We start from the raw sequence: 144179 nt of genomic DNA, 5'->3' as shown, positions 1-144179 counted from the left end.
TGCTCTGTATTAAAAAGAAGTATTTATGGTGTATTATGTAAATAAAGTCCCTTACAAGGCTATATGAAGTGAACAAGAAAATTAAACGTTTTTTTACATTTGCTTTTAACAGATCAAAGGGGTAAAATCATAAAAATGTTTATGTTATTTTATATGGTTTCTAAATTATTTGCTACATAGTTTTATTTTCATTTAAAAATGAAGAGTTGTGAGCGTTACAAGGCTGATGGGGGTGCTTGCAAATGATCAGACCCCCATCTGTAAAGGAAATCTATGATCGCAGTGTACAATTTGTAACATCAGTATTGTAATTACAATAAAACAATAGTTATTTTTCACAATCCAGTATCAGTTTACTTGAAAAATCTCCTTTCATATTGTCAGTGCTGCCTTTCTGCTGGTCACTCTTTCCACAACTTCCTGGACTCCCTGCATTGCTTTGCCAGAGTCTCTATCTCATGTTTACTTTCAATTTCTAAGGACTACATATCCCATGGTACCTTGCTGCCTGCAAGCAATGATTCCTGACCTGACTCCTCCTCCTGAAACTCCTCCTCTCAGCACCTCTGCAGCTCAGAAGGCAGGCTCTGTGAAATGTGTGACACAGCCTACTCACATGGCATAGTGAATAGGTATCACAGAATTCACAGAAGTAAATCTGTGAGGATCTTCACAAAGTAAGTTTACAGACTTCAGACTTCAAGAGATATTAAACCCAAAACCAAAAACATAATGTTTTGCAGCTTACCACTCTTTAGATGCCGTGGCTGTATTCATATGTTTTCACCTGATCTGGCCAGTGACACACCTCCTGTATAAGTGTGCCTAATGCCGCGTACACACGGTCGGACTTTTCGTCTACAAAAGTCCGACAGCCTGTCCGACAGACTTCCGACGTACCTTCGGCGGACTTGCGGCAGACTTTCTTACGAACGGACTTGCACACACACGACCACACAAAAGTACGACAGCCTAGTACGCGGTGACGTACACCAAGTCCGACGAGACTATAAAACGGAAGTTCAATAGCCCGTACGACACCCTTTGGGCTCCTTCTGCTAATCTCGTGTTTATCTCGTGTTAGTAGAAGTTTGGTGAGAGACGATTCGCGCTTGTGAGACTCGTATTTTTCAGTTCGTTTTAACTGTTGTTCAGTCTGTGCTTGTGAGGTTTGTATCTGCTTTTCAGTGCGTTTGGTCAGTTGGCATTGAGAAATCTTTGTTTTATTGTCCGCTCGTTCCTGATTTTCAGGTCGTTCTTCACAGGCCTTGCTGTTCTTCAGTGCGTTCTGTTTAGTGCGTTCTGACCAGCCGACCGTTTTGAAGCCATGTTACCTGTACGTACTCGTCGTAGAGCTCGTGCATTGTATGTGCTTGGTGCTGTAGTTTATTCTTCAGCCCAAGACCAGTCCATGAACAGGGCGAGGAGGAGTTCATGGACCAAGAATTGGTTGCTTCAGCGTGACCAGTTCTGTCACATGCCTTTGCTCCGTGAGATCCGTGAGAATAATCCTGAGGATTTCAGGAACTTTCTCCGGATGACGGACCCCGTTTTTGACCGTTTGTTGGCTTTGCTGACCCCCTATATCAGCAGGCAGGATACCTGCATGAGGCAAGCCATCACTCCGGAGCAGAGGCTGGTCGCTACCTTGCGGTATTTGGCCACAGGGAGAAGCCTGCAGGACCTTAAGTTCTCGACAGGCATCTCCCCCCAGGCTCTGGGGATCATTATCCCAGAGACCTGTTCTGCCATCATACAGGTCCTGCAGAAGGACTATATTAAGGTAAGATATTTTTCTTTTATTAGCATCACATGTTCTTTTATGTAATCTTTGATAATGTGATGTATTTCTTGCTTCAAACACTACTTACCATCATTGCAATATAGTGTGAATGTCCCCTTTTTATCCTCACACATGCTGGAATTTTTTCCTGTTATTTTTTGTCATGCATGTATATTTTCCTTCAATAACCTTCCCAGCATGAAGTGATGGGAACATATCCACCTAGTCTACTCATTTGGAATGTATTTTGTTTGAGTGTATTTAGTGTGCTGCTAATGAGCAATTATCTAGATTTCACAACCCCCCCACCCCCCCCCCCCCCACCACCACCTAAACTCACTCCAAATAGTGTGCTGCTAATGAGCAATTATCTAGATTTCACAACCCCCCCACCCCCCCCCCCCCACCTAAACTCACTCCAAATAGTGTGCTGCTAATGAGCAATTATCTAGATTTCACAACCCCCCCACCCCCACCCTCGTTAAAATTTGCTGGAATGTTCTGTGGTGTTGATTTGTCTAAAGCAAATATATGTTGCACTTTGCAAAATGCATGTGCACTCTACAAGTGCATTTGTTCCAGTGCTTTAGTAAATGAGCAGAAGCTCTGCTGATTTCCATCATCAAATCATATGCAAGCCTCAAAGTGTTTTCATTAATTGCCCTTGCATGTGATTGTGTACTCCTTGCAACATGAATGCCTTTTTACATTACCTCATTTACTGTAAGCTGGTTAGCAACTGCACCTGCAGAGTGCGACAACTGCAGTCTTGTAGCCTTTTTAGTCCCTAAATTCCTGCGTGTCCTAAAAGTAATTTTTTTTAGGGATTTCACAACCCCCTAAAATGTAATCAATGTTCCATCAGAGGGGGTGAGCAATCTGATAAGTGTGCCTTTCCATATTAGTTATTCCAGAACAATTAAATTATTGAATGTTATACTGATGCTGGGGAATAATGTTTTTAATTGTCTAATTTTCTTGCAATGTTAGCTTCCAAATTAATTGATTTTGGTTTTCTTGTTTGATTTCCCAGTTTCCTTCAACGCCACAGGAATGGCAGACTGTGGCATCCCATTTTGCCAGCCGTTGGGACTTTCCCAATTGTGGAGGGGCTATAGATGGGAAACATGTCCACATTGTGCCACCACCCCATTCGGGGTCATATTATTTTAATTATAAGGGGTTCCACAGTATTGTTTTAATGGCGGTGGTGTCGGCACACTATGATTTTTTATATGTGGACGTGGGGAAGAATGGCCGGATGTCGGATGGAGGAGTATTTGCCCAGACGGAGTTCTGCCAGCGTCTCCAGAGTGGTGGCCTGGGATTGCCACCTGATGAGGATAACGTGGAAGGACTCCCCTTTGTCTTCATTGCCGATGAAGCCTTCGCTCTCAGCAAGCACCTCATGAGGCCATTCCCCCAAAGAACCCTCACCCCGGAGAGGAGGGTTTTTAATTACCGGCTGGCCAGAGCTAGAAGAGTGGTTGAGAATGCGTTTGGAATTCTGGCCAGCCGGTTCCGCCTGTTTCAAACAGCCATTAATTTGGCGGAATACAAACTTAATTTTATCATTTTATCGTGCTGCATTCTGCACAACTTTTTAAATAAGCATTCTCCAAATTATATAGGCACAGTTGGGCCTGAGGCCGGACAAATAGAAGCCAACCTTACAGGCCTGGATACTGTCCGTACTGGCTTGGCCCCCCAAAGTGCCCGTCAAGTTAGACAGCAATATGTTAATTATTTTATGGGTAGGGGGGCCATTGCAATGGGCCAGGATATATAATTTTTGACAATAAAAAAATTATTGATGAAATCTTGCATTATATTTATTGCTTGCCTTTCTTTTGGGCTGTCTCCTAGGTTATGGTCGAGCAGTTGTAGTGCCAACTGTATTGTAATTTTAAATGTCTAAATAAGCTCCATTGCCACTGTAAACAACTTTTTTACAATTATAACTAAAATGATACTGAGCCTTGAAATAACAAACCACACATTTATTTAATTCCTATAAGGAGATGTTTTTATTAATGGTTGTTATGCATTCAGTTCTGCATTTAGTATAAAATGTTCATAGACAAAAATAGAATGATATCTTAATAATGTAGCAAAATATAATTATATCTAAATATTTATACCTAATCCACAAAAAAATATTTTTGGCTTTTTGATTTTCACAAACAGGCTTTTTTTTTTGTTTTGGGAAAATCAAGTTTTGTTTTGTGTTTTTTTTTTTTTTTAAAGCAATTTTTTTGTTTATGTTTTTTTTTTATCAAGTTATTTTTGTTTTTATTATTTTTTTTTAATAAAGTTTGTATATTAATTTTTTTTGGTTTTTTAAAATCAAGTTTTTTAATTTTTTTGGTTTTTTTAAATCAAGTTTTTTATTTTTTTTGGTTTTTTAAAATCAATTTTTTTAATTTTTTTGGTTTTTTAAAATCAAGTTTTTTAATTTTTTTGGTTTTTTAAAATCAAGTTTTTTAATTTTTTTGGTTTTTTAAAATCAAGTTTTTTAATTTTTTTGGTTTTTTAAAATCAATTTTTTTAATTTTTTTGGTTTTTTAAAATCAAGTTTTTTAATTTTTTTGGTTTTTTAAAATCAAGTTTTTTAATTTTTTTGGTTTTTTAAAATCAAGTTTTTTAATTTTTTTGGTTTTTTAAAATCAATTTTTTTAATTTTTTTGGTTTTTTAAAATCAAGTTTTTTTTTTTTTTTTTTTTTGTGTTTTTTGGAAAATCAATTTTTATTTTTTTGTGGATTTTTGAGGTATTTACGAGAAACAGCCCTCCTTTTTTACATTATAGGTTAAACAGCCATTTATGTTCTGCCAAAAAAAAAAAAGAGAAGGCCCAGAATGGGGTCAGCAAAACAGGAAATGAAGGACATGATTGATGTTTTGGGGTTTAAAAAAGGGCATTTAGATTCGACCCAAAACATCAATCATGTCCTTCATTTCCTGCTGCATACGATCCAGCCGATTCCGCATTTGATCGATCTCCCCATTCCAGGCCATGATTTGAGCAATTAGCCGTTGGGCACTGTCTGTGGTGAAATAGTCACTTGGACCTAAAGTGGAATGAAAAAAAAAATATGTTTAGAAATATGCACACATAAGTTTACCTTACCATAAAGCTGGTGTCTCAAACACTGACCTGGTGGGGTGCCCATGTCGCATACTTCATGAACATCCTCGGGGGTGGCGCTGTTGCTTGACTCAAGCACAACCAGATCACCTAAAATAGAGTAGAAAAATTACATAAAATAAAAGGCAGCCATGCATAGATTACCGTAAGCTGGTGTGTCAGACACTCACCTGGTGGGGTGCCCATGTCGCCCACCTCTCCTTCCTCCACATCCTCAATGGGACTTGGGCTTATTTCCCAATCATGTTTTGCTTGGGGTGGACTGTCTTCTGGTTGTTGGCTGAGTGATTTTTCCCCTATGTGAAACAAAAAATTATTAATCTAATTAGCACACAGATATTTTAGTACATAGTAATTTTCCAACATTTGTAATGAAGTGGTTTGTGTAGAGTTCCTATTTTACCTCAATATTTAAAATTAGAAAGACATATCGGATAGATAGATATCAATATCTCAAAATATAGTTAATAATCTTTTGATCTCTCTCTAGATCTGGAACAAAATCTCTAAATATCTAACTAAATGTAAAGCCAAAAAATTAAGATAACTTCAAATCTTCAAAAAGAATGTTTTACATTTCTATATCTATCTATCTACCTATCTCTATATTTCTCTCTCTCTATATATATTTCTCTCTCTCTCTCTCTCTCTCTCTCTCTCTCTCTATATCTCTATATCTATATCTATCTCTCAATATATATATATATATATATATATATATATATATATATATAGTTATATATATATATATAGTTATATATATATATAGTTATATATATAGTTATATATATATATGTATATATATATATATGTGTATATATATGTATATATATATATATATATATATATATATATGTATGTGTATATATATGTATATATATATATGTATATATATATGTATATGTATATATATATATGTATATATATATATATGTGTATATGTATATATAGATATATATCTATAGATATGTAACGAGGTTTCTTAAAAGATCGTTTAAAACGATGAACAAAAAATCGGATAGGAAGGAAAAGCACATGGAGCAATATACAAGGTAATAAACACAAGAGAAAAACACGACAAGTACTTACTTTTTTTAAGAACTTTCCGGATACGTCGGTATTGATCCGGCTCCCTGAGTTTCAGGTCAGACCATCTTTTTCGCAGTTGATCTTTGGAGCGCTGGACCCCAAAAGATGCCTGCAAAGTCTCCACGACCTTCGCCATTATTTTGGCCTTGCGCAAATTTGGCCGTGCGTACGGCCCATAATTGCCATCATAGTCGTCTTTGTGAAGAATGGCCACCATCTCCACCATCTCTTTAAAACTCATATTAGAGGCCTTAAATCTAGGCCTCATAGATTTCGCTGACGTTCCAGCCTCCGGGCTGTCTCCACTACCTGAGGTCGTCAACATTTCAGGTGTCTCCGCCATTCTTTAACTCCACTACGCGCCGTAACAAAAAATGGGCGGAGAACATGAGTTAAAATCGAACGTCAGGGGCGGGCGACGCAGGCGGAGTTTCACACATGCGTAGTGTATAAAGAGGGGCCTTGCGCACGTGTCGTACGTACGTTCTGTGCGTCGAATTAGGGGGCGGAGAACATGAGTTAATTTCGAACGTCAGGGGCGGGCGACGCAGGCGGAGTTTCACACATGCGTAGTGTATGAAGAGGGCCCTTGCGCACGTGTCGTACGTACGTTCTGTGCGTCGAATTAGGGGGCGGAGAACATGAGTTAATTTCGAACGTCAGGGGCGGGCGACGCAGGCGGAGTTTCACACATGCGTAGTGTATGAAGAGGGCCCTTGCGCACGTGTCGTACGAACGTTCTGTGCGTAGGTGATAGTAGACCAGGACGTTACAAAACGAAGGTAATTTTAAATATATTTTTTTTGGGTTTTATGGTCATGACTTTGTAGCAAGCGGCCTATATGGCTTGATAGATTGATGAGGCCTACATAGGGAGAAGATGATGAGGGGTTAGCCGAAACCTATAATAAAAGTGTTTTTTGTCTTGTGACTTCATCTTTTCCAGATATAATGAATCCCCTATTTAAGGATCCAGAGTTCCTTACATCTTTTATTTCCAAATATCGAGAGATGAGGAATTTGTGGGAGGTGAAACACCCTCAGTATTATGCTAAGCATGTGAGGAAGTCAACGCTGGAGAGACTTCTGGCCTTTGTCCAGGCGACCATCCCGGAAGCAACAATGGAGACATTGCTCAAGAAAATTGGGGGCTTGAGGAACATGTATAAGAGGGAGCATAAGAAGATCCAGGAATCAAGGAGATCAGGAGCATCAGCAGATGATGTTTATGTACCCAGGCTGTGGTACTATAATCAACTACGTTTTCTGGATGACCAGAATGAAGCCAGGCCATCACTTTCAACCCTTCCCTCCACCCTTCCCTCCACCCCAGCAGAGGCTGATGAGGAGCAAGCTGGGTCTTCCATCCTGGATGAACCAGATATGACCATCTGGAGTCAGGTAAATTATTTTAACAAATATTTACTGTACTAATATTAATGATGTTAACTGGATGTTATAATTGTCTAAAATAATTTGGCACTCAAAATTGGGTATACATATCAATTGACAGTAGTGGCTAAATATGTTTGGCACCTGCTTGAAATAATTAGGGTGTCTGATTAGACTCTTTTATTAAAGAGAAGTATTCACATTGAATTGGCTATTCATGAGAAGCAAACTGTGTGTCATTGATGAACCCCAAAAAATATACTCAAACTATTGTCCTTTTTTTATACACAGGATGAGTCCATCCAGGAGGAATGTGGGGAAAGTGGCAGGCAGGAGGAGACCAGGCCCATGGACAGCCTGGAGGAGGCCGGATTCACCATCATCCTGGAGGAGGCTGGGCCCAGTGTCAGGCAGGAGGTGGCTGCTCCCAGTGAGGTGGCTGCTCCCAGTGAGGTGGCTGGGCCAAGTGAGGTGGCTGGGCCAAGTGAGGTGGCTGGGCCCAGTAGGAGCCTGACCGAATCCCAAGTGCCTCCCCTCCACCTTCCCAAAAAAAGGGCCAGGAAGGGGATGGTCACACAGGACGCATCCCTGCGCCTCATGCAAGAGGCCACCCGTTTTTTAAGGAGCCCCCCCGAAGCGGAAGAATCCTATGGCTGCTACTTAGCCAGCAGGCTTCTTCAGATGAATAGGGAGCAGCGCCTCATTTGTGAGCCCCTATTTGGGGAAACAATCCATAAGGGGCTGCAGGGCACGCTAACACAAAACACCCAACTACATGAGGCAGCCCCCCCTCCTCCTCCTCCTCCTCCTCCTCCTGCCACAACTGAAACACCAGAGCCACAGCCTCAAAAGAAGGCTACAGGGAAGGCTGCAGGGCAGCGTGGAGGAAAGGCTGCAGGGAAGAGAAGAAAATGATGACCTGGGTTATTATTATTATTATTATTATACAGGATTTATATAGCGCCGACAGTTTACGCAGCGCTTTACAACAACATTAGGGCAGACAGTACAAGTACAATACAATTCAATACAGGAGGAATCAGAGGGCCCTGCTCGTTAGAGCTTACAATCTAGGAGGGAGGGTCGAGTTATACAAAAGGGTAATAGCTGTGGGGGATGAGCTAATGGAGAAAATAATGCAGTTGTTAGATGGAGGCAGGATAGGCTTCTCTGAAGAGGAAAGTCTTCAGGGATCGCCTAAAAGTGGATAAATTTGGAGACAGTCTGACAGATTGGGGTAGGGTTCAATCTGGTCTGACAGAAGACGCAGGCTGTTGTAGGACCACAGTCTGGGGACATCTAGATCATCTGCTGGTGCTGTTGATCTCTGGGATTCTTGGACCAGATTGTGCTCCCTCTTATATGGACTCCGCAAGATCCCAATTTTCTGGTACACCGACTTTTTCCAGCGTTGACTTCCTCTTTATTTTATTTTGACCATGAATAAATGGATCATTTTTTGAGTTTAGCAAAAGACTTTTTATGTTTTTTCTTTGAAATCATTGATTTTACACACAATGTTAAATTAACAAGGGACAACAATCTCATTGAGTTTGAAAAAAAACACACCAAAAATACATTACTAATGTTAATAATGTTCAAGTGGTAAGTCTTGAAAATCCAAAAATTTACGTAACCAAAAACGGTGCTTTGGGTTAACTTTATCTAAAAACTAAAAAATAATCACTATAAAAAAAAAAAAAAAGAATAATGGGTTCTTTGTGGTAACTTTACAAACCTAAAAAAAAAAAAAGGGGAAAAAGTATTATTAGTATGGAAACATTGTTTTTAAAATGCATACTATATCATTCATGAGATCAAAGAGAAAAAGAATCCAGAAATCAGTTTGGGAGAACTCTGATTATGAACAGCAAAACACCTTCGTTCTTTATAGAGCCTTCGTAAAGAAGAAATAAAATGCGCTGCATTCAACGATCACAGATTTTGCAGCGTGATGAATGTGCTACCTACAATACGAACACTAGTTTTACTAGACCGAGTGCTTCCGTTTAGTTTTTGCTTATGAGCATGCGTCGTTTTTTTTTCGGGGTCCGTCGTACTTACGACGTAAAGATTTGAAGCATGCTTCAAATCTAAAGTCCGTCGGATTTGAGGCTAAAAAAGTCCGTTGAAAGTCCGGAGAAGCCCACACACGATCGGATTACCAGCCAGCTTTAGTCCGTCAGCGTCCGTTGGACTTTTGTAGACGAAAAGTCCGACCGTGTGTACGCGGCATAAGGAACAACAGAGACACCCTTGGACAGCAGCATGGTCAGTCTGGGGGAAGAGGAGTGTTAGAGGAGTGGAGTGTTAGATGTACTAACAGATTCAGATACACTGAACAGATTGAAGCCAATATGTAGCTAACACATTTCAAGCCTTTTGGGATAACATTTTACATAAGATTTTACATAAAATAAAAGCTGACCATTGTAAGCACCCCTTTCAATGTTAAATGGTCTGTCTCAGCCCTCTAATTGCTACATCTGCAGGACAGCTTGTTCTGTTCAAAAACAACAGACTAACTGGCCAGATCACCAGTTGAAAATAAAAGAAAGAAAGCCTAAAAAATAAACGAATGCTGCCACTACATCTAATACTTGGTAACCTGCAATATATAAATGTCTTTTGGGTTTAAAACCACTTTAAAGTTTGTTCAGATTATAGGCGTAGGCTAAAAATAATTGAAATATAATGTGGCAGTGAACATAGATGTATCACCCTGGAGTTTAGGCAGGGTTGCTCCTCACAAATGTACTTGCCTGGAGTAGTTATCCTGGTTCATTGCTAGAGATCTATTGATTTCTCCCTAAATTTGGCCTGGTTGCACTTTTCTCTTCTACCACTAGGTGGCCGGGTACTTGGTGGTACTAGATACAAGAAGGGCAACGCGAGGTCAGGTTATGGGTATGTGGGGTGTCTCAGCCAGTGGGCAGGGGTTTTCTTGGATCCCTTGGCCTGCTGGGAGAGCCTGTGTATTTGGGTGAGGTCAGGTGATCTATGTTCTGTGCCACCGAGACGGCTGCCTGGGTGCATGTGTGTTGTACTGCCTGGGCTGCTAGGCCAGAGATTGGGCTTATCCCGGCACATCTGGCTGCTGGGCTGTCTGAGGGCCTATCCAGAAGCAGGAAAGCAGCACAGGGTTGGGACTGTGGCTTGCAGTCCAACCAAAATTGATGGTTCTGTTGGCCGGAGGTAGAGGGGAAGCTGTCGCCAGTAAGGGACTATCCGCCTTATTACTAGGGACTACAGTGAGTAACAGAAGCAAGTAACAGAGCAGTATTCTCAGCAACCACTGACGGTGAAGAATCGGTAAACTTCAGTGGGAATGAAGCCAGGGACCCAGCCAGCGAAGGTGACGCTTGCAGAGCAGACTTGTGTGTCAAGCTAGGGACCGAGCAGGCCAGTGTGGGTGAAGCTTGAGAGGTAACTATAGTGCCAAGCTAGAGACCCAGCAGAGAAGCGGAGGTGACGCTTGAGGAAGATGCCACAATGAAGATTGAAGGAGCTCAAGGGATTCAATGGCGCGGGATTAATGTGGGTCTAGTGAGAGACCGGGAGCTCAGTGTGCTGAAGAACTACAAGGAGTGATTGTAGTGAAAGTAAAGGAACTGTTAAGCCTTGTGTTTGGAACTGTTAAGCCTTATGTTTGGAACTGTTAAAGACTGTTGCCATAGGAGACAGCATTCCTACACATGCAGATGTGGCGTCTTGCTGAATGCCTTTCCCTGCATGGCTGTCTTCTGATTGAAGTCTCGGAGTCTGCCAATTAATCTTGCAACTACCTAAGGGTGTCCTGGCCCTAACCCTCTCTCCCCCAAAAAAAGGTTTAAGAGAAATAAACTTTCTTTTGCATCCCAGAAATGTCTGGCGCCCAATAACTTTAACAACTATACACCCACCATGACTCACAACTCACTACATACAGAAGGATGTCAGCTATCCCTGGTCCTGGAGGTTTTTATTAGACCAAAGGACGCCTGGGACCTTGCTACATTTGGTACCCAACGTGGGGCTCAGGCGTTATCTTTTAGTCATACATTTAGGCCAAAAAGCATTCAGCCACATTTCTTGGGTACAAAAAATTTGATAAGCGTATATTTATTGGTTTGGGCAAAAGTTATAGCGTCTACAAACTAGGGTACATTTTCTGGAATTTACTCAGCTTTTAATTTATGACTGCCTATGTCATTTCTTGAGGTGCTAAAACGGCAGGGCAGTACAACCCCCCCTCCCCCAATGACCCCATTTTGGAAAGTAGACACCCTAAGGAATTTGCTGAGAGGCTTGTTGAGCACATTGAATATTTTATTTTTTTGTCATAAATGAGTGAAAAATGCCCCCCCACACGAAGTTGTCATTGAAATGATATATTGCTCAAACATGCCATGGGCATATGTGAAATTACACCCCAAAATACATTCTGCTGCTTCTCCTGAGTATGGGGATACCACATGTGTGAGACTTTTTGGGAGCCTAGCCGCGTACAGGACACCGAAAACCAATCACTGCCTTCAGGCTTTCTTAGGACGGAAATTCTTGATTTAACTCCTCACTACCTATCACAGTTTCGGAGGCCATGAATGACCCATTTTGGAAAGTAGACACCCCTAAGGCATGTTTGAGCAATATATCATTGACAAATATATCGTGACAACTTTGTGAAAAAAAAAAAAAAGTATTGTTAATTTTCCGAAATTTGTGGCAAAATATAAAATATTCCATGGACTTAACATGCCTCTCAGCAAATAGCTTGGGGTGTCTACTTTCCAAAATGGGGTCATTTGGGGGGGGGTTGAACTGTCCTGGTATTTCATGCACAACATTAGAAGCTTATGCCACACATCAACCACTCTTCTAACCACTTGAAGACAAAGCCCTTACTGACACTTTTTGTTTACATGAAAAAATATTTATTAATTTTTTGCTAGAAAATTACTTTGAACCCCCAAACATTATATATTTTTTTAAAGCAAAGGCCGCACAGATTAAAATGGTGGGTGTTGCAATTTTTTTCACACAGTATTTGCGCAGCGATTTTTCACAATTTTTTTGGAAAAGAAACACTTTTTTGAATTTTAATGCACTAAAACACACTACATTGCCCAAATATTTGATAAAATATAAAAGATGATCTTATGCCAAGTACATAGATACCAAACACGACATGTTACATACATTTTTAAAAGCCTTAACAGGTTACCACTTTAGATTTATAGAGGAGGTCTACTGCTAAAATTACTGCCCTCGATCAGATGTTCGCGGTGATACCTCACATGCATGGTGCAATTGCTGTTTACATATGACACAAGACCAACGCTTGCATTCACCTGTGCGCACGGGCATGGGGGGACGGGGGTGCTTTTTTTTATTATTTATTTTGCTTTTTTATTTTATTTTTACACTGTTCCTTTCATTTTTTTTTTAGCATTTTTATTGTTATCACAGGGAATGTAAATATCCCCTATGATAGCAATAGGTAGTGACAGGTACTCTTTTTTAAAAAAAAATTGGGGTCTATTCGACTCTAGATCTCTCCTCTACTCTCAAAGCATCTGACCACACCAAGATTGGGGTGATAAGATGCTTTCCCAATTTCCCAATGGTACTGTTTATATCCGGTGAAACCGAAGTCATGAAATGCTTGTAGCTTCCGGTTTCTTAGACCATAGAGATGATTGGAGCCATTCTGGTATTTGATCAGCTCTATGGTTAGCTGGTGGAACCACCAGCTGCATTCTCAGGTTCCCCTGTGGGACAAGAGAGCCAGAGAAATCCATGGAAGACAGTGGGAGGGAAAGTTCCCTCCCACTGCTTGTAAAAGCAGTCTAGCAGCTAATTAGCCGCTAGGATTGCTTTTACATGAAAGCTGACCGCTGTCTGAAAAGAACAATACCAAGATGATACCTAAACCTCCAGGCTTTATGCGGGTATAACTACTCAATGTCCAGCAACACACCAGTACATTGCTGGTCCTTGTTGGGCATATATTGTAATGTTCTTTTTTTCATGCAGCCTGTGGGCTGAACAAAAAAAGAGATTGATCAGTGGGTTTACCCACCATTAGAATACTGCCCTGGATCCACCCACTTCTAATGATGGGCATACATGCACCATTTTTTTTAACTGTGGTGGTGAAATCACCTCCTACAGTTCTGGAGTCGCTGATTTACGTATCATGAGAGCAAACGCTGTTGCTGTCAAGATAAATAAATCACTGCTGCAGCTGAATGGTGTATCTGAAAAGCAAAGAATGGTAACAATAAAACATTAACTCAAAAAAAACCAACAACAATCTGTGCCAAAAAAAAAGAGTAAAAAATATATGCCGAAGCATGGGGGCAATCCGCCACTAATGTTAGGGGCAAATCGCCCGTCCACCCCATGCTTTGGCATATATGCTCTTTTTTTTTAACTGTGGTGGTAAAAACACCTCCTACTGCACTGGAGTCGCTGACTTACGTATCGTGAGCGCAAACGCTGTTGCTGTCAAGATAAATGAATCAGTGCTGCAGCAGAATGGCGTACCTGAAAAGAAAAAAAGGTTAACAATAAAACAGTAAAGTATAGAAGAATTACATACCTGAAAAGAAAACATGATAAAACATAGTAACAATAAAACATTGCAGTTAAAAAATACAGTAAAAACAGCATAACAATAGAGAGAGAATAGAGAGAGAACAATAAAACAACAATAATTTTTGGCTTTTTTTATTTTATATATATATTTTTTCTTTATTTTTGTACACTTTTATTTGTAACTGTAACGGTTTCGGGTTCAGGTCTCTCAAAAAGTGATGGCATCTTTGGCAACCCTGTGAAAGTGTACCCTAGACTGCCATGCTGTACCCTACGCTAATACACCACTAGTGTGTGGTAGCATTCGAAACATTCACCAATACAAAGACCAGGTTGGCCAGGACAGGAGGGACAATAATCCAGAGTCTAGTCTCGGGAGGGGCACTGCCAGAAAATCCATTTTTTTTGTTGGGCAATTTATCGGGGAAATGGCTGGTGTTGGTGCAACAGTCATCCTAGCACCATGGTTGTTACGGTGTCAGGATGATTGAAGCGCATTATTTCTATAATTACATTGTAATATAAAATGAAATAGTTCAACTCACCATAATGCAGAATCAGTGGGAGTCCTGAGTGTGTCACTTGCCATGTCACCTGCCACACATTGCGGATTGTCACTTGCCACATCACCTGCCACACATTGCGAATTATCACTTGCCACGTCACCAGCCACACGTTGCGGATTGTTACTTGCCACGTCACCTGCCACACATTGCGAATTGTCACTTGCCACGTCACCTGACACACCTTGTGGATTGTCACTTGCCACGCCACCTGCCACATCTTGCGGATTGTCACTTGCCTGCCACCAGATGCAGGTTGTGACTTGCCACATCACCTGCCACACCTTGTGGATTGCCACATCACCTGCCACACCTTGTGGATTATCACTTGCCACATCACCTGCCACACCTTTTGGATTGTCACTTGCCTGCTAAGGTGGTGTTTTAGTTGTCTCTTGCTGTGTCCCAGACTCCCAGAGTCAGGCAGCAGAGAGATAATGTAATCTCTCTGCTGCCTGCCCAGTGAGGGCGGAAGTTACTGCAGGGATGCAGGGCTGGCGGTGAGAGATGATCTCATCTCTCTGCTCCCTCGCCCCTGGCTAACTGATTGGCCAGCTGCCATACCAAGCCTGCTTTGTCACTCTCACCTGCCAACACACTGAGCCACCTGGCAGCCCGGCCCGCCCACAAACTGCGCCACCCGCCCACAAACCGCGCCGCCCGGTCCACCCACTATTGGAGCCGCCCGCTATGTCACCTGCCTGCGGAGCCGCCCGCTATCTCTCCCGCCCGCAGGGCCGCCCGCTATCTCACCCGCCCAGCCGACAACAAATTTCTCAGGAGTGGCAATTGCCCCGTTGCCCCCCCTGGATCCGCCCCTGAATAGCGAGTGTCACGCCTATATCCGCGCATGCTACAGACATGACATCTTCTTTGGGATGATCGTTGGGTAGGGGTACCACGGAGGACATACGGAAAATGCCTCTCATGCAGACGGCTCACTGCATTTGGATTGGGAAGTTAGGCCACAGCACCGTCTGGAAACAGAAGGGCTGTAATGATCTCTTCCTGGAATTTAAGGAAGGATTCAGTTCATCCTGACACTTTGTATAGCACATAAGTGTTCAGCAGAGCCAATTGGAGTAAGTATACAGATACTTTTTTGTACCAGCATCTGGCCTTATGAGCAATTAATTACGGTGCCATCAACTGGTCGTTGAGGTCCACCCCTCCCATATTAAGGTTGTATTTGTGGACACAGAGGGGTTTCTCCACAACACCAGACGCCGTTGGAATTTGGACTGTTGTATCTGCGTGAAGGAAGGACTGAACAAAAACATTCCAATTATCCCTCCACTGCACTGCGAGCAAATTATTACTTCTCAAGCACGCTCACTCCCCCAGTCTAAGTCGGCATTCTACAAGCCGCTGGGGTAAGCCCTGGCGGTGTCACATGCGCCAATTCCATGATCAAACAAGTGACTAAAAAATGGCACGCTCGTGTAATAATTGTCCACGTACAAGTGGTACCCCTTTCCGAATAAGGGTGACACCAAGTCCCAAACAATCTTGGCAGCGCTCCCTATGTAGTCTGGACAGTTCTCGGGTTCCACGTGATTATCTTTTCCCTCGTAAACCATAAAACTATATGTATAGCTTGTTGGCCTGTCACAGAGCTTATACATCTTGACCCCTTATCTGGCACGCTTGCTGGGGAGATATTGTTTTAAAACAAAACGGCCAGAAAATTTAATCAGGGACATCTTTTCGGGGATAAACAAGGCTGTAAATTTTTTCGTTGAAGTGTTAAGAGGAGCCGGATTTTATGGAGCTGATCATGTTCATGGTCACCCCGAGGACGACAGAGTTCATTGTCATTGAAATGCATGAACCGCAATATCTGCTTGTACCTAGCCCTGGCCATGGCAGCAGAGAACACGGGCATGGTATGGTAAATTGGGTCAGTGGACCAATATGACCGCAACTCACTCTTTTTAGTAATGCCCATGTTGAGGAATAGGCCCACAAAGGTCCTAAATTCGGGAACTGTTAAAAGTCTTCAACCAAATTGCCAAGGGGTGAATTTGGGTTTTGGGCGATGAGTTGACCAGTATATAAATTGCTTTGGTCCACAATTGTTCCATACAGATCTTACGTGAAATACAGCTAAAAAAATTAAAGGGGTGTTAAATCAGTTGTTTCCACCTGAATTCTGAGTTGGCCAGTGAATGGAGGAAGTACGGGCGCTGAAAAATCTGTGGGCTGCCAACCAGGACTTGCAAGCGCAGCGGGAAGGGCACTATGGACTCTACGGGCCTGTGTTCGAACTCTTGGTGGCTACAGGGGGAACTACTTGTGCTAGCCACCGCACCAGCTTGAACTGCACTTATGGGACTCGCCACGTCACTAAGTGATACTGCAGTGCTGGTTTATCTACGACCAGGGTGTACTAGGCCGCTGGTGCTTGCCAGTTCACCAGAAGGTTGAGCGGCACTAGTACTGACACTCTGCTGCACACGAGTATCGTGCGTTTGTTGCACCTCAGCAATTGAAGAATGGGGTCAGGTACGCCTGACCTTAGCAGGGACCCCCTCTCCATTGTCAGAGCTATCTGCTGGTTCAAATACTGAGCCTGCTAACGCTGTATTTTTAGGAACACTATACTACTGGGGAAGCTAGTATAGATCTGATCAGATCAAAGATATTGAACCCTCTGGACACTATTTTGTAAGGAGATATGGATTTTTTTTGGTGCTGTTTTTCACATATGGATTTTAGTTATTTATGGGACATTTAGGATATTCATCTTAATCGATGTTCTAAGGAAAGGTTTTTTTGTGTGTATTATTGCACTTTGTATTAATTTATCATATTATACGGCGGTATATGTGATCTTAACAAATAACGCTATTTCTACCAGAGCATATCAGTTTTTGGGTGGTGCACCATTGTTATAAATTAAGGGGGACAACCCTCTCCTTTCTAGGGTAGTGCCATTTACCCCTTTCTCTTTTTTTTTTACCACCGTTTTATGGAACCCAATGCTTTACATTAGAGCTTAGCTTCTCCCACCTTAGTGTACATGAGAGCCAATGAGCTTTTAATACCTAGCAGGGTAAGTGGAATCCAATGGAAATCCAGTTTGTATTTACTAGCAGGGAATGTAAGAGTGGGGTGGGACATGGGTAATGCTCTGTGGCCCCTGCCGCAGATGTCAATTTTAATCAACTCTTGTCCCCACTTAGTCCTCCCTGAAGAAAGCCCATTGTCAAATAAAGTGGAATTCTAACACACTCTGACAATACTATATGAGGAAGTAAATACATTTTTTTTTTTTTTTTTTTTTAGTTTGGTGTGGAAGGTTGGTTAAAAGCCCTTTCAGGCTACTTTTTTGCTCCCTGCTTGGAAAATTTCCTTCTCTTTGGGTAGAGCTAAGGCCTATACGCCTAAAGAAAGTAGCCTGCCTCAGACCTTGTGTAAACAATTATTATAAAATTCTTAGAAAGTCTGCTGACTCAATACAGCCCCCTGTGTGGTCCAGTCACATTTCCTTGGTGCTTAGGCCCAAAAGGCTATACTAGATTTTCCGCCTCTTATGTGTCTAATTGCCTCCATTAAATATTTGCTCAGATTATTCGGCAGTTTTTTCCTTTCATTGAAATGCTTTAAACGACTGCTGTTTCACCACACGGTGTAAGAATTTCAGGTATTAATGCGGAGCAACTTTTAAGAAAACGCCAACGATTAAGAGAATAATGATGTGCTTAAAGGGAGTGAGACATGTGTTTCTCTCATCTCATGCCCCATTAAACAACCAACATCACAGGCTTGATCCTTCAAAAGACCTAAACAGGCCACACCTGGGACAGGCAGTCCCGGCAGTGCATGACGTCCTTATCTGCTAAGCTTTAGCTGCAGCGTGAGAGGAGACATCAGACTCGTGGGCTTGCACTCCTGCAGTTGTAGTTGTGGCCTGTCTGTCAGACTTGCCAGCTGTTAGTTTCTTCTCCACCACCGTTTTCATTTATTAACATGCTGTCAGGCTCTGTGTCTGCCAGAGCTTCTCTGTGTGCATTGGTAACCTTTTCCCATGCTTCTTTCCATACCGATAAGAAATCTTAACTCAGTCTTCCATGATATAGTAGACATTGCCTGCTGTCATAGCTGTGACATATCCAAAGGAAGGAAGTTTGTTAGCTACAAAATTCACTTTGTTCACTTTGCTCATATAGGTCCTCACACCTATAGGTCCTCATAAACTTCCTCACACCTTCTTTCCTCAAACCCTGTGTTAAGCTCTCTGGTTTTGGAGCTTACACGGGGGCTGAAGATATCAACCCCACCATGTTAGTTTTAGGACCTGGCGATTGGCCCTCAGGCCCAAGAATTGCGTGCTGGGAGGAGGTCACATGTTGCCTACTACTTAAAAGGGCTGACTTTTTTTTTTTTTTTTTTTACAGGGGAGTTGGGGGAAGGCCAATTTATTTGGGTGAGGAGGTGGACTAGAGGTTGTCACTTTGCCCATTCCCTTTGACTCAATCTTCCACAATGTTGTCAATCTTGTCCTCGCTCATTACCCTGAAAAATTCAAATGAAGACAATTTATCACCTGCAAAAGATTATCTTAGGTTTGGATAAGCTAGGCAACTATGGGGATATTGCTAACAGTAAATCCTGCAGTTATGGTCAATTTTACCAAAACCTCCAAAATTAAAAATGTAATTTGCATGTTGATGAGGGGGAAGGAGGAACTAGGGGAGATAAAATGTAGCGGTATCCCCGTAGGGGCTGTTGAATGTAGTGGTCCATCTGTCACCCTGCCCCAGCCAGGCACACATTTTACTCGCTCAGAGACATGAAAGCAGTCCTTGCACTTGTTTTTTTTTTTTTTTTTTTGAGGAGGATTAAACTTAGATAGGAATGGGAAACTCTCCTTCTGCACTTCCTTGTTTGCAGAGTATCACTCCTCACTCCTGCAGCAAATCACTTACTTGCACTCTCCGGACTAGCTAACACTGTAGATCTGACACTGGCTCAGCCAGGCCTAAACCAGATGCCCTTTGCAGTCATGGGACCGTGGGCCCCTATGGTGTAGCAAAAATAGGAAAGTTCCAGTGCTAGCTGTCCCTGTGGCTACTGCTCCCAGTACCACCTTTTCAGGCACTGCTAGCCCTCCTGGCTGCAGCTGCCCCTTTCCACTGCCTGTGCCATCACAATCCTTCAGACTGGCTCTGCACCCATCCCAGACCGCTCTATCTCAGTCCTCTCAGGCATGCCTCCCAGTCCTCCCGACTGTGTGAACACTCACCAGACCTCTTGGCTGTCTCTGTGGAACTCCTGGAGACTTGCCTGGCAGTGTTTTCCTGCTGTCCTCTCTTGCTCCTCCTGTGCCTTCTGGTTAGGATACTTCTGTGGGTTGTAAGAGGGTCCCGCCTGCACCCGAGCCCAGGTCCAAGGTTACCCCCCCCCCAGACTGGAGAGCTCCCTCAAAGGCCCCGACAGCCTATTACTCCATCTCTATCTTCCACTCAATCAACAACTCCCCAGCTGGGCTGACCCTGGGTATTTAAGGAGGCCTGCTCCCTGCCAATTTTGGATTGTCAGGGCTCCTCAGAATACCCCGGGTTGCTCCACCTTTCCTCTCCACCTCTCTTTCCAGTAAGCACCAGAAGATTCTGGAAAGAAGTGGGAGGTCCTAGTGACACCACCTGTGAGTCACCCAGCTCTATTCTAGGTCACTCCCCACCCAGATCACAAAGCACACCCAGGCTTGGCTACCATCCAAACCTGGAAATGTACCTGCTCTCAAAAAAACAAATGTACTACTCTTCTAGCCCACTAGTGGGTGCTACATAAAATATAAGCAGATTAAACTTTGTCTTTAAAGACCCTCTTATTTTAAGCTGGGGATCTGAATTTCAATGAAGGGCCCTTTAATGAGAGCAGAAAAAAGGGCATTTTGGTATTTTTGGAAGCACAGTTTTTATGAGATAAAATGCTTAACAGGTAAAATTACTCCTACATTTTAGTGATATTCATTTTAGATATAATATGTAGAGCTACAACCAGCCAAAAGCTCCTTAAACTACACAATAACCACATTTGCCACATTTCTTTTACTTCACTTTTCAGAGTATTTTTTCTGCGATTTTTTTGGTTATTTGTAAATAGGCCCTCTTTTTTCTTTGTGGTCTGTCAAAGGCTATCCTGCCTTTGCCATCATGCAAATAGTCAAGTACAACGTATAACATTAATGCCGCGTAAACACGAGCGGACTTTTCCGAGTCCGGCGGACAATTCGATCAGACCTGCAGCGGACTTTTTTGGTCAAAAATCTGACGGACTTTAGATTTGGAACATGTTTCAAATCTTTACGTCGGAACTCCGCCGGACCCAGTTCCTATCGAAAAGTCCACTCGTCTGTATGCTAGTTCGATGGACAAAAACCGACACTAGAGCAGCTATTGGCTACTGGCTATCAACTTCCTTATTTTAGTCCGGTCGTACGTCATCACGTACGAATCCGTCGGACTTTAGTGTGATCGTGTGTAGCCAAGTCCGTTCGTTGGGAAAGTCTGTTGGAAGTCAGCTGAAAGTCCGTCGGATAGTCCGTCGGACCAGTCCGGACGAAAAGTCTGCTCGTGTGTATGCGGCATTAATCACATTGTTCATTTGTACAAATCTCATGTTAGGGCTCATGCACATGGGCATATAACAGAAAAAAGAGCCATATTTTGGCTCATAGGAGCCACAGGTGTTGTGTATAGCCATCTGTACAAATGAATTACAGGATATAGCCGTATGTGGGTATACACAAACATTCCTTATGCATATTGATGTACTGTGTCCAGACTGTCTTCGTCCAAGGCTGTACGTCCGTACACGTAATTCTTATGCATAAGTGGCTGTACGCAATACCTGTGGCTCCCTGGTGGTGAAATGTCACCATATTTTACATTATATGCTCAAATACGCCTGTATGTATGAGCCCTTAAAGTGAACCTGTCAGTGTTTGCAATATTTTAAATCTTTTCCTGCTGCTCACATGCAACACAAGAAGCATGCACATATTTTTTTATAGTTCAAATGTTATATGGAACTGGAAGTGGGGGGGAAATCTCCCAATGGGGACATTTGCTCCCATAATAACCATCTAGGAAGGGATTTTCTCTAACTTTGGAAAGATTCCTCTTATGTCTCCTGCAGAGAAGAGCAAGGAAAATCCCAGCAATGATGAAAAAAAACTATTAGGGGTTCTAACCATCCCCTATGCTTTCCAAATCTAAGAAAAACATTTTGGCAATAGATATACTTTAAAGGCCCAGGGAAGCACCAACCAAAGAACATGGCACTCCCATAGGCCCCAGTCATGCCAGTCTTAATAGAGGTGTCTCATATGTTGATGTTTTAAGCAGCTTTAACAGGACCAGAACTGAGATGACTGTGTTGCTCAGCTTCTCTCACTCAGTCACAGACATCAATGACAGCTCCAGCTAACAGTTGTCACCTCAAATGTTCCCACAGTTCAGCTGCTCTCCTGGGATGGCTTGATTCTTTCTACCAGTCCCAGGATATAGAACGCAGGATTTTTCCACAATCACAATCCAGAGCAATGTTATCCTTTCTTGTCAAATCATTTACATTGAGAGGAACACATTCTTATAGGATAACTAAACTCAAAAACAAAAATGCAGTTTATTGCAGCGTACAGTCCTATATCAATCAATATCTTCCTTGTATGGTCTAACTTACTGCGGTGACAAGAAAGGGAAAAGCTGCTTGGCTGTTAATAATACAGAATGTGCTCTTGTTGGTTACATCATAGGGCCAATTATTTTTATGTTTACTGGTTGTGACCTGGCTTCCTCTAAGGCACCTAAACTGATTGGTCCTCTTTAAAAAAGAATATGAGTCTTCCTCACGCTCACATTATCTTAACAACAGCCAAAATATTGTCTTTACTGTTTGTCATTTATGTTGTCTTTTAAAATCAAATTCCTAAGCATTTCTTCAGGCAAGATATTTAAAAACAAATTCCTCAAGTGCTGTTCAAAGCCATTTACAAGTGATTTATGAGTTATAAGGATGCTTCTCAGAATTTTTCAGAACTGGTTTTCATTAACGTTAAGGAATTGGATAACTTGTTGGATGTTTTATAGAGCTGTTATTTTATTTCAAACCACTAATCTTCAGGAAGTTGTAAATGTATTAAGGTTATGATGACCTCTAGCATGTGGTAAAGGTCACTGAGGGCCACTGGAGCACATGTTCTGACACAAAGAAGAAAGACCCTAAAATGATTCTCAGGCTCATGGACTGTACAATTGGCAGGGACTTGCTGTGGGCCGGAGCTCCTATGGCAGCCATTTTGAAGAAGTAAGTGTGATTGCCAGAGGTCCAGACACATCTGGACCATTAGCAACCAAGAGTCCTCAGTTTCTGTCTCCAGTTAGGCCTCCGAGGCAGGCATGTACTGGCCATTGGGACTACAGGGAGTTTCCCGGTGGGCCGATGGCTCAGTGGGCCAGTCAGGCACAGTCCTGGAGCCGCTCCCCACTGACAGTGAGTGATCGTGATTTCACTCCTGTCACCAAGGAGCAGCTGCCTACACTTGCTGGAGAGATGATTAGGCTTTCTGCTCCCTCCAGCCTGCAGGGGGAGATAGACAGCCGGCAGATTTCCCTTCCTCTCTCCCCTTATCACTTGTCACTTATCACATGACTGGAGAGAGGAACGAGAGGCTGCCTTCAGAACTGTGAGTACACATGGGAGGGGGATGAGAGGGGGGGACACTCTGATGTAAGTGGGTGTTGATGGGGACACTCTGATGTAAGGGGGTGCTCTTGAGGATACTCTGATGTGAAGGGGGGTGCTGATGGGGACACTTTGATGTAAGGGGGTGCTGATGGGGACACTTTGATGTAAGGGGGTGCTGATGGGGACACTTTGATGTAAGGGGGTGCTGATGGGGACACTTTGATGTAAGGGGGTGCTGATGGGGACACTTTGATGTAAGAGGGTGCTGATAGGGACACTCAAAATTAAAGTGGGCCAGTCTGGTTGAATTCCAGGGCCACATGTGTGTCCCAGTCCAGCCCTGCTCCGAGGTCTACTGGTGGAGTTGTCATCTTTTTTATTTTAGGCAGGATGTTTATAGGAAATATCTAAAATTTTGTATACAGTTTTTTTTTTGACAAATACAATTTAAAAGTAATTTCTCATATTTAGGAATTTCAGCCAATGGATGACACTCATGGTTCCTTTGCACATGGCCTGGCTATGAACATTCAAATATATACATTTTCATAAAGCTCAGATCTGGGCACTAGAATAAATTACCCTTGCAGTGACCCCCCCACTGCAAGGGTTAACTGCTCATTAAAGCAGAGCTAAACTCTGCAATACTCATCTATCCTTCAACTGTTCAGTGTCCATCGCTGGTGCAGGATCTTCTACCTGGCTTCTTCCAGATGCCAGGCTTTGGTGTCAGGTGTCTATGATAGGGAGCCCTTGTAGATCTCCAACTCTGTGTTTCCCAGGGCACAGAGTCTAAGCCCCAGCCTGCTTCTTCACCGGGACCCCTGATGGTGGGGATGGTTTTGCAGCAAGCTGGAACCAGGTCACGACCCCCAGGTACGCCCAGCTGAGGATGCTGAGACCACTCGCATGTGCAGAGTACAACAGCAGGAGACAGAAGGAAATCCAGGAAACAAGCCGACGTCAGGGTGGGCAGCAGGCAAGTACAGATGGGAAGTCCAACACAGAATACATGTAATGCCCCGTACACACGGTCGGACTTTGTTTGGACATTCTGACAACAAAATCCTAGGATTTTTTCCGACGGATGTTGGCTCAAACTTGTCTTGCATACACACGGTCACACAAAGTTGTCGGAAAATCCGATCTTTCTAAACGCGGTGACGTAAAACACGTACGTCGGGACTATAAACGGGGCAGTGGCCAATAGCTTTCATCTCTTTATTTATTCTGAGCATGCGTGGCACTTTGTCCATCGGATTTGTGTACACACGATCGGAATTTCCGACAACGGATTTTGTTGTCGGAAAATTTTATCTCCTGCTCTCCAACTTTGTGTGTCGGAAAATCCGATGGAAAATGTCCGATGGAGCCCACACACGGTCGGAATTTCCGACAACACGCTCCGATCGGACATTTTCCATCGGAAAATCCGGCCGTGTGTACGGGGCATAATAGTACGGGGAACAGGAGCTCAGAGAACTGGGAAGCTGTTCAGGCAACGCAGGCTGCACTGAGCATGTGTTATATAGGGAAGCAAACTGGGAGGCGTGCCAGGAAGTGATGGAAGAAAAAGGTAATAAAAACCCACTGAATAGCAGGCGATGCCCATAGGTGAGAACAGACGACAAACAACACGTGTTAAAGGAGGAGCACTGCAGCAGGTAAGAATTACACATGCAGGAAAACTGCAGGCTAAATCGTAACAGCTGGTGAGAGGCGTTGTCACTCAGGAATGTGGTCATTCCAGCACACATGCACTGTGCCAGAATATAAATTGAGTTGCACTTGCACAGTTTTTGAAAGCGGGATGTTAATTCCATTTTAAGTCTAGGGGTACAGTGATAAAGAATAATACTTACCCTACTCATTACTTCTGTAGGCTCCCTCTGTCTGTGTGAAGCTTCCTCACTAAGGCGCTCCTGGCCACCATCGCACGCCTGCCTCCTCCAAGTGCAATGCAGGGTACACAGCTCTGCATTGTATATGATGACACAGAAGTACTTTTAGGCAGGTTCAGTCTGCTTTCTCCACTATTGGTTGCTCTCAACCGCAGCGGCAGTGTAGAGGGAGAGGAAGTCTAGAGGAACCTGGTTCCTCTATGGTTTCCTGGGTCCCTGGGGCAATGATCCAGTTAAATGCTGGCAGCCCATGTGACTCTGGCAGCCATCTTGGGTTAGGTAGTGTTTTAAGACCCTGGCTCCTGGGTTTGGCATGCTTTTAGCATGTGGATAGCGTAGGGACAGGTCACCCGTCTCTCAGCGACAGTATTAGTGGCAGGAAAGATTCCAGACAAGTAGGGAAAGCGTAAGGATTCGCTTTTATTCCTGGAAACCTCCCCGCTTGGGCACGGACCAGCCAGACCGCATTTCGGCCCTCCAGACAGACACTGTCAGCTCAGCTGAGACCTTTACTGCTACATGCTTTTGTCATGTGTGAGTGTTCCCGGCTGGGCTTCCTGCCACTGTTAATTCTTTTGCCTCTACTTCAATACAAGTTCTCTTAATTGCATCTGGACTGAGTGTGTGTTATTGCCACCGCAGCATGCTACACCCACCCACATACTGCCCATGGCCCAGAGTGTCAGGGAGAAGAAGAGGATGTCGGAGTAGGGGGTTAATATAAGTATTACATCCTTTTTAGCTCAGCCTGCACCTAACAAGCATTTAACCCTTGCAGTGTGGTGGGAGAGCCCACTGCAGGGCTTTTTTCCCCTCCCTTCCAGTGTTGGCCTGACTTGCCCCTGTAGCTGCATTGTGAAGCAAGAGAGCCTTAAAGTTCACAATGAAAGCACTATAGCCTTTTAAGTCATCTTTTCAGCAGCTCAGCTCTCCCACCCAGTGGTGAGTCAGCAGCCCTGCTCCCTTGCTCCTCCAAACAGCAGTTACTCAGCAGCTCAGTTCTCCCTGCCTCTCCCAGCAGTGACTTGACAGCTCAGCTTCCTCCTCCCAGAACTGGATCAGCCCACCCTGCTTCCCCCTCTCTCCTTCAAAGCACCTTATTTGTTTTACATTATAGATCACAATGCTGAAAGACTGCTGAGTCACTGCAGGTAAAAGGAGCAGGCTGATTGAACAACTGGGACAACTTCATTGATTCTGCAGTGAACTGCCCCAGAATTCCTGTAGCTACAGGGGTAAGTAAGGACTTGTTTTGAAGCCCATTCACATTTGGCCACAAGTTAACTTTAAATGAATCAGTGTAGTGACTTGTTTGCTTTAACAGTTAAATATAAATATAGTATATTGGAATGAATGATCATCTAAGATGGGGGCAGAACTTACTGATTATTTTTGTCCCATGCTAATGTATGCCACAATATGCAATTATCTAATATTTGTCCAAGGTTAATTCCATGTTTAAAAGATAAGTGCATATTTAGTGTACTTACGCTATACTTCTTAGTAGGGATCGACCGATATCGTTTTTTTGGTGCCGATACGATAGCAGTATTTCAGGCACCTCTCAGGCCGATATTGTGTGCCGATATTTTGTACATTGAAAACATTTTTTTTTTTTACACTTTTTTTTTTATCACTGTTATTGCTGTCACATCCCTTGTGACAGTAAAAGGCAGTGACAGGTACTCTTTATGGAGGGATCGGGGGTCTATAAGACCCCAAACCCCTCCTCTGCACTTGAAAGTATTCAAAATGTCAAGATCAGCGTTTTTGAATACTTTATATTTTTAAAACTGGCGCCTTTAAGATGCCAGTTATTACAGAAGCGATGTCATGACAGCGCTTCCGGGTTACTAGATCCAAAACCCGAATGAAGCATTGACTTTGTTCGGGTCTTCGGATGGTTGCTCGGGCCTCCCAGTGGGACAGGAGAGCCCGGGCGAGTAGCGGAAGGCAGCGGTAGGGGGTGACGTCCCCTCCTGCTGCTTGTAATAACAGCTGAGCGGCTGCTGAGCCACACCCGTTGTTATTACAATAAAGCCGACCGTCCGCTCTAAAGAATGGTACCGGGGGGATGCCGGCAGCTTGAAGCAATATCGGTAATATCAGGTACGTTTGTGCCCGATACTTCAAAAAAAGTGAATATTGGTCACTGATAATCGGCCTCACCAGTAATCGGTCGATCCCTACTTCTCAGAGCCCCCTGCTATATGTTGGATTATATAGGGGAAGGTATTGCAGCCTACTATGGCTCCATGGTGGTGAATCTAGCTCCTTTAGTATCCAATCAGCAGGCTGGGGGTTATTTTTGATTCAGCTGTGCTCCTGTTGCAGTAAAGGTTGAGCCTCTGGTTATGATGTCTGGCAGGGGTGCCAGGAAAAAAACGATACTAAGAACGCAGTGTACCCTCTGACTGTGATCATCAAGGCATAGAATATATCAGTAAAGAAGTGTTGGTGGTTATGATTATGTGGTATAGGAGGTGCTCCACTTTTTCTACTTCCTATGAAGAGTGTCTATAGGCTAGCTAGACTGACAAGCATCTTGAAAGCATTCTGCCTAATCCTGCTCATTTTGCTAAAAGCAGAAGGATCACTAAGCTGAAATCTTCTTCCCCCATATACTGTATGTCAAAGCACAGATCAATGAAGAGGTCCTATTTACTTAAACTATCAAACAACCTCATCAATAATTAATTAAAGCAGATTAAGTTTCGCTGAAAGTGCAAAACAGAAATAGTCTTAGGAAAAAAGTTACATATTCAAATGCTGTTTTTTGCAGTCAAGTGGTATAGATTTTCCCACATTGATTTAACGATACCAACCAGTTGAGATAGAAAAGTAAAGTAGAGCTCCATTTAAAGCGTGTTTTTATATTGTTCAGAGTGGGGAAGAGTTATGCCGCGTACACACGAGCGGACATTACGGCGGACTTTGCCCGGCGGACTTTTCGATGTACTTTCCGACGGACTTTCTGAATGAACGGACTTGCCTACACACAATCCACCAAAGTCCGTCGAATTCGTACGTGATGACGTACGACCGGACTAAAACAAGGAAGTTCATAGCCAGTAGCCAATAGCTGCCCTAGCATGGCTTTTTGTCCGTCGAACTAGCATACAGACGGCGGACTTTTCGACCGGACTCGATTTCAACGGATAAATTTTAAACAAGTTTCAAATCTAAGTCCGTCCAACTTTTGAGAAAACAAAGTCCGCTGGAGCCCACACACATCGAATTGTCCGACGAAATCCAGTCCGCCGGGCAAAGTCCGCCGTAATGTCCGCTCGTGTGTACGCGGCATTAGATCCTCTTTTAGGTCCTTGCTGCTGTCTGTGCATCTTCACTGGGGAGATTGTGGAGAAGTCCCAATGACAGTGGTTGGCTCTATATAATTTTTTTTTACAAAGCAGGAGGGCTTTATTGAGAAAGTTCATAACAATACAATAAAATGCATTCAAAGAGCATTGACAAAGTGAGCATAAATTAAAAAGGAATGAAGAAATTCCACATACATCCTGTGGAGTTTTTCAGGGGGTATAGTAAATCCTATGCAAACATTTTACCTTGTCCCTCTACCCCCCCCGAGGAGATTACCAACTTGGGACCCTGCTCCAGACAATCCTCCCTATCCAGGGAGGGAATGTCGTCCTTCCAGAGCTCCCATAATTTGCCTGTTTTAGGGGAGTTCACACATAGTAGTGCCCCGTAAAGGGAAGATAAGGGTTTTTCTAAACCCACACCCTAGGGGCTCTATAGAGCAACTGGATCTAAGGGAGGTATTTTGGTCCGAAGCTGAAACATCAAAGGACTTCCCGAAGATAGACCTATTTCACTTGGTCAAACACTTTTTTGGCATCCAACGAGGTGTTCACTCTAGTGCCTAGGTTATCATGTGAAAGGCACATGTTCAGGAAGAGGCATCTTATATTAATTATTAAGGAAACAGTAGAGAATGTAAGGAAGTGGGCATTTAAGTGGTGATTGCCTGAGGATATAGCATACACATAAATTCGTAAAAACAAACATTTTTTTTTAAATATGCATTGAAGATACATATCCAAATACAGTACATAAAGTGGGCTAACAAAGAGTCCCCTATATCTATAAAATTACCACATGTGTAACAAAACATCAAATGGTATAATATAAAAACTTGTCACAGCATAATAACAAATGGGTTTTGTATGGCGCTTGTCAACATACAGTGTTATTCATAAAGCTATATAACTAGCTATCCCTCCAAAAATGAGGGGGAGGGAATATGCCTGTTTGTTCTTCTGTCTGTCAGTCAATTTGTCTGTCTAGTTGTGTGTGTGTGTGTATTGGTGTCCCAATCTTTGATGCGTCCATGCTAGGTCTCCATTGATGGTTTGATAGTAGACATTATATTTATGCTATTTTGGAGATCTTCCTTCGGCCTTGAGACATTGAGCTGATGGAAGTTCTGGTGGGTCGGTTCGACCCTGTGTTGTTGTTTTTTGTCCTTTGAGTACTGTTGCTGTTGGTCGTTCTGTGTCGATGCACGGGCTGGAGTTTTTGGTTTGGATATGTGATGGGGGGAGGTGGTCTGACCGGCCGGTGGTGTGCACTTCTGGGGGGTGCTGTCCATGCGTTCCATTTGAGACTGCCTGGTTGTTGCAGGTGTGCTCTCGTGTTGAACGCACTTCCTGTCGAGTGGCCATTTTGGATAGTGGAACGCTGTGTCACGTCTTGTGTAGTGCATGGATGTCTTGGACAGCAAACTTGCCCCTTCCCCCTGGACATTCATTCGTTGCCTTTTTGGGCATCTATTAGGTGGACGTTTGTAGTCCACAATGGGTGGGTGATGATTTATCCCGGGTACTGATATGTATATTTATTTGTTATTAGAATAAGGATCCTTTGATTTACTGAGCCATTGGATGATATGCATTTGTTGCATGGATTACCTAACCTCTGATTGAATTTAGAGTGGCTCATCATATCGAGGTGGGTCATGTGTGTTTTTTACAACACAGCAGTGAGTTTGATGTGATCTTTTTTTAACACATATGCATAGATAGTGCTTTATCCCGGTATAGATACGGGACTCTTTTAATATATGTGCTCTTCTCTTTTATGCTTTCAAGGTTTGAGGGTAAATACCATGTATCCTCTGATATAGCTGGGTTTCCCTCCCTGTATGTTGGTGGCTGACTGGACTGTTTGGTCTTCCCTTAGCTCGGATGCACCAGACAATTTTGAGGTACACTTATAGACTTTGAGTGCTGTGTTTTTTGGCCTTGTCCCTCCCCCCCCGTTCTTTTTTTGTTCCATATTCTCTGCCTCTCCTTTTGGAGGGATAGGTAGTTATATAGCTTTATGTATAACGCTCTATGTTGATAATATTTATATTTGTCTATACACAGCATAGGTGTGGAGTGAAGCCCTGAGGACCACTGCACCAGGAAACGTGTTGGCAAGCTCCATACAACACCCATTTGACATTATGCTGTGACAAGTTTTTATATTATACCATTTGATGTTTTGTTACACATGTGCTAATTTTATAGATATAGGGTACTCTTTGGTATCCCCCTTTATGTATTTGGATATGTATCCTCTATGTATATTTCAATAAATGTTTGTTTTTACAAATTTATGTGTATGTTATATCATCAGGGAATCACCACTTAAATGCCCACTTCCTTACATTCTCTATTGTTTCCTTGTCAACTTTCAGGGCTGGGATTCCCTGTTAGCAAACAGGCCTGTTTTGAGCTTGGGGCTCTGACTATATATTCCTACAGCACTTTACACTTATATTAATTATTATTATTATACAGAATTTATATAGCGCCAACAGTTTGCGCAACGCCTTACAACGTGAATGTCAGTTTCTATCCCTGGCTTGAACCCCCATCTGGTCTACGTGGATCAATTTCTCAATTACTGTGGAAAGACAGCTAGCCAGTATTTTGGAAAAAATCTTAAAGTGGTTGTAACCCACAAAAAAAAAAAAAAAACCTGCAAGACAAAGGCATAATGAGCTAGTGCATAGCATACTAGCTCATTATGAAATACTCACCTTAGATTGAAGCCCCCGTAGTGGTCCCCGTACACAGCTCCGGCCGGCAACATTGCTCCTGGAGTTATTTCTGGATATCGGGGACTCCGGCACTGTGACCGGTCGGAGCCGCAATGACATCACTCCTGCTCATGCGCGCGGGAGCCGACGGTAATGGCACACTAGCTATAGCAATGGCACGACTGTTTAGGAGATATCTGGGGTATAATAAGGCTTACCTGTAGTAAAAAGTGGCCTGTAAGGGTTTACAACCACTTGAACATCAACGCTTAATAAAGAGGTCAGCCGATAGGAGGCACAGTCCAGTGGGTCTTTCCCTGGTTTAGGAACCAGCACAATAATAGCCTCATCCATAGACGTAAGAAGTGAATCCAAGAAGTATTGTCAGCAAAAAAGGCTGTACGTTTAGGGGCCAGTAGATCAGCAAATTGGGAGTAAAACTCCACTGGGAGGTCATCCGCCCTGGGAGTTTTCCCACTCTGAAGACCACCTATCACTTTCTAAACTTCCTTGAAGCAAATATCAACTTCCAAATGCTCCCTAGATGCCTGGTCTAGTGTAGGGAAGGGAACAGTATCAAGGAAGGTAGTAAGATCAGAAGAGAAAAACAGATCCCAAAAAAGTCTAGAAAACGGGCATTAATACAGTCTGGGGATGAAAGTAAGTAACCATCCGCATCCTTAACACTGCCAATTTGGGTATTAGGCGACTACCCCTTTGCCAGCCAAGCTAATAACCTACCGATTTTAACGCTGCATTAAAAACTTGCTGAGAAAAGGAAAGGATGGTTCTGTATAATTAAGACCTGCTATGGGTGAAATGCATCAGCAGAGGAGGTACCAGACATTGGGGTTTGTCCTGGAATAATAAACTTTTACTTGCGCTGGACATTATGATGTGCCACCGGCTTTTTCCCCCAGATGTGTTGACAGTTCGTGGATGAGCCCCTGATTGGCAAGTGCACTTCGGCAGCCAAAAAGGTGATCAACTATAAAGGAACTTTATGACTTTACAAAACAGAAAATCACCTAGTATACTACTTTTTAAAAACACATACTTACCAGTTAATAAAGTCCAGTAGGGACGTGCAGTCAGGGGAGGCAGAGCTGAGGTCACAGAGACCCCAAATTTGGGGGGTAGGTAGCTTAAGTCTTACCCCACCACTGGTAAAATTACTCCACTAAGAAAATCTTTTTTGGTCGACCATGGCGAGGCCTGTTCTGAGTGGAACCTGTCGTGTTTAACCGCTGTATGGTATTGGCCACCGTGCTACAGCTCAGTTTCAGGGTCTTGGCAATCTTCTTATAGCCTAGGCCATCTTTATGTAGAGCAGCATTTCTTTTTTTCAGATCCTCAGAGAGTACTTTGCCATGAGGTGCCATGTTGAACTTTCAGTGATCAGTATGAGAGAGTGAGAGCAATAACACCAAATTTAACACACCTGCTCCCCATTCACACCTGGGACCTTGTAACATTACACGAGAGGGAGAATGGCTAATTGGGCCCAATTTGGACATTTTCACTTAGACCACTTTCACACAGAGGCGCTTTACAGGCGCTACAGCGCTAAAAATAGCACCTGCATAGCGCCTGTAATGACACCTGAGACCTTGCAACATTAACGAGTCACATGACATCGGGGAGGGAAAATGGCTAACTGGATCCAATTTGGACATTTTCACTTGGGGGTGTACTCACTTTTGTTGCCAGTGGTTTAGACATTATTGGCTGCGTGTTGAGTTATTTTGAGGAGACAGCAAATTTACACTTGTAAACAGTTACAGTTATACAAGCTGAAATTACACCCACTACTTTACATTGTAGCAAAGTGTAATTTCTTCAGTGTTGTCACATGAAAAGATATAATTAAATATTTACAAAAAAGTGAGGGGTGTACTCACTTTTGTGAGATACAGTATATATAATTTGGAGTTCTACTTTAAGCCAACAAATGCATACAGATAACATGACTGCTTCCCTGCCTAGTGTTTCTGATTTTTATTATGTGTCCAACTGTAATAATGTGGAAAGATGGTTCTATAGGGAAGAGCTTGCACATTATTCTCTCTGAGTACTACTGTGAATCTCTGTGGCACTGTTACCCCCGGCAAAAATTTCTTATTAAAGCATTTATAAAAATCACTCTTCTTGCCTGTTTGATTATTCGCTCTCTGTAAACTGTGTATGTATTTTCAACATTCAAGAATCATTATGTCAGTGCAAAGAATATGATTTAAACCTCATGCATGCAGACGCATGAGGCTGTGGAATGTAAACTGTGGACGCATTTCTGTGCCCAGGAGACACGGCTGCTATCCATAGTAGTAAATGGTTGTACACTTGCTGTACATGGGTATATGCTGTACTTGCATAAACATGAGCATGGATGTAAATCCCTTGATGCAAACAAACTGCAACCAGGGATATACACCTGTGCTCGGCTGTAATTTGGAGCTGTATCATCTGGGCATGGAAATATGCCCGCAAATTATGTTATATGACCTCATGCTCCCATGTGTATGAGGCCTTAGGACAATGACAGTGCGACGTTGTACCCAAACAAAATTGATGTCCTTTTTTTTTCCCACAAATAGAGCTTTCTTTTGGTGGTATTTGATCACCTCTGTGGTTTTTATTTTTTGTGCTATTAACAAAAAAAGAGTGACAGTTTTGAAAAAAAAACAATATTTTTATCTTTTTGCCATAATAAATATCAAAAACAAAAGTAAAAAAAACAAATTTCTTCTTCAGTTTAGACCAATATGTATTCCGATACATATTTTTGGTAAAAAAAATCCCAATTAGCGTATATTGATTGGTTTGCGCAAAAGTTATCGCATCTACAAATTAGGGGATAGATTTATGGCATTTTTTAAATTTTTATTTTTTTACTAGTAATGGCGGTGATCTGCGATTTTTAGCGGGACTGCGACATTGCGGGAGACAGATCGGACATGTTTGACACTTTTTTGGGACCAGTAACATTTATACAGCGATCAGTGCCATAAAAATGCACTGATTACTGTATAAATGACACTGGCAGGGAAAGGGTGATCAAGGGGTTAAATGTGTTCCCTGGGAGGTGTTTCTAACTGTAAGGGGGCTGGGCTGACTGGAGGAGGAGAGAGATCACTGTTCCTAATCACTAGGAACAGACTATCTCACTCTACTCCCCTGATAGAACGGGGATCTGTTTGTTTACACTGGCAGATTCCCGTTCTGCCTCTCTCTGGAGCGATCAAAGGTGACCGGCGGACAACGAGTCCACTGGACCCACTGGTTGGCTGCCTGCTAGTGAATGGGCACACGTCCCCAGATCGCCGTGTATGCGCCCAACGTACAATGATGGCGATTCATGCAGCCAAACCAACCTGCCGCAGTACAACTGCTTCTGCTGGTCAGCAAGCGGTTAATGCCATAAATAATAACATGTTATTCGATTTTTACTCCAGGAGTATAATGAGTTTGTCATTTCTGGAGAAATGCTTATATTGCATTAAAATTTAACTAAACCCATTCGATATAAGTCGACTTAATTGTACTGGAGATTTTAGTCGACTAAAATGTACTGGCATTTTTAGTCGAGTAAAATTTGACTAGAATTAAAACAATTCAGATGACTAAAATACGACTAAAACTAAAATGGCATTTTAGTCAAAGACTAAATACGACTAAAACTAAACCAAAATTTGACATCAAAATTAACACTGCAGCAAAAAACTGCACAGACAAGACACCCGGATTTGCATGACTGTGTCATTTCAATTTAGGAAGTAGATGCTGAACTTGAATGATGCCCTATCAAATATGGTTTCTGGAGAGGAAAGCAGAAAAAAAGTCATTGTCAGGGGGAGTGCTGTGATCTCTATGGGAGATAATAAATACCTGGAAGTGTTACCCTTACATAGTACTTAGCCTGCATGTAATTGTAATATATACCAAAAAATACTGTAGAACTGATGCTAGGTAGGGTTGCTACCTCATTCCATTAAAACCGAACACATATTAGTTACACAGATTCTGAGGCTGATTAAGGTGGTAATTAAATTCACTTAGTGCCTTACCCAGTGGCGGTGCGTCCATTAAGGGCGCATGGGCGCCGCCCCCTCTGTCACACCACCCCCTCTATGTAAAATAGATAGATTCATGCATAGCATAAATCTATCCATGGCCGCTGTAGCCACCCCCTATTCAGGCGTCCGGCCCCTTTTCGGATGCCTGAATTACAGCAGCGGGGGTGTTTTTGTGAAGCACCCGATTAGAGCCTTAGGCTCTAATAGGCTTCAAAAAAGGTGGACTCGGAGCACAGAGCATTGAGCTTGGAGTCCACCCAAGTGTGTTAGAAAAGCAAATTAATATTTGCTTTTCTAACACTGAACCGCCTCTCCTCCAATCAGGAAGCGTGGGTCTAATACCCGTCACCTGAATGGCTGAAGGCACAGGCATCCCTATTGGACGCCTAATGGAAACAGAAGAAGAGACGCACGGGAACCATGGAGGATGCAGGTGCTGTCGCCTGACCTGCTGCATGTCCCACAGCTTGCTGCCGTCACCCACTACCTGACCCGCCACCAGGATGGGGTAAGTGCCGGTCAGACGGGTGTGGGGGGGGGTCACAGTTGCTGCATATGATGGGCACAGAGGCTGCATGTTATGGGCACAGAGGCTGCATATGATGGGCACAGTGGCTGCATTTTATGGGCACAGAGGCTGCATATGATGGGCACAGAGGCTGCATATGATGGGCACAGTGGCTGCATTTTATGGGTACAGTGGCTGCATTTTATGGGCACAGTGGCTGCATATGATGGGCACAGTGGCTGCATTTTATGGGCACAGTGGCTGCATTTTATGGGCAAAGTGGCTGCATATGATGGGCACAGTGGCTGCATTTTATGGGCAAAGTGGCTGCAAATGATGGGCACAGTGGCTGCATTTCATGGGCATAATGACTGTATATTATGGGCACAATGGCTGCATTTTATGGGCACAGTGGCTGCATATGATGGGCACAGTGGCTGCAATTGATGGCACAGTGAGGCTGCAATTGATGTTTTTTTTTTCAGAATTTTTCAGTTTGTTTGTGCCCCCCCCCCCAAAAAAAAAAAAAAATTTGAGCACCAGCCGCCACTGGCCTTTCCTGCATTAAATTAGCTTCGGAACCTGTGTAATTAAAATGTGTTTGGTTTTAAAGGGATAAGGTGGCAACCCGAATGCTAGGTCCACTTTGCATAAAAACCTTGCTTAATCTCCATTTACCCCAATTTGAGCTGCTGTGTGGACTGTCCCCGTGTTACTTTTGTAATAACTTTTGTGTCACCAGATTGTTTCTGTCTAAAGTCAAAGAACAGAAAAGATGCAGCAAGACAGTTGGACAGTGCTGGTACATCTGACCACTCTGTGATATCTATGGCCAGCCTAGAACCCCGTGCAATGTTCAGACAAGTTAGCACACCCCTTGAACCCTGAAGTGAGCATGTAGCAGGAAATAATCAAGAACAGCTGAATACACTGGTACATGAATTCCCTCTCCTCAGAGTTCCGCCTGTCTGTATTTTTTCATAACTGAAAAATGAGAAAGATTTCCAACTGGTCTGTCGGCTCCCTGTGTCTAGAGACAGGTGCTGGCTGAACATTATACACACTGAAATTCGGAAATAGAACACAAGACTGGCACACTTTACTATAATTACACTGCTGGATGAAAAATGGATTTAAATCGTAATTATACTCCTGTTTATGTTCTGTATTCAGCAGGGGCAAAATGAACTGCGGATACGTAAATAAATCAGAAATAAAATCTGTCCTTAAAGTGTAAATATACTTTTTTTTTTAGCTTGCTTTGCCACAACCCCCTGAAACTTTTATACTCACCTTTACTCGATCCAATACACTATACTTCATTCCTACTCTGTACTCTTATATGATACTAAAAATTAAACTTTGGGATGCATGAGCATTGCGTAGTATGATTTTTCATCCAGATAATGTATACCTCCGAAACCTTATGAGGTAAGAAAAAGGGACAACTTTAAAGACAAAGTATGTAGGAAAGGACACACTCACTTCCATGCCCCAATTACAAGGCCCATGATAAAATGAATATGTTAAAATGATTGGTTAAATCCACAAGTACTTATACCAGCTCTAATTTTCCTTTAAACTGGATTTTCAAAACAATCATTTAGATCAGGAGCCTTCAAACTTTCTAAATGACGAGCCAGTTTACTGTCCTTCAGGCTTTGGGGGGGGGGGGGGGCAAACTGTGGCCAGTGGGAGAAGAAAATGTCCCAGTATCAGTGGAAATAAACAATGCCCCATATTTTGTGTCAGTGTGGGAGGAATAGTGCCCCATCATTGGTTTCATTCGGAGGAATAGTGCCCCATTGTTGGTGTCAGTGGAAGGAATTGTTCCCCATTGTTGGTGTCAGTGGAAGGATTTGTACCCCATTGTTGGTGTCAATGGAAGGAATTGTACCCCATTGTTATTGTTAGTGTCATTGAGGGGAATTGTGCCTCATTGTTGGGAGGAATAGTACCCCTTCATTGGTGTCAGTTGGACGAATAGTGCCCCATCGGTCAGTGGGAGGAATTGTGCCCAGTTGTTGGTGTCAGTGGAAGGAATTATACCCCATCATTGGTGTCAGTGGAAGGAGTCATGCCCCATCATTTAGGCCAGTGGGAGGAATTGTGTCCCACCCTTGGTGTCAGTGGATGGAATAGTGACCCAAGGACTAGATAAAGGCAACCAAAGCACTGCATCTGGCCCCTGAGCCGCAGTTTGAAGAATGCTGATTTAGATGTTGGATAAAAGGTCTAGTGTAGAATAACATTTTTGATAGTTACAGTAAGTATTACAATATTTTATAGAGGTCTAAACATCAGAACAAAAAAAAGGGATATTAACTGAGAAACAAGGAGAGACACAGGGTTTTGGCTCCAAAGAAGCGCTACAATGCGAGGCTGCTGGTGTGCTCTGTGTAGGAGCAGTGAGGGACAGTTTGATGTATTGTTATGCTCTGTACACACGATAGGATTTTCCGACAACAAAATCCATGCTTTTTTTCCGACGGATGTTGGCTCAAACTTGTCTTGCATACACACGGTCACACAAAGTTGGTCGGAAATTCCAAATGTCAGCAACGTGGTGACGTACAACACGTACGACGAGCCGAGAAAAATGAAGTTCAATAGCCAGTGCGGCTCTTCTGCTTGATTCCGAGCATGCGTGGAACTTTGTGCGTCGGAATTGTGTACACACAATCAGAATTTCCGACAACGGATTTTGTTGTCGAAAAATTTGAGAACCAACTCTCAAATTTTGTGTGACGGAAATTCCGATGGAAAATCTCTGATGGAGCCTACACACGGTCGGAATTTCCGACAGCAAGCTCCCATCGAACATTTTCCGACCATGTGTACGGTACATAGCAGTGCATCAGACTGTTTACTTTCTTTGTAACTTGATTAAAAATGTCACATCAAAGTCTTGATATGTGGTTTTGTGTGATGCAATACAATAAAATGATCAACAGGTCAAAATAAAGAAAAAAAATTGAGAAAAATGAATGCAGCCACCACATGGAATGGTAAGATGCAACATATATATAGCATAGTATTCTAAAATATGTATATTGTAAGAAAGTGTAAAGTTCAGCATTTTGGATGTATTTAGTATGTCTAAAATCTGAAGAGGTTAAAACGAGTCAGCGGCTTCAGACTACCTGTTACCTGCCCAATATCACATAGAAGGCATGTTAGCCCCCTTGCGATGGCAATAACGTTAATGGCAACCCACCTCCACCATTCATAGAAGCTGTTCTATAGCTTCTATGAATGAAAAGAAGCAGACTATTCGCTCATTCGTCTGTTCATTCATAGATTGTTTTTCATTTATGCAATCTATAATACAGATTCTATGAGTGGGGGAGGTATAGTCAGCACTCCTGATGAGTGCTCACTACGCAAGCAGAATACAGTGGGGGTACGGGGGGATTGAAGGTCAGAAGATTTCAACTAATCCTGCAGCCATCAACACAAGGGACACATTGATTTGAGTGTAAGTAATGACTTTTGTGCTGATTTTTTTACAAAACTTTTTTGACTAAACGTAAAGTGATTGTAAAAGGTCGCCTTGAAAACAACACATTCAGTTTAAAATAGAAATGAAAGGCAAAACATTTGTGTATATATTTATTAAAAAAAAAAAAATTTATAAAAAAATTTTTTTAGGTGATCATATTCCATCTGTTCTCAGCTGCATAAGAAGGGGGGAGGAGAAGCAACATTACACTGAGCTTCCCAGTGACAGGTTGTGCGGGGGGTGGGGGCGTGTCAGGACAAGTCTGATCATTGGAGGAGAGCAGGCTGAGTTCCCAGCATAGCTAGAGAACTGACCACAGTGTGTTCTTTAGCTTAGCGTGGTCAGTTTTTTTAAGGAAAGCAAGGGGACTGGCAGGAACACCACTAATTTAACATAAAGGAAGCAATACAAAGAGAAAAGGGTACTTACTTATTCAAGTACATGGTACAGCAGCCACATAAGCTTTAAAGCAGTAAGGCACCTGTAAGGCAATTGCATAATGTGCTACTATGTATCGCATACTAGCACATTATGAAATACTTACCTTGTAACGAAGCCCTCCAGCAGCACGCTGTCACTGCTTAGAGGGCTGACATCTTCCCCCGGTCTTTCTTCCGGGTTTGCGTGCTCTGGCTGTATGATTGGCCACCGGGTCCAGCACGAATCTTATGGGTGCTCACAGTTTTTAGGAATTAACATCGTTGGTATCTATTTACTAAGTGCTACCTCATTTTCTATTTTGTACAAAAATTTGAAGACTAACCACTTAAGGACTGGAAGGATTTACCCACTTCCTGACCAGGCCATTTTTTGCGATACTGCACTGCATCGCTTTAACTGACAATTGCGCGGTCGTGCGACGCTGTACTTTTTTTCCCCACAAATAGAGCTTTCTTTTAGTGGTATTTGATCACCTCTGCGGTTTTTATTTTTTGCGCTATAAACAAAAAAAGAGCGACAAGTTTGAAAAAAAAACAATATTTTTACATTTTGCTATAATAAATATCCCCAAAAATGTTTTTAAAAAACAAATTTCTTTATCAGTCTAGGGAAATATGTATTCTTCTACATATTTTTGGTAAAAAAAATCACAATAAGCGTATATTGATCGGTTTGCGCAAAAGTTATAGCGTCTACAAACTATGGGAAAGATTTATGGCATTTTTTTTATGGCATTTTTATTATTATTATTTTTTTTTACTAGTAATGGCAGTGATCTGCGATTTTTAGCGGTACTGCAACATTGCGGCTGACAGATCGGACACTTTTGACACATTTTTGAGACCACTGACATTTATACAACGATCAGAGCTATAAAAATGCACTGATTACTGTATAAATGTCACTGGCAGAGAAGGGGTTAACACTAGGGGGCGATCAAGGGTTATATGTGTCCCCTCGTGAGTGTTTCTTACTGTGGGGGGATGGGACTGACTAGAGGGGGAGACATATCGCTGTTCGTAATTACTACAAACAGCAGATGTGTCTCTTCTCCCCTGTCTGGCTCTCATGCCCGCAGTCGTGGGTGGCTGGCGGCGATAGCGCCCGCTGGCCACGCGCATCGGGTCCCCTGCTGTGCGCCTGCTATGGCTCCTCTCAAAGGGGAAGGCGTACCCATACAGCAATTTGCGGGAACGTGCCACTTTGCCGATGTATATCAGCGTGAGTCGGTCGGCAAGTGGTTAAATTGTGTTTGTGTACACTAAAATTCTCTTTAGTCTAGAGGTTTAGCCTAGTGGTTTGTCCAGTGTCCTGCATGCAGTTTTATATAATAAATATTGTTCTTTCTGCCAGGAAACTGGAGATTGTCCATAGCAACCAAAAAAATGTCTGTTTACGTCAAAAGTGGTTTTAGACCAGCTAGAAAACAGCGATAATAAATTAGAATCACTCAAAGAATTGAGTGATAGTGATTTGTGGGGAGATCCGTCATCAAACACTAAAAGTAATGACAGCGACAATTCTACAACTGAGCAAATTTCAGTGTTTTTGATTTGATTACATTATCGAATAATTTTTATTATTAATATATTATTATTTGTTATAATTATTTATAGTTATTTATTATATTATAATTTTTTATTTTGTTTTTCAAACTTTATCATACCCGGGATGTCTACTAGACTCTTGTTTGGACAAATTTAAGTGAGTTATTCCTAAGAATTACAGGCCTACAATATAAAACGCCAAATTTCTGTGCAAAATAATGGTACCGCTTTCAGCATCAAAAATCTGAAATAATCATACCGCCAGGAAGGTTAAAAACAAAAATATCATTTTTCTCCGTGCATTAAAATGCATCAATTTTTCCACTGGATATGCAGGTGTATTGAACATTTCCAATGCGGTTTAGTCACTTGGTTATGAAATTAGAGAGCACATACAATATGAATTCGCAGAATGCATTTATTAAACATGAGTCCATACATTTACACATGGAAGTGATTTTGATGTGTTTGCATTGCGTCTCTATTGTGTTCTGAAGCGAATGTCAAACTTGTCATCTTGCACTACTGAGAACTCGTGACCACTAGAATATGCACTCACTTACTTTGTAGGTGTTGCTCCAAAATACTGCAGAATGTCAGTTACTGATGACAAAGCAAAGCCTCCCTAATCCAGCAACAGGGGAATGGTACATGTAAGGAGGTAAGTGGTTCACCCCCTTGCTGTGTCCTCTATAGCAATTCTGCCATTGGGTATGTCTCACCAATGGCAGGATCACAGGTGTGAACCTATAGACATGATGTAGCTGCACAAAAAAGAGCTCAAAATAATGCATTGGAAGTCATTATATTCTGCTTGGGTGTGCTGACATATAAAAATAAATCAATCGTTTAAGAAGGGTTACATTGCATCTAGATCAGGGGTCTCTAAACTACTGCCCACAGGCCACATCTGACCTACTAGACAATTTTATCCGATCCCCAGCTAGGGTCAGTGGCATATCCTCAATGTGCACAGGTTGGGACTTTAAAGTCTGCAGAGGCTGCTGATGGTCTCTGCCCCCCCACCCTCCTTACATCGCTTGATGTAAAGGGGAACGCTGATGAGGACTCTGTAAAAAAGGGGGCTCCCAAGGGGATCCTGATGCAGGAGGAATTCTGATGGGGACTGTGATATAGAGGGACCCTCTGATGGGGACTTTGATGTAAAGTGAACTCTCATAGGGACCCTGATGTAAGGGGGTCTCTGATGGGGCTCTAATGTTGAAATGGGTCTGTTGAAGACTCTGATAAAGGGGGACTCTGATTGAAGCTATGAGTAAAGGGGTACTCTAATGGGGACCTTCATGTAAGGGGGCCTCTGATAGGGTTCCTGATGTAAGAGGGAACTTTTTCATTTATAAATAAAAAAAAAATTCAGCTGAAGAATAGTTGTAAAATATATGATGTGGCCCTTGTACGAAAGAGTTTGAAGACCCCTGATCAAGATAAATAAAAAACCCTCATGTCTCTAATTTGTAAAATAGCTACTTTTATAATTAGGAATAGAATAGTAACCTAATTGCTCTTGCTACACAGAACAATAAAAATGTAATATTAAAATTGTATCCTAACTTTTTAAATTTTATTTTATTTAAAAGCTACTACCCCTTTTGTTAGATTTTTTTTTGCTACCTGTATTCTCATCAGCAGGAGGAAGGAGGTCCTGATTCCCCTATATAGATCTTTAGTGACATCTCATTTAGAATACTGTGTCCAGTTCTGGAGACCTCACTTACAAAAAAATATGGATAAGACACGGTAACATGGTGAAAGGTATAAAACATATCAAGAGCGACTTCAGGAACTTAATGTGTATAGTCTGGAGGAAAGAAGGGAAAGGGACGACATGACTGAAACCTTTAAATACATCAAGGGGGTGAATAAGGTTCAGGAGGGCAGTATTTTCAATATGAAACCAAAATCAAGAACACGGGGACATGACCTCAAACTAACTGGAGGAAAGTTCAAAACTAATTTTAGAAAGTATAATTTTACTGAAAGGGTAGTTGATGCTTGGAATAAACTTCCAGCAGAGGTAGCGAGTCAGTCAACAGTAAATGTCTTCAAACATGCTTCAGAAAAACATAGATCTATACTAAAAAAACAAAAAAGCACAAAAAAATACTAAAAAAAATGGGCAGGCTTGATGGACTACTTGGTCTTTTTTCTGCTATCACTTTTCTATGTTTCTATTTCGTGCCCCATAGACACAACTGGATGTGAAAAGAATGTTACAGTTGCCACCAGAACTTTGTAAAAATTTCCCCTGCATTCACGCCCAAGCAGAATGTAATTAGAGCATTATTTTAAAGCATCTTTTGTGCAAGTGTTTTTACATGTGTATCCATCTTCAGGCATTTGTTTCCATGGGCTGGGCAAGTGGAGGAGAACAGTTAGAGAGTTGGAGAATTTTTCAGGTTTTAAAAGGAATGCAAATGCATGCATTGCACATTTACAGGCACACCCAATGAAGGCTATGGGGGCAAAAGCCTTAATAAGTTCAAAAAAAGCTCATGTACTTTTCTAAGTGTATGTCGTAGAGTGTAGGGTGACTGCGAATTCAAGTATAAACAGGGACAATTAGAAAGATAGGCATTCTGAATGTTGAGTGTAGTTTAGTCAGGCATGGAGAAACAAGCTAAAAATGCTCAAATGTGAATCACCTTCCACACTGGGGACCATGGTCATCAGGATCAGGCTGGGTTCACACTAGCTGTGGCCGTGGCTCACAGCAGGGGTCTGGTGCGTCTCTGTTTACTGTTTTAGGTCCAAATTTTTTGCCGAATTTGCACCTAAAACTGAGCCAAAGACGCAAAGGACCTTTTTCCAGTGGGCTCCACGGCCAACCCGAAGATGTGTGAACCAGCTCCATTGAGAGCCGGTCACAGCCACCTGTCATGCGAATTGGATGCAGGGAAACCCAGATCCAATTCACATCAGTGTGAACCCTTGCTCAATAGAGAGGAGGATGAATCTACCCACCACACAGGCAGCAATAAAATTTGACGGGGGTTCTAATCCTTTCACACTCTATCCAAAACTTTAAAAAGTTTTGGCTATACATATACTGCATTTTACAGCCCTGAGCTCAGTGTTGCAGCTGATCATACATACTTAAAACTCCCTAAAATTCTGAAAGATGAATACATAAACACATTTCAATGGCTTTACAAAGTAAAAATAAGCTGAATGAAAATAGTAAGCATGCACAGCATGGGACAGTAAAAATATCTCTACAGATGTTAAAAGATGCCTGTAATTACACGGGGAATGGAATGTGTTTACTTTAGGAAAGAAGATTCTTAAGCAAAGAGGGGAAAGGAGCCAGAAATATGCTTAGGATAATTTCTCACCATCAAGCAGCGAAGGCAGCAAGGATGTGCGCAGTGCAGAAACCAGAATAACCAATCCGATTTCACCATTCATATTTTTACAGCTGGTGGAACAGGGCAAGATGATGGCTGACAGCATGCTAAAGGTTCCTACTTTTTGAAATTCATCTTTGCTTTATGAAATAAGCATAAGGGTGGGAGCTAGATAAAAGTTAAAAGATAGCCAAAGTTAAAGCAGAACTTTACTCATAGCAATTTGAATATAATATTCTTTAGAAAGGAATATACATTCCACATGAATAATTATGCTACCAAAATTAGTATGTGCTGTAAATTGTCTCCAGCATTGTTCCTGTTCTGACTTAACTACAAGGCCATAAACTTTATCTCCAGCTTCATATAGGGCTTACAGGACCTGATGACATTTTTTTATCCCTTGCATCAATTCAGACAGCTTAACTCAATGAATAAGATATATATAGGGATATATAAGAAGAGACACATACTTTGAAATTATGCTACTTCAAGTGAAGTAGCATGATTTCAAAGTAGCCTCAATGTGAACCGGGGCTTAGAGATACAAGTAGCTATGAAAGGTTAACCACATATACAAGCAGACACTAAGGTGTTAAATGCCATTGATTCCACAAGCACCAGACTGCAGATATTGATACTGTAAAGAGTTAACCATATATGTAAGCAGCTGTGTACATGTGTCCATTGAAGCAGAGTAGTAAAGCACAGCAAGGACACAGAGGGTTAATTATCAGAGAGTCCATATTTCAGATAACAGGGAGATAGGAGAAACAAAGTTGGAGCACAGATAAGTCTTGTGTGAGATTTTCAAGGAGAGACAGTGAAGAGGATCGGATTTTATTCTCACCCTCCAGGATATGCAGACTGTAGCTGGGTCTGCCCACTGAAGACAATCCGAGCGGCCCTGGAATCACAACACAGGAGAAGACGCTGACAAGTTCTCTCTCCCTCCTGTCTGTGCAGAGGGGAAGGGTAGGGAGAGGGGGGAACTGTGAGCACATGCTGTGTGTGCTCCATGTGAGAGACGCTGCTGCAGCCAACAACCTCCGGCAATGAACAGACTGACTCAGGAGGCAGAGGGGGGGGCTATTTTCGTGCGGGGGGGCGGCACCGGCTGCCGCCCCCCCACAAAGTGCCGCCCTAGGCCTGGGCCTTGTTGGCCTAGGCCAAAATACAGCACTGGCAGGGACCGACCTGTCAGAGCACCGCTCTCCTCTATGGGGGATCGGATGAAGACAGACCGTAGAGTCCGTTTTCATCTGATCCGATCCACCAGACGGAGGGAGAAATAGGTTTTCCATCCGTCACACTTTAGCGGATCGGAGCAGGTTAGATGTCAGAGGACTTGTCAGCGCTGACATCAACATAGACCTGTATAGAGCGTCCGTTCAGGTCCGCCTAAAAAACTGACAGGCAGACCTGAACGGTCCACCTGTGCGAAAGGGGCCTAACACTGCCCATCCGAAAATTGAATGACTCCAAATGTATCCAAAAGAGATATAAATACGAATGCATTCAACAATTATTTCTTTATATTCAGCGATAAGGAATAGTCTGAAAGAACGAAAATACAAAATTATCCGAATATAATTGATTCGTTAAACTCGTAGGTTGAATCGTTTTTCATTCTTTCAGATTTTTGTATTTTCTTTCTTTTGGATTTTCATTCTTTTTCAGGTTTACGTTCTTTCGAAATTTTCGTTCTTTCTGACAATTTGTTTTCGTAAGCATTCATCAAAAGAGTCTTTCGTTCATTCTGATGCTCCTGAATTAACGAATATGCCAAATTTGGTCTGAAAACGAATTTGTAACTAAACTAAATATACACATCTAATTCCTGATATTTTCCTGCTGTACCATGTACTTGTATGAGAAAGTATCATGTTCTCTGTATAGGGAATGTGATCATTTATAATATATATATGTATATATATATATATATATATATATATATATATATATATATATATACATATATATATATATATATACATATATATATATATATACATATATATATATATATATATATATTGTTTTGCCTTTAATTTCTATTTTAAACTGAATGGGTTGTTTTACAAGGTGATCATTTACAATCACTTTAACTGAACAAGCTGAAGTTAGAAGCTAATTGGCTGCTACAGCTGCGTCAGATTTTGTACTCTCCAGTTTTAGTCAATCAACCCCATTTTATTACTGAATTTTAAACAGTAGAGGCACTTATTTTTTATGTTATACCTGCAAAAGGGGCCAGCCTGAAGTGATCTAGCAGGACTTGATATTAAAGTCCTTGTTTTTAAAAAAAAAAATAACAAAAATGTAATACTTACCTACTCTGTGTAATGGTTTTGCAGAGAGCAGCCCAGATCCTCCTCTCCTGCCCTTGCCGGTGTTCTACCAAAAAATGCCCTCTATTGAAAAATGCCTCCGAATGGTCTGTGCATGCGCAGTATGCAACATCACTCCAGCTGATACGTTAATCAGCTGGCTTGATGTCAAAAGGGCGCATGCGCAGATCGTCTGAGGCAGTATCTGATAATCTGCTAAGCGCAGAGAGAGAATGAAATTGTCAGATTCTGCCTCACTGTTGTGGGGCGTGTTTTGGCTGTATTGAACTGTGTGTTTTCTGTCTGTTGCACGGCGGCTTGAGTGTGTTAAACGGCGGGTTTTGGCTGTGTCCCTTCAACACACCCGCAACCCGCCCAACAATAGCAAGGCAGAATCTGACAATTACATTCTCCCTCGGCGCCCTCAATACTCCACAGAAACCACCCTGCTAAAACTAACAAACGATCTACTAACGGCCAAAACTGATGGACACTATTCTGTACTCCTACTGGACCTTTCTGCTGCCTTTGATACAGTTGACCACTCTAGCTCCCACTCAAAACTCAATGCCTTTGGTCTCTGTGACTGTACTCTTCGCTGGTTTTCTTCCTACTTATCCAACCGCACCTTTAGCATTGCTTACAATTCTACTTCCTCTTCTCCTTTTCTTTTCTCTGTCAGGGTCCCCCAAGGTTCTGTTTGCGGACGATCTCCTATTCACGATTTACACCTCCTCCCTATGTCAACTGATAGCCTCCCATAGCTTTCAATACCATCTCTGACAACCAAATTTATCTCTCTACCCCAGAGCTCACTCCTTCAATCTCCTCGTATCACTAATTTACTAACAGACATATCAGCCTCGATGTCACACCACTTCCTCAAACTCAATCTATCCAAAACTGAGCTCATAATTTTTCTTCCCCCACGTGCCCCTTCCCCTGATTTCTCTGTCAAGATCAATGGCACAACTATCACCCCACCCCCGCATGCCAAGCTTCGAGGTGTAATCCTGGACTCTGAACTATCCTTTCGGCCCCACGCCCAATCACTGTCCAAATCTTGACATCTCAACCTCCGCAACATCTCCAAAATACGTCCCTTTCTAACCAACAACACAACAAAGCTCCTAATTCACTCTCTGGCCATTTCCCGCCACGACTACTGCAACTCCCTTCTCATTGGCTTAACCTTACGTAAGCTATTCCCTCCTTAAGTCCCTTATGAATGCTGCTTCCATGCTCATCCACCTTACCAACTGCTCAGTGTCTGCTACTCCTCTGTGTCAATCCCTCCATTGGCTCCCGATCACCCAACAAATTAAGTTCAAAATACTAACAACAACTTACAAAGCCATCCACAACTCGGCCCCCAGCCACATCACTAACCTAGTCTCAAAATACCAACTTAAAGAAGCTGTAAAGGCAGAACCGTCTGTGTGCAGCAGCCTCCCCAGCACCCTCTAATACTTACCTGAGCCCCCTTTCTGTCCAGTGATGTCTATGAGTCCCTTGGCCGTCCCTGACTCTCCCTCCTGATTGGCTGAGACACAGCAGCGGCTCCCGTGGTTGTCAAAGTCAGTTAGCCAATTGGGACAGAGAGGGAGCGAGGCTGAACGGCAGCTCTGTGTCTGAATGGACACAGGAAGTTGTGGCTCGGGTGCCCCCATAGCAAGCTGCTTGCTGTGGGGGCACTCAACAGGAGGGAGGGCAGGTAGGTATAACATGTTTGTTATTTTATTTTTTATGTTTTTAAACAAGACTTTACAATCACTTTAATCATTCTCTTTGTTCCTCCCAAGACCTCCTGCTCTCTAGCTCCCTTGTCATCTCCTCCCATTCTCACCTCCAGGGATTTTCCCGAGCCTGTCCCATCCTATGGAACTCCCTACCCCAATCTGTCTGATTATCTCCTACTCTGTTTGTTTTTAGACAATCACTGAAGACCCTTCTCTTCAGAGAAGCCTATCCTGCCCTTATCTAACAAATGTACTTTAATTTTCCCTATCAGCTCCTCCTCCACAGCTATTACCTTTTGTATCACTTGACCCTCCCTCTTATATTGTAAGCTCTATCGAGCAGGGCCCTCTGATTCCTCCTGTATTGAATTGTATTGTTACTGTAGTCTGCCCTAATGTTGTAAAGTGCGGCACAAACTGTTGCCGTTATATAAATCTAGTATAATAATATAATAATAATAACATGGTATTGCTTAATGTAGCAATAACTCTCGGTGGAGCTGCTGGTTTAAGCGGGCCTGTTACCTTCACTCTCCTTCCCTCTGTTTTACCGGCCCTGGGTCTAGGGTTCCGTTGAGTTTACCTCTGGACGATACACGCACCAACACGTTTTCAATGCTTTATTAAATGATTTACTAAGGACGTAAGCAGGAAAGAGGCAGAAGGGAAACTGCAGAAGAAACTCAAATATCTTCTTATAAGGTTCTTGACAAATGTCCTGGTAGAATTTAGATAATATAATAGAATGCGCTCCCCTCGTGGGACACACTCTTTGCTCGCCTGGATAGGCCTCTCTCACTTGCCTAGCAGCCAGTAGGTAGCACGAACAAAAGTCTCTGCCACAGACTTGTTTGGGATAAACCTGTACGGTTTTCTTGTGGTGAATGTCAGTCACAGTGCTTGAACCTTTAAGCCAACCCGGCAACACTATGCTGTATAGTTACTTTTAGGATACGTCCTCCAACCGAGTCACCAGGCCCCTCTCCAGACCAGCACGCTGAGTGATCCTTCCATGACGGGTCCTCCCCTGGGATCTCCTCGGTTGTCCAGCTTCTTCCCTTCTGGATAGACAGCTCAGGACCATTCCTCGGCTGCTGTGGTAGGCCACAGACAAGCTTCTGGGCTCACCCCTGCGCCGCAGCGGCGTGGGCCTCCGGAACTGAGGACCACGAGATTGCTCTCTAACGCATACCTGTCGGCCAGGAGGGCCAGCAGGTGGCTGTAAAAACGAACCCCCTAATATGGCGTCTGTCCCATAAATACCCTCGCCCAGAATGCAACTCGGAGGACCACCTCCACCGAATTGTCTCCGGGACAGAAGAGCATCCATATGCTTCGACACGTTGCCCTTCCAACACTGGCCAGTGATAACAGCGACACCCACCGGTCAGTCTGGAAACACACACAACGTCAGCCAAGCTGGAACAGAGGCAAACTTAACCTATTTAACAAACAAGTTACTAAATTTACCTAACATATGGTAGATCGCAAATCTTCCAGCGCTACATACTCCCCCCACTACAGTAGACGTTGTCCCCAACGTCTGTCCAAAAACAGTAACAGTAACTCCCAAGCCTGGGAGTAAGTATTTGAGTTTCTTATAACTTGGATAGACACAGAGCGAGGAAAAGACAGTAGAAAGACACTATAAGACTTACTTCTATAAAACATTATGTTCACATCCGCAAACAAAACCATCCTACGATTGTGCATAACCCCACTATCTATCTTAGCTGAAAAGCCTCCCAGCTTGATAGGAGAGCCTATAATTCCTGAAAAGGAAAACTTATTAAACACACACATATATGTATACACCGTACAATATTTAGGAGCAAAGCCTCATTTTTAGAGAAAATGATCCTCTCTTCCTTTTATCCATATCGGAATAAACTTAAGGAGTCCATCCCTGAACAATGATTTCTTCAAATAAAGAAAAAAAATACATCCGGCTAGCAAAAAGAAGTCCTTGGATTTAAAACACTGAGCAGAATATGTAAATCTTGACCACGCAGATTTCTTTACCCTGACACTAACTAGCTAACTACTTGCAAAGTTCTTTTGTCCAGAATTACCAATAAAACTGGGGATCTGGCAATGTCAGTGGTTTTCCCGTTTTATCCACAGTGGTAATGAAATAAACAACATCATCTTTTCTGGGCCTGCAGATAACCACTTTGTCAGCATAGATGTGCCGACCGAAATTCCAGTGCATGAAACATCCACTAAAACGTTCATCCATCTTAGCAGAACATCCAGTCTTTCCGAAAGGCTTAGGCACAAACAAAAAGTCCCAAACAGCTTCACTGTACCAAAGTTCCCGATTAGTTTCAATCACCTGCATTATATCCTGGGGCACATAGGGGAACTCCAAACCATACTCGGCAGCGAGACGCCTATTTAACATCCTCTGCAAACTTGCAAATTTGGGCAAAGATCTGTCTCTCCCCATACCAGGTGGTACACAAGAATCCAATGACTTGCTCACCATAGACCCAGCCGGTGTCTGTAGTGAACTAGCAACTTTTGGCAAAGTCCCAGTAACAGTACTGTGTGGCTCCACACAAGGTGACGTCTTCCCAGAACTCAGAGCTGTCCATTCAGGGAAAGTGATAGCAGAGGCAACATCTTCACCTTGTGACCATAACAGCTCTTGTGACATAGTCTCAAATAGGTCATCATCCCCGGAAAGATCCGACATGGATTCTAATTCCGAGTCTCTCAACTCTTCTGCTGGTAGATATTTACTCACAGTCCCAGATACATTCCCCATCAGTGGCTTACCCGTTCCTGACGTGGACTCTGGTAGCTCAGGTAACCTGTGGGGTAGGCCTCGACCATGGCCGCGGTAAACCTTCACATATCCCACCTTCCTTTGAGTAGGCACAACAGGAGTAGGTGTAGTGGACGCAGAAATCAAAGTAATGTCCCCTAACGAGACGACATCAGCAGTGTCTCTCTCCGGAACATTGTCAGCAACAACAGGCGAAGTGGTTGCCTGTCGTTCTCTCTCTTTAGCGGTAGCAGCTTCTACTGTGGCGATACCTGTTGCCCAATCTATCCGATAAGCACGGGGCGATGTGGTAGGTTGCTCCACCACAAACAAGTACTCTCCACACTGCGGACATCGGCCAAATGGACGGAGATGTACGGCCAATCCTTCACATCGGTGGCAGATCATACCCAGTCCCTCAATATCTCCTGAGGTGTACAGGACAAACCTCCCCTGCAGCTTCAAACGAACTCCAGTATCTGTAAGCAGAGTTCCAGACAGCACAGTATTCATCACGGTGCTTACAGGGAACATTCTCGGTCCCATGATTGGCTGCATCGCTGGAAAAGAAATGGCCACACTCTGATCTTCTCAGCACGATCACGAGGCCTTTCCTCTCCTCTGGCGCCAAACACACACACGCATCCCACGCGGTAACAAGTAGGGTAGGCTCCTCCCACTTGTTCTTCTGGTCACGTAGCTCCCGGGCCTTCACTGGCGCCCGCCGTCTACGCATTCAGAAATAAAGTCCTGCAGTTTAACCTTTTCTCTTCCTGAAGGATTTTTTCAAAGTCCAGCTCTCTCCATAAACTCCCGGTAAAACACCTCTCTGGGTTGCGAGAATTGACGGTCAACAAATCCCGGACGAGTCCCCACCTGTAGCAATAACTCTCGGTGGAGCTGCCGGTTTAAGTGGGCCTGTTACCTTCACTCTCCTTCCCTCTGTTTTACCGGCACCGGGTCTAGGGTTCCGTTGAGTTTACCTCTGGACGATACACGCACCATCACTTGAATACGTTTTCAATTCTTTGTTAAACGATTTACTAAGGAAGTAGCAGGAAAGAGGCAGAAGGGAAACTGCAGAAGAAACTCAAATATCTTCTTATAAGGTTCTTGACAAATGTCCTGGTAGAATTTGGATAATATAATAGAATGCGCTCCCCTCATGGGACACACTCTTTGCTCGCCTGGATAGGCCTCTCTCACTTGCCTAGCAGCCAGTACGTAGCACGAACAAAAGTCTCTGCCACAGACTTGTTTGGGATAAACCTGTACGGTCCTCTGCCACAGGATGTACCGGTTTTTCTTGTGGTGAATGTCAGTCACAGTGCTTGAACCTTTAAGCCAACCCGGCAACACTATGCTGTATAGTTACTTTTAGGATACGTCCTCCAACCGAGTCACCAGGCCCCTCTCCAGACCAGCACGCTGCGTGATCCTTCCATGACGGGTACTCCCCTGGAATCTCCTCGGTTGTCCAGCTTCTTCCCTTCTGGATAGACAGCTCAGGACCATTCCTCGGCTGCTGTGGTAGGCCCCAGACAAGCTTCTGGGCCCGCCCCTGCGCTGCAGCGGAGTGGGCCTCCGGAACGGAGGACCACGAGATTGCTCTCTAACGCATACCTGTCGGCCAGGAGGGCCAGCAGGTGGCTGTAAAAATTAACCCCCTAATATGGCGTCTGTCCCATAAATACCCTCGCCCAGAATGCAACTCGGAGGACCACCTCCACCGAATTGTCTCCGGGACAGAAGAGCATCCATACGCTTCGTCACATTGCCCTTCCAACACTGGCCAGTGATAACAGCGACACCCACTGGTCAGTCTGGAAACACGCACAACGTCAGCCAAGCTGGAACAGAGGCAAACTTAACCTATTTAACGAACAAGTTACTAAATTTTAAGAAAAAATATCTCCGCGCCAATAGTGTCAATAATTGTATAGATAAAAAGATAATAAAAATATTGTGCTCCGTGCACTAATCACACCAGAAAAAACGCCCGTGAGTGATTGATTACTAAAAATCATAAATACCAAGCTGCTCCTCTTATTTGAACAAAGAGATCAAATAGGATAATAATATAAACTAGGGGGCGCTATATTCCATGACACTTTGTGATTGGTTGAATTAAATAGTCAAAAGACTAAATAAAAACCACAAAATCAAAACACCAATATGTAAAATGCAATATGATTGCTGTGCAATTGCAAAAGAATAATATTGTGTGGAATTAACATTCACAATAAAAAGTGAAAACCTTAATTGCAAAGGTATTGTTAACTATGTTAATAATTGGTTAACTCAAACTAGTGACATATAAATGAGAAAAAAACACAAATACAAATGCAAAAATATAAATAATAATAAGTCTCTTCATAGATGTATTCAATTCTGATAATGTAAAGATTCCGCCACCAAAGAGGAAGAGATACACCTTGAAGTAATAGATATCTGCTTACCAGATACCAATGACTCCTTTAACTAAAAAGAGAGTCATTAGCGCTTGTACAGGATAGCGTAAAAACTTTTAATAATTGTATAAAAGATAATAACAAACTAACAATACTGCTGTTCAAAGTTGTCTCTGTTGCTCCTCCATCCAGATTGGAGACACCCTAAGACAAGAAGTGTATTACTGGCAAAAGGAAAAAAAAGCCAAAGAAAGAAAACCAATGCAACCATCACATACAGTTCCTTGAAAAAGTATTCATACCCCTTGACATTTTTCACATTTTGTCATGTTACAACCAAAAACGTAAATGTATTTTATTGGGATTTTATGTGATAGACAAACACAAAGTGGCACATAATTGTGAAGATGAAGGAAAATGATAAATGGTTTTCAAATTTTTCTTTACAAATAAATATGTGAAAAGTGTGGTGTGCATTTGTATTCAGCACCCCCTGAGTCCAGGGCCACTGATCATGGGGAAATCATGGGACCCTGTACAGCCTACCTGACGGGGCCCCCTTCAGCCCCACCGCTGGCCCCGCCCCTATACAGAGAAGCTAGGGTATACATAAAGGCTAAATTGTGGGGGTGGCTAATTAAAAAATATGCGCCACAGAGAACTGGAAAATGGGCATGGTTTAAATTACGCTTAATTATTGGGCATGGTTTAAAAGGGTGTGGTTAGTCTAAGATGACTGTGTGTAGGATGCAGATGATAGTGTGCTGCGTTCAAAACTGCACTGTCCAATTTGTCACAGTCAAACAGTTTTACATGAAAAAGAAGAAGATGCTATTTATGTCAGCTAAGCCCACTTTTTAAAAAAAAAAAGTTTTTTCTAAACTTTTAATGAGAAGTAATATTATGTCTAAGGGCCGGTTCACACCATGCCTGCATCTGAATTGCGAAGGAATGTGCTGTGGATTCCTGTACAATTCAACCTGCATGCAAAATGCACTGCTTTTGCGATCTGCAGCAGGTGTCAATAAAAAGTTAACAACGCCTCAAAGCGCATTTCGCAAACATAGTGTGTTTGCCCTGCCAGCCCTGGATCACCATGTAATCCGGTTGCAGTGCATGTTAAAAAGTAGTGCATACACTCCTTTGGTGCATTGCAATTTTAGCCCATTCAAAATGAATGAGCTTGAAATTGCACTGCACAGACCCACATGTGAATTGCACAGGAACGCACAGTGCATTCCTATGTGATTCAGCTCCAGGCATGGTGTGATCCAGTGATCTAAAAATTTAGATAGAAATAATAAAAAGTGGGGTTCGCTGACATTGATGGCATCTCCTTTTTCATGTAGCACTTCTGTGAGAAATTGGGCAGTGCAGTTTAAAACCCAATGTCTCACAGTCAGGACAGCTGAGCTACATGAAAAAGCAGACATTAGACTTTACATTGCACTTAATGTGACTGGGCTAACCTGCAGTCCCCTAAGAATCCAGATCCATTGCCACCATAATGCAGCTCATGTGTGCACAGTGCACACCAGAAGAACCTCGGCGACACCCCCTCCCACCCACTCAAACTACAGTATCTCGGTCAGGCTCTGCCTCTGAGATGTTTAGCCCCAGAGAGAGTGCTCATTGAGAGCAGCTGAACAGCTGCTGAGGGAGGAGCAGAGGAGGGGGGAGTTGGAGAAACATGATGCTGCCACCACCATGTTTCACGGTGGGGATGGTGTGCTCAGAATGATGTGCAGTGTTAGTTTTCCGCCACACATAGCATTTTGCTTTTAGGCCAAAAAGTTTGATTTTTAGTCTCATCTGACCAGAGCACCTTCTTCCACATGTTTGCTGTGTCCCCCACATGGCTTCTCGCACACTGCAAACAGGACTTCTTATGGCTTTCTTTCAACAATGGCTTTCTTCTTACCACTCTTCCATAAAGGCCAGATTTGTGGAGTGCACGACTAACAATTGTCACTTTGTGTTGGTCTATCACATAAAATCCCAATAAAATACATTTAACTTTTTGGTTTTAACATGAAAAAATGTTGAGGAAGCTGCAATATAGGCACTTTAAGGGGTGTGAATACTTTTTCAAGGCACTGTATGAGGATCAGGAAGCTGCAATATATTACAATTTTGTTCTTGGGTGTAATTCTGCTTTAATTAGGGGGTCTGTTGGGAGCAAGAACCCTTCAATATTGCTATATCCCAGGCTAAATATGAGATATGAGATTTTTGTGTTTCTAGGGTGTCTGCTTCAAAGCAGACCAATAACAGTAAATGTAAATCAGTTCCTCATCAGTATTTATGAAACAAGTTCTTAGTTATCCAATCCTCTTTTCCAGAAATACAATACTTAGTAAAGATGTACATGTGACACAATTCTTAAAATGACTCTTTATACTTCTTTCATTTTGCAGTGGCCATCTGCAACTCATGTTAACACTGCAAGTCTTGAAATATCATAACACGCAATACCTTCTTCATTATGTAATGTTTGTGGCTAGCTGTATTGCTTGTCATAAGTCAGTTGAGTCATTTTATCATTCATGGAAACTCCTGGGGCTATTCCCGATAATAACCAATTTTTGGAGAACCCAAAGAGCATCCACAGAAGCCTACAGTTAAATGCAGTAAAACTTAAGGCGACACACTGCTTTAAGATATCAGCAAGTACAAAATGGTGTACTTTTTGATAGTATTTTCAAAGACATTTGAGTTAATAATATAAGGTTTACCTCAATGTTTAAAGTGGTTTTAAAGGCAAAAGGTTTTTTATCTTAAAAAAAACCTTCTGTGTGTAGCAGCCCCCTCCGCCCCGTAATACCTACCTAAGCCCCATTCCCTCCTGATTGGCTGAGACACAGCAGCGGCGCCATTGGCTTCCACTGCTGTCAATCAAAATCAGTTAGCCGAACAGGAGAGAGAGAGGGCGGGACCGAACTGCGGCTCTGTGTCTGAATGGACACATGGAGCTGCGGCTTGGCTTGGGTGCCCCCATAACAAGCTGCTTGCTGTGGGGGCACTCAACAGGAGGGAGGGGCCAGGAGCATCGAAGAGGGACCCAAGAAGAGGAGGTTACAGGCTGCTCTGTGTAAAACCACCTGCACAGAGTAGCTAAGTAACATGTTTGTTATTTAAAAAAAAAATAGACTTTAATATCACTTTAAATCTGGGGGAAAAATTAGTACATCTCCGCAATGCATGCACATTTCTCTATATTTTGTCTGTTTATAACCCTGCAAGTACAGAAAAATACCCGCTGATCCTGCCAGAAATTCAGTGAGCTCTTACCTTCCTGTCATGAGCCAACAACACAGTGCTTCTGCTGCAGTGAAAACTAGACATGTGCACACTGAAATATTTTGTTTCGGAATTTCGTTTTCGTCCGAAAAATAAATTTATTTAGTTACTCCCGAAATTCGTTTTTATTTATTTCATTTTTCGTTAAAAATTGCATTCGTCCGAAAATCCAAATTAAGGTCGAATCTGTCATTGAAGGCTTATGGTGTCTGTCGAATGTTCAAAGAAGATTCGACGGAGCAGCTAAACTGTACGACGCCGTATAGTTTACCTGCTCCGTCAAATCTTCTTAGAACTTTCAACAGACACCATAAGCCAAAGTACGTGTGTACTTAGTTCTAGCTATTTTACTGCTCCTCCTCTTTGGTTACAATCAGCCAATAACATTCATCATCATCATTATTTTTATATATCTTTTCTCCCCTACGTTGAATCTTTTCTCCCCTACATCAAATCTTTTCTCCCCTACGTCAAATCTTTTCTCCTCTACATCGAATCTTTTCTCCCCTACGTCGAATCTTTTCTCCCCTACGTCGAATCTTTTCTCCCCTACGTCGAATCTTTCCTCCCCTACGTTGAATCTTTTCTCCCCTACGTCGAATCTTTTCTCCCCTACGTCGAATCTTTTCTCCCCTACGTCGAATCTTTTCTCCCCTACGTCGAATCTTTTCTCCCCTACGTCGAATCTTTTCTCCCCTACGTCAAATCTTTTCTCCCCTACGTCGAATCTTCTCTCCCCTACGTCGAATCTTTTCTCCCCTACGTCGAATCTTTTCTCCCCTACGTCGAATCTTTTCTCCCCTACGTCGAATCTTTTCTCCCCTACGTCGAATCTTTTCTCCCCTACGTCAAATCTTTTCTCCCCTACGTCAAATCTTTTCTCCCCTACGTCAAATCTTTCCTTCCCTACGTTGAATCTTTTCTCCCCTACGTCAAATCTTTTCTCCCCTACGTCAAATCTTTTCTCCCCTACGTCAAATCTTTCCTTCCCTATGTTGAATCTTTTCTCCCCTACGTCGAATCTTTTCTCTCTATGTCGAATCGTTTCTCTCTATGTAGAATAATCTTGGACTAATAGAGTTAAGGTTAGGCACATTTGACCACAGGTTTGATGGACACAGATTGTTATTGTCATCATCATGTCGAATCTCCTATCTATATCCAACTGTTGTAGCAACAAAAACAAAAATAAAGCATTTGTTTATGTCGGATCTTTCGTTCTTCGGATTCTGCACTTTCGTTAACGTTTGTTAAAACGATAACGAAAATACCTGAAATTCGGACGAAAATGCATTCGGACGAAAACGAATGCACATGTCTAGTGAAAACCCAAGCTGTAACCTTAGCTCTACAGAACAACTCTCCCTTATATTATAGACTGGAAGAGAGGGCAGGACCGTACTTGCAATGAGGCCAATTGTGGCAGTTGCCACTCATGAAGGCACAGTAGGGGCCGGCATTGAGGCCAGAGTGTCCATCCTCATTCTATCTTAGTAGCGCTGAGCCTGACTAAATCCCAGGCTGGGCTCTCTGTCTGGACACTGTGCCAAGTAGAGAATTTTACGCTGAACCTGCATTTTTAACAGGCTCAATGTCACTGCGCTGATTGCATGTGTGTGTAGTGGGGCTAGGGTTGCCACCTGTCCAGGATTCACCCGGACAGTGCGGGTTTTGAATCATGTCTGGGTTTCAGTCCGCCTAAAACCCGGACACATTATTCAGACCGGACTGTGGCTGGGGGATGAGCAGTGTTGGGGTGCTCAGTGCCAGTTGGTGGGTGATGGGACAGGCGGTCCATGGTTCCCCTCACGTATCCCTGGTGGACGATGTCGGTTGTATTTGAGGCTATATGACTCCTCATCTCCCTCCGGCTCTGGTCTGTCACTGCCTGACCCCGCCCCATTACAGTGGTCTCTTCCAGTAAGAACGGAGACTGAGGGGGGGAGGATAGAATGGGGATCAGTGGTGATGACAGTAATGCATTGATAGACATTGAGGGTGATGATGATGGGCTGACTTCTTGTTGCAGTGTGGTGAGTGTAGGACGGCCAGAGGTGGCTGCACATGCCAGGCTCCTGTCCATGTGATGGGTGCCAGGTGGGGTGAGACCTCGGCTCTGGCAGTGTGTGCGATTCTCCAGTGCTTTGCAAGTAACATTTTGCATCAATGAGAACACATGACAGTGTATGTGTGCATCAAACTAAAAGTGAAATGTCACAGCTGGTCCTGTGTGAACAGTCTATGGTGGAGGTTGAATGTCTCACCAGATCCTCTATGCCCCCCTCCCCCAGAACTGGTGAATGCAGACTGAAGGAGGAATAGTTCAGTTGGTTCTCTTATTCCTCTATTAGCTGCTTCATTCTGGGAATCCCCTGAATTTCTTTGTCTGGGGAGCTCTAGGAAGAGTGATATGGATTTCCTGGCTCTGATCCATCAGTAATCACACATGGGGTGGGATGGCTGTGACCTGTATACTGTGAATAAATCCCTTAGATTGGAGGAGCCCAGGGTGACGACTCTATATGCTGTAACTGTATGTTCAGTGTGCTGTGTACTGGGAGGTAATGCAGACTTCATACACCACCAGTGCCACCTAGATGGACAACCTCTGATCACACACTACTATATCATTCACTTCTCATCCGTAGAATATCTAGGGTTGATACCTGTCCAGATTCACCTGGACAGTGCAGGTTTTGAATCATATGTCAGGGTTTCAGTCCACCTGAAACCCGGACACATTATTCAGACAGAGCTGTGGCTCCCCAAGTAACCAAGATAGTCACTTAAAATATCTGCTGCCATCCAGGAGCTGTGGGCAGCTTTCTGGGGGGCAGGTTTGGCATCATTGGGAGTGGGGTGATGATTTCAGCAAGAGCAATTTGGCCACATGCACTGTTCACTGTGGCGTACCATGCGAGCCGCATTACTACTATCCTTGGGCCACCCAAAGTCCCAGGTCTTTTATAATACTATAGTGTATACTACAAGATAAAAAAAATGCCCCACCCCCAGTGGTGGCCAGTCCATTAAGGGCGCACGGGCGCTGCCCCCTCTGTCACGCCACCCCCCTATATGTAGAATGGATAGATTCATGCATAGCATGAATCTAACCATGGCTACCGTGGCCACCCCCTATTCAGGCATCCGCCCCCTTTTCGGACACCAGGTGCCTGAATTACAGTGGCGGTGGTGTTTTTTTGAAGAACCTGTTTAGAGCCATAGGCTCTTATAGGCTTCATAAAAGGTGGACTCGGAGCGCAGAGCATTGCGCTTGGAGTCCACCCAGATGTGTTAGAAAAGCAAATGAATATTTTCTTTTCTAACACTGAACCGCCTCTACGCTAATCAGAAAGTGCGGGTCTAATACCTGTCACCTGATTGGCTGAAGGCACAGGCATTCCTATTGAACGTCTAGCGGAATGGAAGAAGAGATGCACGGGAACCATGGAGGACACAGGAGCCGTCGCGTGACCCGCTGCATGTCCCACAGCTTGCCGCCATCACCTGCTGCCTGACCCGCCACCAAGATGGGGTAAGTGCCGGTCAGACAGCGAGCGGGGGTGGGCACAGAGGCTGCACATTATGGGCACAGTGGCTACATTTTATGGGCACAGAGGCTGCATATGATTGGCACGGTACCTGCATTTTATGGGCACAGAGGCTGCATATGGTGGGCACAGTGGCTGCGTTTTATGGGCACAGAGGCTGAATTTTATGGGCACAGAGGCTGCATATGATGGGCACAGAGGCTGCAAATGATGGGCACAGTGGCTGCAAATGATGGGCACAGTGGCTGCATTTTATTGGCACAGTGGCTGCATATGATGGGCACAGAGGCTGCCTTTTTAATGGGCACAATGGCTGCATTTTATGGGCACAGTGGCTCCATTTTATGGGCACAGTGGCTGCATTTTATGGGCACAGTGGCTGCATATGATGGGTACAGTGGCTGCATTTTATGGGCACAGTGGCTGCATATGATGGGCACAGAGGCTGCATTTTATGGGCACAGTGGCTACATATGATGGGTACAGTGGCTGTAAATTATGGGCACAGAGGCTGCATATGATGGGCACAGTGGCTGCATTTTATGGGCACAGAAGCTGCATATGATTGGCACAGTGGCTGCATTTTTTTGGGCACATAAATTTTCAATTGATGTTTTGTTTTTCTTTCAGTATTTTTCAGTTTATGTGCGCCCCCCCCCCAAATGTTTGAGCACCAGCCGCCACTGCCTGCCCTACTACAGCATTTGGCTTGAAGAAAAGGTGGCAACCCTAGTGGGGGCAATCACCTTGTTTATGGGGGGGGGCAGAAATGGCAACCTTAGGCACCATTTGCCCACAGCACAACCCTGAGAGAGGGGAGACTGTTCTATAGTCGACAGGGCTAATAACACTTCTTGGGATTTCAGTTGAGCAGAAGCACAGACATACACTTGTATCTAGTTAAATGATTTTTTATAGAATGCATACATTGATACATTTGTGTAACTAAAATATTTGCTGTATAAAAACCTGTTTCTGTTATGTAGCCCTGATGAAGGGCGTTTTGTTATAACCCCCGAAAGGAGTTGCTTTTCAATTCTTGATAGACCTTTTTTTGTGACTAATGAAATTCATATCTGGATTATCCCTATGTCTTGGGCTCTCATGCCGCGTACACAAGACCAGACTTTCCGGCAGAAAAGGTCCGACGGAATCATTCCGTTGGACATTCCGATTGTGTGTGGGCTTCATCGGACCTTCTCTTTCGAAAATTCTGATGGACCTAGAAATAGAACACGTTTCAAATCTTTCCGACGGACTCAATACCTATCGAGAAAAACGTTCGTCTGTATGCTAGTCCAACGGACCAAAAACGATGCAAGGGCAGCTATTGGCTACTGGCTATTGAACTTCCTTTTTCTAGTCCAGTCGTACGTCATCGCATTCTAAACGATCGGACTTATGTAGTATGGAAGAGTAAAACTGAGAGTTTCATTTAACTGAAAACTGTATGAAAGACAGGAGATATCAGCAAAATTTAACTATTTTAGAGAATTACAATAGGGAAGTAGAAATTAAGATTGTTTTTGGTGGTTCTTAGGGCAAAATAGGCTTAAAAGGGACACTGTAATTTCTGACCTCCTGAAGAAAACGCTCCTTGCTTGACTATAGCATACTATGAATTAAGTGTCAGATTTCCTTATCTCTATGTCCATTCCAGGTCAGCGACTGGGAAAGAACTGAAGCTAAAGCTTCAATGTAACAGCCAAGGAACTAGCATTCTCAGAAAGAGTTCAACAATGTCTGCCTTAATGATTCACACACAAAAGAGTGCCTTTAAATGGTTCCTGAGGGTTGTGAAAGCTTCTTTTAAGGCCTCATTCACACTGGGTGTTCAGCGCCTGTGCATGAGATTCCAGCATTCCCATGTGATTGGAAGGCATAGGTGTGCCATCCATCCCCGCTGCCGGCAGCCTGTAAAACTGTATAGGAGGCTCCAAGCTGTCGCGGCTGGATGGTGCACCAAGTTTGGGGCAGTATGTGACCAGAAACGCTCAGTATGCATTATTGTCCTAAATTTTAGTACTGATTTGTGCACGGTCCAGCCGCAGCAGCTTTTAGGCTCTCATGATATTTTACAGGCAGCCGACAACGGGGCTAGACAGTGCTTCCGTGTCTTCCAACCACATACCAATCTCATAGGGGTTTAACGTCCAGTGTGAATAAGGGGTTCAAAAGAAGCTTTCGCAACCCCCATTTAAAGGCACTAAATTTAATGGCCTAAACGCCCATTGCGCATGGGGTCTATATCACACAAACTCGTCCAGGGTTAACTTGTATTTACTGATTCCTCCACCTATAATGTGGTTTGAGCTTGATTGTATTGTTGATCTTGCCAAATATTTCCTACTTTAGGACGTGCTAAGAATATTCTGCCATAAAAATATATAAAATGACTAATGTCCAACACTTTCTCTCCTGCAGTGTCATTTCTGAGAAATGTCTCCGTATCTCCAGACCAACACCATCTTTCTCATGTCCGACCGCAGAAATTACATTTTCTGTGCAGCTTTTTTTCTGAAGATAGGAGAGGAAGATAAAAATAAATGTATGACTAAGCAGTATACTGTAACAGGAAGTTTAACACAAAATTAAGTATTTGCTGCCATTGTTTTCAGGTTTGTCCTGAGTGAAGAAAAAAAATCTCATGGCATCTTGGATCATGTCATTTATTAAAGCAACAACACTTCCAAGCACTGAAAATTTAGTGTTGGGTGGCCTTGTGGTTTTGTAAATACAGAGGTTTCATTTTCTGAAGTACTGGCAGAGGAATTCAGTGAATGGAATAGAAATCCCTATCTCCTGAACTGTTAGCAAAAATAATTGGACTAGATCTAGGTGTAGCCGACAGCGGACTACAGTTAGCTGGCACTGCACACTAACCCTCTCCCTTCTTTGACCGTCCCTGTGTTCCTCTAGTGCTGGGCTTGAAATTACTTGCATCATCTTCCTGAACCCAGCCGAGAGCAGTGTGGGGACTGTAGTCTCCTGAACAGACATCCTAATTCTGCAGAACTATCCCTGGACTACACATCCCAGCCCCAAAGAAAGCTTCCCGGGGTCCATCAAGTACACACCCCTCTGCTGATGTGTGAGAGGGCTGCGGCCTACCATTCGGCGATCCCAGTTGCCACCCAGGCGGGTCCAACGCCGTTTGCTACACAAGGGGACATCACCGCAGTGTCGCTGTAACCCACTAGATCAGACGACTCACAGTCCCAGCAGCCGGTCTGGCATCTCCGCTCGTTCTACAGAATGATGCATCGACTTGAATCACTCTTCAGGAGGTTCCTGTGCTGTTCTTCAGTTTGGTGAGAGGGCATCTGCCCGCCAATACAATCTTTGCTTTATCCTATCTCACAGAGCACTTTATATAGACACCTCACATCAGGAATTGCCTTATCCTATATCACAGAACACTGTATACAGACACCTTACACCTGGAATTACTCTAAGGATTACAACTAGCCAGGCACAGCTGTTTTGCTTTGACCACATACCACTGTGCCACATTCAGGATTCTTGTTCTTGTGAGCTCCAACTTGCCGGTGAAGATCATTGCGAGGCCTTGCATCCTGGACAGTGTTATACTATTGCCATTTAAAGGGACACGCCCCTAAGATCTAGAATACCCAGTCTCTCATTAGGATTTAAGGTATAATAGGCCACCCTGGGGTTCCCCTTTTTGCAGTGATAGTATATACACCAACTAGTGGTGTTCTTTAGAAATTCATTCATTTATTGTCTGTTTCTATGTGCATTGCTATTTTATACCTGTGATTCCAAGTTGTTTACTTAATTATCTCAGGGGACCTTTTCAACTGAGTTTTGGCTGTTTACCCAGGACTTAGTTGACCAATACCCTGTTACTTGACTCTCCATTTGAATAATAAAATGAGAGAGAGAGAGCTAATCAATCTGCATTGTGTCTGTGTGTTATTAAAGGTACATACAATATGTCAGGAGGGCTGGAAAGTTCACGGGGTCAAAGTGATGAACATGCAAATCTAAGCAACCCCCAAGGGGGCAGTGCTACATGGGGATCAGCCACATACAATCTTCAAAGTATTTCAAAGATGACATTCTAAGGCCCAGGTGTCTAATCTGCAGCCGTAGAGGAACTAGAGGAACAGATACTCACCTGTCCTAGGATCCAGTGCTGCGCTCTCCTGAGCTGCATTTTCCATCTGTCTTCGGTCCCTGGAGCTGGCATCCTAACTGTGGGCACCGGGCTGTGGCAGCTTGCGGCTTCATAGTCTGGTTGCCCACTGCACATGCGCAGGACGCGCTGTGCATTGTGAATGGTCCTGCAGTCTTCTGGGACCTGAGCATAAGTGTGCGCAGCCTATTGCATTAGGGTGTGCACCCCAAAGCTCAAACACGTATGTATGTATGTATCTCCGCCCCCCTGTGTCGTGACGCTCGCAGGGAACGGAGCCTGGCACAGAGAGGCTTCGGGCAGAGGACGGAGCCCGCAGACAGCGCGGGGGGACATTGCAGGATCCTGGGGACAAGGTAAGTAACCTGCACCAGGATCCTGAGATGTAATCCCGAGTGTGGCTTGGGGTTACTGCTAATGGTACTGAAATTTAACCCCGAGCCAGACTCGGGAATACCGTCAGGGAGGCTACGAACCCCATTGAGGGGCTTTGGTGAAATATCAGCAGGGGGAATCTGTGCCCCATGAGATGATTAGGGTGTGCCCAGGCACACCCGGCACACCCCCTGCGCACGCTTATGGACCTGAGATGTGTCTTATGCCCTGTACATACGATAGGATTTTCCCGACGGAAAATGTTCTGGGAGCTTGTTGTCGGAAATTCCGACCATGTGTAGGCTCCATCGGACATTTTCCATCGGAATTCCTGTCACACAAAATTTGAGAGCTGGTTCTCAAATTTTCCGACAACAAAATCCGTTGTCATAAATTCCCATCGTGTGTCCACAATTCCGATGCACAAAGTTCCAGGCATGCTCAGAATCAAGCAGAAGAGCCGCACTGGCTATTGAACTTAATTTTTCTTGGCTCATCGTACGTGTTGTACGTCACCGTGTTCTTGACGTTCAAAATTTCCGACCAACTTTGTGTGACCGTGTGTATGCAAGACAAGTTTGAGCCAACATCCATCGGAAAAAAAACATGGATTTTGTTGTCGGAAAATCCTATCCTGTGTACAGGGCATTAGCAGACTGTGGGGAGGGAGAGGAGATACAAACGGAAGTGGGAGGGCGGATCGCCTAGGCGATCTGAGGAGAAGTGGGAGCGGGTACCTGTCAAAACCAGGTAGCCGCTCCCCACCTCCCAAAAAAAAGAAATGTGCCATTTGTTAAAGAGGAGGGGGGAAGGAGACCTTAAAGCGGAAGTTCCCCTTTTGGGTGAAGCTCAGCTTTAAGCTGATTTTGAGACCCAATGGAAAGGAAGGGTCATACACACACACGTATATATATATATCTATATATAGATATCTATCTATATATAGATATCTATATATAGATATATATAAATATATATCTATATATATAGATATATACAGTATTTCACACCTCTCACATTTTTGTAAATATTTTATTATATCTTTTCATGTAACAACACTGAAGAAATTACACTTTGCTACAATGTAAAATAGTGAGTGTACAGCTTGCATAACAGTGTAAATTTGCTGTCCCCTCAAAATAACTCAACACACAGTCATTAATGTCTACACTGCTGGCAACAAAAATGAGCACACCCTTAAGTGAAAATGACCAAATTGGGCCCAAAGTGTCAATATTTTGTGTGGCCACCTTTATTCTCCAGCACTGCCTTAACTCTCTTGGGCATGGAGTTCACCAGAGCTTCACAGGTTGCCACTGGAGTCCTCTTCCACTCCTCCATGACAACATCATGGAGCTAGTGGATGTTAGAGACCTTTCGCTCCTCCACCTTCCGTTTGAGGATGCCCCACAGATGCTCAATAGGATTTAGGTCTGGAGACATGCTTGGCCAGTCCATCAGCTTTCCCCTCAGCTTCTTTAGCAAGGCAGTGGATGTCTTAGAGGTGTGTTTGGGGTCGTTATCATGTTGGAATACTGCCTTGCGTCCCAGTCTCTGAAGGGTGGGGATCATGCTCTGCTTCAGTATGTCACAGTACAAGTTACATTCATGGTTTACATTCATGGTTCCCTCAATGAACTGTAGCTCCCCAGTGCCGGCAGCACTCATGCAGCCCAAGACCATGACACTCCCACCACCATGCTTGACTGTAGGCAAGGCACACTTGTCTTTGTACTCCTCACCTGGCTGCCGCCACACACGCTTGACACCATCTGAACCAAATACGTTTATCTTGGTCTCATCAAACCACAGGTCATGGTTCCAGTAATCCATGTCCTTAGTTTGCTTGTCTTCAGAAAACTGTTTGCGGGCTTTCTTGTGCATCATCTTTAGAAGAGGCTTCCTTCTGGGACGACAGCCATGCAGACCAATTTGATGCAGTGTGCGGCGTATGGTCTGAACACTGACAGGCTGACTCCCCACCCCTTCAACCTCTGCAGCAATGCTGGCAGCACTCATACGTCTATTTCCCAATGACAATCTCTGGATATGACGCTGAGCACGTGCACCCAACTTCTTTGGTTGACCATGGCGAGGCCTGTTCTGAGTGGAACCTGTCCTGTTAAACCACTGCATGGTCTTGGCCACCGTGCTGCAGCTCATTTTCAGGGTCTTTGCAATCTTCTTATAGCCTAGGCCATCTTTATGTAGAGCAACAATTCTTTTTTTCAGATCCTCAGAGAGTTCTTTGCCATGAGGTGCCATGTTGAACCTCCAGTGACCAGTATGAGAGAGTGAGAGCGATAACACCAAATTTATCACACCTGCTCCCCATTCACACCTGGGACCTTGTAACATTACACGAGAGGGAGAATGGCTAATTGGGCCCAATTTGGACATTTTCACTTAGAGCACTTTCACACAGAAGCGCTTTACAGGCGCTACAGCGCTAAAAATAGCACCTGCATAGCGCCTGTAATGAGCCTCTCCTGTGTTAAAACCGCTCCGCTAGCTGCCGAATAGCGCAGCTAAAACGACGGTAAAGCGGCGCTAAATATAGCGCCGTTTTAGCACTGACGCCCACAACGCCCCAGTCTGAAAGTAGCCTTAGGGGTATACTCGCTTTTGTTGCCAGTGGTTTAGACATTAATGGCTGTGTGTTGAGTTATTTTGAGGGGACAGAAAATGTACGCTGTTATACAAGCTGTACACTCACTACTTTACATTGTAGCAAAGTGTAATTTCTTCAGTGTTGTCACATGAAAAGGTAAATTTTTCACTCTTTGTTATATTGCAGCCATTTGCTAAAATCATTTAAGTTCATTTTTTTCCTCATTAATGTACACACAGCACCCCATATTGACAGAAAAACACAGAATTGTTGACATTTTTGCAGATTTATTAAAAAAGAAAAACTGAAATATCACATGGTCCTAAGTATTCAGACCCTTTGCTGTGACACTCATATATTTAACTCAGGTGCTGTCCATTTCTTCTGATCATCCTTGAGATGGTCACCTTCATTTGAGTCCAGCTGTGTTTGATTATACTGATTGGACTTGATTAGGAAAGCCACACACCTGTCTATATAAGACCTTACAGCTCACAGTGCATGTCAGAGCAAATGAGAATCATGAGGTCAAAGGAACTACCTGAAGAGCTGAGAGACAGAATTGTGGCAAGGCACAGATCTGGCCAAGGTTACAAAAAAATTTCTGCTGCACTTAAGGTTCCTAAGAGCACAGTGGCCTCCATAATCCTTAAATGGAAGACGTTTGGGACGACCAGAACCCTTCCTAGAGCTGGCCGTCCGGCCAAACTGTGCTATCGAGAGAGAAGAGCCTTGGTGAGAGAGGTAAAGAAGAACCCAAAGATCACTGTGGCTGAGCTCCAGAGATGCAGTCGGGAGATGGGAGAAAGTTGTAGAAAGTCAACCATCACTGCAGCCCTCCACCAGTCGGGGGTTTATGGCAGAGTGGCCCGACGGAAGCCTCTCCTCAGTGCAAGTCACATGAAAGCCCGCATGGAGTTTGCTAAAAAAACACCTGAAGGACTCCAAGATGGTGAGAAATAAGATTCTCTTGTCTGATGAGACCAAGATAGAACTTTTTGGCCTTAATTCTAAGCGGTATGTGTGGAGAAAACCAGGCACTGCTCATGACCTGTTCAATACAGGGACAGGATGACTGGTTGCAATCCAGGAAAAGATGAATGCGGCCAAGTACAGGGAAATCCTGGACGAAAACCTTATCCAGAGTGCTCAGGACCTCAGACTGGGCCAAAGGTTTACCTTCCAACAAGACAATGACCCTAAGCACACAGCTAAAATAACGAAGGAGTGGCTTCACAACAACTACGTTCTTGAATGGCCCAGCCAGAGCCCTGACTTAAACCCAATTGAGCATCTGTGGAGAGACCTAAAAATGGCTGTCCACCAACGTTTACCATCCAACCTGACAGAACTGGAGAGGATCTGCAAGGAGGAATGGCAGAGGATCCCCAAATCCAGGTGTGAAAAACTTGTTGCATCTTTCCCAAAAAGACTCATGGCTGTATTAGATCAAAAGGGTGCTTCTACTAAATACTGAGCAAAGGGTCTGAATACTTAGGACCATGTGATATTTCAGTTTTTCTTTTTTAATAAATCTGCAAAATTGTCAACAATTCTGTGTTTTTCTGTCAATATGGGGTGCGGTGTGTACATTAATGAGGAAAAAAAATGAACTTAAATGATTTTAGCAAATGGCTGCAATATAACAAAGAGTGAAAAATGTAAGGGGGTCTGAATACTTTCAGTCCCTACTGTATATATATATATATACCTGCACAGATGTCTCTGAAATCGCATCCAAAATCGGGGCTGACATGTGGGAGTAAAATCGTGCAAATTCAGCCGAACTTGCACGGCTTCATTCCCCCAGCTCAGTGTGAACCTAGGCTAACCCATGGAAAAATGAATGGAATGGGGAGTTGGGTGTTGTGATGTGGGTAAACTAAAGTGATTTAGTCATATAAACACAGTGAAGCAAAGCCAGGTTTTTATTAACACTGATAACTAAAATCTATTATTCCATTCGGGAAATATGATAGCTTAAAACTCCAAAAAGCATATTTTATGTTTCTGCATAATAAAGTAATTTACTAATAAAATCAAGGCTCCTTAAGGCCCTTTTCACAAGGGCTGACCGATCAGGTCCGCCTGTCAGTTTTTCAGGCAGACCCAATCGGACCCTCCAGTCTCCTCTATGGGAAGGTGGGTGTCAACGGACATGACCAGGTTTTTGGGCTGGAGCACCCCTCCCCCTCCTCATTACCTCCAATTTAGTGGCCACCAGTGATTAGGATGTATCCCTTTCAGTTCTCCCACATAGAGGAGTTCAGCTCCCATGGTTGAGACAAAGGATCTTCCATTCTATTACTAGTGTAGGACCCACTAATTCAGGGTACTTTGTCGCAGTAAGTGGGCTTAGCACTATATGACCATATAGTGTGACCAAACCCCCGTATTTTTTTAATATGTTCAGGTGTTTTTAACTAGCCCTGCAGGAAATTTAATTCTTGTATGTGTGCGCTGTAAAATATTTTGTACTGTTTGTAGGTCTTATAGCAGCACCATCTTGAATTTAAATGCATTGTATGGTGTGCCCCCCAAATATGTTCTTGTATGTTGTAATAGGCCCTGACCAGGTTTTTGGGCTGGAGCACCCCTCCCCCTCCTCATTACCTCCTATTTAGTGGCCACCAGTGATTAGGATGTATCCCTTTCAGTTCTCCCACATAGAGGAGTTCAGCTCCCATGGTTGAGACAAAGGATCTTCCATTCTATTACTAGTGTAGGACCCACTAATTCGGGGTATTTTGTCGCAGTAAGTGGGCTTAGCACTATATGACCATATAGTGTGACCAAACCCCCGTATTTTTTGAATATGTTCAGGTATTCAGGTGTTTTTAACTAGCCCTGCAGGAAATTTCATTCTTGTATGTGTGCGCTGTAAAATATTTTGTACTGTTGACACCCACTAACATCCAATCTGATCCTGTCTGCTAAAAACAGACAGATGAAGATCTGTTCCCCATCCATCTGGCGGATTGGATCGGATGTCAGTCGGATGTAAACGGACAGGCGTTCTGTTTACATCCAAACACCCATAAAGGGGAATGGACTGTCTGTGTCCACTCTGCATATATATGGAGCGGAAACGGACCAGCCATCCGCCTGCTCAGCAGGGATCAGTGAACAGATTCCCCACTGAGCAGGCAGATTTCAACATAGCCCGTCCCATGTACAAGGAGCCTAAAACATTTTTGTACTGCTACAAAAGCAAACAAAATAATGGATAAACATTTTAGGGCTGAATTGATATTTTGCGCAGTAATGTGTGGTAAAATGCATGTTTTAACATGTATCCCAATGCACATATACAGTATAGTAACAAAATACACACTTGCTCTATAGCACAACACAATGCACAGATGGGAAATGCAAGTTGCATTTTTTCATGCACTAAGCGGTATTAAAGTAGTTGTAAACGCTTACAATCCACTTTTCACTACAGGTAAGCCTATAATATGGCTTACCTGTAGCTACCCTGGGTATCTCCTAAACCCGCACGGTTTAGGAGATATCCCCTGTATCAGCATGTGCCAACATCATCGGCACATGCGCACTGAAGCAACAGCACGTGTGCAGGAGTGACGTCATCGCAGCTCCGGCCAATCACGGCGCGGGAGCCCGCGATACCCAGAAGTAACTCCGGGAGTGATGTCGCTGGCCGGAGCTGTGTACTAGGACCGCTGTGGGGGCTTTGATCTAAGGTGAGTAATTCATAATGAGCTAGTATGCTATGCATACTAGCTCATTATGCCTTTGTCTTGCAGGTTTCTTTTTTTTTTGATTTTTACAACCATCTTAAGAGCCTATTCCAAATGAGTGGACTTCCTTAAGACAGCATACCTTGACACATGAATACACTTGTATAGAAATTAAATACGGTAGACTGTGAAAAATAACTAATTCCTCCCATATTTTTCCTGCCACAAAACAGACCATAGATAGCCAAATACCCCCTTTAAGGAGCTTAAGTCTTGCATCAAGTTGAGGTACATGGCATATGAGAAAATGGTGGTCACACTGGATGATAGACTCCCCAAATCACAAAAACTGGGACTTTGACAGTATCCTTCTTACGAGTAACCTCCTTTTTTTTTTTTTTTTTACTTTCTCTTTCTCCCCTTCCAGCTTCCCTCCCCCCACCTTCCGATTTTCCTGCTTGGCCCTCCCTATTATTCCTTCTGCTGATCTTTACTAGATACTATTTCCCTGTTTCCTGGATGCCTACCACAGAGGTCATATTTTTCTTAAGTAATTCTATCCTAAACTTCAGTCCCAGGATGAAATATCCCTGGGATTAGTATTTCTATTGCACATTCCATATGCTGTAATAGTTTATTATCTTGCCTTGTGTTCAATGACAGTCTTAAGAGCAGGGGCGTCGGGAGGGGGTGGCTAGGGGGGGCTGAAGCCCCGAATTGGTCCCTGAAAAGCCCAGAGTGTCAAGAAGGCACCGTTCAATTGTTAGCCCCGAGCGCCGTTGGCCGCTGACGAGCGGGGACCGATCTGATCCGCCGAGTGCGGCCGAGTGTGGCCGAATGACATAGCAGGTCCCGCCTTCTGGAGCTATGATGGACGTCCCACTGGTCCAATGCTGGGACCACAGGACGTGTGACGTCCATCATAGGCGCTGCAGGCTCCAGAAGGCGGGAATTACAATGCCGCCGCGCCACATCACTGAGATCCCCACTCGGCACTCAGATAGATCAGGGCAGCGGAGGAGCGATCTGTCGAGATGTGCCAGTGACTGCACCGATGATTGTAGAGGAGGGGATGAGGATAACCTGAAGAGGAGCCCGGTGCTGGGGTGTGTTGGTGACCTGAGCTGTGCTGGGGGCGGACGGCAGAGTAAAGAGCTCCGGATGTCGGTGTGTGTCTGATCATAGGCACCGAAGTGTGCAGCAGGAGGCAGAAGAGTCTTCTCCATACCGCCTTGTGCCTGCTGGCCGTGCTGGGACTGGGAGGCAGGCTCTACTTTGCATAATTACGTGCAGGACAAAGCCCGGAGCTCCAAGGTCCAGTCGATGCTGTGCCACATGATGCGTGGGCTGCACACCGCACATTACGGCTGAACTGAACTGCAGGACACCTGGACACATGAAGTCTGTCTCCTGTTCAGGTAGGTGAGGTCAGTGTATGTTAGGTAGGTGTATGTATGTCAGGGTATGTTAGGTCAGTGTATGTATGTCAGGTCAGTGTATGTTAGGTAGGTCAGTGTATGTTAGGTCAGTGTATGTATGTCAGGTCAGTGTATGTTAGGTAGGTCAGTGTATGTTAGGTAGGTGTATGTATGTCAGGTCAGTGTATGTTAGGTAGGTGTATGTATGTCAGGTCAGTGTATGTTAGGTAGGTCAGTGTATGTTAGGTAGGTGTATGTGTGTCAGGTCAGTGTATGTTAGGTAGGTCAGTGTGTCACGTAGCTGAGATTAGTGGTCAAAATTGATGGCCACTGCTAAGCCCCAGGCAGCAACCAGCAAGTAAGCTTACCCCCCGCCACACAACCCCAGCGCTCAGCCAAAAAACCCCGTGCCATGACCACTCTCAACCCCCCCCCCATCGGTGCCAGCATCGGACTTCGGGCTGAAGCCCCTGGTCTTTTTGCCACCTAGCAACGCCCCTGCTTAAGAGACTTTCTATATATGCAGTAACATTATTTTGAGCACAGCACAGATTGCACTTTTTTTTTGTTCCATTGTTGTCTTACCTGTTTAATGGAGAACCACCCCCTAAAAAAGACGATTGAAACAGAAAACACGCAAAAGTGTGATAGGGTCCCAAATGTTTACACTTGACCTGAAAAAAATAAAAATAAAAAATAAAAACTATGGGAAAAAGGTGAAGAAGAAGTTAATAAGAACTAATTAGGATTGATTAAGGGATAAGAAGGAGTCAAATAGAAACTACTTCTGTCACCAAGACAGAACATGATGGGAAATCCTTAATTTTTTAGTTGTCACCGGGAGGCAAGGGGAAATATGCCAATAGTGACATCTGTTCAGATATCATTTTTGTTGAGTATACAGGACAGAGAGTGTAGGCAAATTTCCATGTTTTTTTCATAATCTACTCTATGCAAAAAATATAAAAAATGTTGCGGCTTTGTATGTACAGTATATATATGCTGTATATATACAGACGTATTGAAGTCTCTACGATTCTATGGTATAGCCCTCTGGGCATGTTTGAAAGCCTTTTTTCCTTGGAAAATTTTTTTACAAGGTAGATTGTCAGATCTCTTCTTAACCACTTCAGCCCCGAAAGGATTTGCTCCCTTCCTGACCAGAGCACTTTTTGTGATTCGGCACTGCGTCACTTTAACTGACAATTGAACGGTTGTGTGACGTTGTACCCAAACAAAATTGTCGTCCTTTTTTCCCCACAAATAGACCTTTCTTTTGGTGGTATTCAATCACTTTTTGCTATAATAAATATCCCCAAAAAATATATAAAAAAAACTATTTTTTTCCTCAGTTTAGGCCGATATGTATTCTTCTACATATTTTTGTTAAAAAAAAAAAATATATAATAAGCGTATATTGATTGGTTTGCGCAAAATTTATAGCGTCTACAAAATAGGGGAAAGTTTTATGGCATTTTTATTATTATATTTTTTTATTAGTAATGGCGGCGATCTGCGATTTTTATCGTGACTGCGACATTATGGCGGACACATCGGACACTTTTGACACTATTTTGGGACCATTGTCATTTATACAGCGATCAGTGCTATTAAAATGCACTGATTAGTGTGTAAATGACACTGGCGGGTTAACCACTAGGGGGTGATGAAGGGGTTAAGTGTGTCCTAGGGAGTGATTCTAACTGTGGGGGGGGGTGGGCTTCAACACACATGACAGCGATCACTGTTTTCGATGACAGAGAGCAGTGATCTCTGTCATGACACTAGGCAGAATGGGGAAATGCTTTGTTTCCAAAGGCATCTCCCTGTTATACCTCTCCGTGACACGATCGCAGGCACCCAGCGGACATCGAGTACATGGGACGCACCCATGCCATTCTGCCGACGTATATCGTCGTGCAGCGGTCGGGAAGTGGTTAAAGTATATGTGAACCCTTACCGTAAAACGACCCATTCAGTTTGAAATATAAATGAAAGGCAAAACATTTGTGTATATTAAGGAAAATTGTTATCCATACTTACCGTAATTTTCCTTTCCTGGATCCTCCCCATGTCAGCCTACTATGGGTCAGGTCCGCCCTCTCAGACCCCTCCAGGACCACCTCTTTCTTAGCCCATGAAGGGCGGCTGTCTGCCCACACCAGTGTTCAAAAAATACCCGCCTCGCGACGGATAAACTGGGTGGGAATCCTTCAGCTGACATAGGGGGGATCCAGGAAAGGAAAATTACGGTAAGTATGGATAACAATTTTCCTTATTCCTGGACCTCCCCATGTCAGCCTACTATGGGATGTACCAAGCAATATTAAGAAGGGAGGGAAGACAAAAACTAAAAAATAATCCAAACTCTCAATGCAATGCTACTCAAAATTTTTAATGGGCAACAGCTGCCGTAAAAACCGTAGAGCCAAATGTTTCCTCAGGCGGGCAAGCCGCATTAAACCTGTACTGCCTAAAAAGGTGTTGGACGCGCCCTAGCTTGCTGCTCTGCAAACTACCTCAGGGGCGACCTTCGCTTATGCTGCCCAAGATGCTGCCATACCCCTCATCGAATGTGCTTTGATCTCGGAAGGAGGAGGAAGACCCAGCATTCTGTATGCAAATATATGCCTGGTCTCGACAATCCAGGAAGACAACTGTAGATGTTGCTGGCATACCCTTTTTAGGTCACATTGGGAAAACCTACAGCTGATCTTGTTTTCAAAAGCTTTAAGTCCATTGATACCGCAGAGACCAGGTCTAACCTACTCCACTCATCACCAGCTGTATGCGCCGGAAAGGCTGGGAGAAAGATCTCCCAGTTCATATGAAATTATGTGGCCACCTTAGGTAGAACGCTCAGTACTGGCCTAAGGACTATCTTGTCTGGTACCACCAAACAATTTGGTTCTTTAGATGAGAAGCGCACAATTCAGAGACTCTTCTGGCCCAGGCAATGGCTAGCAAAAAACAAAAAAACTGTTAAAAGAAATAATGAACAAGAGAAAGCTTGATCAAACGGAGGAACCAGCAAGGTTCTCAAGACTAGCGTTAAGTCCCATTTTGGAAAAAAGCGATTTCAATGGAGGTCTGATTTCTATGGCTGCCCCTAAAAATCAAATCACCAAAGGATGTAGAGCACATCTTGTACATGACATAGCCAACAAGGCGGGGATTTGACCCTTCGGGGAATTATAAGCTAACCCCTTATCGAGACCACTCTGCAAAAACTCCAAAATGTTTGATACTGAAGAAGATCCAAGGACCCAACCCCTTTCTGTAGAATTCCAGATCTTACGAGCCTGTAACAATGTCTCCATTACACGGCCCGAGAGATCCAAGCCAGTTAAGGCCCCTCTCGCTTCCAAGTCGTTAACTTCAACCTCCTGGGGTTTGGGTGTCAGGTCCCACTCTGCAGACAGAGATTCTGACAAGGAGACATTGGGATTGGTGAGCCCAACTTTATCCTCCAAGCCAGAGGGAACCACGGCTTCCTGAGCCAGTAAGGTAGGACTACTATTGCTGTGACCCCTTCTCCCTGAAACTTCAGCAAGATTTTGAGAGCCAATGGAAGCAGCGGGAACACATACACCAAGGGGGAGCTCCAAGGCCTGGACAGAGCACCCTGACCCAAAGCCTGTGGGTGCTAGGTCCGGGAGAAGAAGCAAGGAAGTTGACAATTCTCCTCCGATGCCATAAGATCTATCGAAGGGGTCCTCCAGACCCTGAAGCGTAGGTACTTGGAGTTGAGGCCCCATTTGTTGTGATCCCCAAAGCTTTGACTCAAGCGATCTGCTAAAACATTCTCGGGCTCTGGGAGATAAGATGCTGTAAGAGAGCCGAGATTCTTCTCTGCCCACAGGAAGATTTGACATGCCACTCGAAGGAGAGGGCGACTTCTTGTGCCCCCTTGATGAGACACATAAGCCACTGTAGTTTTGTTGTCTGAAGGGATCTTGACAGCTCGACCTCGCAACATAGGTTGGAACGCTAAGGGAGCGCGTCCGACAGCATCCAATCCCAGGAAAGTTGACCTCTTTGGGCCACAAAAGTTCCATTGGTCTTGAACCTGCTGTCCCAGGCAGTGAGTGACTGAAGAAGAAAGTTGCATTAAAACGTACTTCTGCGCCACTTGACCCACGGGACTACTGGCATTGTGGCTGATAGAACCCCCAGATATAGCATGCATTCCTTCACCATCACAGAGGGCCTGGCCATCACTGCTTTTGTCTGAGACTGGATCTCCTGGACCTTCCTCTGCGGAAAAGCAACACGACCCTGATCCGTGTCGAATTGTACTCCTAAATACTCCAACATTTGGGTCGGAAGGATTTGTGTCTCCCGAAAGTTGATCAACCAACCAAACCGAGCTAGTGTTTTGCAGGTGAGATTCACATGAACTAGAAGGAGCTCTTTAGATGGACCCAGAAGTAGCATGGCGTCTAGATAATGAAATATTTGCACTCCTGACCCTGAGAGACGCGTCGACAGCAGATAGTAGCGTTGAAAACTTTCTTGGAGATGTGCAGAGACCGAATGGGAGACACTGAAATTGAAAATGAGAGCCTTCTACGGAAAACCTGATGGTGAGATGCATCTATAGAAACATGAAAATACGCATCCGCCAGATCGATGGAAACCATCCAGTCTCCTGACTCCACAACCAAAATGATCGCCATTTTGAATGGTGGAACCTTCATGTAAGAATTCTGGACTTTGAGGTCCAAAAACTGGTCTGAAACCCCTGAAGCCTCTGGGACCAAAGGGGAACATGCACTTTGACCCAATTCGCGCCTTGGAGCCGGAAGGATGGCCCTTGTTGCCAACTGCTCCCCTATATATCCTTGCAAACATTGCCTCCTTTCCAAATCCCTAGGAAGTGGAATTTCTACGAACAAGGTCTGAAGAGGCTTGTTGGGCTAGTTTTGCACCTACTTGAGAGGGCTGAGCGGAGACACCTTCAGAAGGACTTATCTGAAGCCTTAGGACCTTTGTTGGCGATGGACTTGGAAGGCTTCCCGAAGGTCGAACCGACTCCCTTCCACTGACTGAAGCCTACCAGGCCTGTAAGCACTGGCCTCTCCGAATCCTCCTTTTTTTGGATCTCATGTTAAACCGAAAGGGCTGGAAGAAGAATTCCCTGACCGGGAATTGAACCCGGGCCGCGGCGGTGAGAGAGCCGAATCCTACGTACTAGACCAGCTGAGAGAGGTGTCCATTGTCTTTTTCTCTTCTGCGGGTTTAGGCCAAATCTGCCGCCAGAAACCCGCTGAATCGCTGATTCTAAGTGCGAATAGCAGCTTCCGTTGAATGAAACTGAACACAGACTGTGCTTAGAAGCCTTATCGGCCGACCAATGCTTCAACCATAAGGCTCTGCGGGCTTTGACGGAATGAGTCATTATCTTTGCTGTCATCTTGACCTGGTCGACAGCCACTTCAGCCACAAACTCTACAGCAGTCTTGCCAAACTGCAAAGGAGAAGAACTGCCACTTCCCAGACTTTCATCTGAACATCCATCCACTAGCTACGCTACCCACACTCTAAGGGGTGCTGCCACAGAAGTGAGTGCTACCACCAGTCTGCAGGCTGTTCCGGACAAACTATACAACCTTTTTAGATCTGCCTTTATTCTGCGATCCATAGAATCCCTAAAGAGACTGAATCCTCCAGCGGAAGCGGAATGTGGCGGGCGAATCTCTGTAATGAAGCATCCACCTTAGGCGTAGTGACCCAAGAGGTACAGCTTCGATACTCTATTATGCACTTTGAGCTGCTCCTCAGGCCTCGCCCACTCGTCAGTTACTTCTTTAGTTTTAGAAATGAATGGGAAGGAAGGTAATGATTTCCTTAAATACGGATAGTAACTCTGCTGTTTCTTTGGAGGCGACGATTCTTCCTGCCACTCCATCGCATCCTAAACAGTCTCCACCAAGGGGGGAACCAGAGCTAAGACCAAACGTATGCGATTCCGAGACCAATTCTGCCTCAGATGGATCCGAATCGCTATTGACTTCAGAGTTAAAACTCACTGAAAACACATGATCCTAATTTGTAGATGCTGAAGATACAGAAGGAGGAGCAGGATTCCCAGAAACACTCTTTAACCCTTCCTTGACTGTGTGCTTAATGTAGGATTTAACCTGGCGTGCTTTCGCAGCATTGTCCCGAGCCACCCCTTGAAGCAAGATGCACATACCCGCTTTCCTCTGAGGACTTCAGCTGAGCAGGCCCAACAGGATCTCTCTTCTGCCTGGGCTGGCGATGAAGACCTATCCGAAGAAGAAGATCCTCTTCTCTGTCTGTGCCCGGATTTGCTCTTTCTAGAGGCTTTCCGATGTCTTGACCTCTCTTCGCTCGGGTCCGAGCGACTAAAGTGAGGTAAGAGCGAGGGAGATCTGGAATGCCGTGACAACGGGCGTCTATCCAGCCACATGCGACTCTGCGATTTGTCATGTGTAGTCCCCTTTTTACTCCTTTGAGACTGGAATGCTGATTTGGAACCTCTTTGCGGGCATTTATCCCGCACTGGGTCCTTCTCTCTGTAAAATGCAGAGGATGCTACAGTTCACTATTAGTGCTCACCAGTGCCCAATAGTGCACATCAGCGCCATCAGTGAGTGCTCATCAGTGCCACCCTATCAGTGGATCATTTTGTGGCTGTTTCCATTGTCCTGATGCTCCAGCACCTTCAAAAGTGTAATAGGTAGTCAAGAAATTAGATGTGTAATTTATGTCCCTAGAATGCCTGACGGTGCAGGTTGGGCCTCTCTATGTGGCTAGGCTGTGAAAAAGTCTCACACATGTGGTATTGCCATACTCAGGAGAAGTAGCAGAATGTGTTTTAGCTTGTAGACTCTATAACCTTCACAAAGACCAAATAATATACACTGATTTTGGTTATTTTTACCAAAGATTTGTAGCAGGATAACTTTTGGCCAAAATTTATGAAGAAAAATTACTAATTTGCAAAATTTTATAACCAAAAAGAAGAAAATTTATTTTTTTATCATTTTCGGTCTTTTTTTATTTATAGCAAAAAAAAAAATAAAAATCCCAGTGGTAATAAAATGCCACCAAAAAAAACCTCTAATGGACAAAAATGTAATTTGGATACAGTGTTGCATGACTGAATAATTGTCATTCCAAGTGTGAGAGCACTGAAACCTGAAAATTTTTCCTGGTTAGGAAGGGGGTATAAGTGCCCAGTGGGCAAGTGGTTAGTATTTCAGGATATACCTAACTAATCTTAAAACTGCTCCCTCCCCACTCCTAACACGTATACTGACTAATCTGTACAAGAAAGATCTGTAGGTGTGCCTATTTTCAGTCTGCTCCGGTCTGGTCACATGATCCACTCCCCTGTGCTGGCTAGCGATGGTTTTAGGAGAGAGGAAGGAGCGTGACGATGGATTGGCCATAGTAAGCTTATGGGTGATGTCACCGTTCACACATTTTAACCATTGTCAAACACTCTTCTCCTCTGCAGCTTGCTGACACAGGGGAGATTACATGATTGGACCAGAGCGGCCTAAGCATAGGTACGTATACAGATCTTTCCTAAACAGGTTAGTTCATATAGGTGTTAGGAGGGGGGAGGGGGGAGGGAGCAGTTTTAAGATTACTTAAATTTATCTCAGAATTTTATTTTAACCCTCCCCAATAGTTGGGCTTGGGACTAGCATGTAATATTCAATAACACATGTTCATATAGCCAATTTGTACTCCCATACTAGGGCCAATTTAGACAGGAGCCATTTAACCTCTTTGGGGTGTGAAAGGAAACCCACGCAAACAAATGCAGATAGTGTCCTGGTTGAGATTTGAACAAAGGAGTCCAGTGCTGCAAAGCAATTAACTTCTTAATTTGTCTGTTTTGGGCTGATAAACCATTAAAATTGAGAATATTGGAGCAAAAAACATGGACTTTAGAGGCACACCGTAATTTTAGAAAATGTATTAAACATGATACAAAAATTACATTGTTGGCATAACATGTTAAAACTAAACATGGTGTTTGATCTACACGACACTCGCACCACCTAACACAACCAATTGTTACCACAGTAGAAAAGATCAACACTGATTGAATTCGGGTGATGATAGTTGGAGGAAAAGGCTGGTTGGTGGTAGAGGCGTGATGAGCAAACTCTAAATGTTGCACGCCCTTAGGCGCTTCTTCAGGAGCTTACAGTTTAATATACATGAAAAAATTAAAATTAAAAACAGAAACAACCAAACAATATATTTATTAACATCAACGTCAAAATATATCTATCATTAGATAGCAGTATACATAATGTATTACATGTCGACCATGTGCAACCCCAAATATAGGTGGCCAAGACAGGGCAGCTGATAGCTCCAGGGGGCCAAAAAATATTGGGCCTCTCTATGTGGCTAGTCTATCACGAAGTGACGTGGCTCTCCTGAAGGTTATCTCACTACTAACCTGCAATTATGGGCTTTCCTGCGTAGTATAGTTAGTGATACTGTATTAAGCATCTCACCTTTGCCCTTAAAGTAACTAATCTTACACCAATACAACGACAGGCATTATCCAAATTACAAAACCACTCAGACCTTGTGATAAAACCGGCGGATAAAGGTGGGAATATCTTGTTTATGACTAAAATTAACTGTGAGGAAATGTGTCTCAGAATATTGTCAAATCAAGATTGGTACCTCTGTACCAACGTCGCGTACCTCCCTCTTTAAAAATGACTACTTATTTATCATTAATGATGCCTTTCAGAGAGGCCTTATTGATCAAGATACATATGATTACCTGAATGTTCGGTCTCTCAGGGTGGCGACATTCTATGCACTATCCAAGGTGCATAAGGACCAGTTGTCTCCCCTGGGAGACCAATAATTTCAGGTATCGGGTCTTTGAATGAAAACGCGAGCAAGTTGGTGGATTCTGTCTCGATGCCTCATGTAATCCGCTTGCCATCGTATACCAAAGATACACTCAATTTATTTAAGCAGATTGAGGGACTGGTCGTTCCTCCGGATGCCCTGCTCCTGACCTTGGATGTTAAGGGAACTTTACTCCAGCATCCCGCACGAGCGGAGCATCGAGATGATTCATACCTTTCTTTACGAGGAGGATCCCAACCAATGGAAATATAATGAACTTATACTGGACCTCCTTCGTTACAGCTTGACTCATAGTTGGTTAAGTTTTAAGGATTCCCACTACCTCCAGGTGCAGGGTGTGGCTATGGGCACATGTTGGGGCACAGCTTATGCCAACCTGTACCTGGGGAGGGTGGGAACGAAACCTTTTTTCCAATGAAGTACTGTCTTCCTTTACCAATGATGTGCTATATGTTGGATGCGATACATCAACGATATTTTTATTATTTAGACCAACACTAGGGCATCATTGGACCACAACTTATTTCATCTAAAATTCACCTTTGGTTGAATTATATTAAAATTATATTTCTAGATCTTACCATATTTAAAGACAAAGATAGTTGCTTGGCAACCGATTTGTTTAGGAAGGAGACAGCAGAAAATAATCTCCTGCATGCATCAAGCGCACATCCACCAGCCCTAATACGCAGCATTCCATATGCACAGTATATCAGGCTACGATGCAACTGCACGCATCTAACAGACTTTCAAAGACAAGCCAAATTCCTACGTACTCGTCTCCTAGCAAGGGGTTATAGTAAGGCCCTACTTCGTCAAGCATATGACAGAGCAATGCGACAGACTCGCAATGAACTACTGTATAGAGCTAAGATCCCTGATAGTCAACCTATGGTTAAATTTATTACGAGATTTTCTTCTCAACAATTGAGACATATTATGGCCAATCATTGGCATTTATTACAAGAGGACCCTATTTTGAGGAAATATGTTGGGCCATGCCCTGAGATATCCTTCAGAAGAGCCACGTCACTTCGTGATACACTAGTCTGTGGCCACTATTCTGAGGACTCCAAACTATCTAGATCTCCAAAGGGCATTTTTAGATGTGGCAAATGCACATTTTGTTCCCGGAAAAATATAGTAAAGAGGTTCAGGCTCCCAAATGGGAAGATGTTTGTCCCAAACTTCCATGCCAGCTGTGAGACACGGGGCATAGTCTACTTGGTGCTCTGCAGATGTGAAGCTTTCTATGTGGGTAAGACAGCCAGACAACTCCGACAGAGGATAAACGACCATGTTTACTTCTCGGCAAATGGAAAAATGCTCACTCTGGTGATCTGACATTTTGATTTGTACCATAGGTTTGATACATTCTATGTCTTGTTTATTGCTCTGGCCATCGTCCCCAAAGCCCAAGAGAAGGAGAATGGGACAAATTCATTCTCCAAAAAGAGACCCATTCGATTGAGAACCTGGCTCCTACCTATGCTCCAGGTATAAATGAAATTCAATCGTATAAACCGTTTTTATAAATGCATAATGTTAAGGCTTATTATGTCTATGACTCATTGTTAAATGACGTAATTACCATCTCAGATTAAGGATTTTTCCCATTCTCCTTCTCTATTTTCTGAGCTACTTAGTTGCGCTCTTATTCTTTGCTATATGGTATCAACTTCACTAGTTCTTTGGTTTTGAGAAATACCTGAAGTTGTCTGGGTTTTTCTTATGACGGCCTTGTATTATGTCCTATTTTAGCTGGTCAATCATATTGGTGTTATGTACTTTCTGTGGTCTTACTAGGTGACATACAATGTTCTAAATATTTATCATCTAAGATGTCCCGTATTGGATACTGGATTCTATGTCTAATTTATATTGTTTATTATTTTACATGTTTACTTTTGTTGTTATCTTTTGTTATTCTGCATGTTGTTCTTTGTGCTGTCTCCGACCTGGTGGCCTGGTTGGTTAGCTGTGGATTGATTGGGGTATGCCATTTCCTGTATGTTTGGTCCCATTTGTTGCGCCTTGACTGCGGCGCTTGAGGGGTCCTCTCTGGCTCTCAGATTTGGCCCCTTCTGCTTCTGTTGCGGTGCCCCACCTCCCCGCGTCAGCAGGGTGTGGCTGAATGCGTGGTAGTCAGCGGCTGGTGCGGGCATTGTCACTTCTGCGATTGGCGATGACATACGTCCAGTCGGGATGCATATATACACACACACACACAGCACTTCCTTAGAGACAGTCTCACTCTGTCTTGGAAGACACGGACGGCGGGTTGCTACTAATTTTTACCAGCATCAGGTAGGGCTGAGCTGTCTATATCCCGCTATTTGATCCCCTGGGATTATGGCTTTGCTTTGGGGTGTTTTTTGGTTATCTTATATTTTTAAGTATATGTTAGTTCACTGATGCATATCTTTTCTCTTTTCTTTCCTTTTTCCTCTTAGCCTGATGCCTGTTGGTACTCTATAGGCATCTTACACTTAAAAGTGGATTCTATAGAGGGTTATCCATTATTGGTTCCTTCTTCACAAGGGTACTATTGTCTATCTTTGTAAGCTCCTTAGTTTGGCTGATGAGTTCATGATGACCACCCGTGTCCTAAGTATTGTACAAGGAGATTGGGGTAAGCATATTTTTGAACGTTAAACATATTAAATGCCTTCCCTAGCCACGTCCTTGAGTAATCGTGTATTTTCTTCTATCTTCTATCTTCTACATGCATAGATATATACATCTTTATATACTATTTTTTAGCGTTATATACCGTCTAAGGCATACAGAGCCGTTGATTGGTGGATGTGTCTGCCAGGCTTGCCCATATATACTGCCTTTTACATTCTATATCATAAGTGTTTATACCTACCTTCTTTTTTCCCCCGTTTTATTGTTGCATTGCTACCTGCCCCATTAGATCTGATCCCTACATTTATATGCGCCTCTGCAGCTAGGTTTTTTGGCCCCCTGGGGCTATCTGCTGTCCTGTCTTGGCCACCTGTGTTTGGGGTTGCACACGGTTGACATGTATTCCATTATGTATACTGCTATCTAATGATAGATATATTTTGACGTTGATGTTAATAAACATATTGTTTGTTTTTTTCTGTTTTTAATTTTAATTTTTTCATGTATATTAGACTGTAAGCTCCTGAAGCAGCACCTAAGGGCACTCAACATGTAGAGTTTCATCATCGTGCCTCTACCACCAACCAGCCTTTTCCTCCAACTATCATCATTGAATCAGTGTTGATCTTTTGTACTGTGGTAACATTTGGTTGTGTTAGGTGGTGCAAGTGTCATGTAGATCAAACACCATGTTTAGTTTTAACATGTTATGCCAACAATGTTATTTTTAATCATGTTTAATACATTTTCAGAAAATTTTTCTAAAATTACGGTGTGCCTCTAAAGTCCATGTTTTTTTCTCCTACCAATATTCTCAGTTAGTTAGGACGTTGGCACACTTTACTATTTTGTATCCACAACGCCATCTTTTGGTGATACATTAAGCCCTAGTTTTCAAACCATTAAAATTGTTTTGCGATACCTTTTTGATAAGTGCAAAAAATTCCTATTGATTCTGCACAAAATCTTTTCAGGTCATAGATTCCTATGCTATCTGCTTGTAAACAATTCTTATTAGTCACACTTTTCCAAATTATCTCTGAGGACTACAGAATACCTTCTCTTTATGTTATGGAGAAGTGGAGATTTCTGTAGTCCTAATGAGGGATGAACTTGGGTTCAGTCCGAACCTGGAATGCAGTAGTTAGTGTTAGGCCAATGAGATGTGGGTGAGGGATTTCCTGTCCTGCAGCTGCATGTACAAAAAAAGACGGAGATGATCTTGACATCATTGCTCTAACATGGCCATGTAGCTACAGCTCATTGGCCCGGAACTGACAACTGCCTTTGATTTTTTTAACTAAACCCAGAACAATCTCAAGCTCATTCCTAGTTCTGACTTGTTTTTGTTATCCTGTTACAGTACAGTCCATGAGTGTCATCACCCTACGACCGGAAGTGTGTTACTGGCAGAATTGGCAGGTGAAAATGCAGATAAAAAAGGTTGAGAAAAAAAACAAATTCAGCCACCACATCTACAGACTGGTATGCTGCTGTAGCCATGCCCCCGTATGGGCTGCTGATTACTGTGGTTCACCTGACACCCTGCCCAGCCAGACATCCATCTCTCAATTACTCAGAGACATAGAACAGTTCATAAGCTTTATTTTTTTGTTTTTTTTTTATTGAGGGGATTAACTTGGATGGGTAAAGGATAGTTATGGGATGCCCAGAATGATTCAGCACATTTTGCTTGGAACTTCTATATACACTCCAGTATATACACTCCAGTCTTCTCTCCAGCACAAACACTTGCTCAAAACCACTTTTCCTTCACTCCTCCAGCACTTCACTTGCTGCATAACATTACTCCTCCAGCACTTCAATTGCTGCAGACTGTTACTCCTCCAGACTAGCTAGCACTGCATGGTTAAGCCTGACACTAACTCAGCCAGGCCTCAATGGATTGCCTTTTGCGCGCAGGCACCTCACACCCCTGTGGTGTAGAAATAGATCTGGTGCTAACTGTCCTCTATTCGGCTAGCACTCCCAGATAGCTCTCTTAAGGCCCTACCAGCCAGCCTGGCAGCAACAATGACCTCTCTCCACTGCCCTTCCCACAGTCCTCTCTTCTGGTTCCGCACCCACCTCAAACTGCAAACTCCCAGTTCTCTCAGGTGTGCCTCCCCAGTTGTCCCGACTGTGCTTCACTCTCCAGCCTTCCTGGCTGTGACCAGTTGTCCTCCCTGGAGTCTCTTAGCAGTGTTCTCTCACGCTGTTCTCTCCTTGCTCTCTCATGTGCCTCTCTTCCAGGATCTCTTCACTCCTCCTGGATGCACCCGAGCCCAGCCCAAGGTCACCCCCCCCGGGGAGCTCCCTGTGGGCCCCGACAGCCTCCACACTCTCTCACTACAGCATTTCCATCCGACAACTCCTCCACAACTGGCTGACCCTGGGTATTTGAGGAGACCTGCCTCCTGCCAATCCAGATTGGGGATTGGTCAGGGCTCCCCAAGACACCCCAGACAGCTCCACCTCTCCTCTCTCCCTCTCTTTCCAGGTCTTTCTCGAAAACTCTAGAAAGAAGAGGGAGGTCCCAGTGATGCTGCCTGTGAGTCACCAGCTGCTACCCTGAGCCACTCCCAGCCCAGAATGAAAACAAACAGGCCTAGCCATCAGCTAGGCCTGCCTACATTTTCCTACTCTGCTAGAGAAAATACTACTCTAGCACCTCCCTAACTAGAGGGTGCTAAACTGCAATATATTACATTTTTGGTTTTAGGTTTAAATATACTTTAAAGAGGAAAAATAATCCTTGTTTTCGGGGTGTGTGATGGAAGGGATGACCTTGTGTTTTAAAGAGGTTAATGCAGACTTTTTGCTTGCTTTGGACCCAGCTTCCTCTGATAGTTATACTGTATCTTGTTATGTCCTGTTTGACATGCCATCAACATGGTACAGTTGCGAAATAGAAAAAAAAACATATTTAAAAATCTCGCTGGACAATGAAGCCTTGAGAAAATTCATAGAGGTAAACTGCTCAGGAAGAGAGAAGGGAAGAACACAAGAAGACATCAGGTAATTATGTAAGTGCCCTGGAGAGAAGTCAGCTGTTCTGGAACAGGGAACCTGAATGCTAACATTCCACAGAGTCAGCCTTGTGTGATCTCTCTGTGTAAATACAAGTGATGATGAATGGGACCAGGCTGGGTGTGGCGGGACTCAGACAGGCAGCCAGAATAGAGCATGCGGCCGAACATCCTCTCCTCATATAAATGGCTGGCTTATTTATATCATCAACCTATGTACTTATTTTATTTATATTCGGAAAAGTATGGAACAACTGAACCCAAGGTCAACAAGGGCAGGTTCATTGGAGTTGTAAGGGAAGATTGAGCTTTTTTAAGAGTGTGGCCAGTTGCTTTGCATTTATTCCGTGCTTTTATAGTGTGCTAACATTTTCCACTGACCACCCGGGCTTAGACGATATGTACATCTGCTCCTGGGCCCATGAGATCAGGGAGCCCAACACACTGCTCCTTCATCTGAGCAGGACAGATTAAGGGAGCACCTTTCCCACTCCGCTGTATAACTAATCACTGCAAAAAAAAAAGAAAAAATAATAATTATAATAATAAGACAGTCTAATAACACTGAATACTCTAAATCTAAATCTAAGGTCAGTCAATGTACCACGTCCAGAATTTTCCATCTACTAAACTGCAGAGGATCAGGGTCCTTCAAGTGCACATGTTGCTGCTTGGGTGATGTGAACATTTCCTACTGGATGTTCAGGGGCAGGGTCAGCTCCCAAAGACTGCATGGTGTAATAACATGACAATGAGTGGACTTGGTCAGTGGCAGTCATGGAATGAAGGGAATCGCAGGTCTTCACTCCTGGAAGAGGCACCAGCAAAATACATGTGACAGCATTCTTAGGTAGTCTAAAAAGGGGTATTTAGGGATTCTTTTATGTGTAGGTGTAATGCTCACCCCCAAAGGAGCCGCTGGCCCATTCCTGCACAGCCAGGGAACAAGTATTCTCCACCCTTTCTTTAGACACAGAACAGTCTTTGAGCTTGGTTTTTATGTTTTAGTAGGGGTAAAAACTTTGATGGGGAATAGGAATTATGGGACTCCAAATTGATAGCAACAAAAATCAGGGGCAACTTCTTCTCTATGTACAACTCCGATTGATATTACTTCTGACGGCTGACAGTCTCTGATAGAAAAGCAAAAAAACCCCTTAAGAACTAGGAACTTTTTGCTCCTTTTGAAAGTAGCACAAATGTTATAGATTGCATACAGGAGTGACTCTAACTCCACTGTAGACACTGATCCCACTTGGCTGCTTCTTCACTAGCCCACCTGGCTTCTACTGAAGATTTCCCAGGGCAAGGTAAAGGAAAGATTTAAGCCCAACACTGTCTTCCAGAAAGGCTTGCTACATGAGTCTTTCCTTTTGCAAGTTCCGGAATGTGCTGCTGTACTCACACTGTCCACTTTCCAGACTGCGATGCTGCCAGAATCCTCCCAGTCTAGCTCGAGCCCCAGCCCGAGGTAGAGCCCCCCCCCCCCCCCCCCCCCCGGCAGGGGTTCTCCTCAAGGGCCACCAACAGTCTCATCAGCAGTCCATCTTCCAACCGACTCCACTACCAGCGGGACTCAGCATGAAGGGTTGGCTTAGCCACCATGCCTGGTTCACCGCCTGGGGATTCACCAAACTCCCGTAAGTATGCAGATCAACCCTCCTGGCTCCCGCCCTCCAGTTTCCAGAAGATTCACCAACCTTCCAGTACTAGGGGGGGGCACTAGAAACCTGCCTGGATGAGTCATCCAGCCCTGAACTGGAGTAAACTTTTGACCCAGATTCAAACACTCATTTTATCATGAGCCAAAAACATAAATTTGCCTGTACTGTCACTAATAGCACACTAGAGGGTGCTACATAAATAAGCAAGGTCTTCCTATCTCCCCCTAACCTAAAAAAAAAAACACAGCCACTAAAATTCAAACAATTAACCATTGGACTAAAAAAAGAAAAAACTCTTACCTAGGATCCCGGTTTCTGACCTTTTCCTGAAGGCACCAGTGTGCCTTATCTTTGGTTGCTGGAAATATGGAGTACCCAAAAATCCCGCAAGATAGGGCTTCTACACTGTGCTGGAGCCCATTGTTTTGGTATTTCTGACATCACTGGCACCTTCAGGAAGCATTCAAAACTTTTTTTAATTTTGGGTGGGGGTGCTTCTAAGATACGTCAACTTATCTTTGAGTTACTTCAATATGTCTTGAGGCTGGGTTCAAATATGTGCGGCCGAGTTCCTAGCATGGCGTTTGGTGCGTTCCTGTTTGCCGGTTCAGGTGAGCATCAGGTTCATTTCCATTTAAGTGTCATCATTTTTGCCTGAGTTCGCACCTGAACTGGACCCAAACACGCACAGGACCCTTTTGGAATGCGGACCTGTGTGAACTGGCTCCATTGAGAGCCAGTCACACTCGCATGTCATGCGAATTGGATGCAGGGAAAACCGCATCCAATTCGCACATATGTGAACCCGGCCTTAAGGTGTGCAAGGAGTTGCTTCAAACTGCTTCTAAAGTGCATTGAGCTGCTTTGAATTGCTTTTGCATTCACCCTGACTTGTATGGAGAAAGCAGCTTATATGCAAACAAAAGACCCATACCTCCCAACATTTTGAGATGGGAATGAGGGACACCTACTGGCAAATGTATGTAGGCATAGGGCACACCCCCTTAAAGGAGAATTAACAAAAAAAAGGTTAACTAAATCCACAAGGGCTTTTTTTAAACCACTACCATTCCTTTATACTGGCTTTTAAAATGTACAAATGCAGCAATTTAGAAATTTGATGAAAGATTTAGCACAGGGAAACACTTTTTTAAAGATAAAAAGTGAATTTTATATACAACTATATAGATCAGACCAAAATGAGGGACAAATGAGGGGGGATGAGGGACAGAGGGACATTGCTCCAAATCAGGGACAGTTGGGAGCTATAAAGACCAGGTACAAAACCTCCAGAGCAGTGGAAGCCAGCAAATTGTTGTTTACCATAACAAGGGTGAAGAGATTAACATCTCGCTTCTGAATGGGGTCAGATGTTACGACTTGTTAAACATACCTCTCAACTTTTTGAGATGGGAATGAGGGACACCTATCAGCAAAAGTATGCAGGCATAGGACACACCCCTTGCCACACCCCCTTAAAGGAGAATTGTACAAAAAACAAGATTGGTTAAAAGCACAAGTGCTTTTTTTTATCACTACTATTCCTTTATATTGACTTTTGGAATTTACAAATGCATTTAGAAATCAGATGAAAGGTTTAGCGCTGGAAAACACTTTTTGATAGGTAAAAAGTGTATATTATACTCTTTTCTGTCCCTTTCTCTTCCTATACTTTCTGTTTCCTCCTTTCACCCTCTGACCCACGGGCTCACCCCTGATTGGGACAGGGTATAAGATGACAATGATATATGAACACATATTGCCTTTCTAGAGATTTGTTCACTACTTCATGGTTAGAAAGCACATCTATTTTTGAATCACACGATACATTATTTCATGTACCGCCATCGCTATGCAATTTGAGACTACCCCAAATTATATTTTTCTTTTTTGTTTCCTTTTTTTTTCTGTGGTTGCATTAAGCCTATGTAAACATGTCATTGTACTATGTTCATTTATGTGTTTCTATTTATCTGTATCATTAATGTTCTTTCTATTCAATAAAACCTTTTGTACAAAAGTGTATATTATATACATCTATATAGATCAGACCAAAATGAGGGACAAATGAGGAGGAATGAGGGACAGAGGGACATTGCTCCAAATCAGGGACAGTCCCTCGAAATCAGAGACAGTTGGGAGCTATGTTGGTAAACAAACCTTATTGACATTAACCGCTTGGCATCCGCGCTATAGCCGAATGACGGCTACAGCGTGGACCTACATTCCCGGGAGGACGTCATATGACGTCCTCCCCTGTGCACGCTCCCTGCGCGCGCCCTGCAGGGCGCGCGCCGGGCGCGTTGTGATCACCGAGTCACTGAGACTCGGCTGATCACCGATCTGTGTAAGGGGCCGGTCCCGGCCCCTTACCATGTGATCAGCTGTCAGCCAATGACAGCTGATCACATGATGTAAACAAAAGATCGGTAATCGTGTTTTTTTTTTTACTCACGCTGACAGCGCGAGTAGAAAAAAAAGCCGATCACCGGATCGGATGTGAGGGACATCGGTCCCCAAGTGGAAGAGGCACATCTGCCTCATCAGTGCCCAATAAAAGTGCCACCTAATAGTGCCCACAGTGCCACCTAATAGTGCCCCCGTGCCACCTAACAGTGCCCACAGTGCCACCTAACAGTGCCCACAAGTACCACCTATCAGTGCCCACAAGTACCACCTATCAATGCCCACCTGTAGTGCCAATCAGTGCCACCTGCCAGTGCTGCCCATCACTGCCACCCATCAGTGCCCATCCCTGCCACCCATCAGTGCCCATCACTGCCGCCTATCAGTGCCCATCACTGCCGCCTCATCAGCGTACATCAATGAAGGAGAAAAATTACCCGTTTAAAATTTTTTAAAACAAAATATAAAAAAATAAACTTTTTTTTTAAAAAAAAATCAGTTTTTTACATTTTTTTAATAAAAAGTAAAAACCGCAGAGGTGATCAAATACCACCAAAAGAAAGCTCTATTTGTGGTGAAAAAATGATAAAAATTTCATTTGGGTACAGTGTTGTATGACCACGCAATTGTCATTCAAAGTGCGTCAGCGCCGAAAGCTGAAAATTGGTCTGGATAGGAGGGGGGTTTAAGTGCCCAGTAAGCAAGTGGTTAATTAATTTTAGATTTGAATGAAATACGTTTATTTAAGGGTATTTAGGATTCTCTATATGAGTTAACTACTGGAAATGTTTGAAGAGTGTTTCATTCACCTGCAATTATTTTTAGACTGTGAATGGAACATCATTCCACAGCAGTTGGTGCCTGACATACAAGGTGTAATGACAGATTGCTGACCGTACCTGTTAGCTTGCCAGCTGTGAAAAAAACACTGAGGAGGAAATGTAACACTTCCAAGGAAGCAAAAGTCAATAAAATTACGAAACTGTTTCACAAATGTCTGGATTTACTTTCAAATATTATTACAGATACTCATACTAGCGCGAAGGATGCTATGAAATTGACGTTTTTATCAGTATCTTATCGCTGACTCACAACTAAGTAATCTTTAAATGGGAATTCCAGCTTGCACTATGCTCGGCCTGTTCAGTAAATAAATGTGCAAAATGAAAGTGCAGTAAACTAACAGTCAGAAGTTGGCAAATTATTTGATCTCCTGCCATATGAGAAACCTGCTTTATGTTCTCTCCAGCTTTTAGGCAGGTTGAAAATAACCAGTTGGGCTCCATGCACACTGGCATAAAAAAACATTGCTTCTACAGGAGTTTTGTGTTCTACCTGTAGAAGCAGCTCAATGTTATCCTACTTGTCCATGCACATTAGGACGTTTAGAGGCATATTTTGAGTTCAATGTTTAGAGGCAGGAAAAAAAAAACCTTCTGGTTCACGTTTCTGATTGGAGCTTACTGGCAGAAAAAACGTAAAACTCTTCTAAACTCATCTAGACTTTGTACGAAAAATGCAAGTATTTTTTACTCCAAAGAGAACGGACGTTTTTTTAAGACCAGTGTGCATGGAGCCTTAGGTGCTGTCCTGGATAGGATGGTAGGAGTCAAGGCTTTCCTGGTTCTTTGGTCTTTTGGCAGATTTTTCTCTGGGTGGACAGTGGTCCAGTACAGAGAGAATTTAGGGATTCCCCCAGAGGGAGATCCAGTACCCATAAGGGAGTGAGACAGAGAACAACACCCACGAGGAGCAGTAGGATGTCGCTCATTACTACCTGGATGTAAAGCCATCAGAACTTGGGGTCCACTGTGAAGACACCCGCTGCTGGAGAATGCCTCTGATGGACTCTGTAATTACATGGACACTACCTTTGCAGATATGCCATAGCAGCACACAGCCTGAGTTAGGGTTAGGAATATAGGAAAGAATAATGTCTTTGGACTTTGTAATGGCTTTTGCACTTTCAAGTAAAGTTTTGGAAATTTTGTTCCTGCCTGGTCTAAAGTCACTAAAGGGATGTAAAGCAAGTAACCAGCACCACCCCATGGTTCAAGCCATTAATGTACTTGGGGTATGAAGACATTAGCATGGAAGTAATACAGTGTGAAGACACAAGTGGTTACCTAGGTTAGCGGAAGTATAGCAAGCAGCCTGTTGGTAGCATGTGCCTGTTGCTGGTAAAACGGCCTCTAGCAGCGAGGAAAATGTCGTCGACACTCCTTCCCCCAGCGGTCTGTCTCCCAGAGCAACAAGAGCAGATTTGCACTGCAGAGGTCCCCATCCTCTACAGACATACGGAGTTCAAGAATTAAAGGGGTTGTTAGGTCAGAAGGTTTTTTATCTTAAAGCATTGTATGCATTAAGATAAAAAGCGTTCTGTGTGCAGCAGCCACCCCAGCACCCCTAATACTTACCTGAGCCCCTCACTATCCAGCGATGTCCACGAATGGCCCAGCTGTCCGGGACTCTCTCCCTCCTGATTGGCTGATACACAGCAGTGGTGCCATTGGCTCCCGCTTCTGTCAAAGTCAGTCATCCATTCAGGAGGGAGAGGGGGCGAGGCCTGTCTGAATGGAAACACGGAGTTGTGACTAGGCCCGGGTGCCCCCATAGCAAGCTGCTTGCTGTGTGGGCACTCGACTAGAGGGCCAGGAGCGCTGAAGAGGGACCCAAGAAGAGGAGGATCTGGGCTGCTCTGTGCAAATCCACAGCACAGAGCAGGTAAGTATACACATGTTTGTTATTTTTATAGAAAAAAAAAAACAAGACTTTACAATCACTTTAAGTTAAAGTGTTACTAAACCCATAACAGTAAAATCAGTCTGTATATGCAGTAAAGCATGTTTGTTATACTCACTGTGGAACCTAAGGCGTTAATCCTCTGCATTGTGTAAAAAGGCTGTTTGATCCTGTCTTCTCAGATCCTCCCCTTCTTTTACTGTCCCAAATCCATCGCCTGATAGAATAGAGCTTTGGGGCCACAGTTTGGTGTGTATTGCTAAAGTTTTTTTTGTTGGGGGGGTTGCATGTGATAAGCACAGGGCAAATCAGCACTATCCCGACAGAAAATAAGGGATCATGCAGCCTCATAGGACAGTCAGAGCAGAATGAAAACCTCTCCTACAAGCTTTAACCAGACACCGATAGAAGTCACAAGACTGCTATATACTGCTGATGAGAAAAGGTATTTAACAGTTTATATTTACTAAAATAATTGCATTTCCATGTTCTGTGTACTGTGGGAGACCAGATATATTTGTGAATGCAGGGTCCTGGGTTTAGTAACACTTTTAGTGCACACGTGGAGTCCACGCAAGGTGCCCATTCCACTACTGGGGAATGGTAGTAGAAACCGCTGAACAGGTGGTTTTGGACAAGGCTCAGCGTGTCCCTCCTAAATGCAAGTTACTGTGAAGATGTACATTGTCATGAGGACCTGAGCGTTAATTGGAGAACAGTTATGCCCCGTACACACGGTCGGACTTTGTTCGGACATTCCGACAACAAAATCCATGGATTTTTTCCGACGGCTTTTGGCTCAAACTTGTCTTGCATACACACGGTCACACAAAGTTGTCGGAAAATCCGATCGTTCTGAACGCGGTGACGTAAAACACGTACGTCGGGACTATAAACGGGGCAGTGGCCAATAGCTTTCATCTCTTTATTTATTCTGAGCATGCGCGGCACTTTGTCCGTCGGATTTGTGTACACACGATCGGAATTTCCGACAACGGATTTTGTTGTCGGAAAATTTTATAGCCTGCTCTCAATCTTTGTGTGTTGGAAAATCCGATGGAAAATGTGTGATGGAGCCTACACACGGTCGGAATTTCCGACAACAAGGTCCTATCACACATTTTCCGTCGGAAAATCCGACCGTGTGTACGGAGCATTATTGTGGAAGTGTACATTCATCTCTAAGAGTAGAGGCCCACCTTAAGGTTGAGTATTCCCTCACGGCTCCCTCAGCTTTGTCCCAGGGCATTGAAGTAAACGGCACCAGAGTAAAGGTACCCCATATGTGAAGTACAATGATCCTGTTAAAGGTGCCTAGCATAGCCAGCAGAACCCAACCTGGGGGAAGGCCTCTCATGTGACCTTTGCTTGGCACCCAATGAGGAGGGAAACATGGAGGATGTGACAACTACCTCCCCCCTCCCCCCCACCTTCCAACAAGCACCCTTACAATGACCCAGTCTTGCTTGACTTTAGCACATCAAAGACCAAATATGGAAAATGGTCCAGCCCCAGGCGATCTTCAGATTGCAGCAAGGTTTTTTTACATGTCACATTACAAGCTGTCAACAGAGCACCTTGACACATTTTGGCCCTTTGCAGTTCTTTACTTCATTCTCAAAAGTATCACACAGATCAGCCTCTGCCGCCCCTGTGATTTGCAGCAGTATTACAATGTTAAAGCCTTATTACTGGGGAATACTGTTACTGTATATTGTGTTGTTGTTATTGGGGGGGGGGTATACTTCTGCTGCCCGCCCACTAACATGCAGGATAAATTAGACACACTGAACAGTAGGGATCAGTTATGGAGGGACACCAGGAAAAGTTGAATCATGCAGGATGTGCCCCTTAACTCTAATATTAAGAATCTATAGAAAGTGTTTGTTAACTCTATGGGTAGTTCTACAGATTCTCCAACATTCACAACCTTTTTGACCACACATGGGCTGTCATTCAACTTGCCATACACTTTACAACTGTTGTTAGAATAGGTGACATCATTTTCAAATGTCATATACTGTATGGCTGGTTATAGACAAATAAGCATTTACCAGCCTTGTTATAGGTTTAAAACCTAAGGCATTACAGCACTAAAAAGAATCTTGCCTGCAGTGTGGACTGGTACTCTATCAACAGCTCTAATTCATTTCTGAAGCCACATCTGAACCATGCGATGAAAAAGCTGCTCAGTGATAGCCCTGGAAGCCTTGTTGGGCATCTCAGAATCGCTGAATAGTAGAGATTCCTCAAAAAGGGGCTTTCAATATTTTTGCAAAGAAAGACAGACTGTTGATTTACTCAGCCTTAACATCCTCTTTTTTTTTTTAACAATACATTTTTATTTATGTATAGTAAGTAACAATACAAATATAAATTTCCATATACAATATTCAACAATGATAGTGTTAACTATAATATAATGGAAGGTTGGTATAGGGTTATTCAGTTCTTGGTGACCTGGACAAGCCTACCCCTAAGGCCCCATTCACATCTGAGCGTTTTCTAGCTTGAAGCCTGAAGCTACAAAATGCTGGAGGGGAAAAAATCAATTATTCTTTATGGAGATGGTTCACATCTCTACTCCAAAACGCCTGAAGCCAGAAGCTCCAAAACGTCTGAAGCTCAAACAAGTTCTGGAACTTTTTGGGTGTTTTTCTGCTTTTTACATTGGTAATTTTTTGACCTGTGCAAAAACGTAGCAAAAACGCGGCAAAAACTGTGCTAAAATCGATGTAAAAACGAATTTCTGCCTGTAAACGCTATGTTCAAGTGTGAATGGGGCCTAATGGGTTCAAACTGTGGGCCTGAGATGGTCATCAAGTTAAATCTATAGTTATGTCCACTTAATCTTAAAATAGGGAAGCAAAAGTAGAGAAAGGAAAACAAAAATGATAGACTACACTGAAATTATACTCAAATGATTGTTCAAAGTATTTCAAACTGAGGGTTAAAGTTACAAGTTGCATTCCTTTAAGTAATAAAAAGCTCTAGGGTGAGATAACCAGGTGTGCCTTTTTTTTTTAAGGTGGTGGTAGAGTAGTTCTTGTATGCTAGCATCAATTCGAATTGTGCTTGAGTATTTAGTCTGGATTTAACCGTTGATAGATTAGGTACATCAATGGATTTCCACAGACTAGTTATAGTGAGCCTTGCTGCTATTAAAATATGAATCAAATATGAATCAAAAATTGTTCTATATATTATGGGATATATATCCAGATTTAAATCCAATAAGGCTGTAGCAGGATTAAGCCCGGATAGGTTCCCCGTAATATCTGCTATGAAGGATGCTACTGATTTCCAAAAGCTTTGCAGGTTTTTACAGCTCCAGAAAATGTGTAGGTTACCATTAGCATCCTCTTTCTAAGAACACAAGACTGGTTAGAAAGCAGATTGGGAGGAAAATATTAGTAGAGAGTAAGAGCACCATCTAGTGTTTAATCTGAAAAAGTGTCCATTACTAAAAGTAGTAGCTTTTCTTATTTTATCCTTTTGATTAACAAGCAAGATACACTGTCCACTTGGGATCTTCTCATTTTTTTTAAAGGGTCAGTTTTCTGTCTGGTAGATGGTGGAGACCTAAACCATTTGATCATTTCTTGGATCTTTTGGAGACTGCATTTATGAGATCTCAACGCTGAGTTCCCAGGTCTGAACACATATTGAAGCCACTGCGAGCAAAAAATAACACATTTTTCACTGTGTCCTAATTCATGCACAGCACTTCACTAAATTATAATATGGTCTATATTTTTAGGATACTTGCACACGGAACTGATGTATGAACATCAGATTCATATCAGAAAATTCCTCCATAAAAACTCAAGGCTGCATAATAAATGCGTGTATTCACGCATTTTCACACATATGTGTACATGCATGTGAAAATTCTTTTAGCTTTTCTTGGGGGATGTCGCATTCACATATGCGTGTACATGCACGTATTTGCATGTGTATATGCATTAAAATACTGTTCAGTAACACAGATTGTCTCTTTTTCACTGATCTATATGCAGCACAGGTTTATATGTCTTTGTGTACAGGCCCATTAAAAACAATAATCTGCATTTAGATCAGTAGAAAAAAAAAGAAAAAAGTAGTGTAGTAAATTAAAATTAAAGGTTTATTCTTTTTAGGAAATAATATATATATATATATATACACACACACTATATTGTCAAAAGTATTGGGACACGTGCCTTTACACGCATATTAACTTTAATGACAGCCCAATTTAAGTCTGTAAGGTTTAATATTGAGTTGGCCCACCCTTTTCCGCTATAACAGCTTCAACTCTTCTGGGAAGGCTGTCCCCAAGGTTTAGGAGTGTGTCTATGGGAATGTTTGACCATTCTTCCAGAAGCGTATTTGTGAGGTCAGGCACTGATGATGGATGAGAAAGCTTGGCTTGCAGTCTTCGCTCTAATTCATCTCAAAGGTGTTCTATCGGGTTGAGGTCAGGACTGTGCAGGCCAGTCAAATTCCTCCATCCCACACTTGCTCATCCATGTCTTTATGGACCTTGCTTTGTGCACTGGTGCGCAGTCATGTTGAAACAAGAAGGGGCCATCCCCAAACTATCCAACAAAGTTTGGAGCATGAAATTGTCCAAAATGTCTTGGTATGCTGAAGCCTTAAGAGTTCCCTTCACTGGAACTAAGGGGCCAAGCCCAACCCCTGAAAAACAACCTCACACCATAATCCCCCCTCCACCAAATGATTTGGACCAGTGCACAAAGCAAGGTCCATAAAGACATAGATGAGCGAGTTTAGGGTGGAGGAACTTGACTGGCCTGCACACAGTCCTGACATCAACCCGATAGAACACCTTTGGGATGAATTAGAGTGGAAACACTACGAGCCAGGCCTTCTCATCCAACATCAGTGCCTGACCTCACAAATGTGCTTCTGTAAGAATGGTCAAAACATTCCCTCAGACACACTCCTAAACCTTGTGGACAGCCTTCCCAGAAGAGTTGAAGCTGTTATAGCTGCAAAGGGTAGACCAACTCAATATTGAACCCTACAGACTAAGACTGGGATGTCATTAAAGTTCATGTGCGTGTAAAGGCAGGCGTCCCAATACTTTTGACAATATAGTGTAAATGTATATAGAGAAAGATTAAGTGATAGTAAAAATGAAAGGATATGTAAAGGCACACTTTTTGCAGCTTTGGATAGTGTAGGTTATGATTAGAAAAAAACTTTCAGGTTATATTTTGCTGTCTATGTCTGACTGGGGAGATGTCCCTTCAATTTTCTTGTCCTGGAGAATCAACCAGAAATTAAAGGGAACATTCCCCAAAGTGAAGGGACTTCCCATAAGTATTAGACAGTACTGTTGTCACCCAAACATTGGTCCCATTTAGATGATTTACCCTCACTGGTCTCCAGAGGGGTGTATTTTAGCACAAAAGAGGCACACATAACAATAAACACTTGACAGAGGGTCTACCCCTTTCCCTTGTGTTTTAAAAATGTGCATCACGCCATTAATTGTTAATGGAACTCCAAGCATGGTAAGCAGACATACATTTTGGTACATGGCAAACGTGCTACAAAGGTGCCAAAATGTGTGCTAAAAAAAGCGTCATGCTCCATGCCCAAAAAGGTTCTGGAGCATCTTTGGCACATCTGTCACTCGTAGGGCAGCCCATTAAAAAAAGCGAGCAGGAATGCGTGTTCCCACTACGCAAAGTGTGAACAGGGCCTAAATGAAAAGTATGGGTTTGTAAACAAAAGAAAAGAAACATCTATACTCATCTTTATGCTGCAGCTGTTCAAACGCTGAGAACTGAGCAATCACATTACCGCTGATTTCTCAGTTCTCGGTCTGCTTGGAGCAGAGAGCAGTGGCTGTCAGTCACTGCTCTGTGTGCTGCTCCTCCAGTGCTCACTGGTGCGACGGACTGGGAAGAGGCAGGCACAGCTGGCTCTGACTCCCAGCTGAGCCCTGAGGGTTGGAGCCAGCTGACAGTCAGACAGATAAGTGGATCCCGACAATGTTATTGGAATCCTTAAAGAGCCTGGAACAGCTCTGCTACGTCAGTCAATAGTCTGCTATCAGTTGACTCTGGGTCATAAGACAGCAAAAGTACTGTAAGTGCATGCCTGTGAGAGAGATGTATGGCCAAAAAAGCTTTGATCATACTTCTCTTTTAACTATTTTTAAACCTTATGCTGCTACCATTAGTAAATAGATAGGAAGGTGTATTATATTTACTTGTTTTAAACCTTTTTTTTTACATTTCTTCAGTTGCTTCCTGTTTTCTGGCAAAGACCAAAATGATGTCAAACATCCCAGGAGTCTTTATGGGCATTTTTTTCTTTCATCTGGAGGAAAGGAGGAGGGGCTTTCTCAGCTAATCACACTTTTCTGCCTGCATTCCTGAGGAAGTAAATGTTACGTGAATCATCTGCCTTTACTAAAGATGTCCACAGCTAGAAATGCTAGGAGGTGTGATTTCTGAACAAAATAAAGCATAGAGACATGGGTGGATGGGTGAATTTGCTTTGAATATTAAAAATGAACTAAATAGTGTTTGTGGAGCTCAACTTCCACTTTAAAGTCGAAATTAGGGATGTCCCGATGTTTGGTTTGGCTGGCTTCTGTTGAAGGGGCATTATTCTGGGATTCTGGGAATACCGGATTATTCTGGGGGGGGGGGGCCTCAATGCTTTACTATGCAATGAAGGCAGATCATTTATTTATTTATTATTTATTTATTTCAGGTACTTATATAGCGCCATCAACATATACATTGTACATTCACATCAGTCCCTACCCTCAAGGAGCTTACAATCTACGGTCCCTAACTCACATTCATACATACTAGGAACAATTTAGACAGGATCCAATTAACCTACCAGCATGTCTTTGGAGTGTGGGAGGAAACCGGAGTACCCGGAGGAAACCCACGCAGGCACAGGGAGAACATGCAAACTCCAGGCAGGTAGTGTCGTGGGTGGGATTCAAACCAGAGACCCTTCTTACTGCTAGGTGAAAGTGCTATCCACTGCACCACTGTGCCGCCCGGATCATGGTTGGTCAGAGGGGCCAGCAAAGTGCTGTACATATCTTCCTGAAAACATTACAACCCCTTTACTCCTCTCAAGAGCCCTCAGCTCTGATGCAATAAGTGGGTATTCCTAGTCAAACGAAATTTGCATGCTGACAGTCGTAGGTAACAATCACATGTATTGCTGAACCTCCTTGATTGAAAGAGTTGAAATTCTTGACTAATTCCCTCATGACTCTCGCGACTCTAACCTGCTACATTGACTGACGCGTTTCTCGTCTATTTTGGGCCTCCAGATCAATTTGGATAAATCCATGGCATTGAATATTTCTCTGGATCCCGCTCTGGTCGCTCACTTGCAGCCTCATTTTCCTTTTCACTGGGCGTCTTCGTCTTCAACTTGGAATTCGTCTGACCCTTACCTACTCTTCCCTGTTTGCTGCTATTACCCCCTGCTTCATTTGTTGACCACCCTTATGCAGTTGTGGCAGTTTCCACACCTGCCCTGGATAGGTCGTATTAACTAAACTTTTATACCATTTCCGTACCTTACCCGTACAAATCCCTCCATATTTCCTCTGGCTGATCCAGAGTAGGATTCTACATACATAGACTACAAGGGGGGCTGGGGGTTCCCCATATCCCCAAATATTACCTGTCTGCCCAGATCTCCCAAATGACCCTGCTTCTTGCCTCTTCCAACGTTCCTTTATGGGTGTCCTTGGAGCTCCCTAATTGCGCTCTTCTTTCCATACAGGCACTCTTATGGCTCCCACAAAAATTGCGACCTGCGGCTCTAAGTCCACTCATGCAACTCAAACTCCCTTATGTCTCCCTTCCTACCCTTGTTATCTATTGCCAATAACTCCTTTTTTTTCCCTGGTCTTGACCAGCCTTAGACGTTCACTTGGTGGATCTTTCGTGGTCTTACACATGTGTGACATTTTTTGACTACCTGATCCTTCTCGACATGGGCTGCCTTTGGTGAGTCCCACGGCACTCCCCAAACGTAGTTTTTTCACTTTCTTCAGCTCCAACATTGGAAATCTTCTCTCCGGCTTACCTCTTCCTATCCATTCCAGAAAACCACTTTCAAACACATCTGTCAGCACTCCCTGGCCCCAGGTCTCATTTCCACTCTTTACGCATTTTAGAATAGTCGATCATCTTTCATTTTACTTTCCTATATGGCTCAGTGGGAATGGGACTTGGAAACTGAGAGTGACCTGGCAAACTGGAGCAAGGCCTAGTCTTCTGTTACTAAGTGTTTATTTAACACTGCCACCTTAGAGGCAGTGTACAAAGTGTTGCTGCGGTGGTATTGGGTCCCAGCTCATATAGCCCATGCCAACCCAACCTCTAGTGACAGCTGTTTCTGGGGGTGTGGCCATCGTGGGGAGGTTTTGCACACCTGGTGGACCTGTCTACGACTAGTAGGCTTTGGATCTTGAGTGTTTGGTCTGCTGTATTCCCTGTTCTACCTAAACATCCGAAAGGAGGCTAAATTTGCCTTGCTGCATTGCCCAATCTTGGCCTTTTTGCTTGTCAACAAAAACTGGCATCCTATCGGTTCATAGCAGCCAAAAGGATGATTGCCCAGGCCTGTGTCCAGTTGGGGTAATGGGGCGTACACACGGTCGGACTTTTCGTCTACAAAAGTCCGACAGCCTGTCCGACAGACTTCCGGCGGACTTTCGGCGGACTTGCAGCAGACTTTCTAACGAACGGACTTGCCTACACACGACCACACAAAAGTCCGACGGATTCGTACGTGATGACGTACACCGGACTAAAATAAGGAAGTTCATAGCCAGTAGCCAATAGCTGCCCTAGCGTGGGTTTTTGTCCGTCGGACTAGCACACAGACGAACGGATTTCGGGGTCCGTCGTAGTTACGACGTAAAGATTTGAAGCATGTTTCAAATCTAAAGTCCGTCGGATTTGAGGCTGAAAAAGTCTTCTGAAAGTCTGGAGAAGCCCACACACGATCGGATTACCAGCCAGCTTTAGTCCGTCGGCGTCCGTTGGACTTTTGTAGACGAAAAGTCCGACCGTGTGTACGCCCCATAAGAAGTATTCTGGCATCAGTGAAAGCAAACAGTGCCCCATCTTTTATAGTAGAGGGAGGATTAATGACCCATTTCTTGCTGTCAGTGGGAGGAATATTGTCTCATATCAGTGGGAGGAATAGCACCCCAATGGCCGGATAAGGGCAAGCAAAGGACTGCATTCGGCCCCCGGGCCACAGTTTGGACACCACTGCATTAGAGATTAGAAAACCAAAAGGCTGCTGAATTACAGCTGGGATTGGGATGGGGTCTAGAATAGTTGAGCTGCTATGTTACTGCTCGGGGGGGAACAGAGCTGCTAAGTCACTGCTGAAAGTGGGGAGCTAAGCTGCAGAGTAACTGCTGTGAAGGGGGAGCTGCAGAAAGTGATGTGCTCTTGCTCTAAACTTTGAGGATGAATTGCACCACAGTGTCTGCAGCTACAGAGGTCAGCTACAACTTGTTTTAAAGATGATTTTCTGCTTATTATGGATATGCAAATATTTGAATATCCGTAGCCTAGGCCTAGCCTAGCGTATTCTCATGTGCTATCTAATCAGCATCTTGATATGCCACACCTGTGAGGTGGATAGATTATATCAGCAAAGGAGAAGTGCTCGCTAACACAGATTTAGACAGATTTGTGAACAATATTTGAGAGAAATAGGCCTTTTGTGTACATAGAAAAAATTGTGGATGTTTGAGTTCAGCTCATGATAAATAGGGGCAAACACAAAATTGTTGTGTTTATAATTGTAAATACACAGCCATTCTACTGGTAATAATTGCACTGATGGGTCATGTTTACTGAAATGCCTCTTATAAGGCTGTTACACATGTCCTGGAATTTGTAAAGCTAGGATACATAACCACTTCAGAAGAATTGGCTTTGGGTTTGCCATCTTTTTTTTATACTGCATCGTATGTCACTAGAAATGTAAGGCAATACCAAGAAAAATATATTTATAAGTTATTATTATTATTATTATTTCAGGTACTTATATAGCGCCGTCAATTTACGCAGCGCTTTACATATACATTGTACATTCACATCAGTCCCTACCCTCAAGGAGCTTACAATCTAAGGTCCCTAACTCACATTCATACATACTGGGGACAATTTAGACAGGATCCAATTAACCTACCAGCATGTCTTTGGAGTGTGGGAGGAAACCGGAGTACCCGGAGGAAACCCACGCAGGCACAGGGAGAACATGCAAACTCCAGGCAGGTAGTGTCGTGGTTGGGATTCGAACCAGCGACCCTTCTTACTAGTGCTTGTTAAAGTGATTGTAAACGATCATCTTGTAAAACAACAGATTCAGTTTAAAAAAGAAATGAAAGGCAAAACATTTTTGTATAGATATAAAAAAAAATTATAAATTATATATATAATTTTTTTTTTTATAAGGGATCACATTCCCTCTGTTCTCAGCTGCATAAGAGCTGGGGGAGGAGAAGCAACAGCACACTGAGCTTCCCAGTGAACATCTTTTCAGGACAAGTCTGATCATTGGAGGGGAGCAGGCTGAGTTCCTAGCAAATCTAGAGAACTGACCATGGTGTGTTCATCTGCCTAGTGTGGTCAGTTTGTAATAGGAAAGCAGAGGGATTGACAGAAACACCAGTTCTAGTATGCACCATATATTAGCACATTATGACAGACTTATCTATCATAATCTTCCCCCCTCCCCCCTCAGTGTTGCACCGTCCCTGATCCTGTGGGTCCCAGGCGCATCCATCTTTTCCCAGTCTTTCTTCCAGGTTCCAACAGTGCAGCCACTTGAATGGCCAGGCCGCAATGACATCACTCCCACGCAGTCACACAGGATTCAGATCGCCATGGCACAGATCGACCGTTGTAAATGTATGCTAAGCTACGCACATGTGGGCTCACTGTACATGACAGTCAACAGGCAGGGGGAAGCATTTTTGTCAGAAGAGACTGATAGGATTTCTTTGCTCATAAGAACCCTACCTGACTTTAATACCATTTTAACTGTAAAGCTAAAACATGATCTGTATTAGATCGCTTTGCCTAAAAACAAAAGGCTTAAAAAAAAAAAAAAAAAAAAATAGGAATTGTAAAATAAAGCATCTCTTTTGCTGTCCAACCAATCAGCTTTCTGCAGCTATTTTTCTGCTTCTGATTGTAGACCTGGTAAAGCTCATTCATTTTTGCTCCAGCTTCTATGAGTGATAATATTATTATTATAGTTAAGACAAAAGAGGGTGCCATGGTTATAACATACACTCACCGGCCACTTTATTAGGTACACCTTGCTAGTACTGGGTTGGATCCCCTTTTGTCTTTTGAACTGCTATAATTCTTGGTAGCATAGATTCAACAAGGTGTTGGAAACATTCCTAAGAGTTTTTGGTCCTTGATGATAGCATCACGCAGTTGTTGCAGATTTATCAGCTGCGCATCCATAATGTGACTCTCCCGTTCCACCACATCTCAAAAGTGCTCTATTGATTGATATCTGGTGACTGTGGAGGCCATTGGAGTACAGTGATCTCATTGTCATGTTCAAGGAACCATTGGTGAGATGATCTGAGATTTGTGACATGGTGCATTATCTTTCTGGAAGTAGCCATCAGAAGACGGTACACTGTAGTCATAAAGGGATGGACATGGTCAGCAACAATACTCAGGTAGGTCGTGGCGTTTAAACAATGCTCAATTGGTACTAAAGGGCCCAAAGTGTGCTAAGAAAATATCCCTCACACCATTACATAATACACCACCACCAGCCTGAACTATTGATACAAGGCTGGATGGATCCATGCTTTCATGTTGAAATCGAAACTCATCAGACCAGGCAACGTTTTTCCAATCTTCTATTGTGCAATTTTGGTCAGCCTGTGCAAATTGTAGCCTCAGTTTCCTGTTCTTAGCTGACAGGAGTGGCACCCGGTGTGGAATTCTGCTGCTGTAGCCCATCTGCTTCATAGTTTGATTTGTTGTGCGTTCAGAGATAGTATTCTGCATACCTTGGTTGTAGCGAGTGGTTATTTGAGTTACTGTTGCCTTTCTGTAATCTCCAACCAGTCTGTCCATTCTCCTTTTCGTCCACACAACTGCCAGCCACTGGAAATTTTTTTTTTTGGACCATTCTCTGTAAACCCTAGAGATGGTTGTGCGTGAAAATCCCAGTAGTTCAGCAGTTTTTGAAATACTCAGACCAGCCTGTCTGGCACCAACAACCATGGCACATTCAAAGCCACTTAAATCCCCTTTCTTCCCCATTCTAATGCTCGGTTTGAACTTCAGCATGGGCATTGAGTTGCTTCCATGTGATTGGCTGATTAGCAATCTGTGTTTCCAAATAATTGAACAGGTGTACCTTATAAAGTGGCCAGTGAGTGTATATCCAGCACTTACAGTATACTGTAGCTGTTTGCCTAGTGATGCACAGTAACGCCACTAGATGGTGCTGTCCTCTAAAGGTTAACTTAGTCCATTGTGCACTTAGGCTTCTTATGTCTCAGACTTGAATAGAAAATATTTTACAAGTGCAGTGATTCTTATTTTGTCTGTGTACATATGACAGTATTCACTGCCTCTTAAACTACTTCAATAAAGGGCACTTATACACCTTCCTGCCCAGACCAATTTTCAGCTTTCAGCATTTTCGCACTTTGAAAGACAATTGCGCGGTCATACAACACTGTACCCATACAAATTTTTATCATTTTGTTCCCACAAATAGAGCTTTCTTTTGGTGGTATTTGATCACCTCTGGGATTTTTATTTTCTGCTAAACAAATAAAAAAAAAAGACTAAAAATTTTGAAAAAAAAAGTGTTTTTTTGTTTGTTACAAAACTTTGTAAAAAAGTAAGTTTTCTCCTTCATTGTTGGGCACTGATGGGGCTGCACTGATGGGCACTGATAAGGTGGCACTGATGGGCACCAATGAGGTGGCACCAATGAGGTGGTACTGATAGGCACTGATGATGGGCACTAATATGCTGCACTGATGGGGCACTGATAGGCGGCACTGATAGGTGGCACTGATATGCAGCACTGATGGGTACGCATAGGTGGCACTGATGGGCACTGAAAGGCGGCACGGATGGGCACTAATAGATGGCACGGATGGGCACTAAGTGGCACAGATGGGCACTGACAGGTGGCACGGATGGGCATGGATGGGAACTGATAGGTGGCACTGATGTATACTAATTGGTACGGATGGATGCCAATCAGTGCCAAACAATAATACCTGCCAATCAGTGATGCCCATTGTGGGCACTGATTGGCATTCATTGTGGGCACTGATTGGCATCCATTGTGAGCAATGATTGGCATCCCTGGTGGTCTAGGGTGGCATACCTGGTGGTCCTGGTGGCGTCCCTGGTGGTCCAGTGTGGGCATCCTCGAGGGGGGCTGCACTGATAATCAATCAGCACAGACCCCCCCTGTCAGAGGAGCAGCCGATCGGCTCTCCTCTACTCGCGTTTGACAGACGCGAATGAGGAAAAGCCGATCAACGGCTCTTTCTGTTTACACTGTGATCAGCCGTGATTGGACATGGCTGATCACATGGTAAAGAGTCTCCGTCAGACTGACACACCGCAACAATGATCGCAGCGGTGCGCGCCCCCGGGGGGCGCGCAGCGGCTTGATATCCTGGCGACATCATATGACGTTCGGTCAGGATATTGAAACCACTTTGCCGCCTTCATTTTGCTATATGGCGGGCGGCAAGTGGTTAAAATCATTTTAACAATGGGTCTGCGTCTGCAAATGCAGGCTACACACTGATAAGCCAAAAAAGGAACCATTTTTAAGGGTGTACACTATTTCTCGTGTGTACTGTGGCAGAGCGAGGCTCTGTCCCTATGAAATTGGAGGTAAAAGAGACACAGAGTTTGCATATCTGCTGACTGCAAGACTACAGAGTGTAGAGTTTAAAACTGACAGAGCAGTTTTCTCCAGGTTTTCTCCAGGTTTTGCTAGTTCTGGATGGGATTCTGTAGTTTGGAGATCCCTGAGAGTCATGGGTGGGACGGGATCTCCAACCCTGTGTCTGGGTCTTCAGGATAGCAAGCAGGGTGTGTGCCCAGCTGCACACAGCCCATATAACGAGGGGCTGGTGAGAGCAGAAGGTGGAAGGAAGGTGAAGTTGGAGTAATGGCTCCAAGTGAGTGTCTCTGTGTGAATACGGAAGCTTTGTGCATCCAAGACTGTGGGCCTGGAAGAGCTGGTGGTTTAAGGGACCAGTACCTGTAGCAGCAGTGCTGTTGAAGAGTAGCCAGGTGGGCTTGTATTTTCATTTGTATCTGAATGAAGTTTAAACCCCTGCGTGGGATTCCTAAGTGGACTTTTGTTTCGTTTTTATCATTTAATAAACGTGGGCTATCAGGCCCTTAACTATAAATGCCTGTCTGATGTGGACTCACTACATGAAAACGCATCTACCACCGAGCTGAACAATCCCCCATGCCACAGTACGCAGTTTCCATGTTGCACAAAAAAAATCCTGTACACTCTTCAGCTATTCAACACAATAATTTAACTGTTTCAACATCTCAGGGTAAAAACAGATTTTTATTGCGTACATTTGGAAACAGACGGAAAGCCACACTGGCTTGACAAGGCACCTCCTGCAAAGTGTGCTGCCTAACTCGAAACAGAGTTCCCAGCTATGGGACATACAGTGGGGACGGAAAGTATTCAGACCCCCTTAAATTTTTCACTCTTTGTTATATTGCAGCCATTTGCTAAAATCATTTAAGTTCATTTTTTTCCTCATTAATGTACACACAGCACCCCATATTGACAGAAAAACACAGAATTGTTGACAATTTTGCAGATTTATTAAAAATGAAAAAGTGAAATATCACATTGTCCTAAGTATTCAGACCCTGCTGTGAAGCTCATATATTTAACTTAGGTGCTGTCCATTTCTTGTGAGCATCATTGAGATGGTTCTACACACCTTCATTTGAGTTCAGCTGTGTTTGATTATACTGCTTGGACTTGATTAGGAAAGCCACACACCTGTCTATATAAGACCTTACAGCTCACAGTGCATGTCAGAGCAAATGAGAATCATGAGGTCAAAGGAACTGCCTGAAGAGCTCAGAGACAGAACTGTGGCAAGGCACAGATCTGGCCAAGGTTACAAAAACATTTCTGCTGCACTTAAGGTACCTAAGAGCACAGTGGCCGCCATAATCCTTAAATGGAAGACGTTTGGGACAACCAGAACCCTTCCTAGAGCTGGCCGTCCGGCCAAACTGAGCTATCGGGGGAGAAGAGCCTTGGTGAGAGAGAGGTAAAGAAAAACCCAAGGATCACTGTGGCTGAGCTCCAGAGATGCAGTCAGGAGATGGGAGAAAGTTGTAGAAAGTCAACCATCACTGCAGCCCTCCACCAGTCGGGGCTTTATGGCAGAGTGGCCCGACGGAAGCCTCTCCTCAGTGCAAGACACATGAAAGCCCGCATGGAGTTTGCTAATAAAACACCTGAAGGACTCCAAGATGGTGAGAAATAAGATTCTCTGGTCTGATGAGACCAAGATAGAACTTTTTGGCCTTAATTCTAAGCGGTATGTGTGGAGAAAACCAGGCACTGCTCATCACCTGTCCAATACAGTCCCAACAGTGAAGCATGGTGGTGGCAGCATCATGCTGTGGGGGTGTTTTTCAGCTACAAGGACAAGACGACTGGTTGCAATCGAGGGAAAGATGAATGCGGCCAAGTACAGGGATATCCTGGACGAAAACCTCCAGAGTGCTCAGTACCTCAGACTGGGCCGAAGGTTTACCTTCCAACAAGACAATGACCCTAAGCACACAGCTAAAATAATGAAGGAGTGGCTTCACAACAACTCCGTGTCTGTTCTTGAATGGCCCAGCCAGAGCCCTGACTTAAACCCAATTGAGCATCTGTGGAGAGACCTAAAAATGGCTGTCCACCAACGTTTACCATCCAACCTGACAGAACTGGAGAGGATCTGCAAAGAGGAATGGCAGAGGATCCCCAAATCCGGGTGTGAAAAACTTGTTGCATCTTTCCTAAAAAGACTCATGGCTGTATTAGATCAAAAAGGTGCTTCTACTAAATACTGAGCAAAGGGTCTGAATACTTAGGACCATGTGATATTTCAGTTTTTCTTTTTTAATAACACTGCAAAATTGCAACAATTCTGTTTTTCTGTCAATATGGGGTGCTGTGTGTACATTAATAAGGAAACAAAATGAACTTAAATGATTTTAGCAAATGGCTGCAATATAACAAAGAGTGAAAAATTTAAGGGGGTCTGAATACTTTGCATCCCCACTCTGTATAGAAATGCATACATTGACAGCAGATTTACCTGGAGGCTGACCTTCCTCCTTATCCACTTATCTACTGCTGTTCGTTTATGAATGGCAAAGTGGTGCAGCTTATTGACGGCTGGTGGTATAATTTTTTTTTTTTTTTTTTTGGGGGGGGGGGGGGGGGCGGCAAACAATGCACCCACAGCCACCACCCCGGTCGGATCACCCGCACCCCCCTCCGGTCTGTCGTTCACCACCCCTTTATTTACACCATCTAGGTCGCGGGCAGCGCTTACCCTGCATCTCCTCCTCCTCTGCATCACGGCAGCTTACTCCATGCGTCTCCTCCAAGGCGGCCAATAGGATCCCTTCTCCTCTCAGCCAATCAAGTGATGGGTCTCAGGACCCACTTCCTGATTGGCCAGGAGGAGAATCAGGAAGACAATAGCGAATATTTATTTGCTATTGTCACACAACTGGGTGGGCTTGGGGCGCAGTTATATACATATATATATGTAGATTAGGGGGTCAGATGCATGGACAGGGGAGCGTGCCCCTGTGCCCTGCATTGCAGGCCGCCACTGGTGGCCATTGCACCCATTAATGGCTGTGTAGTAAGCCATCATCGGATGTCTCAGGTCACAGACACAATATACCTCTCTGACAGACACCTATTAGCAAAAAAATATGTAGGCAAAGGAGACGTGGAGAATTTATTAAATGGTTGATTAAACCCGCAAGCTTTTTTTTACCACTACTATTTCTTTATACTGTGCAAATTACAGTGTTGCAGTTTGAAAAGGGAAGGTCATTTTTATTAACATTAAACTACAATATGGCATGTGTAGCAATTGTATATGCTATATTTTTATTTGCTATATTTTCCATGAAAATTGTCATCGAGCTTCCATTGTGACCTGTGGTTATACAGATCACTGTATGGTAGCAGCAGTAGTCAAAAGTAAATATTCGACAACACTATGTACCAGGATCAGCATAAATTGTAGCAGGTCCCCTTGAGTGCCACAATGGACGGTAGTGAGGTCGGATTTACTGTGTTCGGGAGATTATACCACCAATTGCATTAAGGGTAACTGTACTAGGCCTAGGCTTACTGTGAGGAGGTACTCATTAGGTGGATGAAAAGTAAGGGGCGGGGGGAGGTGGAAAGTTTTTTTTAAGTTTGTTCTTTTGACAGCTATAGTTGAGGCCCTTTATTAGCATTGGTGCAAACAGCAATCCTGGTAGTCCAGCATAGAATATAGTTACAGTCTATGTGCAATGTGGGAACTGTATGGGTATGATGTTGTTGTGGCATTGACACGGCACATATGCAGTATGGGCGCTAGATGGGTTTATGTCCTGCTCTCAGCGACTCAGTCTCAGCTTAACAGTATTCAAGAGGTAGGCGATCTACCTTCTCACCAGTCCTTGTGCCACCTTTGCAAAGTTTCCCTTTATGGGGCCCTTTATGTCATCGTACAGGTGGTTCTAGGATTCATCGGCATAAGGAGGGGAGGATGAAAGAACACTCTGATCCCTCTGCTGGAAGCACGATGCCAATGTGCTCACTGTGGTCCCAGCTGGGCCTTTCCCTGCTGCCACTGCCTTCCAGCCTCAGGCTGCAGTCCCTGTTGGCCTAGCCTACTGACATTGTGTGTGCACACAAGCAGATGTGTTCACCTTATGTTGTGGTCGTTCAGGTGCCTATCTAATCGTTTTTTGAATTATCGATGCTCCCTGCTGAAACAACTGCCTGTGGAAGATAATTCCACATTCTTACCGCTCTTACAGTAAGGAACCCTCTTCTCTTCTAATTTGAGTGAATGGCCAGTTTACTTTATTTGATCAACTTCAGCTTTGGGGTCAATATTGTGCTATGTGGATTAGGACAAGATATTGCATTTTGGCACTTTGGTGTCAATTTTCAACTTGACATGTTTGTTGCATGCTGTTGGGAGGGTGGTGAATATTTCTCCTGTATTTGCAATTAGGTCCACACTTTCAGAATGAAAACAGTTTTGGTGATAATCACTTTCCAGTTTTTAATTCTGTGCGCATTTTGTTGTTAAGTATGACTAGATGGGGTCATCCACGCACCTCTATTTTGAGGCTTGGACCTACAACATTTTTCAAAACGATTCCATTTGTTGCATGAATTACACCTGTAGCACCCTCTAGGTAGGTAGGTGCTAGAGTAGGATTTTTGTAGGTTAGGTAAATTTAGGCAGGCCTGGCTGGCAGCTAGGCCTGTTAGTTTTGATTTGGTCTGGGTTGGGAGTGGCTCAGGGTAGCAGCTGGTGACTCACAGGCAGTGTCACTGGAACCTCCCTGTTCTTTCCAGAAGGTTCTGGTAAGAGAGGAGGAGAGGAGAGGTGGAGCTGCCTGAGGTATTCTGAGGAGCCCTGACCAATTCCCAACTTGGATTGGCAGGGGGCAAGCCTCCTTAAATACCCAGAGCTTGGAGCCCAGAGCTTGGAGATGGGATTTGGAGTTGTTCAGAGCTTGGAGATTGAATGCTAGGCTGTCGGGGCCTTTGAGGGAGCCCCCCACTCTGGGGGGTGACCTTGGGCCTGGGGCTTGGGTGCAGATGGGGCCCTTCAAGAAATTGTCAAGGTGTTCTGGACAGGAGGCACAGGAGGATCAAGAGAGGACAGCAGGAGAGAGCATTGCCGGGCAAGTCTCCAAGGAGAGGAACAACTGGTCATAGCTAGGAGGGTTGGTGAGTGACATGCACAGTCAGGAGGACTGGGGAGGGATCCCTGAGAGGACTGGGAGCATGCAGTCTGGGATAGGTGCAGAGTGGACTGTGGTGTCATGGGCAGCTGCAGCCAGGAGGGCTGGCAGGGCCTTAAGATGGGTTACTGGGCTTAGTAACCAAAGATAGGGCAGCTAGCACCAGGAACTTTCTATTACTACAATAAAGGGGCCCGCAGTCCCTGTCTGCAAAAGGCAATTGCTAGCTGTGCCTGGAGATTAGAGAGGAAGCGATGTGCAGGAGGAGAAATTGAGTGTATATACCAGCATGCATATAGTAGACATGTGCACACTGAAATATTTTGTTTTGGGAATTTCGTTTTCGCCTGAAAAATACATTTATTTAGTTACTCCTGAAATTCGTTTTTATGTATTTAGTTTTTTGTTTAAAATTGCAGTCGTCCGAAAATCCAAATTAATTAAGGTCGAATCTGTCATTGAAGGCTTATGGTGTCTGTCAAATGTTCAAAGAAGATTCGACGGAGCAGCTAAACTGTACGTGTACATTTCCGGTCGAATTTTCCACCTACAAGCTAGCTGTAGTAGAATTCTAATGTTGTATGACTAGTAATAATTATATTTATTAATTATTTTACTAGTCAACCAACATTAGAATTTTTCTATAGCCTATGGGCGGATGCATTTGACCAGAAATGTACGATTGCAGCTTCGTACAGTTTAGCTGCTCCGTCGAATCTTCTTAGAACTTTCGACAGACACCATAAGCCAAATATTCGACGTTTGTATGTTTTTCGTTGCTTTGTCAAATCTTCATCGTTCATGTAGAATGGTCTACTCTACCCCAACAGTCAGCCAACTTTCACATTTGTTTCTCAATCTCCAAGTGCAATGGCGGGCGCGACATCCAACGTTGTGTCAGATCTTGATATGGCATTATAATATAGAATAATATAGAATCTATAATAATCCCCCCCACAACACGGGCAGCCTCTGAGGCTATCACAACACTAGCAACACTAGTATCACTATCAAGTTTACAACACAACACTAACACAATAGCAGCAGATTATTATGAAAAAGTTAAGTTGAACTGTAGCTTGCTTCACTATTGTTCTGCTGCTGTGCTTATGCTTAATTGGAACATCTGAGAGGTGAACGCCGGGCTGAGCAGGGTGACAGGTGGGCCATGCTGGGCTCCTACAACATGGTGGCCAATGTCTCAGCTCCCTTTTTTATAGTTCTATTTTTATTCTTAATGTATTATTGTATTTATGCTTTATAATAGAGTCAATATCATTTTTTACTTACCATTTTTATGTACCTTTTAGTATGTTTTGCTTCTGATAGTATTACATCTAATAGATGGCCTCCTTTACAATGGCAGCAGTATATATACAAGCTTGTTTCATTATATTTACCCTCTTGTCTCCAACAAAATGGTGGCCGTTTTATAGAGTTATAGTTTTTTTGGATCTGTGTGTAGTTTTTTTAATTGTGACTCCGTATCCCTGATTAAGTCATGTGACGTAACGTGTAGGAACAGAAGTGGGTGGGTGACATAATTTCCTGTTTTGGCCATACTGGTATTCCTTTGATGCATTATTGAGTCTGATGACTCCTATACCTTTTGTGAGAGGCTTTTTTTATCATGTCCTTTTTACTTTTTAACATACTACTGCACTATGGAAGTCCTTGTTTTGTTTTTTTTTAGCTCTTTATCTGAGATTACCAGGGTATTGACTGGATCTACTTAACCCTGGGACAAGCTGATTGGGCGGTATTGGAGTTTGATTGTAAAGTGTCATCCATCCCTTGGGGGTCTTTGCTGGAGGTGAGCGTGCATGCTGGCCTGTGGAGGATTACAGTCACAGTCTATTTAAACGAAGCACAGGTGTGTGTTATGAAGAAGCACCATTATTCTACCTAATCATTTTATGTTTATTCACGGACAATTATTATTTATTATTTATGCCTATTCATGTTTATTGATATTTTGAAGCACAACTGTTAATTTTGCTATTACACAGATACTTACTGCGTTTGTTTATTTTTCCTCATGTTATTGCATCATATCATGTGCATTGCGTCTACCCTATTTATATTTAGATGTTGGCATCCCTGGAGTGTTTACTGTTAATTTTTTTTATTATTATTATTTGTTACACACAGATATTCACTTTATTTTTCCTCATCCTATTTCACTACATAATGCATTGCTTTTACCGTTTTTTGCTATTTAGGCGTTGGCACCCCTGGAGGGTGTTTACTGTAATGTTTTTCATTTGTTATACACACATATACTGTATTCACTTTATCTTTCCTCATCCTATTTCATTACATCACTGTGCATTGCTTTTACTAATTTCATTACATCACTGTGTATTGCTTTTACCAATTTTGCTATTAGGTGTTGGCACCCCTGGAGGGTGTGTATTGACATTTTTTTTTAGGATGTATGCACTTATTAGTGTTTAGATATACAAAGGGTATATCACTTATCCTTCCTTTCCTTATTCTCATTTTGTTTACACCTCTTTATATATATATATATATATATATATATATATATATATATATATATATATATATATATATATATATATTATGGATTTTGCCTATTTTTGTTGGGCAATTTGTTATTTTATTTAATCTACACATTTACCCGTGAGGATTGTTATTGGTCTTGTTTATTTCACTTGGAGGGGGGGAGGGCATTTCTGTAGTGTGTTTATTATTTAGAGTGTAGTACAGCATAATTTTCTGTTTTAGGAATTGCCAGTCCTCTCCTCATGCTGACAGCGTGTGGGGAGAGGAGAGGCAATCCACACAGGGGACATCTACATTGATAATCGGGGCACTCATCACCAGTGTCCTGATTATCAGTGCTGCCAATCGCTTCTCGGCCTTTTGGCTAAAATCAAGTGTAGTATCGACTTTAGCCCTTAGGGGTGTCTCTGCTTCACAGCTAGGACGTTGAGAACCACTTGCATCTATCCAAGCCAATTGGTCCTTGTGGGGTACCCTCTGCTCGGCCTGGTAGGATCGTTGATTAAATTCAGCTTCACCTACTTGCTGCTATTGGGTTAGAGGCTTAGCCCCCACAGGGAACGAGATTGCGGTCTTCCCTCCTCCCCCACTCCGCATTACTACCTCCGGGCAGTAGATGCTAGAGCCTTTTTAAAGGCTAGGAAAAAGAGCGAAGACGTCGAGGAACCAGAAGGAAGCCGCCTAAGAAACATCTGAAGCGACATCCAAATCCTTGACGATGGGGAAGAGCGAAAAGAAGACCGGAAAAGAGAAGAAGAACCCCGTTCCAGCCACTTCCTCCAAGCCCGGGAATGCCGCTGCCTCAACCCCCGCCCCTACCCCGGCCGGCACCAGCCGACCGGGACCAGCCAAGCCAGACCAGCCTGCAGACGGGCTCCCAGCTTTGGAGCCATGGATGAAGCAGACGGTCGTGCTGCAGCTGAAGGAGGTGGACGGAAGAGTCCCCGACATGACCCCGGAGATCTTTGGAAAGAAGATGATCCTGGAACAGGGGTTCAGCAAAGCGGAGACGCTTTCTGTGCAGGCCTTCACAAGAGGTATATTCTTTATAACTTTTGTGTCGTTCCAGGTCTGCAGAAGATACTGGGAGATGGTGAAGACCAGTGGCCCTGAATCCCCTTTCCGGAAGTTCACTGCGAACTGCCCCATAACACGGGACGAAAAGCGGGTGACAGTGGCCATGAGGAACCCCCATACCAGTGGAAAGGACATAGCCACCTACCTCCAGAGGTTCTGCACCGTGGTGAAGGACCCGATCCAAATCTTCGATGCAAACGGCTTCTGGATAGGTAAGTGGTCTGTGCTCTGCAAACTGAGGAAAGACCCTTCGGGGGACATCCAGCACCTGCAGCCTTTCTTCTCCCTGGGATCCTCCGCAGGAATCCTCTTCTACCCCGGCATACCCTACAACTGTAACAAGTGTGGGCAGCCGGGACACATAGGTAAGGATTGTACAGAACTTGCTTGCAAGTTCTGTAGGGTGACAGGCCACGAGACCAAGGACTGTCCGAGGTCCAAAGCCTGCAACCTTTGCGGACTGGCAGAACATGTCTTCAGACACTGCCCCCAGAGAACCCGGACCTACGCTGGAGCAGTAAGCCAGGGTAAGCCATCCGGGAGAAAGCTGCCAGAAAAACCAAAAGAACCTCGAAAGGCCAAAGGTAAGTCCACTCCCGCCCCACCTGCCCCTGCCCCTCCTGCCCCTGCCCCTACCTCCAGCACACCCACACCCACCCCCTCTGTGCCGGAGGAGCCCCTCCCCACCCCTTCCCCCCCCAACCTGTCCTCCCTGGAGGACTTCCCCACCCTCCCACCCCCCTCCACCCCCACCAGTGGCCCAAGAGGAAGCCGGAAACGTAAGCCAGAGAGCCCAACAGCTGAGGAACCCGCCACCTCCACCAAACGGCCCAACGGGGTCCAACGCGACAGCAAGGGACCCAAGCAAGTAGTGGAGGACCTAGAGTCTGCAGGAGAGGAGGAGGAAGGGGAGGAGATCGTGGTCGACCCTGAGCATGACCTCCCCCCCAACGTCCACATCAGCCAGCAGATGATGGAGTCTGTCCTTGAGGAGCTGGGCCTGGCCCAGGACACAGGACAGGCAGAAGACGCAACGGAAGAGCCACCCCCCCCCTCCGGGGAGGTAAGTTCGGACCCTTGTTAACTAGACCCTCATACCCTTTTTCATTATGGCTGAGATCTCAATCTTTTCCATTAATGTGAGGAGTATCAAGGATACATCTAGAAGGCAAGCGGTCCTGACCTTTCTTTCAAGTCAGCAGAGTGATGTCTACATGCTTCAGGAGTGCGCCCTTCCTCCCCTGAGGAGGTACACTCATCTGTCCTCCCAGTGGACCCTTGGTCCCTCCTACTGGTCCGGGGGTGGCGATTGCAAGTCTGCAGGCGTAGCCATTCTGGTCAGGGGTGGGCGTTTCACGGTTGACTCTATCCATGAGCTAGTCTGTGGCCGTCTTTTGGTCATAGACGGCTCGTGGGTGGAAGAGCCAGTTAGGCTCATCAACGTGTACGCCCCCCCAGACAAGAATGCGCGGCTGGAACTCTTCCAGACCCTGCGGACCCAACTCGTCACCACCAGAACAGTAGTGATCGGCGGTGATTTTAACTGTCCGATCGAGGAGGATGGGCGCAGCTCCAGCATATACGCAAAACTTGATGCTACTTCTAGGCTGCTCAAGGAGATGATCTCGGAGGCCTCCTTGCAGGACGCCGTGGGATCCATAGGGAAAGGGACCGTGAACTATTCGTGGTGCCGACCCGATGGATCTGTGCGTTCCAGGATTGACTTCGTGCTCACTTCAAGAACAGTCAAGCATCGTGAGTTCTCCATGGTCCCCTGCTTTTTCTCTGACCACAGGGCTATTCACTTTCGGGGTGACCTGGGCGAGGGCTTTGCCCGCGGACCGGGTTCCTGGAAGCTGAATAGCACCCTGCTGGAAAACGAGGAATTGATGGGGGAACTCCGAGATGCCTATGCCACCTGGACGGAGGAAAAGAGATTCTTCGGAAGGGTAAGTGACTGGTGGGAGTTTGTGAAGGTTAAGCTGCGTAGCTTCTTTCAGGCAAGGGGACGCCAGCGTGTGTGTGCCAGGAGGAGGGAACTCAGGAGACTGCAGCGTCAGTTGCAGTCCCTGCAGGACCTTCAGCACTGTGGCTGGGACGTTAGGCAGGACCTGGAGGACACCAAGAGGAGCCTGAAAGGACACTTCGAGGAAGAATCCAGGCACATTGTCTTCCGTGCCAAGGTGGAGAATCTTGAGAAAGGTGAGAAGTGTAATTCTTTCTTTTTCAGGAAACTCCACTCAGGACACACACCCTTGTCAGAGTTGCGCGACGAGACCGGAACACTCCAGAAGGGGAAGAAGGCTGTGATGAAAGTGGTCAGCGACTACTACACCAACCTCTACTCCCTGAAAGAAACGGACACACAGGCGGCCGACAGGTTCCTGTCAGGTATCTCTAACCAAATTGATCCTGCAGGTTCATCAACCGTCAACGCCCCCTTGGTGCTGGAGGAGCTGCACTCTGCCGCTAAATCCTTTAGGCGAGGCAAGACCCCGGGCTGCGATGGTCTCCCAGTTGAACTCTATGTAGCACTGTGGGATCTTGTGGGCCCGGACCTGCTCGAGCTGTACGAGGAGATGGTGGTAGAGGGCAGAATGCCTCCGTCACTGAGGGAGGGGATGATCACGATTTTGTATAAGCGGAAGGGGGAGAGATCGGATCTTAAAAATTGGCGTCCGATCTCTCTGCTGAACGTGGACTACAAAATCCTCGCCAAGGTCCTGGCCAACAGGCTGAAGTCTGTCATCGGACAGATCATCCACCCGGATCAGACTTGCGGCATTCCTGGTCGCAGGATTGCGGACAGCCTTGCGCTTGTCCGGGACACGGTCCAGTACATTCATGGCCGCCGTGTGCACGCGGCCCTGGTCAGTCTTGACCAGGAGAAGGCCTTTGACCGTGTCTCCCACGAGTTTATGTGCAGAGCTCTGCGCAGGTTTGGTCTTGGGGAAATGTTTTGTTCGTATGTGAATGTAATGTACACTGACATTTCTAGTTTGGTGCTGGTAAATGGCTGGAAAACTGACCCCTTTCCAATCCTGTCTGGGGTCAGACAAGGCTGCCCTCTCTCACCTCTGCTTTTTGTTTGTTGTATAGAGCTCTTCGCCCGAAGCATCAGACGGAACCCAGAGATCAGAGGGATCACCGCACCAGGACCGGACAGACGGGAGGTCAAGTGCTCACTCTACATGGACGACGTGACGGTGTTCTGTGCTGATCGGCGCTCCATCGACACACTCGCCCAGACCTGTGAGGACTTCGGCCAAGCTTCAGGGGCAAAGGTCAACTGCGGGAAGTCGGAAGTCATGCTCTTCGGAAAGTGGTTCCTGCCTTCTTCTGCACCAATTCCTTTCAGCGTCAAGACGGACTTCATCAAAATCCTTGGGGTCTGGTTTGGAGCTGAGGGCGCAGCCCTGAAGTCCTGGGAGGAAAGACTGTCAAAGATGCGACAGAAGTTTGGACTTTGGAGCCTCAGAGAACTCACCATCGAAGGCAAAACACTGGTACTCCGCAGCGAGATCCTCCCTGTGTTGCAGTACCTCGCCCAGGCCTGGCCCCCTCGGGTCAACACCTGTAAGGCCATCACCAGGGCGGTGTTTCACTTCATCTGGAGCTCCAAAATGGACAGAGTGAAGCGGGCGGTTATGTTCAAGGAACCCCTCAAGGGCGGTAAGGGCGTGCCCGACATCGCTACACTATTGAGGGTGTGCTTTGCTTGTAACTGCATCCGCAGGACATTGGTGGACAGAACTGTGGACTCTGGTGGTAACTCTATGTCCCGTTTTTTCCTCCTGCCTCTTTGGAGGACCCTTGGATGGGACAAATGGGACAGCTCCATCCCCTACAACTGGGACATCCCTTGGTACTACTTGGACACCTTCAAGTTTATCAAGGAGCTGGGGCTACATGGAGTGAAGCCCGACTTGTGGAAGCCAAAAACTATCCACAAGTTGATCAGAGCATCGGACATTGTTGAGACTGTTCCAGGCCTCCCTTCAGCCACTTGTAAAGTGGTCTGGAGAAATGTTTCTTCAAAGAGACTCACCAACAGGCACAAAGATCTGGCATGGATGGCAATCCAAGGGGGGCTGCCACTCAGGACATTCATGCATGCCAGAAACCTGTGTAGATACAGGCACTGCCCCTTTTGCATCATCCAGGAGGAAACTGCTCTGCATGTTTTCTGGGAGTGCCCCTTTGCACAGGACCTGTTGAGGGCCCTGGAACCTGAACTCAAAGACTTTGTACCACAGACTGCAATCACACACTTTGGTGTGTTGAACGGACTCTTCTGTGGAACTCATTCACAGGAGGACATTGACGGTGCCTGGCGGGTGCTGTGTTGCTTTAAGGACGCTTTATGGTGCGCCAGAAAGCGCCTCATCCACCAGCGGGAGAGGATGTCCATCGAGGACTGTCGCAGACTGGTTCACAGTCTGCTCAGAGACTATCACCTGATGGACTTCAAGGAGGAAGAGGAGGTCTGAAGATTTCCCCATCCCCCCCCCTCTCCCCCGTGTATCCTTTGGCAGTTCAAATAAAGTTTCGGGCCTGTGAACTCTTTACTCCCTCCCCTGCCCCACCTTCTCCACCCCCCCCATCACACCCGTTGCCCATTTGAATGTTATTTGACTGTATGACTGGACTTTTTGTGAAATGTTTTTTTAGTACTGCTTTCAGGGTAATGCGGCGTCATGCATGATGTGATGTTTCGGGGTATTACTACTCTGCACAACACATTAGGCATCATACCGCAGGATGAATGTAATTTATTTGTATGCTTGGTGATGTATTGTAATGTAGTGTATTTATGCGCTGCGTCGCAGTACAGATTGGATGTACCCTGTTTAAGTATTTGTTTTTTTGTATATTTTCTTGCAAAATAAAGTATACATTTTTCAATCAAAATCAGTGCTGCCAATCGCTTCTCGGCCTTTTGGCTAAAATCAAGTGTAGTATCGACTTTAGCCCTTAGGGGTGTCTCTGCTTCACAGCTAGGACGTTGAGAACCACTTGCATCTATCCAAGCCAATTGGTCCTTGTGGGGTACCCTCTGCTCGGCCTGGTAGGATCGTTGATTAAATTCAGCTTCACCTACTTGCTGCTATTGGGTTAGAGGCTTAGCCCCCACAGGGAACGAGATTGTGGTCTTCCCTCCTCCCCCACTCCGCATTACTACCTCCGGGCAGTAGATGCTAGAGCCTTTGTAAAGGCTACGAAAAGAGCAAAGACGTCGAGGAACCAGAAGGAAGCCGCCTAAGAACACCTGAAGCGACATTCAACTCCTCAACGATGGGGAAGAGCGACAAGAAGACCAGCAAGGAGAAGAAGAACCCCGTTCCAGCCACTTCCTCCAAGCCCGGGAATGCCGCTGCCTCAACCCCCACCTCTACCCCGGCTGGCACCAGGACCAGCCAAGCCAGACCAGCCTGCAGACGGGCTCCCAGCCCTTGAGCCTTGGATGAAGCAGACGGTCGTGCTGCAGCTGAAGGAGGTGGACGGAAGAGCCCCCGACATGACCCCGGAGATCTTCGGAAAGAAGATGATTTTGGAACAGGGGTTCAGCAAAGCGGAGACGCTTTCTGTGCAGACCTTCACAAAAGGTATTTTCTTCATAACTTTTGTGTCTTTTCAGGTGTGCAGAAGACACTGGGAGATGGTGAAGACCAGTGGCCCTGAATCCCCTTTCCGTAAGTTCATTGCGAACTGCCCCATAACTTGGGATGATAAGCGGGTGACAGTGGCCATGAGGAACCCCCATACCCCAGGAAAGGACATAGCCACCTACCTCCAGAGGTTCTGCACCGTGGTAAAGGACCCGATCCAAATCCTCGATGCCAACGGCTTCTGGATAGGTAAGTGGTCTGTGCTCTGCAAACTGAGGAAAGACCCTTCGGGGGACATCCAGCACCTGCAGCCTTTCTTCTCCCTGGGATCATCCGCAGGAATCCTTTTCTACCCTGGCATACCCTACAACTGCCACAGGTGTGGGCAGCCGGGACACATAGGTAAGGATTGTACAGAGCTTGCTTACAGGTTCTGTAGTGTTACAGGCCACGAGATCAAGGACGGTCCGAGATCCAAAGCCTGCAACCTTTACGGATTGGCAAAGCATGTCTTCAGACACTGCCCCAAAGGACCCGGACCTACGCTAAAGCCCTGATCCAGGGCAAACCACCCTCCAGCACTGAAGCTGCCAGAAAACAAACCAAAGAATCCAAAGGAGCCTCGAAAGGCCACAGGTGAGTCCACCCCCGCCCCCCCCCGCCCCACCCCCTGCCTCCAGCACACCCCCACCCACCCCCTCTGTGCCAGAGTAGCCCCTCCCCACCCCTCCCCCCCGAACCTGTCCTCCCTGGAGGACTTACCAACCCTCCCGCCTCCCTCCACCCCCACCAGTGGCCCAACAGGAAGTCGTATCCGGAAACGGAAACCAGAGAGCCCAACAGCTGAGGAACCCGCTACCTCCACCAAACGGCCCAACGGGGTCCAGCACGACAATGACAACGATGGACCAGAGTAAGTAGTGGAGGACCTAAAGTCTGCAGGGGAGGAAGAGGAAGAGGAGGAGATCATGGCCGACCCCGAGCCTGACCTCCTCCTCAACCTCAACATCAACCAGCATATGATGGAGGCTGTCCTTGAGGAGCTGGGCCTGGCCCAGAACACAGGACAGGCAGGGGACGCAATGAAAGAGCCACCCCCCCCTCCGGGGAGGTAAGTTTGGGCCCTTGTTAACTAGACCCTCGTACCCTTTGTCATTATGGCTGAGATCTCAATCTTTTCCATGAATGTGAGGAGTATCAAGGATACATCTAGAAGGCAAGCGGTTCTGACCTTTCTTTCTTCTCAGCAGAATGATGTCTACATGCTTCAGGAGTGCGCCCTTCCTCCCTTGAGGAGGTACACTCATCTGACCTCCCAGTGGTCCTCCCACTGGTCCGGTGGTGGCGATTGTAAGTCTGCAGGGGTAGCCATTCTGGTCAGGGGTGGGCGCTTCACGGTTGACTCTATCCATGAGCTAGTCTGTGGCTGTCTTTTGGTCATAGACGGCTCGTGGGTGGAAGAGCCAGTTAGGCTCATCAACGTGTACGCCCCAGACAAGAATGCGCAGCTGGACCTTTTCCAGACCCTGCGGACCCAACTCGTCACCACCAGAACAGTAGCGATCGGCGGTGATTTTAACTGTCCGATCGAGGAAGATGGGCGCAGCTCCAGCATATACGCAAAACTTGATGCTACCTCTAGGCTGCTCAAGGAGATGATCTTGGAGGCCTCCTTGCAGGATGGCGTGGTATCCATAGGGAAAGGTACCGTGAACTATTCGTGGTGCCGACCCGATGGATCTGTGCGTTCCAGGATTGACTTCGTGCTCACTTCAAGAACAGTCAAGCATTGTGAGTTCTCTATGATCCCCTGCTTTTTCTCTGACCACAGGACTATTCACTTTCAGGGTGACCTGGGCGAGGGCTTCGCCCGCGGACCGGGTTCCTGGAAGCTGAATAGCACCCTGCTGGAAAACGAGGAATCGATGAGGGAACTCCGGGAGGCCTATGCCTATGCCACCTGGACGGAGGAAAAGAGATTCTTCGGAAGGGTAAGTGATTGGTGGGAGTTTGTGAAGGTTAAGCTGCGCAGCTTCTTTCAGGCAAGGGGATGCCAGCAAGTGTGTGCCAGGAGGAGGGAACTCAGGAGACTGCAGCATCAGTTGCAGTCCCTGCAGGACCTTCATCACTGTGGCTGGGATGTTAGGCAGGACCTGGAGCACACCAAGAAGAACCTGAAAGGACACTTCGAGGAAGAATGCAGGCACATTGTCTTCCATGCCAAGGTGGAGAATCTTGAGAAAGGAGAGAAGTGTAATTCTTTCTTTTTCAGGAAACTTCACTCAGGACACACACCCTTGTCAGAGCTGCGGGACGAGACCGCAACACTCCAGAAGGGGAAGAAGGCTGTGATGCAAGTGGTCAGCGACCACTTCTCCCAACCTCTACTCCCCAAAAGAAACGGACACACAGGCAGCCGACAGGTTCCTGTCCGGTATCTCTAACCAAATTGATCCCGCAGGTTCATTAACCGTCAACGCCCCTTTGGCGTTGGAGGAGCTGCACTCTGCCGCTAAATCCTTTAGGCGAGGCAGGACCCTGGGCTGCGATGGTCTCCCAGTTGAGCTCTATGTAGCACTGTGGGATCTCGTGGGCCCGGACCTGCTCGAGCTGTACGAGGAGATGGTGGTAGAGGGCAGAATGCCTCCGTCACTGAGGGAGGGGATGATCACGATTTTGTATAAGCGGAAGGGGGAGAGATCGGATCTGAAAAATTGGCGTCCAATCTTTCTTCTGAACGTGGACTACAAAATCCTCGCCAAGGTCCTGGCCAACAGGCTGAAGTCTGTCATCAGACAGATCAACCACCCGGATCAGACTTGTGGCATTCCTGGTCGCAGGATTGCGGACAGCCTTACGCTTGTCCGGGACACGGTCCAGTACATTCATGGCCGCCGTGTGCATGTGGCCCTGGTCAGTCTTGACCAGGAGAAGGCCTTTGACCGTGTCTCCCACGAGTTTATGTGCAGAGCTCTGCGCAGGTTTGGTCTCGGGGAAATGTTTTGTTCGTATGTGAATGTAATGTATAATGACATTTCTAGTTTGGTGTTGGTAAATGGCTGGAAAACTGACCCTTTTCCAATTTTGTCTGGGGTCAGACAAGGCTGCCTTCTCTCACCTCTGCTTTTTGTTTGTTGTATAGAGCTCTTCGCCCGAAGCATCAGACGGAACCCAGAGATCAGAGTGATCACAGCACCAGGACCGGACAGGCGGGAGGTCAAGTGCTCACTCTACATGGACGACGTGGCGGTGTTCTGCGCTGATCGGCGCTCCATCGACACACTCGCCCAGACCTGTGAGGACTTTGGCCAAGCTTCAGGGGCAAAGGTCAACTGCGGGAAATCAGAAGTCCTGGTCTTCGGAAAGTGGTTCCTGCCTTCTTCTGCACCCATTCCTTTCAGCATCAAGGCGGACTTCATCAAAATTCTTGGAGTCTGGTTTGGAGCTGAGGGCGCAGCCCTGAAGTCCTGGGAGAAAAGACTGTCAAAGATGAGACAGAAGTTTGGACTTTGGAGCCTCAGAGAACTCACCATCGAAGGTAAAACACTGGTACTCCGCAGCGAGTGTTGCAGTACCTCTCCCAGGCCTGGCCACCCCGGGTTAACACCTGCAAGGCCATCACCAGGGCGGTGTTTCACTTCATCTGGAGTTCCAAAATGGACAGAGTGAAGCGGGCGGTTATGTTCAAGGAACCCCTCAAGGGCGGTAAGGGTGTGCCCGACATCACTACTCTACTTAGGGTGTGCTTTGCTTGTAACTGCACCCGCAGGACATTGGTTGACAGAACTGTGGTTTTAACTCCATGTTCTGTTTTTTCTTCCTGCCTCTTTGGAGGACCCTTGGATGGGACAAATGGGACAGCTCCATCCCCTACAACTGGGACATCCCTTGGTACTACTTGGACACCTTCAAGTTTATTAAGGAGCTGGGGCTACATGGAGTGAAGCCCAACTTGTGGAAGCCAAAAACTATCCACAAGTTGATTAGAGCATCGGACATTGTTGAGACTGTTCCAGGCCTCCCTTCAGCCACCTGCAAAGTGGTCTGGAGGAATGTTTCTTCAAGGAGACTCACCAACAGGCACAAAGATCTGGCATGGATGGCAATCCAAGGGGGGTTGCCACTCAGGACATTCATGCATGCCAGAAACCTGTGCAGATACAGGCACTGCCCCTTTTGCATCATCCAGGAGGAAACTGCTTTTCATGTTTTCTGGGAGTGCCCCTTTGCACAGGACCTGTTGAGGCCCTTGGAACCTGAACTGAAAGACTTTGTACCACAGACTGCTATCACACACTTCGGTGTGTTGAACGGACTCTTCTGTGGAACCCATTCACAGAAGGACATTGACAGTGCCTGTGGGTGCTGTGTTGCCTTAAGGACGCTTTGTGGTGCGCCAGAAAGCGCCTCATCCACCAGCGAGAGAGGATGTCCATCGAGGACTGTCGCAGACTGGTTCACAGTCTGCTCAGAGACTATCACTTGATGGACTTCAAGGAGGAAGAGGAGGTCTGAAGATTCCCCCCCGCCCTCTCCCCCATGTATCCTTTGGCAGTTCAATAAAGCTTCAGGCCTGTGAACTCTTTTTCTCTCTCCCCCACCCCATCTCCTCCACCCCCCCCATCACACCCGTTGCTCATTTGGATGCTACCTGACAGTATATGACTTTTTGTGACATGTTTTTGAAGTAATGCTTTCAGGGTAATGCGGCATCATGCATGATGTGATGTTTCGGGGTATTATTACTCTGCACAGCACATCAGGCATCATACCGCAGGATGAATGTAATTTATTTGTATGCTTGGAAATGTATTGTTATGTAGTGTATTTATGCGCTGCGTCACAGTACAGTGTGGAATGTACCCTGTTGAAGTATTTGTTTTTTTGTATATTTTCTTGCAAAATAAAGTATACATTTTCAATCAAAAATCAATGCTACCAATCGGTGCTCATCAGTACAGCCTATCAGTGCCCATTAGTGCAGCTTCATCAGCGTACATCAGTGAAGGAGAAATATTACTTATTTACAAAATTTTACAACAGAAACTAAGAACAACATTTATTTATTTTTCAAAATTTTCAGCCTTTTTTGTTTAACCACTTGACCACTGGGCACTTAAACCCCCTTAATAACCAGACCAATTTTCAGCTTTTGGTGCTCTCACATTTTGAATGACAATTACTCAGTCATGCAACACTGTATTTATATGAATTTTTTGTCCTTTTTTTCACACAAATAGAGCTTTCTTTTGGTGGTATTTAATCACCGCTGGGTTCTTTATTTTTTGCGCTATAAAAGAAAAAAGACCGAAAAATCTGTAAAAAAATAAATTTTTCTTCGTTTCTGTTATAAAATTTTGAAAATTAGTAATTTTTCTTCATATATTTTGGCCCAAATTTATACCGCTACATATCTTTGGTAAAAATAACCCAAATTAGTGTATATTATTTGGTCTTTGTGAAAGTTATAGCGTCCACAAGCTATGGTACCAATATCTGAAAATTTATCACACCTGAAGTACTGATGGCCTATCTCATTTCTTGAGGCCCTAACATGCCAGAAAAGTACAAATACCCCCCAAATGACCCCTTTTTGGAAAGAAGACATTTCAAGGTATTTAGAAAGATGCATGATGAGTTTTTTGAAGTTGTCATTTTTTCCCACAATTCTTTGCAAAATCAAGTTTTTTTTTTTTCTTTTTTTTTTTTTCACAAAATTGTCATATTAGCAGGTTATTTCTCACACACAGCATATGCATACCACAAATTACACCCCAAAACACATTCTGCTATTACTCCCGAGTATGGCGATACCACATGTGTGAGACTTTTACACAGCGTGGCCACATACAGAGGCCCAACATGCAGGGGAGCACCTTCAGGCGTTCTGGAGCACCCAGGCCAATTCTGACATTTCTCTCCTACATGTAAAAATCATCATTTATTTGCTAGAAAATTACATAGAACCCCAAAACATTATATATGTTTTTTTAGCAAAGACCCTAGAGAATACAATAGCGGTCATTGCAACTTTTTATCTCGCACGATATTTGCGCAGCAATTTTTGGAACGCGTTTTTTTTGGAAAAAAAACAGTTTTTTGCTTTAAAAAAAAACAAAACAGTAAGGTTAGCCCAATGTTTTTGCATAATATGAAAGATGAAGTTATGCCGAGTTAATAGATACCTAACATGTCACCTTTCAAAATTGCACACGCTTGTGGAATGGCGCCAAACTTCACCACTTAAAAATCCCCATAGGCGACGCTTTAAAATTTTTTACTGGTTACAAATTTTGAGTTACAGAGGAGGTCTAGGGCCAAAATTATTGCTCTCACTCTACCGATCGCAGCGATACCTCACATGTGTGGTTTGAACACCGTTTTCATATGTGGGCGGGACTTACGTATGCGTTCGCTTCTGCATGCGAGCACACGGACAGGGGCGCTTTAAAAAAATTTTATTTTTTTTTATTGTTCATTTTACTTTATTTATTTTAGTTTGACACTTTTTTCCAAAAAAAAAAATTTTTTGATCACTTTTATTCCTATTACAAGGAATGTAAACATCCCTTGTAATAGGAATATGGCATGACAGGTCCTCTTTACAGTGAGATATGGGGTCAATAAGACCCCACATCTCACCTCTAGGCTGTTCCTGAAATAAAAAAAAAAAAAAAAAAAAAAAAGACCCTGGCTTCGATCATAGCGGTGAGTCGGTAGAAGCACCGGAGGGCGGCGGGAGGGGGGGGCGTCCCCTCTCGCCTCCCGTAAGAACGATCAAGCAGTGTAACAGCCGCTACGATCATTCTTATGGTGTAGGGAATCGCCGGCTGAAAAAGATGATATCTGAATGATGCCTGTAGCTGCACCCATCATTCAGATATCCCCGCACAAAGTCAAGGACGTCGTATGACGGAAGGCGGGAAGTGGTTAAAACGCTTTTTTTTTTTTTTAACACAAAGTTGTCCATTTATACAATATTTCTAACACATAACATGTACATACCAAAAATGACCCCCCAAAATAGATTCTCCTACTATTCCTGAGTACGGCGATACCACATGTGTGAGACTTCCACAGCCTGGCCACATACAGAGGCTGGGTACGGCTGAGCATGGCTGGGTATTGCAGAGTATCGCCGAGTATGACTGGGTATGGCAGAGTATGGCTGGGTATCACCGAGTATTGCAGAGTATGGCTGGGTATCACCGAGTATTGCAGAGTATGGCTGGGTATTGCAGAGTATGGCTGGGTATCACCGAGTATTGCAGAGTATGGCTGGGTATGGCAGAGTATTGCGGGTTATGGCAGAGTATTGCAGATTTTTGTGGGGTATTGCAGAGCATGGCTGGGTATGGCAGAGTATGGCTGGGTATCACTGAGTTTGGCAGAGTATGGCTGGGTATTGTGGGATATTTCAGGGTATTGCAGGGTATGGCAGAGTATTGCGGGGTATTGCAGGGTATGGCAGAGTATTGCGGGGTATGGCAGAGTATCGCAGGGTATGGCAAAGTATTGCGGGGTATGGCAGAGTATTGCGGGGTATTTCAGGGTATTGCAGGGTATGGCAGAGTATTTCGGGGTATTGCAGGGTATGGCAGAGTATTTCGGGGTATTGCAGGGTATGGCAGAGTATTGTGGGGTATTCCAGGGTATGGCAGAGTATTGCGGGGTATGGCAGAGTATTGCGGGGTATTGCAGGGTATGGCAGAGTATTGTGGGGTATTCTAGGGTATGGCAGAGTATTGTGGGGTATTCCAGGGTATGGCAGAGTATTGCGGGGTATGGCAGAGTATTGCGGGGTATTGCAGGGTATGGCAGAGTATTGTGGGGTATTCCAGGGTATGGCAGAGTATTGTGGGGTATTCCAGGGTATGGCAGAGTATTGCGGGGTATGGCAGAGTATTGCGGGGTATGGCAGAGTATTGCGGGGTATTGCAGGGTATGGCAGAGTATTGCGGGGTATGGCAGAGTATTGCGGGATATTGCAGGGTATGGCAGAGTATTGCGGGGTATTCCAGGGTATGGCAGAGTATTGCGGAGTATGGCGGGGTATTGCAGGGTATGGCAGAGTATTGCGGGGTATTGCAGGGTATGGCAGAGTATTGCGGGGTATTGCAGGGTATGGCAGAGTATTGCGGGGTATTCCAGGGTATGGCAGAGTATTGCGGGGTATTGCAGAGGGAATTGCAGAGTATTGCACAGCATTGCAGGGCATGCAGAGTAGTAGGTATGGCTGAGCATGGATGGATGGATGGCTGGATGTCTCTGTGCAGCGCTGTGGGCACTACAGATGCAGCCCACAACGCTGCAGCCATCCATCCATCCGCCTCTTCGGTCACTGTGTACCGATCGGTACACAGGAGGGGAGGAGAGGGGGAGGAGAGGAACCGGCGTCATCAGATGACGCCGGTTTGTTTACATGTGATCGCTCCGTCATTTGAAACGGCCGGCGATCACGGATGCTCTCGAGTGCGCGCCCTAGGGGGCGCGCGAGAGCAGAATTCTGGGAGGACGTCCCTGGACGTCCTCCCAGAGTTAAACAACCGCCCTGTAGCCGTCATTTGGCTATGGGCCGGTTGTTAAGTGGTTAAGGAAAAATTAAAAACCCCAGTGGTGATTAAATACCACCAAAAGAAAGCTCTATCTGTCTCAAAAAAATGATAAAAATTTTGTTTGGGTACAGCGTTGCATAACCGTGCAATTTGTCATTCAAAGCATGACAGCGCTGAAAGCTGAAAATTGGCCTGGGCAGGAACGGGGTGAAAGTGCCCAGTAGGCAAGTGGTTAATCTCTACTTTAACGTAACCACTTCAGCTCGGGACCATTTGGCTGGCAAAAGACCAGAGCACTGATTCGGCACTGCATCGCTTTAACTGGCAATTGCGCGGTCGTGCGACGTGGCTCCCAAACAAAATTGACATCCCTTTTTCCCCACAAATAGAGCTTTCTTTTGGTGGTATTTGATCACCTCTGCGGTTTTTATTTTTTGCGCTATAAACAAAAAAATAGCAAGAATTTGGAAAAAAATGCATTATTTTTTACTTTTTGCTATAATAAATATCTCCAAAAAATATAAAAAACATTTTTTTTCCTCAGTTTAGGCCGATACGTATTCTACATATTTTTGGTAAAAAAAATCGCAATAAGCGTTTATTGATTGGTTTGCGCAAAAGTTATAGCGTCTACAAAATAGGGGATAGTTTTATGGCATTTTTATTTATAATTTTTTCTTACTAGTAATGGCGGTGATCAGCGATTTTTATGGTGACTGCAACATTATGGAGGACAGATCGGACACTTTGGCACTATTTTGGGACCATTCACATTTATACAGTGATCGGTGAGATTAAAAATGCATTGATTACTGTGTAAATGTGACTGGCAGTGAAGGGGTTAACCACTAGGGGGGCAGTGAAGGGGTTAAGTGTGTCCTAGGGATGTGTTCTAACTGTGGGGGGGAGGGGCTATGTGTGACACGACACTGATCACCGATCCCGATTACAGGGAGCTGTGATCAGTGTCCTGTCACTAGGCAGAACGGGGAAAAGCTTGTTTACATCAGCATTTCCCCGTTCTTCCTCTCCGTGAGACGATCGTGGGTATCCCCGCAGACATCGAGTCCACGGGACGCACGATCTTCACAAAGAACCCATCAGTGTTGATAAGCAAGCCCTTCACTTAACTAGGGGATTCAGTTATTTTTGGTACTCCCATTTAAATGCAAAGCGCATTGCAACTGCTAGCTAGCAAATGCAGAGATTGATATTTTAATATAAAATCCCTTTAATGGATAGCTGTTTCTAAAACAGCATTTATGTTTTAAAAGGGTCCATGCTTACATGTAATTTTATACCTGTAAAAATGTAACTTGACTATTTTACTGCATTCAGTTTTTTCTAATAGTAATTGTGAATCAGCCTGCATCCTGCAGGGTGGAAAGCTCTACATAACTATTATCTTACGTAATATTACCAATGACTAATAGAAGGTACAAATTCTCTTAGAATAGCTTTTTACAGTACTAACTGTGCCCAGTAGTGGGAGACAGTATACAGTCTATAGAGACAAGACATACAGTATATGTGCAAAATCAAGTGTTTGTACAAACTGTAAGAGTATGTTCCGTATAGTTATACAGTATATAATATAACAGTGTTTGACTGTTATATCGCATAGCTCCCAACTGTCCCTGATTTCGAGGGACTGTCCCTGATTTCGAGCAATGTCCCTCATTCCTCCTCATTTGTCCATCATTTTGGTCTGATCTATATATAGGTATATAAAATGCACCTTTTATCTATCAAACAGTGTTTCCCAGTGCTAAATCTTTCAACTGATTTCTAAATTGCTGCATTTGTAATTTCCAAAAGCCAATAGAAAGGAAAAGTAGTGGTAAAAAAGCACTTGTGGGTTTAACCAATCTTGTGTTTCTTTTTTTTTTGTACAATTCTCCTTTAAGGGGGCGTGGCAGGGGGGGTGTCCTTTGCCTGCATACATTTGTTGATAGATGTCCCTCATTCCCATCTCAAAAAGTTGGGAGGTATGATATCGCTAAGAAGATATTGTTAAGAAGCAACATAAACTTTATGAGCTGACAATGGGATGTTATGATGAAATGTTAGTATGTGTCTGCAATAATTGGATCACCACATTACATCACAGTAACCAGTATATTTATAATACTCAGAGATGCTACTGAAAAAAAGAAAGTATTCAAAAGAGAGAGAGTATATGTAGCCATGTCAGATTGAAGGATTCCAAGAGAACAAACCAATTGCAGGATTTCACAAGCAGAATGGGGTTGTAGGACCTTGGCTCAAGAGCACGGATCATGGATCACTGCAGAAAGGATATCTGGACATCTAGGGCGTGCTCTTTCCCTGTGTGGCTTATCCGTATGAATATTCTGTGAAAACAGTCATCCAGTTTAGTACATGAGGACAGCAAATCATCCACAATGAAGAGCAGGGGTTGTCATAGGCAGCAAGGATGTAAGCTTAGTATAGGACCTCCACAGAAGGTTTGGAAGAAAGTGGATTTGTTGGTATTGAACACATCACCATTTTTCTAGGTAAATATATTTCTAAAGGTGCTATTGTTTGCCACATGTTGGTAAGAACCCATGCAATCCATACATACAAAGTAACCAAAACAAATATATTCAGAAATGTAGAAAGTTTTGTAAAGTTATGTGTAATAAAATGGAATGACACAGGGAAAAAGAATTGAGCACGCTAACTGAAATGTATTTAATACTTCAAGCAAAGTCCTTTGCTGGTAATGACAGTTTCAAGACATATCCTGTATGGAGAAACTAGTTGCATGCATTGCTCAGGTGTGATTTTGGCCCATCCTTCCACACAGTCTTCAACTCTTAAAGGTTTCCGTAGGCCTCTTCTAGGAACTCTGATCGTTAGTTCTTTCCATAGATTTTCTATTGGATTCAAGTCAGGCGATTGGCTAGGCCATTCTAGCAGTTTTATTTTCTTTCATGGAAACCAACTGTGAGTTTCCTTGGCATTGTGTTTGGGATCATTGTCTTGCTGAAATGTGCATTCTCGTTTCATATTCATCATCCTGGTAGATGGCAGCAGATTTTTATCAAGAATGTCTTGGTACATTTTTCCATTCATCCTTCCTTAAATAACATGAGGTTTGCCACCGTATGCTGAAAAACGGCCCCACACCGTGATGTCCCCACCTCCAAACTTCACTGTTGGTATAGTGTTTTTGGGGTGATGTGCAGTTCCATTTGACCTCCAAACACGGTGTGTGTTATGGCATCCAAAGAGTTACATTTTGGTCTCATCTGACTATATTCTACCAGTATTTCACAGACTTGTCTAAATGTTGTGCAGCACTTCGAGCTTCAACATGCTTTTCCTTCAGCAATGGAGTCTTGGGTAGTGAGCGTGCATACAGGCCATGGCGGCTTAGTGCATTACTTATTGTTTTCTTTGAAACAATTGTACCTGCCAATTCCAGGTCTTTCTGAAGCTCTCCACAAGTGATCCTTGGCTCTTCTGATAATTCTTTTCACTCCTCTGTTAGAAATTTTGCGAGGAGCACCTGGTTGTGGCCAGTTTATGGTGAAGTGATGTTCTTTCCACTTCTGGATTATGTCCTCAACAGTGCTCACTGGAACATTCAGAAGTTTAGAAACCCTTCTGTAACCAATGCCATCAGTATGTTTTGCAATAATAAGGTGGCAAAGGTCTCGAGAGAGTTTCTTGTGTGACACCTTGGTAATAAGACACCTTTTTATAGGCCATCAGTTGAGACTGAACCAGCTGATATTAATTTGCACTGACAAGGGAAAGGATTGATTTTTAATTATATAGATTTCATCTGGTGCCGTGGCTTTCCATGCCTATTTGCACCTCCCTTTCTTCATGTGTTCAATACTTTTACCCTGTGTTATTCTATTTTATTACACATAACCTAATCTCTGAACGTATTTGTTTTGGTTTCTTTGTATGTATGGATTGCATGGGTTGTTACCGACTTGTTGTCAAAATGTCATGTCAATAGCACCTGTAGAAATACATTTACCTAGAAAAATGGTGACGTGTTCAATACTTATTTTACCCACTATTTATAAATAAGAAAAGCAAGCTTCAAGCCTTAGGCCTCATGTACACTGCTGCTGGTAAACGGATGTTTCGGAGCAGTGGGGCATTTTTTTCAGCTGCCCCTGAGCTCTCCTCTGTTAGCTTATCAGTACATGTACACAGGGTTGTTTATAGTCGTTTCTAGGCAGTTCAGATGGATGTTCAGAGCCATTTGAAACGCCAAATGCCTGTAACAGCTTGTAAACGCTGCTAAACGCGGTAACTCGCGTATAGCAGCATTTAGTTTCCAGACATTTTTCAGTTTAACAAAAAAGTGGCTAAACGGACGTTTTAGATGCCAGTTTCTAGCTGTCAAGTTAAGTCGTTCAGGAGAGGTTAAACAACATCCCGTGTACATGAAGCCTAAGTTTACCTAAAAGAAATTACAAAATGAGCACAAAGGACATCATGTACATTTAGTGTGAAATGTGCCTTGCACTTCTGTCTTCTAGTGCAGTAGAAATCTTCCTCCGATGATCTCCCGTGGGTGGGGCCACTCGCCTTGCATGTGGGGGTACCTTTCGCTGTGAATGCACTCACCAATGCCGATGAAGGCCCCTTGAACCTCCTTTAGGGAAAGGGAGCCTTGACTGTTGGAAGCATTGCATCACTGTGGGCGTGAACCTAAAAGGGAAGTTAAAGTGGATGTAAACCCTCACGTATACCCAGTGAAGTGAACAGCCTCTGATGATACACAGGGATGAAACACATCTCCCTATGTAAGTTTTACGTGTATAAATGCTGTCTTCAGCTTTATATACTGTTTAGAAAGTTCAGATTGTGTTAGGAGATTTTCTCATCCTGTTCAACACTGCAGTGAAGCCTGGGCATACAACCAAGACAGCTGATTGGAGGAAAGGCACACACCCTCTCTCCTCATAGGTAGAGAGTTTCAGAGCTGATCGTTGAATAGTTCAGGGCTCTGCTAATTTATTTATAGCATCCTCCCCAACGCAAAACTCAGGCTGCTTTTATCATATGTGACGGAGAACTTGTCAGGAGTTATGTCGCTGATAACAGAAGAACGAAGCAGGAGAGAGCTACAGGTCTCAGTGCTTTGAAGGGAGATAACAAAACACTGCAGATATATGTGCCCAGCTCAAATTTCATAAATCGAGTTTACATCCACTTTAAATAGCTCCCTTAGGATTGCCTACAAAGACCCGAGGTGACTGGGTGGGGCTTGAACTCTAGGAAAAGGCTAAAATGGGGCACGGCCATCTGCTCTGAGTAGATTCTGCTCTCATAACAGTTGCCCACCCTCTCGCCCATTGTGATGTTTTATCACAGCTTTATTGGCAGTTTTGATCTTGCCAGCAATTGATGTTGCTTTATGGGCTATGCCCTTAAGTTAAATTTTGGGGTCAGTCTAATGCCTGTCTGACACTGATGGTAAGGAAAGGCCTCTAAGACTATGTTTTATGGGTGCTCACAGTATAACTGTGACTAGCATTGTTGTTTGGTAAATTATGGGGTCAGTCTAATGCCTGTCTGGCACGGATGGTAAGGACAGACCTGTTAGCCCCGGTTCACACAGGGGCGGCACGACTTGCAGGTCGCCTCACCGAGGCGACCTGCACACGACTTCCACGGCGACTTGCAAAACGACTTCTGTATAGAAGTCTATGCAAGTCGCCCCTAAAGTAGTACAGGAACCTTTTTCTAAGTCAGACTCATCTCACAGGCATGTAGATAAAAAGAAACTGACCATAGTGTAACACTGGCAAGATAGTTTAATAAAAGAAGGTAGAAAACTTACATAAGTAGATAAAAAACAGCAAATAGCCGGCCGGCATAGCGAGCACCCGTCCACAGTAGGATGGCGATGACGTCAGAGCGTCAACCTCCCGACGTACGTTTCACCACAAATGGCGTCGTCTGGGGAACGGGTTATCTACATGCCTGTGAGACGAGAGTTTGGGGTCTTTGCTATATCCTCCCAGCCACGCTGTATGCAGTCAAGATACACCAGCTGGATTTCCCATACCAGGACGGAATATAGGCTGTTTTTTGCTTGCCTTGTGGTAAGCGCAATATTTGTGTGGTGGCGGATCACTGAGTGTGGTGTCTCTCTCATCTTTACCACCAAGTCTGGTTGTGTCTACTTAAGGGTTTCACTCTGGGACTGATTTTGGTCAATTATTATATATAAGGATTCCCATCTACCACATATGGACATTACCTTTTGATTTATAGTCATATGCATGGACTTATAAAATATTTGTTTGGAATATCGCAATGTTTCACACATACACATGAATTTTTTAACAGAAGTTTTCAAGATTATTTCACATGTTTTATTAATATTTAGCGCGGTTATTTCTTTATCTCTGGAGCTCAGCCACAGTGATCTTTGGGTTCTTCTTTACCTTTCTCACCAAGGCTCTTCTCCCCCGATAGCTCAGTTTGGCCGGACGGCCAGCTCTTGGAAGGGTTCTGGTCATCCCAAACATCTTCCATTTAAGGATTATGGAGGCCACTGTACTCTTAGCAACCTTAAGTGCAGCAGAAATTTTTTTGGTAACCTTGGCCAGATCTGTGCCTTGCCACAATTCTGTCTCTGAGCTCTTCAGGCAGTTCCTTTGACCTCATGATTCTCATTTGCTCTGACATGCACTGTGAGCTGTAAGGTCTTATATAGACAGGTGTGTGGCTTTCCTAATCAAGTCCAATCAGTTTAAACAAACACAGCTGGACTCAAATGAAGGTGTAGAACCATCTCTAGGATGATCAGAAGAAATGGACAGCACCTGAGTTAAATATATGAGTGTCACAGCAAAGGGTCTGAATACTTTTTTTTAATAAACTTCTTTTTTAATAAATCTGCAAAAATGTCAACAATTCTGTGTTTTTCTGTCAATATGGGGTGCTGTGTGTACATTAATGAGGAAAAAAATGAACTTAAATGATTTTAGCAAATGGCTGCAATATAGCAAAGAGTAAAAAATGTAAGGGGGTCTGAATACTTTCCATCCCCACTGTATATATCTATATATATATATATATATATATATATATATATATATATATATATATATATATATATATATATATATATAGATAGATAGATAGATAGATAGATAGATAGATAGATAGATAGATAGATAGATAGATAGATAGATAGATAGATAGATACACACACAGTATCTCACAAAAGTGAGTACACCCGTCACATTTTTGTAGATATTTTATTATATCTTTTCATGTGACAACACTGAAGAAATTACACTTTGCTACAATGTAAAGTAGTGAGTGTACAGCTTGTATAACAGTGTATATTTGCTGTCCCCTCCAAAATAACTCAACACACAACCATTAATATCTAAACCCCGGCAACAAAAGTGAGTATACCCCTAAGTGAAAATGTCCAAATTGGGCCCAATTAGCCATTTTATCTCCCCGGTGTCATGTGACTCATTAGTGTTACAAGGTCTCAGGTGTGAATGGGGAGCAGGTATGTTAAATTCGGTGTTATCTCTCTCACTCTCTCATACTGGTCACTGGAAGTTCAACATGTGTGTTCAATATGTGTGTGTGTGTGTGTGTATATCTATATATATATATATATATATATATATATATATATATATATATATTTATATATATATATATATATATTTATATATATATTATATAGAGTTCTCCTTAAAAAAGTATTCATACCCCTTGAAATTTTGTGATGTTGCAACCAAAAACGTAAATGTTTTGTATTGGGATTTTATGTGATAGACCAACATAAAGTGACACATAATTGTAGTATAATAGTGGAAATAAAAAAATGATAAATGGTTTTCAACTATTAGTCGTGCACTCCACAAATCTGGCCTCTATGGAAGAGTGGCAAGAAGAAAGCCATTGTTGAAAGAAAGCCATAAGAAGTTCTGTTTGAAGTTTGCAAGAAGCCATGTGGGGAACACAGCAAACATGTGGATGAAGGTGCCCTGGTCATATGAGACCAAAATTGAACTTTTTGGCCTCAAAGCAAAATCCTATGTGTGGCGGAAAACTAACCCTGCACATCACCCTAAACACACCATCCACACTGTGAAACATGGTAGTGGCAGCATCATGTTGTGGGGATGCTTTTCTTCAACAGGGAAAGGTAACCTGGTTAGAGTTGATAGGAAGGTGGATGGAGCCAAATACAGGGCAACCTTAGAAGAAAACCTGTTAGAGTCTGCAAAAGATTTGAGACTGGGGTGGAGGTTCACCTTCCAGCAGAACAGCAACCCTAAACATACAGCCAGAGCTACAATGGAATGGTTTAGACCAGGGATCTCCAAACTTTCTAAACAAAGGGCCAGTTTACTGCCCTTCAGATTTTAGGGGGGGCGAACTGGGTAGTACCAAATTGGTGGTAGAAATTGTCCTGGTGTCAGTGGGAGTAAAAAATATATCTTTGGTATTAGGGGGAGGAATAACGCCCCATTGTTGCTGTGTGTGGTAGGAATTTTGCCGATCCTTGGATTTAGTAGCAGGAATAGTGTCATTGGTATCAGCAGAAGGAATAGTGACCCATGATTTGTATCAATGGAAGGAATAGTGCCCCATTGTTGGTGTCATTGGGGAAAATAGTGCCTCATTATTGATGTCAGTGGGCGGAATAGATAACCATTGTTGGTGTCAATTTGAAGAATAGTGCCCCATCGTTGATGTCAATGGGAGAAATAGTGCCCTGTTGCTGATGTCACCACCAGGAATTATGCCCCACTGTTGGTGTCAATGGAAGGAATTGCGTCTTGTATCAGTGGGAGGAAAAATAACCTAAGGGCCAGATAAAGATGAGCAAAGGGCTACATCCGGCCCCTGGGCTGCAGTTTGGAGACCACTGGTTTAGATCAAAGCATATTCATGTGTTAGAATAGCCCAGTCAAAGTCCAGACCTAAATCCAATTGAGAATCTGTAGCAAGTCTTTAAAATTGCTGTTCATAGACACTCTCCATCCAATCTGATAGAGCTTGAGCTATATGGCAAAGAATGGGCAAAAAATTTCACTCTCTAGATGTGCAAAGCTGGTAGAGACATACTCAAAAAGACATACAGCTGTAATTGCAGTGAAAGGTGGTTCTACAAAGTATTGACTCAGGAGGGCTGAATACAAATGCATGCCACACTTTTCAGATATTTGTAAAAAATTTTGAAAAACAGTTATCATTTTCCTTCCCCTTCACAATTATGTGCCACTTTGTGTTGGTCTATCACAGAAAAATCCCAATAAAATACATTTATGTTTTTGGTTATAAGATGACAAAATTGGAAAATGTTAAGGGGTATGAATACTTTTTCAAGGCCCTGTGTATATATGTGTATGTGTGTGTGTGTACATATACATACATACATACATACATATACACATACACACATATAATCTACCTTTTATGACAAGCTGGGTATATTAAAGCAGAACTAAACAAAAATTTCAACCTAAAATTAAGGGGTATATTTAAAAAACAATCAATGTTATTAGGACTGATATATTGAGACCTGGAGGAGAAAATGGACGGAGGGGCTGCATGGCAAAGGGAGGAACAGGGTCAGGGAAAGGTCGTCTAGGTCAGTGTGGTGGGTAGAGGTGTAGTCCTTACCTGATTGGAGGCAGAGGCTGAATGGGCAGGGTTCAGATTAGAGGGTCTTTGCGGATAGGTCGTTCCTTTCTCATTCCAAGGAGTTAGGAGAAGAGGCAACTTCCCACCCGCCCGCCCTGGTGCTTGGGGTTACTGTGGTGTACAGGTAGTGGTGGTGTTTTTGTGTCTCAGATTTTGATTGAGTTTATAAAAAAAAAAAAAAATATATATATATATATATATATATATATATATATATATTACAAAATGATGTATGTTGCTCATTTTGTCACAGCAGTTGGGGGGTCAGCGAGTAATTACATGGTTACAAAATTGTGGGGCTCATCTAAGGTATGGCGCTTCCACTTGGTTAGCGGTGGTTTTCCCAGGAGCTAGGTCCCCTGTGGGAGGGGAATCTGGAAGTATGTGTGATGTCGGATTGTAGTCAAGCCGGTTGGGGCACAGCTGAGGACATGAATGATTCCAGTTAAAATTGTGCCTTAACCACTTCAGCCCCGGAAGATTTTGCTGCTTAATGACCAGGCTATTTTCTTCGATACAGCACTGCGTTGCTTTAACTGACAATTGCGCGGTCGTTCAACGCTGTACCCAAACAAATTTGACGTCCTTTTTTTTTAACACAAATGGAACTTTCTTTTGGTGGTATTTTATCGCCTCTGTGGTTTTTATTTTTTTGTGCTATAAACAAAAGAGAGACAATTTGAAAAAAACACAATATCTTTTACTTTTTGCTATAATAAATATCCCACATTTTTTTATCAAAAAACAATTTTTTTTCCTCAGTTTAGGCCGGTATTAAAATAGGGGATAGATTTATGGCATTTTTATTATTTTTTTTTTTTCCACTAGTAATGGTGGAGATCTGGGATTTAAAATTTTTTATTTTATTTTATCGGGACTGCGATATTGCGGCAGACATATCGGACACCTTTGACACATTTTTGGGACCATTGACAATTATACAGCGATCAGTGCTATAAAAATGCACTGATTACTGTATAAATGTGAAAATGAAATAAAAAGTAGCGCATAAATGGTGCCAAAAGTCTTCAATCAAAAAAAAAACAACTGAAAAAAACAAATGTCCACAAATAATAAACATAACAGTGAAAAAACTTGTAAGTCTCTCAATATAAGTGAATAAAATCCTGTCGGTGAGTGGGAAACAAATGACATGGAATGTCCCACTGAAAACCATGCGTGGATGCAGGGAGACAGAAGTTAAAACGCAGGTGAATCAACCAATCATCCCCAAGTTGTGATCACATTTTATTTATACTCTGTGATCACATTTTATTGTTATCTGGCGTTTTTAGCAATAAAAATCCTATTTTTGCTCATCTACACTATGTGGAGCTTGTTTATTTTTTCTCCACATACTTACTGAGAGATTCAACCAGCCTTCACTCCAGCCTTTGTACGTGACACATTGTTCCCTCTGATCCGCACCTTGGCCATCCTTTGGGAGGACCCACCTGGCGACCCCGGGAGATCCGCGCAGAGTTTGACCCAGAAGGTTCGCAGAGCTGTGATGTCTGTTCACTGGCCCTGAGAGGCAACCCGCTCGAGTGACTCCCTGTCACTGACAAGGGAGTCCATCATATCTGGTAAGAGTTTCTTACACACCACCTTTACCAAGTCGCATGTTGTTGAGAGATACAACTTGGGGATGATTGGTTGATTCACCTGCGTTTTAACTTCTGTCTCCCTGCATCCACGCATGGTTTTCAGTGGGACATTCCATGTCATTTGTTTCCCACTCACCGACAGGATTTTATTCACTTATATTGAGAGACTTACAAGTTTTTTCACTGTTATGTTTATTATTTGTGGACATTTGTTTTTTTCAGTTGTTTTTTTTTGATTGAAGACTTTTGGCACCATTTATGCGCTACTTTTTATTTCATTTTCACATGTTTCTTTGGTTGTTGTCACCTTGTAAGTAGCTGCTCCGCACCATATATTTTTTCAATTTAGCGCAGTGTACACTTTTATTATATTTACTGTATAAATGTCACTGGCATGGAAGGTGTTAGCACTAGGGGGCGCTCAAGGGGTTAACTGTGTTCCCTCACTGTGTTCTAACTGTAGGGGGGATGGGACTGTCTAGGAGGAGAGAGCGATCGGTGTTCATACATAGTATGAACACACAATCTGTCTCTACTCCCCTGAAAGAACCGGGATCTGTGTGTTTACACACACAGATCCCGGTTCTCGCTCTGTCACGAGCAATCACGGGAGCCCGGCAATCATCGCCCCCTGGGCACTCGCATCGGCTGCGCGTGGGTGCGCGCGCGCCCCTAGTGGCCAAAAGGCGATGCGACGTAAGGTAACGTCATTTCGCCCAGCCGTGCCATTCTGCTGCAGTAAAACTGTGGCGGCTGGTCGGCAAGCGGTTAAGGACACCCAAAGACCTCTTGTTGGGCATTACATTGTTGAATTTGCACTTATTGGTATGTTTTAATGTGATGTTATTTTTTTCTTTGGGTAATAAAATTGGCTGCTGTGGCCGTATAAAACCCATATCACTCAGTCCATGTCTTTATTCTATAATTGTAATGACCCAGGTTGAAGAATCCTTTAGCAATGGTATCTGTGCCAATACCAAGCTCTTGTGTGAGTATCGGTACTCGTGCAAATGCTCCCGATACTGAAACCTATACTTTGCAGTTTAGTAGGAAGTGGGTGGAAGGCGCGTGATCAGACGCTTACATCAAGAAATGTATGGTTTATTTATGTAAAAGAATACAGACATATAGTCATATAGATATAAAATCATACAAATACTACATAATATTAAAAAAAAAATGAAAAACAGGTAACAAAATAAGTACTAGGAAGTTAAAATTGGGGTGTGCCCATATTGAGGCAGGTATTTAAGAAAGGCTGACGCGTTTCGAGGAAAACCTCTTCATCAGAGCCAGGAGAACTGGAGCACAGTCTGTATGGGCCGGTAGGCCGACATGTGTACATGGGGAGAGGTGGTGTTGCTAGTAGGAGGATGTGTCCTGTGATGGACAATTGATTATTCCAAGTTCCATACCCAGGTGTTCTAGATGGGGTATAAATAAGAACAATATATACCGTACACTACAGACTGGAGACGTAAGATAAGTTAAGTTTACATTGAAAAATGCATTCATAAAATGATAAAAAGTATATAATAAAATATATTAGAAATAAAAATTACCATATCAGTACAAAAAATTAATGATAGGTAGTGGGATTTTGAAGCACAGAGCATGAGATTGTAGTCTAAATACATACAAATAAAAGAATCTACGCATACATAAGTGTACACACACATACTCATGTACACATACATGC

Source organism: Aquarana catesbeiana, linkage group LG03 (assembly GCF_042186555.1).
Source record: "Aquarana catesbeiana isolate 2022-GZ linkage group LG03, ASM4218655v1, whole genome shotgun sequence".
Lineage (NCBI taxonomy): Eukaryota > Metazoa > Chordata > Amphibia > Anura > Ranidae > Aquarana > Aquarana catesbeiana.
The sequence above is the reverse complement of the archived record's forward strand: the minus strand, read 5'-3'. Positions refer to the sequence as shown.